The sequence below is a fragment of the Rhinichthys klamathensis genome, unplaced genomic scaffold, assembly GCF_029890125.1.
Source record: "Rhinichthys klamathensis goyatoka isolate OS25496 unplaced genomic scaffold, OSU_Roscu_1.1 h1tg000111l_1, whole genome shotgun sequence".
NCBI classification, from domain to species: Eukaryota; Metazoa; Chordata; class Actinopteri; order Cypriniformes; family Leuciscidae; genus Rhinichthys; species Rhinichthys klamathensis.
Window position 1 is genome coordinate 13052729 of NW_026606649.1, and position 131839 is coordinate 13184567.

A 131839-nucleotide genomic window follows, 5' to 3' on the forward strand; every position below is an offset into this window, starting at 1 on the left:
GTTTCTATGCAGTTTCAAGATGTTCTGAGTGACCATTAGGGTGTTGATAGATGGTTGCTAGGGCATTGCCAGGCAGTTGCTAAGATATTCTTTATTGTTGCCAGGGGACTGCTTTGTGGTTGCTAAGGTGTTAGAGATGATATAGGGCTTTCTCAGTAGCTAAGCCATTTCCATGCAGTTTCTAAGGTGTTCGTAATATAGAGCTGCGCGTTTCTGAATAAATTGATAATCACTTTTTTTTTGTTTCAAAAAGAGATCCAGATTCTCCCACGAGTCTGAACAGACAAATAAACAAAATAACAACATGTAATTTACTAGAGGTTCTGACAAAATGTTAATTTCTGCTGTCTATTTAAAAATATTTAATTAATCTGAATTATTTCTTTTGAAAATCAGAAAGTCTTCACCTGTTTTTGTATGAATCTCTTCAATGAATGATTCAATGACAAATACATTTTTTAACAGTCACTTGTCACCACCTGGTGGTGTAGTGAAGTAATTGACGCCTGGGTGAAGTAATTGACGCCTGGGTTGTGGAGCGCCGGCTGCCGTCCGAGAGGGAGCGGAGGAGTTGCCGCTGTTCTCCTGAGGCCGGAGCCTGCTGCCGTCTGCCATGATGGGGAGGTGCAGAGGACGAGCGACTTGCTGGCGGCTGCCCGAAGCCGGAGGAGCCGTCCCCGTCCACCAGGGGGCTGAGGAGTTAGAGTGCTGTCCACCGAGGTGTATCCAGCGCACCGCCAGGCAACATGGAGGAGTTTACTCAGCTAGTGGAGGACCGGATGGCAGTGCTTTTATGGGAACCGGACTATAACCGGACCAAATTTGCCCAGTGGCCTCTGTCCATCATGGCCTCCTAATCATCCCCATATATATATACACAGATTGGCTTCATCACTCTGTCTCCTCTCCACCAGTAAGCTGGTGTGTGGTGAGCGTTCTGGCACACTATGGCTGCCGTCGCATCATCCAAGTGGATGCTGCACATTGGTGGTGGTTGAGGAGATTCCCCCTTCCATGTGAAGCGCTTTGAGTGCCTAGAAAAGCGCTATATAAATGTAATGAATTATTATTATTATTATTATTCATTTTTTCCTCTTTTTCCTCTCTTTTTTCCCTCTTCCCCCTCTCATCCTTCCGTCTCCTTTTCTCTCGCCTCATCTGTCCTTAGCCCCAGGTGCTGCTGCCGCTGTGACTGGCCCCGGAGGGCATGAGGGGGGCGGAGTAGAGTGCAGTCTCGAGGGTATCCCCAGCCTGCGAGGGGGGATGGGGGTGTGTGGCAAGCAGGGCGGGGCCGAGAGCCGTGGGAACGGAGCGAGGCTGTTGGCATGAGCGTCATCTGTGCACCACAACAGTCTCAAATCTCACGGAAGAGCTCCGGAATGATAAAAGGAGGAGTAACAACAGTGCAAGACCAGAGAGGACCAGGCCTGGACTTTATGCTGTTGCGTTTTATTATGCAGTTGTCCGTGAGGTGCTGCCTCTTTACTTTAATTTTATTTTGATATTAAAGTTTATGTTGAACGTTTGCCGGTTCCCGCCTCCTTCTTCCCTAAACCTTAAACTTTGCTACACTTCCATAGACATCAGTGTTTATAACCGAACTATAAACTTTTCTCCAGTACTTCTGTGATAATAGAACAGAAATAACGATTCTGTGTGTTTCATACCTATACATGATAACTGCTCTCTGGTTCAATGGAAGCGCCGCGCCAACGCAGATCTGAATGTTCGCTGTGTTGTCAAAGTTTAATAAACACAGGTGAATCAATGTCATTTAGGAATATGATCGTGTGTGTGTTTGAATCGAGATCGCGGTCTTTTGACGATTAATCGTGCAGCTCTATCGGAGACTTTTAGAGTGTTGATAGATTGTTGCCAGGGTGTTGATATGTGGTGGATAAGGTGTTCAGGATGGTTCATTGGTTCTTCTTAGGTGATTGCTAGGGAATCGGAGTTGCTAAGGTGTCATGAATGGTTGCTAGGTAGGTTCAAGGTATTTTGGGCTGGTGGCTATAGGGTGGTCTGATTGGTTGCTAGGCAGTTGCTAAGCTTTTTTGTTGTTGCCATGGTACTGCTACAGTATGTGGTTGACATGTTTGAAATGGTTCCAAGGGCCTTCTTGGTTTATATGCCATATTGCCATTCCTATGCAGTTAACCATTAGGGTGTTGTTAGATGGTTGCTAAGGCATTGCCATGCAGTTGCTAAGGTGTTCTTGGTTTTTGTCAGGGCACTGCTATGTGGTTGCTAATGTGTTCGAGGGGGTGCTACCTCGCTGGTTACTATGCCATTTCTATATGATTGCTAAGGTGTTCTGAGTGACCATTAGGTTGCTGATAGATGGTGGCTATGGTTTTACTAAGGTAATCAGGATGGATTCTAACTGGCTGCTAAGGACTTGAAGCCACACAAATAAACTACTATTATTATTTCATGGAAAACCATGTTGTCCTTCAGAATGGATGCAGGGACAAAGTGTCACTCAGACTTTTTTCCATTTCATCTAATTTCATTTCATATTTTTGTCTCTTCACCTGGTAACCTTTCACAGCTCATTATAACTTTCCCACATCTGTCCCGCTGTATATGACTACGGCTTACTGTTTCACTCTCAGACCCATCATATCATTCGGTTACCACTGACAGTAGCACAGCTCTAAATGCAAGCTTATGTAAATTCGTAGGCCTGATTATCCCTTCCAATAAGACTGAGTTTTTATTTGAACAGATTGTCCAGCCTGCTGCTTTTGCTGAAAGCAAAGCACATTCTCCTAACTGTATTCCATTACATTTTGGCATGATGTCATCATATGTGAGGGATTACAGCCTTGCAGACTGAGTATGAATATGAAATGTCATTCAACAATCATCAAAAATCTGTCTTTGCACTTTACACAAAGGTGTGAGTGCCCTGATTAGGGAGCTGTCAGTGGACAATTACATTTAAATGAGATATCTTTGTGTGACCAAGGCAAAGTTTTATGAGGCACTGGCGCCAATAGAAATTGGGTCTCTCTGACCCTCGAGAGACCCTCAATTTCCCTATTTATTGCTACACAGTTGTCTATGGCTGTTTATTGTATAATCCAGTTTCAAATCTGTTTTAATTTGTCGCCTAAATCTTTTGATTACCTTGTAATTTGCTGCAAAAACGTCCTATCTCTCAATTCCATTGACGTCATTTTGCTCTTACATAAACATACGGCTTGGGACTGCAAGACATTTTATCCACTGCTTTTACGGTGCATTTGCCTCAAAATCAGCCCTTGGGGTCTCACCAGCACAGCTCAGTGAAGTTGTTGTTCTCTAGTTTTTCTTTCTCATTCCCGCTCTCTCTGTCCTTCTGTCTCTGGACATATCCACTCTAACTCTGGGGGTTCAGGTTAAGTTGAGTTAAATTAAGTGGTTGCGTAAGCTGAATGTGAGAGACATTTCAGTCAGTTTGCCCTGGGCTTTTTTTTGGTTGTATGATGGAGACATTGGAACATCAGGGACAGCTGAGCTGTTGTGAAATGTAATCAATATCAGTAAAACGTCTTGATACATTGTATAGTTGATATTAAAATCAAATATTATTTGTGTAAAAGCATGTGATTTTTAAGATAATTTTTTGGTTGTTGATGTATTTAAAAAGTGTTAAAATAAGTGTGACTGTATACAATTAAATAGTTGTAATTAGCATTGTGGAGTTTTGCTCTTAGATGAGAGTTTTGCTCTAAAAATGTTGTTGTTGTTATTATTATTATTAGAATAAAATAATTTATAATAATTTCACTTTTATAATTGAATCCTGGTGAAAGAGGGTGAAGATTCAGTCCAGCCAAATTCATCAAATCAGAGGATTTAATAATTTTTTGTAATATAATCTGAGATGATTATTATAATATTAAAGATTAGCAGACAGGTGTGGGGAATTTCACACTTTGGCACACATTGATTTTTCCACTCATATTTCATATTTTTCCACTCATCAACTGGTGCATGGAGTGTCTTTTTGTTGTATGCAAATGCTTCATTTTGCTAGTCAAATCCTGTTTCCATTTAAGATTGAATTGTGTCCTGTATTTCTTTTTACAAGCAGAGAAATTCAGGAGAGAATTTGACCTATTTTGTACATTAACTGAACAAATCACTTTGAGTATTCAAGTGAGATGATAGAAGTACTTGTGATGTATAATATTCTTGACATAACACAAAAAGGTCTAATCTGGGAGCTCATGAGGTCACTTTATAGTTTGGTGGATGTTATCTAACTAACATGACACTATTTTCTGCTTGAACAATGTTGCATTATATGCCTTTAGGAAGAAAAGAGAGAAGGGTTGGATAAATGCAACTGTCCATTTTAAAACAGTATTTTAGCAATGGAAGTTTTCTGACTGATCATATCAATAAGCCCAGAATATAAATAACTCTTTGACCAAAATGATTTTAACCTCATGCCTAAAGCTGTCTTTATTTATCAGAATGAAATGCTTACTGACTGTTCAGCTATTCTGAACAGGGTTGTTGACGTGAACCTTTGGTGATTTTCGTCATGGCAAATTGGAAAATGTGTATTGAATTGATTTCCGTTAGACTCCCCACTGGACATGATGTCCACATACAGCAGGAATCAATGGGGAATTGTGTGCAAATGTGCCGCCCAACCACACAGACATGCACACACCCTCATTCACCATGAATAGAGCTTTTATTTATAGGCCTCCAGATTGGGGTGATGCCGTGGCTACGGAGATGGCATCACAGCGCTCCAGCAGCCCCGTCACACGGGACAATTCTTATAGGGCTGGTGTGGCTATGAAGCATCTGATCTCATTGCCATGGAGAAGAAGCACATGACCTTGAGTCATGGAAAATCACAGCTGAATCACCCAGAATCTCACTTAAAATAAAAGAGAGGATCGAGATAACAAAGCTTAAACCGAATAACAGAGAGAACCCAGATGGTAAAAAGCACAGCTGGGTTTATGAGGGTGCCCAGGGCTGAATATTAGAAATGTTGCCAATGCAGACAATGTTCCTGGAGCACCACCCGCCTTTATTTTATTACAGTGAAAAGTGATTATTCAATAACAACAACAACATTAGCTGGATATATGTTTTCGTTTTGTTTCCTTTACCCCTTGCAAACATTGTGTGGCATTGTGTGCAAAGAATTTCCATTTTATTTCAAATTTTTTCATACACTTCCATTTAAAGACCCCCTGTAGTCAATAATTGTATCCCTTTGATCACCAAACTCATCTATCCCTTTGAACTCATCTTTGATCACCAAAATGACATTTAAAATCTTTTTTTTATTTTTATTTTTTTTATTAATGCTTTAAAATAGCTTGAATGTATAACTTCATTTAATATACAAAGATGCATGAATATGAAAATGAGCCCCGCCTCCACTCACTCACACCAGCTCAGAGATCCACTTGGTCAACTTTACTGTAGTAAACGCTGCACAATGGCAAGTGGAAATACTGGTTCAATTCAGCTATGTTTGAACCAGAAACTGATTCACAAGAAGTGGAAGAGTGAATTATACAGGCTCGTATACAAGTATCAGAATGGTAATGCGTTTTGTGTATCGCTCTCTACAACGTCGGACACATAACGGTAATTAATATGATCAGCCTTTTGCTTGACTATGTTATCAAACAGCTAATAATGTGTTGGTAATTTTACACAAACCATGTTCCCGTTCATCATCTCAGAGTCAGATAACTGCCTTCTAAAAATCAACATCCAAACGCTTTGAACAACTCAGAACACCAGTGGAGAAAGGCATATAGTTCATCGTAATATACAGTACATGATATACATAATTCACCCGTTATATTGCTAAATGTACCCGATTTTTCTTATCAACAGAAAAAAACCATCAGGATAACCTGGCTTCTCTTGAGACCCCCTGCTTCAGAGCATAGTTATTGATATGCTAAAGCCCGCCCGCACATTGAAGTAACAAGGTAGTTTGTGATGTAGAGAACACCTGCGATTTCAAACCGCATTTTAGAGACTCTTTGGTTTACTGGACTTTTATAAAGCAAAACTTTTATTGAACAGCCTATACAATTTGAGGTATAATTAATGTATTATGGGTTTGTGTAGATCCCTATATGCACAAGTAAATGTTTTAGTGATGTTTGGCCTAACAAGCACCAGTAATGATTTTGTAGTAATACCATTGGTATTAGAAAAAGAGATCTCACAAGTTTTCACAGCAACGCACCAACTTCACACACCAACCCTGAAAAGAGGCCACAGTAAATCTCTTCAATCGGGAGCTTAAATGAGTGGTTTCTCCTCTGGACTCAATCTTTGAGCTTACATGTTATATCACCGACGTCTCTTGTTCAGCAAATTGAAGGATTTTTTTTTTTTTTTTTTTTTTTTTGCTGTGCCATTTATCCTAGAAAAATTTCCTCTAAGAGGAAAGAGTCAGATTAGTGTAATACATTTTTCTACCTTTTAATTCATGTTCTTATGTGATGCATAAGTGGTTTTGGAATTCAATTTGCAACTAAGATGATCTCATCATTAAGCTGTCAATGTTCAGATTAGTTTTTTTTTATAGAATAATGACAACAGTATTTTCATCATTTTATAAGATTATTAAACATTATAATTATTTTTCATTAATATTTTATATTTTATTTCTTTAGATCATAATTTGTGTTAGAGATCTGAAAACTTAACTATTAAACTTCTATGCAGTTCCATTGTCATAATATAGTCAGCCTGAGAGGCAGAGATGAGAGAATCTAAACAGGCATTTATTAAACGTTTAGCAGAAAGACAAAGAAGGTAAATAACGGCACAGTCAGAATGTTCAATGGTGACGATAATGATCATTTTTTGGTTACTAGGTATAATAGCTGAGTCCGGTTGCAGATGGAGAGGAGTGTGGGGAAGAGCACACACCACTGAAGGAGCACAGTTGGTAACAGGTGAGTATTTAATCCAAACAGAGATTGTTGGAGGATACTGGAGATATGGCTCTAGGATACTTGGAGATAGCTTGAGTTCATCAGAATTACAGGCCAAACCACCAAGGAGTCTGTATCCATTAGCGAAAGGAGTATCCAAACAAGGAGTGACTGAAAGCTGTGTGCTCTTATACAGGTCTGATTGAGGTGCTGATGAGAGACAGGTGCAGGTAAATAGCATTCGAGTGAGGGGGAGCACTTCGTGTTGGTGACTGAGGAGCCTGGTGTATATGTGACAGACATAGGGTTTTGGTAAACTGGTCAGGTATTTTGACTTGGGCAAGAAAGTAATCATTAAGCAACCATCAGAACTCCCTAGCAGCCTTACATCAACCTTACACTTCTCCGCTAGTAAGCAATGCCCTGACAACCAGTTAGAACACCCTAGGCATTGTACAGCAAGTTTATTTAAAGGTAATTTAAAGTGATTTTCATTAGCATATTAAAGAGAACAAAAAGTATGTAAAATACCATGTAAATTTCCAAAATAATTTAAGAACATAAAAATTAATAAGCAAAAAATGCAAACCAATGTGTGTGTGTGTGTGTGTGTGTGTGTGTCTGTCTGTCTGTTGTAGACAATCAAGCACCGTTCACATTGTTAATAAAAAAAATGCTTGCAAGTATTTTCCATGTATTTCATGATTTTATGGAAGCTATCTCACTGTACTCACTTTTGTTTGTGTGTGTGAGAGAGAGTTTGTGTCTGATTTATGTATGTTAAACAGTCGGTCTCATAAGTCCTTCATTAGAGCTTAGCTGTGTGCATGGCGAGGCAAGCTAGAACAGTCTGTCCCAACTCTGTCCAGTTCACTTTCATGCCAGATTATCCCTACACACTATTAGCATATACAGTTTCACGTTACAGTGATGTACAAATCTGTCAAGTACCCTGGTATCACTCTCACGCTACAAATTATTGAGTGAGTGCAGATGCACTTTTCAGACATCCCAACCTGCAAAAAGTCATTTCAGGGAGGTATCTCGAAGCTAATTACAATTATTTGTTATATATTGTAATATTGCTAATTACAAACACTTCTTAAAAGGATAGTGTCTTCCAAAATGAAAGTTATAGTCTTCTTTTATCACTTACCCTCTTGTCGTTCTAAACCTATTTAATATTTTCCTTTTTCTGTGAGACACAAAAAGAGAATTTATTAATTATATTAATTTGTTCTTTTCCATACTGCTATACAGTAATCAAGGGCTGTCAAGCTTCAAAATGGACAAAAGCACCAGAAAAGTATCCTTACAAATTGCACACCATATTCTTGTCTTTGTTTGACAAGTCTTTATTCATTGAAAATATTGCTGTAATTCTTATATCCCTTGTGAAAAAGAATTGTGCTAGATTGAATGTGCATTTACACTTAATTTAATGTGTTGACTAAAGCACATGTACTTGATTATAATTTTAGCTCTGTGTGTTATTCAATATCTTTTTTTGTTTCATGTTTATTATTTTAAATTGAAATTATAAACTTACATAAAAATAGATCAAAAAGCACAGTAAATGAAATTTCATGTTAATGAAATTAACATGCAATTAAGTGACTGCAAACATTAAATTTAGTCTGCACTTGGAAATATTATTTTAATGTAAATTATTATCGTAATAAGTACTCATTTTAAAAGTATGTTACTTCTTTTTCACAAGTGCACTTGTGCTTGCAAACTTTGCTCATGAAGACCTTTTAGTGTGTCATATATTGTACTGTGTACTAAATAAAACTATATTTTAAGTCTCTAAAAACCCTTCCTTTATAATGCAGTTAATGTTGGAACTGTTGACACTTCCAAATTCTAGGGTTGCCAACTTTCTGAAATGGAAATAAGGAACGGGGGGGGGGGGGGGGGGGGGGGGGGATGTGGTGGTGACATGCCCCCTGAAATTCATACATTTTATATCATATTATAATGCAACTTAGGCCTATATATTTATAGCAAAGTAGGCTTATTCAATATACAAGACTTAACCACACAGATATATAAAGGCTATCATGATCATTTTGCCAAAAATGAACCATGTATTTGTTTAGATTATAATACGTTTTATTTTTAACTTAAACAAATACAACATATAACATTCGAAACTCATCGGCTTAGACTGCATTTGAAGAAAAATAAACACAACAGTTTTCTGTAGCCTTGTGCGAACTTATTCAATAGAATTAGACTTCTAGAATGTTCTTTCCGGTGCAAACATTTTTTTACAAATATTTTAGTAGTTTTTCTTATCATAGCCTACAAATGTCTTCGGAAACACATTTTACTCGATTTACTGAAGCCTGTAAAATGCATTTGCAGCTGCACAGCGTGCACATTGAGCGTCTGGCTCGCTCAGGCTGCGCTGCGGCAACTATACAATCCAATGGCGCGGGCGCCTCTGAACGAAGACCCGCTGCTATAATGGCAAATTCGGGGACTTGGCGCCACCTTGACGGGCTCTGACGTGTAATGACGTAGAGTTGGCTCATTGGTCACACGTCAGAGCCCGTCAAGGTGGCGCCAAGTCCCCGAATTTGCCATTATAGCAGCGGGTCTTCGTTCATTCATCATAGTCTGTCTAACATCTATATTAGAAGCTATGCGTCTGTCATGGATTTGCACTGAAGTGATTCTCAAAAATACGGAACAAAGTGCGTTCCGTATCAGTTCAATACGGAACAAGCCTTTTATGTGTCAAATACGGAACGATTCCGTATTATACGGAACGGTTGGCAACCCTACCAAATTCCCTGAAATGGATTTGTAAGGGTAGAGATGCTAATCAGGGTTTCACTAGTGTGGCAGTCTGAGAAACATCAAACGATGACGTATCTTCACATTTTTACAGTGTATTTACATGATTCACTTTCATTGTATAGAAAACAGCAGGCTCAACATTCTGCTAAACTTTTCCTTTTGTTTACACTAGAAGAAATTGAGTGCAAGATAATAGTATTTTCATCTTTTTTTTGGTAATGTATAATTTGTAGATATATTTTTAGTAAAGTGCTTAGAGGAAATATGATCAGGGCAACTACACAGTTCCTGGGTGAGCCTTACTTGAGACTAAACCTGCAACTACTGTAACCCATTTGTTTACGTATCAGACCCTGAGTCAAGACCAGAATGAGGTGGATTTGAAGTTTACGCAATCCCTATAACTACAGAAAGACCGGCATTATAACTCTCCATACCCACACACCCCTCTTTTTAGAAGCACAAACAAGTTTTCAGACGAGCAGTTAACTCTGTCTCCAGCCAGTGGGAACATTACAGGCATGTGTGAAATGTCTCCTCTGTGTAAGCAAGCAGGGTGGATTTGCAGACTTCTTTTCTGACCCCTTTGCTTGGACATGATCTTTTCCCCGTCAGGCTCGCCCAGCATGTGCAGGTGTGTTTATGCTCCCCTTGAGACTGTGAGATTAATGTGTTGTGCTAAAGTGCTGTTGGCATTATGTGCTATGTGTCGTTGCTAATCTAAACACTATATGGTTGCTGAGCATTACATCACCCTCAGTTTTGTGAGTATCTGTTGAAACTGTCCTGAATGGTTACTAGATCAAAAGAAATGTTTGTATAAGTTGGTGAATAACCCATAATAATACAAATCTGTACTTTCCAAAGCTAATATCACAAATTTGCGGGGATAAAAAAGTATTTTGGCATTTTTGAAGTTTAGAAGATAAACGAAAGAGGACCAGACAGGAGGCAGGGGGAATGGTATAGCTCAGTTTTTTAATAAGGCTGGTTGTGGTGTTCTGAAGAGGCAGACACCACTGTTCCACCTCCACAACACAGACCCCATCCTCCTCTCTATCTCTCCCTCCACTCATCCACCTCATCATCTGTTCATCACAGCTCTCTCTGAATCATGTCACATCACTCCTCCACACCCTATGGCCTCAACTCTCTTTCAGAGCTGCTAGAACATTCACTGGTGTGTGATGGACGATTCTCTTCAAGATTGATCAACACTGTACACAATGTTTGTCAAGGAACTTAAAAATGTGATTTATTTCATATCATGTATGTCAACTGATTTTATTTAAAACATTTTAAGGGTCAAAATAGCTAGAAAATCTTAAAGGAATAGACCCCAACCACCCCCCATATAAAAACCTTACAGTATGTCTTTTAAATCACTTAACTCACTCTTTCAGTACGTTGTTCCAACCTCATATGACTATCTTTCTTCAGAGGAACACAAAATGAGATTTGCAGAATGTTCTGGCTGCTCTTGTCCATACAATTAAAGTCAATGTGGACTGGGGTTGTCAAACTCCCCGGGAAAGGTGTGTCCTCCCCCCGTACAAGTTCCAACTGAGGAGGGAGGACGGGGGCTCAGGAGGGGGACGTGGAACAGGAGATAGAGAAAAACAGTCTGGGGCAAACAAGAAAATCCATTGGGGAGTGAAGGGAGGGAGGAGCCATGCAGGAGAAGCGAGATGGATACCCAAAGTCCAGCTAGAAAGAGGCCCCAGGGCAGAGTCGAGGGAGGGAGGAGCCATGGTGGAGACTTGGCTGACGACACCCTTGGGACGACTGATGGAGGTGGAGCCACTGGAGATGGAGCCCAGGTGAAGCACTCCACTCAGCTAGCACTGATGAGACCGAGGTGAAGCTGCGGCGATCAGCGTCCGAGAGGTGGAGCTGGTGGGACTGAGGACAAAGAGAAGGCTGAAGCCAGACAAAGCTGAAGGCATAGACAGGACGACGTCTGACCAAAGTGGAGCCGGAGGAACAAGGGAGCCCAGTGGAGCCGTCAGGACAATGGTTTCTGGTGGAGCTGAGGAAGGGAGGAGCCATTGCGGAGCTGATAGGTCCATAGGCCACAGTGGAGTGATGGGTTCGTAGGCTGGAAGTATAGCCAGGGGAACCTTCTTACAGGGCGGAGCTGGAGAAATGAAAGCGTAGCGTAAGTTCCGCCAGGAAGACTCAATTGTTACGTCATGTATTACCTTCTCATGTATCCAATCGCGTTCTAATACGTGAAGTATAAAAGATCCTTACTTACACTCGTCTGAGTTCGCAGATGCTGACGCTTTCACTTTCCACCATCCTCCCCACCTCCACCAAGACGGTCTTCGTTCCATCCTTTCCACCACCACCAGGTCGGTCCCTTCCAAAACCCCAAGGGGGGGTCGGCTGCGCCCCTGCCTTCATCTTCAGGCAGGATATGCAGAATCCGTACCCTCGGATCGGGAGTTATGGACGGGGCCTACGCCAAAGAACTTTATTGCATATATGGCTTGCTGGGCTGTTAATAAAATGCATTATTGTACAGTATCTTATCTCCCGAGTCTTTCTGGTAGAACTGAAGCTCCGAGGCAGTTCCTCACAAAAAGGTGTTGGAGATACAGAGGGGCTGAAGGGAACTGGCTGATTTGGGAATGGGAGGTCGAAGAGGGAGGCTGGGAGGGGTCACAGGGAGGACAGGCGACATGGGGCTGGGAAGAACCAGCAGAGATACAGGAGACTCAGGGCTAGGTGGAACCAGTGGGGAAACAGGAGATTCAGAGTTGGGCGGGACCAGCGGGGGTGGGAGAAACAGGGAAATGTATTCCTCAAACACCTCCAGTTCTCTTCCAGAGTCCATACTGTACATATCTACAGTATATATATATATATATATATATATATGTCTTAGAATTCATTATTGTTAATGTCTTAAAATCCAAGAATAATTTATAAACAAATGATAAATAATGCAGTTTAAAATTGCTAGCTCAGTGTTGAATAACTATATGGACAAAAGTATTGGGACACCTCACCATTAAACCAACAGGGGCTATTGACATTGCATTCTAAATACAGACATTCATTTGTAGTCGGTTCCCCCTTTGCAGCTATAACCGCTTCCACTCTTCTGGGAAGGCTTTCCACAAGATTTCTGAGTGTTTCTGTGGGAATTTCTCTCTTTTTATCCAGTAGAGCATTTGTGAGGTTAGGCACTGGTGTTGGATGAGAAGGCCTGGCTCACAATCTCCCTTCCAGTTCATCCCAAAGATCTTCGATGAAGTTGAGGTCAGGGCTCTGTGTAGGCCAGTAAAGTGCTTCTACACTAAACTCATCCAACCATGTCTTTATGGACCTTGTTTTGTGCACTTGGGCACAGTCATGCTGTAATAGAAAGAGGCCTTCCACAAACTGTTGGAAGCATAGCATTCCCCAAAATGTCTTAGAATGCTGAAACATTACGATTTTGCTTCACTGGAAGTAAGGGGCATAGCCCAACCACTGAAAAACAGCCCTATACCATTATCCCTCCTCCACCAAACTTTACAGTTGGCACAATGCAGTCAGGCAGGTAACATTCCCCTGGCATCTGCCAAACTCACACTTGTCCATCAGACTGCGAAACTGAGAAGTGTGATTCATTACTCCACCGAACCTTTCCACTACTCCATAGTCCAGTACTTTACACTACTCCAGGGTTTCTCAAAGTCTACATTCAAAGGTCCAAATCTGAATTTTCATCAATGTCAAAGGTCCGGAACTATTGGTTATTACAAAACTTATTTTTAATAAACATGCATAAAAAAATCAACAATCATTTTATTTAAAAAATAAGGTGTTTTTGAAAAAATTCAAAAAAAATTCTTAACAAAACACAACAAGAGGTAGGCCCAAAGTAACATGGTGCAAAATACAGAACAGTCTAATGTGAGAAATGGCACTGTCTGTCTCCCATCAGCTGCCGAAAACGTGGCACAAAAGGTGTGGTTGCCAGACGGAGACACTGACCTAAATGTTCATTAGTTAAGCTGCTGCGGTATGAGTTCTTTACAGCATTCATTGCTGAGAATGCAGACTCACACCGATAGGTCGACCCAAACATGGTAAGAACACAGATGGCTACTTTCTGCAGATTGGGGAAATTTTCAGCTGTGACCATTTTAGTCCAAAAGGTAAGAGTGTCACAGTCCACTTCCTGCAAAGCCACATTTTCCTGTAAGTCAATGAGTTCAGTCTGCAGAGATGCCATGCTTGCCCATGGGAAGATGCTCTTGGTTTCTTTTGAAAACTCCTCAACATTCTTGACCAGGAATGGAGATGGAATGCAGAGCAGCACTTGTCTGCCTATATTGAACCCCTCAAAGCGCATCCTGAAATTTTCAGCTAGCTTCTCCAAAAAGGAAAGATGGTGACGATGGTGATTGCCATTAGTCTGCTGGAGAAGAGTTGGAAAGTGGATATGTGGCCCTGTGATGTCACTCTTAAAGATCTCCAGCCGCCTTTCAAAGGAGCGTACTGCTGCCATCAGATCACACACTGTGTTGCCTTGGCCCTGGAGCTTCAGATTCAGTTCATTTAGATGAGATGTTATGTCCACTAAAAAGGCCACAAGCTCCATGCTGTCATCATCCCTCAGAAAATCCAAGTAATGCCTGGCTTTGACATTCTTCTGCTGGGACAAAAACATCTCCAAATCTTTTCTGATGGCCCAAAACCTTTCCAAGACTCTTCCCTTACTCAGCCACCTAACATTGTTATGGAGGAGTAAGTCGTCATAAGCAGCATTACCTGATAAGAGAAAGAAAAAAGATAAAAATAAATAAATACATGATCTTTGTAAATTCTGTAAATTTAAATGGTTTAAGTCTGTTGTAAGTAGATTTTGATGACAACCTTTAATACTTCCAAATGCATATAATTACATTTTCTCCTACATTTTATTCACAATTAAAAATTATTATATAAATAAAAAAACATTTGTGAAATAAGGGTTGACTTAACATTAGTCAGTGGGGAGATATTCAGCATTTCCTGCATTAATTATGCCTTAGTTTCCCATTGATTAAAATTGTTAAAGATTTAAATGCTTTGGCTCTGCAGCAGTGTGTGTGTGTGTGTGTGTGTGTGTGTGTGTGTGTGTGTGTGTGTGTGTGTGTGTGTGTGTGTGTGTGTGTGTGTGTGTGTGTGTGTGTGTGTGTGTGTGTGTGTGTGTGTGTGTGTGTGTGTGTGTGTGTGTGTGTGTGTGCATGTGTATGTGTATGTGTATGTGTGTGTGTGTGTGATCATCACTTAATAATCCCCTATTGACCCACACACACAAAAACACAGTAGAAAAAGTCAAATTAATTCTTACCTCAGTCAGGAATGCCCGCAGAAGACGGTGCTGAAGGGCAGAGGATGCTCTCAGGTAGTTCACAAGCTTCATAATAGTTTCCATGACGTCTGAATATTCTTTTCCAAGGCTAGCACACAGCACGGACTGGTGTATAATACAGTGGTATGTCAGCAGGTCGGAGTGCTCCTCTTTCAGACGTTGAACAGCTCCCTTCTCCTTCCCTATCATGGCTGGAGCACCATCAGTAGTGATGGACACAATATTCTTGACATCAATTCCCCGTTCATTAAGCATCTGCATGATAGCTTCATAGATGTCCTCTCCTCTAGTGTGACAGAGTGGAGTAAGGCCCAGTAAGTCTTCACAGAATGTCCCCTTTGCCTTGCTGAAGTATCTGACAAACACACATAGCTGGGCTTGGTCTGTGCCATCTGTTGACTCATCCACCGCAAGTGAAACGCAGGGTGCATCTTTGATATCATCAGTTAACTGCTTAACTAAGTCATGGGCAAGTACCTCTGTCCTCCTGGTTGAAGTGTCATTGGACAGTGGGATTTTCTTTAATTTCTCTGACATCTCCTGTCTCTCCTTTCCCTCAAACAAAGCATCTGCTATCTCCACTAAACACTCCTTAACTATCTCTGCATCAGAGAACGGCTTCTTGTTTTTGCCTAGTACCCAGGCCACTCGGAAAGATGCTTCTGTAGCTCTCTCTTGCTGTGTCACAGCTCTCACAAGCAACTTATTTGTTGATTCATATGAAGACTTTAGCTGTCGTAGTTTTGCTGTCCGTACCTCTGTATTTTGTGGATATTGCTGTTCAAAATGTCTGTGTTTTGTTTCATAATGTCGTTTGACATTTCCACTCTTCACAACTCCAACTGTCTCATTACAAATTAAACAGAATGGCTTCGTGCTGGATTGGGGCAAAATGAACGCATACCTCTCGGTCCAATCATCTTTAAAAACTCTATTTTCTCCGTCAACTTTTCTTTTCTTGGACGATGCCATCCTCAAATCCATTCAAACGCTTACTGCGGTGAACTTGAAGTGTCGCGTCGCGCCCGATTACGTCAAAAATCATACGCTCACTGGATGTCATGGCAACTAAATCACGGACGAAAACGTTAAATATCTCGCCTTCGCTTTAATTTCGGACCATCTCAAAAAAGACATAACAAAACGAAACAAATGATTTTAACATGCGTTTATCAAAGTAGGAAATCCACACTTTTAATCCATTACACACAATTAGTGCTCTTGATACGAAATGGAGGCCGGTCCAGATTGAATTCCCTCCGGGTCCGGATCCGGACCGGAGTCCGGACTTTGAGAAGTACTGCACTACTCCATCCGATGCTTAGCATTGTACTTGGTGATGTGAGGCTTGCATGCAGCTGCTCGACCATAGAAACCATTCCATGAAGATCCCACCACACAGTTTTTGTGTTGATATTAATCCCAATGGAAGTTTGAAACTCTACAGCTTTGGAATCAACAAAGCATTGGCAACTTTTATGTGCCATGCGCCTCAACACTCTGTGATGCTGCTCTGTGACTTTACGTGGTCTTCCACATCGTGGCACATCGAGTTGCTGCTGTTCTTCCAACAAAACCACTTCCAGTTGACCGTGGAATATCTAGGAGGGATGAATTTTTTTACGAACAGATTTAAAAAGTGCACTTTTAATTATTTATTTTTTTGACAAGATTATTAATTTGTTTAAAATTGGTAAAAATGATAACAGCAGGTTAAATTCAGATTTTGACGCAGGTGTTGTTGACATGTGTTGTTGTTGTTGTTTTTTTTGCTCTGCGATTTCTTGGACGGCCATCGTTTTTCTTTTTTTGTCTGTTTTCTATCTAACCTCATTTATCTTCCCTGCCCTCACATTCTGGAATGTCCATGTTCATTTGCAGAGCTGATTTTTCACAGCATGTTCTGACCCTGGCTGTTCATGTGAGGACAGGATTAACGGAGATAGTTTTTCTTATCTGTTTTCATTGATTAGGAGTTGCTGAATTAGGCCACGCTCACACAGTTCTGTGAATTTTTAAATTTACACATTGATAGAGATGTAGGTCATGTAAAGAAAACATCAAATCAGTTTGACCCTTTTGACTGTCTTAAATGTGTTCCTGGTCTTATTATGCACAATTCATTGGAGCATGTTATTTCATCTTCATAATTTTTCATCAAAATGTAATGACTTCCCTGGTGAAACAGAAGTACACTTTAGCTTAAAAAAGAAAACCTATTACAGAAATTATATCTTAATATAGAGAACACGCTTAAAGGGTTTGTTCACCCAAAAATGAAAATTCTGTCATTAATTACTCACCCTCATGTCTTTCAAAACCCAAAAGACTTTCGTTCATCTTTGGAACATAAATGAAGATCTTTTTGATGAAATCTGAGAGATTTCTATACTCTCCGTTGTCAGCTACTCAACTGACACTTTGACACTAGCCTGGATGCCAGCCCGAACCCCGCCCACAACATGTTTTGTTCGGGAAGTTCGGTCTGGACTCGCTCCATTGAGGAGTAATTATGACCGGTTCAGAAAACGTCGGGCCAATCAAATTGCCAGGGCGGGCTTTATACGATGATTGACAGATGATCTGCAGTTACGTAATCATCACGTCATTAAAGAGCGCTTGGGTTGAATTCGTTTACAGCAAAGATAACTGCCGCTGGAGAATTGAGATTTCACGAGTTCACACTTACAAGTAAGTCAGATAGAATAAATGCCTATATTATATTACTTGTAAGTGCGAACTCGTGAAATATGACGTGCTGTCTGAGGAGAGGGCTCCGTGATCGGCATTCGGCCCGAACCCAGAGTAACGTTACTCCCCCGTATTCTAAATAACAGAAAGTGGCGGGGTGGTGGACGAGAGATGCTGAAAAACTGTCAAGGAGTGTTAGGTGAGTTGACTGAGTGATTATGCTTCCTCTCAGGCGGATAGGGTAACGTTAGACATGGTATTGTTTGATGACAAGTTGATTAGAATGATTATTTGAACGTGCTCCTCCCGAACTTTGTTTATGAAACATCATGTGTAGTGTAGATTATGCCATCGCGTCTGTTATAGAAGATATCGACAGCGCATTGCTTTTAAAAGAGGAACAGAGAACCGCGATAAAGGCATTTGTCGGTCAGAAATATGAATGAAGAACATGCGTCATTTACTCCGTTGCTCTGATTGGTTGTAGGTCTATCCAATTGAATGGAGAGGTATTTTCCTTCCTGGTTCGGTTGAAACACGCCCCATAATCACAGCCCAATGGATCAATTTCAGACTCTTCTAGAATATGAGTATGACGAAGTCAGGCTACTTTGACACTTTAAAAAGTTCATAAAGAGATGTAAAACTAATCCATATGAATTGAGCAGTTTAGTCCACATTTTCTGAAGAGACTTTATTTAAATAGGCTAGTCATCAAAAATATGGTAACACTTTAGTATGGGGAACACATATTTACTATTAACTATGACTTTTGCCTCAATAAACTCCTAATTTACTGCTTGCTTATTAATCGTTTTTGTAGCATTTCAGTTTACGTATTGGATTAAGGCAGGGGTGGGGAACGTCCGGCCCCCGGGCCGTAACCGGCCAGCAAAACAGTTTGATGCGGCCCGCGAGTCAAATCCTCCCAATAAAAAAAAAAAAAGAACTTCAGAACCAAAAATCTCAGCAATTACTTTTCCTGTGACAGAAAACACAAAATAGGCAAAGTGGCAAGCAGGGCGAGGCCAGTAGCGCGAGTGTTAATGAGTCACCTGCGCACCGGTTTCAAGTTTCTCACGGATGAGCTTCGGGGGCGCGCGCGCCGCACCGGTTTAAAGTTTCTCACTGTTCAGCTTCGGGGCGCGTAAAAGGATCGGAACGAAGACAGCGGAGGACCAGGCATGGACTTTACATTATGTGTGTGTGGTCGTCGTCCACGAGGAGCTACTGCTTTTACTTTCGTTTTGTCATTTGCGTATTAATGTATTAAAGTGGTTTAAACGTTTAATATAATAGATAATATACAATATTATAAAATAACATTATAAAATAACATAAGAGAGTCGACGTTTCCGCGTGGTCGCTTCCGACTGTGTCCGGGTCACAGTCAGAATGAACGCAACAGACACGTAACGTTAGCGGTTGTCATCGCTGAAATGCATCATGGCGACTGTCAAAAAAAGAAAGGTAGATTCGCCGACAGCAAGTTGAATGAGTGGCCGATTAAAAGAGGAATGAGTCTGTGCTGATTTAGATGGAAAGAGTTGAGCCCAAGGTGTGGAAAGAGTATTATATTATGTGACTGTTTTTGTGCTTTTATCCACCTCTAAATAGCTATAAATTAAGCTTATGTCGTTTTAGTTTCATATTGTTAATTATTAGTTTCATAGGTTGTTAAACCTAAGACGAACTCTTTCATATTGCGCTGCATTACTGTCAGTGTTGTTGACGGTTATTACTGACGGTACGGTTATTACTGACTATTAGCCTACTGACGGTAAGGTTGCGCTGTTGACGCTCGCGCAGCCTCTCGAGGAGAAATCTACACAAATGAGCGCACACACACACTCAGTTAACTATAAAAAATCTAAATGTGGAGCTTTTATATTTTTAACATATGTTAAGCAACCTCAATTATTTTTCCTGAACAGCATCACGATTGAAAATGTGACATTAATTTCCATCAACAGTTCAATAAACAGTTACAATTAAGTCGTTTACATTTTAGATGCAATATTGCCTGTTTTTGTTCTGTTTCAGCAGCGAAAATAGTTCCAAACAAAAATCACAGCAGAACCACAGCGCATCTCACAGGAACACTCAACCTGTTTTCATTACTGAATGATTCAGCATTTTGAACGAATCGATTGAGTCAAAGATTCAATGACCCATTCATAAACATCTGTCTCAATCTTGAATGAATCAGCCGTTTGAACAAATCGTTTGAATCATGAATGAATCAATGACTCACTCATTAAGACGGTTGCCTGCCGCCACCTACTGGCGGTTTGTGTTATGTTTAAAAGTAGATCATTCTTTCCAACGTTTCTTATTTTTAAATTTAAATCAATTTCATAACATTATTTTATGGAATTGTAATTTTTCAGTGTAAATGATTTAATTTGATCAGCCCTATAGTGTCTTATTATTCGAAATAATTTAATTTATTGATCAAATTTAGGAATTTAAAATGAAAGATGAAGCATATATTTAATAATATTGGGGGAGGGGATGCCCTTTAAAGGTGCAAATATTACAATATGCCGATTTAAATATCAAAGCTAATTGAACACTGATGAGAATATTGTTTCAGAATAAATAAAAAATAAAATAAAAATAAAAATCCGGACGAGAAACTTTTTTACTCGGACAAGTGAATGACAGATTTACTTGTCCGAAGGACTAGCGTATGAAAGGCTTAATGTCGAGCCCTGCCTATAGCAATGTCATCAGGATACACATACACCGGTAGGCAGTGGCCCACCTTACCGGGTGACCATGTCGTGGTCCACCAGAATTTATAGTTTACCCACCTCTTTTTTTACCACTACACCTCTGAATAAAACGTAGGAGTCCCAGTCACGCCGACCCTCTCTTCTTCCTTCCAAACACTGAACCTCATTACAATGGCCCTTATAGAATGTTAAAAAATTGTAAATGGCCCTTGATAGGAAAAAGGTTCCCCACCCCTGGATTAAGGGATGTAGAATATGGTCATAAATTAAAGTGTTATCAAAAATATCTTCATATGTGTAAATGACAGAATTCTCATTTTTGGGTGAATTAACCTTTTAAGTACAGACTGCCTGAGCAAGTCCTTTTATGAGGGTCTTGAATGCATGTAGGCCTAATGTTTTCCAATGACCAATTGCCTGTTACTTGCAATTAATTAAAAGACAATTACATGTTAAGTGCAATTAAATGAAAATGTATTATAATTAAATTTATATCAAATGCAACTGACTGAATTTTAAAGTGCTGTTTTAAAGTACATTTAAGTACATCTTTAATGTAATTACTTCTCATAATTACTTCTATTGTCTTTGAAATATAGTAATGTGTACTGCTGAATGTACTGACCAACATTTATGGTAAACTAAAATATAGTTTAATGTCATTTATATTGAAACTTGTATGTCTTCCATTTAAATATACATTTGTAATGTTAACTTAACTTAAATGTAATGTAATATAAAATAACACACCACAGTTAGAATTATATTATCAACTATTTACTATTAAGTACTTTGCATATGCTTTAGATTGTGAATCAACAATGCAATAAGTGTACTTCTTTTTAGCACAAGGAAAGATTATTAAAATATAATGACTTCAAATAAAAAGCAACCAGCTAGACGATAACCAATCAAGATTTAAAAGTGGCCACTCAACAGAGACTGCCTTGCTGAAGCTCTGCGGACTGTGAAAGCTGATTCCAAATCATCAGTTCTCATCAGGTGCAGAGGTTTCCAAAGCACATCAACTGGTCACTGGGATTCCTCAGGGATCAGTTCTTGGACCTCTCCTCTTCTCCATATACATCGTCTGTCCTTACATTTCCATTCTGATGCCACACAACTCTACTTTTCATTTCAACCAGATGATCTAAATGTAACAGATCTCAGACTGCCCGGCAGATATCTCAGCATGGATGAAAGAACATCACCTACAGCTCAATCTAACAATATCAGAGCTTCTCGTCTTTCCTGCCACTCTGTCTGTACAGCACAATTTCACCATCCAGCCAGGTTCATCAACAATAATCCCATCAAGTTCGGTCTAAATCTTGGGGTAATCTTTGATGACCAGCTGACCTTCAAAGACCACATCATTTGCAAGGACAGCAAGATTACGCAGGTTTGCACAACATCAGGAAGAACAGGCCCTTCCTAACTGAGCATGCTGTAAAAAATGGTTCCACATTTTGTTTTTTTCAATGTAATTTTGTAAGTTGATACAACTTGCGGTTTCTGAATTTGTTAATTCAACCATTGCAGTGTTTTTCCAAAAACTAGTGAAATGCTTAATACTGTCCTAATACTGTCTTAATAGCAATGTCAATAAACATATATCCAGAAATTTTGTGATAAACTATTAATCTAGTCCTGATCTTGTCTGTTTATTAAATGTTGGTTGACTTATTTTTTTCTTTTCTTCATAGAATTACTTCAGGCAGCGAGCAGTGTGGGGCATTTGCCCTTGACCAATAAAGTGGAGCTGCAAGCTCTGCTTTTTCAAGACAACCAATCAACGCATTGTCATAAGGCACTACAAGCTAAAGCACTGCCATCACGCAAGTAACTGTCCGCTTCCCTGCATCTATAAACACTGTGTGTGTTCATTTAGAACTGAGTTTGCTCTAAGAAAACATTTGGTCAGGGACCATAAACAATCTGTCCGGCTCTGTGCAGCAGCTTTTACGTTGAACTGTGATCTTTGTGCTTTCTCAGAGGCCTGTGGCATTACAGGCAGACTGGAGATATTAAAAAAAGGAGCCCCCAGTATCTGAAATGAAAAAGAAGTGGCCGGCTCTTTTTTTTTGTGAGAGAGAGGTAAAGTCCCACACTGCTGAAAATGGTGTTTAGATGAAAATGTAGATATACTTTGTGTTGTTTAACATGCATGTTGCTGTTATGTTTGTGTCATTTAATATAATTAGTTTAGATCAGTGCAGAATTCAACAGGCTAATGTCGCTGGACCTGAGCAAGTCCTTTTATGAGGGTCTTGAATGACATCTATCAAAACTGCTGTGTCTGTACCGTTCAACGCGCTGTGCTGACATTGCTGAAATGAGGACCATAATGGACAGCCAAAATGTAAGTACATATATTTACTGTACTTTTATCGTAAATATACGTAAGGCATTTCCTTTCTTGCCATTTATGTTGTCCTGCATATTTTTTATTAGTGCTGCAAAATATTGAACAAAAAAGTAATATGCCATTTGTTAATGCAGAAGTATTTAAAATCAATTAAAATTGCTTAGTCACCTTCTAGTCAATACTTTTATTATGTTATATATGAAGTTTTATCTTTGATAATCAAAATGACATTTTGAAAAAAAAAAAATATTGAAAAAAAAATATTGTAGCTTGATTGTAACATTTTATACCCTTGCTTCATTTAGTGTACAGATCTATGAATATGCAAAATGCCTCCATTTATTCAGTTTATAGTATTTGACCTAATTCTCTCAGTTTAAAGGGGTAGTTCATCCAAAAAAGTTATGTCTTTAATTACTCACCCTCATGTCGTTCCAAGCCTGTAAGACCTTTATTCTTCTTCGGAACACTAAATAAGACTTGGTGTACTCATGTTGTGTTTAAGTCTTTGAGCTTCAGTGTTGTATGTGTGTAAGCACATTTTTAAGTTTGTCATTTTTTTAATAGAGCACACAGATTCCGAAGAAGATATGATCAGAGGCATGACTCTTGGAATCATCACAGTGGTGGAAGATGTGACAGAACCCATTCCATGTGATGTGGCCTTTGTAATCGAGGAAGCAGTTGTTCTGCGAGGATTTGGTGGCATACAAATGACATTGCTTAATTCTCTCAACATAAACTACCCCCCCAAAAAAAACACTTTTGAGGTGATTCAGAGGCTGTTGATGAACATTGGAGCTGATACCTGCAGTGCAAGAGTGCACTCCCTTAAAAATACATTGTTGAATTAAAGAAGTTGTTGAGGTAATGTGTTATGTCTTTCTACCAAGAGCCTGTGTTTTCATGTGTATTTTAAAGTTTTCTTTTTCAAGTTTTTACAAGTTCATGCATCGATGGCCTGACATCCATTTTCATTAACTTTGTTTAATTTTCCTTGGCTAAAACATATGTGTTTTAAAGTTCTTTCACAGTATTATTAATGTGAAAAATCTTAAAGTGTTAGTTTACCCAAAATTACAATTATTTTGTTAGATACTCAACCTCATGTTGCTCCAAACCTAAAAGACCTTTGTTTCTCTTTGAAACACAAATGAAGATCTCTTTAATTAAATCTGTGAGCGTTCTGTCCCTCCTTTGACAGCCTACTCAACTAGCACTTTCAGAAAAGACATCCTTAAAGTAATCCAAGTGACTCCAGTGGTTCTGGCTCGACTTCATGTGCAATCAAACCTCTATAAATGATCCAGAACGCAGCAGCACGACAAGAGAGCCCATGTCACACCACTGTTTATCTCTCTGCACTGGCTACCAGTTCCGGCTTGCATCAAGTTTAAGACATTGATAGTCGCATATAGAACAGCCACGGGCTCTGCACCATCCTACCTCCACCCGCTCTTACGAGTCTACATCCCCTCCAGAAGCCAGAGGTCGTCAAGTGAGCGATGACTCGACTACACGTGGACGTTCAATACAATTAAACACACTAGTATTTCAGAGGGATAGCTCTGCTTCTGATTGCCTGATGGCACAAAAAGAAAGCTAACATTCTCAAACCCTTCACTACTATTCTGAGCTGTGACATCAAAGACAGCAGTCTGAAAGGTCCATCTCACTCTTCACAAGAGACCTCCAATTAAATATTTTTTAAATGAAAATAAATAAAAATATATATACTTTTAAAAAAAAGACCCCTTTGGAGACAACTTTGCATGATCTAGTCTATTAGAGGTAGATCTAATGAAAATCAGCTCTACATTTTTTTTCTTGTAAAATATTCTGTTTTACGTATAAATTAAGTCACATTCCAAAAGTAAAATGGTTGGCGAATGACGCTTCATGACAATTTAAAGCATGCTGTCAATGCGTCACATTCTCTCCTCACAGGTATTGTGTCTGTGCAGAAAAATGCCCCAAGCAGATAATGTTGCTTTAATGCTTTTTAAAGGCGGGGAAAAATGAGTTTCACACACAATAGCATTTTCATGCACTGTATGAAGATAAAAATACTGCAAGGATGTTTAAAATACCACTTATTTAACTGCTCACATTCCAGTCAGCAAATTACAGTGACGATCATTCAAACTCTCTTTAAAAAAAACCCGTTGACGTTCAACTGACGTAACAGACAACTTTCACTCTCTCTGCCCAGCTGTCATTAATACCAGGGCTTTAGATGATAAAAGGGGACATTTGTAAAGGGAGTGTTTGTTTTCATGCTTCAGGCTACAGCATCCAAGGCTCTGTTTTACCTAAATACAATGTTGTTAGCACAGATACATTCCCTTAAGTGCATATAAAGATCAAGACATTGTTTTGGAGTAGTCTTGCTAAATGCAATGCCCCTTTTTCCCAGGCCTACAACAATAAGGCTGCCTGTGGTGCAAAGCACGATAAAACCCTCTTCGATGTTGTTGAAACTCAATCTACTCTCCAAGCTAAGTCGAATCAGAAACAAGCTCAGACATTGCAACCACAGAGTGACCCCTCCTGTTTCTAACAGTCTCACATGGCAAAAGGAAAAAGAGGTTTGACCATGTTCACAAGCATGTTGAACAAAGTATTTGTGTAGCAGCATGCTGTTCAGACACAGCTGATATGGCCACCCAGGCCTCTGTCGGAAAATCTCAGGCCCTTTGAAGAATGCGTGCTACAGTCAGCATGAATCTCTCTCTTTCTCTCTTTCTCTCTCTCTCTCTCTCTCTCTCTCTCTCTCTCTCTCTCTCTCTCTCTCTCTCTCTCTCTCTCTCTCTCTCTCTCTCTCTCTCTCTCTCTCTCTCTCTCTCTCTCTCTCTCTCTCTCTCTCTCTCTCTCTGTCTTTGATGAGCCAATATATATTTAGACATGTATCATTCACAATTAGACTAGTAACATGACAAAGGTCAATAGGGACATTCTCGATTTCAATGTTTGTTTGTTTTTTGCCGTTCCAAACCTGTATGTATTTCTTTCTTCTGTGGAACACACACATACACACACACACACACACACGCACACACAAAAGACATTTTGAAGAACACTGGAACAACCAAACAGTTTCAGTTCCAGTTGACTTTCATTGATTTTTTTTGCTTATGCAATGGAAGTCAATGGGACCCAAAACATTCATCAAAATATCTTTTCTTTTTGTGCTCTACTGAAGAAAGTAAGTCCCAGATTTGTAGTTTGGGTGAACTATCCCTTTTAATATCAGTTTACCCCATTCTGATATAACACTCATGCTCATGCAGCTGTTTTAAACATCAAGACTGTCACACAATATGCAGCATCTTATAATTACGTCTCCAATACGTACATACTCTCTCTCAAATATATCTCTGTTTCACCACTGGAACAGTCACTAGAAAGTTGTCCAATGATGGATGGATGAAATCCTACCCTATATCCACGGGCCCCCCTTCCAGAATCATGCAAACACTATCACCTTTCACATGCACAATTTTAGAATCTGCACTGAAACACTCAACTCAATCAGGTGACACTTCAATTTACTGTCAAAAATGGAAAGGAAAATTACAAGCATCAACAAACCTCTATATTCATCTGTAATTTAAAAAAGAAATGTGATTCTTTGTTTACACATTTAGGATAGGCCTATATTCAAACACCAACAACTTTATTTCATGTACAGATGCAACTTTTAGAAAATCCTGTTATGCGTTTTACGAACACTACCTTTCCTGCACTCACGGTCATGTGAGATTCTTCTTAGCGCATTCCTTGTGCTATTACAGACTGTGAAGTGTCACATGAGCTCTCTTATCCTAATACTCACAGGAAGGGCCTTACATAATCATGCAGAATAGTACAAAACTCGTGAGTGTACTTCAGATTGGAGTTTTTTGAGACCCTAGACACAGTCATGTGCCACAGGCATGTTTGAATCTGTATACAAACCCTGTTATAAGAGAACAAAGCTCATTAGTTAACTATGGTAATCTCTTCTGCAGCCCTGTAAGTTAATGCACATATAGACTCATACTTCTGGGAAACTCTTACATTGTTTTTTTACTCTAGCAGTAGTGATCTAAGCCAAACACATTCGGTAATGGGGGTCCCATTGCACGTGATGGGGATTCATCTGCTGAGGATATATTGCATGCTTCTTAAATGTATTTATTTAAATGGTTAATTTAGTGTAAAAAAGAAAGCAGAAAACCGTGACTGCTTTTATTTAGTCTTTTTATAAATATTTTCCATTTTTTGTATCCATTGGAGGTCAAAAGTCTAAGAAAATAGCCTACTTATTTTTTTTGTATTTTGTTTTTATTTAATGCAACAATTTCATTAAAAATAGTGTACGTTTGAATAGCTGAAATGAAAAATCTGCATTAGTATTTAATTGAACCCCTCTATTAAAATGTACAATTGTCAATTGTATTGACCCTAATTGGATTAGTAAAAAAAAATCACACTGTAGAAAACAGGTCAAAAAACCTGAAAAACTTTACCATTAATACGTCTCATTCATCACAACAAATTGAACATTTATTATTTTTTAAATGTCATTTAACACTTAATTTGTTGTTCAAAAATGCGAATATTGTATATAGACAGTAAATATTTATTTAATTTTTTTAAAGTTTAAATGTTAATATATAATATTAATATAATATTAAATAAAGGAACATAAAATAAGGGTTAATATTAAGTTAAAGAATATCTTTATTTTTTGCATTAAATATTAATGCTGATTGTTTTGCATGATCCTTTATTCATTAATTAAATATTTATAAATAAATAATGCATTTGATATCCCTCTTTTCACTTGAGTTGCATGAACAAAACCTGCTGATCACGTTGACGCATGAATAGAGAATGAAGCAACTTCTGCTTCAATGGAAGGAAGAGCATCAGACCATCTGTACAAAGGAGTTCACATGCTTTGATTAGTTACCTAAAAACAGTGAAGCATACATTCTGCATCAAGAAGACCAACCAATGAACTGCATGCGATGGATTACAGTTTTCAATCTCTAAATGGTTTGTTTTTTGGCCTGTTTTGGGAGTGTTCGTTGAACATGCAATAACGTTTACCAACATGTAGTGTACAGGTTTATATTACAGAGGGCTGCGCTTTGGCATTTGCTGTGTCAGTCAGTGGTGTCTGTGTGATATTTCAACCAGGCTACAGTGTGTGTGTATATGGAGGGCTGGCAGTTGGCCGTGACTGCATTCCTCTACAGCAGCAGGAGATTTTCCACCGAACTTCGGAGCGCTCTCACACTCACACTCACATACACGCACACATTTTGCTCAGATGCTTCTGAACACATACACAGCATAGAAATACAGTCTGGTTTAAAGAATAATTAACACCAACAGTGGCTCCAAAATGTATTTTGGACCCTAAGCCACACTTGAAACTCTTCACATCTTGCTAGCAATCAATAATAGAAGTTAAAAAAGTTCATATATCAGTCCGAATGCAATGATACGATGTCCTACCCGCTTGTCAACATATGTATACCTCCGCGCACCCTGCTCGCGCTGACATCACACAACATCAGCGTGTTCTATGTGGCTATCCACTGTTGTACAGATAGTCACCGAGCGCCACATACAAACAGGTTGTCGAAGCGGTTGTCCAATCACAACACACTGATCAAACAGTCCAATCAATGCACATTGCACTTTTCAGAAGGAGGGGCTTATAGAGACAGGAACTAAACAGGGGTGCGTTTCCCGAAAGCATCGTTAGCCAACTATGGTCGCAAGTTGGTCGCAAATCCCATTGAACTCTATTGGTAACGACGGAACTTGCGATCATAGTTGGCTAACGATGCTTTCGGGAAACGCACCCCAGAGCGTTACTGACAGACTGGCTGCGTCCGAAATCGCATACTCTCTTGAGTACTTATTTTGAATTAGTAACTACTCTGCGACTGTTAAAAAGTATGTTCTAGTATGAATGTGTGCAGTATGAATGTAATCTGGACCTACTACATTCGCCATGTTGTCATTATCATGTGATCTACCAGCGTCAGTTGCGTCATTCACAAATCCTCTCCCGTGGCCTCATGGGATAGTAAAGTCCATCATATGCACACTTCAGAATCTCAAGTTCTAGGTTATCCGGGTACTTTTTGCCTACTCTTTTATGAGTACTGTGAATTCAGACATACTTCTTTCTCACATACTGTTTTTCGCCCACTTAGTATGCGAATTCGGATGCAGCCACTGAGAAGAGAGGTGCTGCAACAATGGGAAATAATATGAAAAATAATCTAGTAAACCTAGTAGACCCCAAAAACAAAATCGAGACTTTGTAAAAGGGCAGAATATGGCCTCTTTAAAAAAGTAATTGCATTATATCACACATAAAAAAGCTTATTAGGATTTAAATAACATTTTTAAATTACATAAAATAATTCATTAAGAAGATCATTTTAAAAAGTGTAGCTTAAGTGTCCAAATGTATTTTGGCTTGTTACATTTATTCACACAAATTTCCACTACACTCATATACTGTATAGGCTCTACATATCCTTTTAGATCAGGACAGTCAAACAGATGGGTGCGGAATTACAGATTCTCCGTAAATGGGATTTACACAAGCTTATTCCCTCTTCATTGAGAACCCATCAGATTCGTCGTTACCTAAAACCTTCATTCAGAAAAACAGAAATTACAATACAAAAAACCCAAAGCAAAACAAATCATTTACATCTACAGTACCTTTAGTGTTATGCGGGCATTATCACATTGTGAATGCACTTTCACACATGTCTTGAAGCTCCTTCAAAAGAATGAATGAAGTGACAGAAGGGTATGAATGAACGACAGACAGGAGATAGATGTTTTCCCTGAATGAACAGACTGCTTCAGGTATAGGGAGATTCGAGGGATATATAAGAGTGTGTCCCATAAGACAGATCGACCACCTAACACATGCAACCGACATCTGGACGCCACAGGATGACACGTAAAGAAGTTTAAATCTCTGACACAAATCAGGAAACGTTATCAGTATTATACATAAATCAGTTTTTATCCTGGTGAAAACTTTGCATGAATGAAGGATGTGTTACTAATTGCACTTTACATAATGTTAGGATGGATGTAAAATATGGTTGCCTAGCAACTAGAGGTTCATTTTGCAATATTCAAAACTTAAAGCCCTGCCACCCCATTTGAGCTACACTTAAATTTCTCATGAGAGTGCCTCTCTTCATAGAGAACACATTTTCTGCACGTGTTCTGTATTTTTCTTTACTTGACAATTTTGGTCAAACCATGAATATGCCGTATACTGTAGTTTGCAAGTATTTTTCCAATTCATTTCATTCTTTTTTATGATAGTTTCCTAAATTTACTACGAAAGGCAAAAAACTCTGCTAAAATAGATGTCTCACTGGGGGAGCAATTTGCGGACGTGCAGAGAACCAGCCTTTTTATCCATTTTCATTCTCTTCCATATTTAATACTAATAATAGCTTTGTCACCCGTGGAGGGGTCTTTGGACAGCTGGTGTTGTGAATGCTCCTCGCTGCTTGTTTTTACTGGCATGTGTTGTTTCCCAAGTTCATTCTTGACACAACAGGTCAGTCTTTTCCCTTGGTGGTTCAAAGCTGTTTCTGTGTGAACCTGTCAGTTGGAGATCCTTTGTTCAGTCCTGTTGAAACCTGAAATCAGTGCTGTCGTGAGGTGGAAGAACGAGGTTCACAGATGTTCACAGTCTGCTACATTCTACATTCATCCATTGATCATCTTAGGTTTATTCGGTGAGATCAGATAGTTTTACAGAGCAAGACTCTATATAAAGACTAAAGTTTAATCCATTTTGTAGCTTAATCTAGCTAAGAACTGCCCATAGAGGAAGAAAGTGGAACACTCTCAGCCTTAAATGCAATCCAATGGGCCTCCCAAAGTCTGTTCACCATTCGTCTGATGCAAATTGTGCATGAAACAGGAAATCACTTTCGCAAACTGAAAATTGATGGCTAAAATCACACTACATGACAGTAGTGATGGGTCGGTCATTCGTTCATTTTGAATATCGAATACCGAGTTGTCGCAGAGAGTGATTCGTTCATTTTGTGTTGACCGCACATGCGCAACATCCTATAAGATCTCTGCACAGGAAACAGAAATGATTAGTTCACCTCTAGAGTCTTCGGGTTCGGGTCTGAGTCATTCGTTCATCCCGTGACATCCCCATAAAGGCTGTCTGTAGAGAGAAAGAGAGAGTCTTTCGTTCTGTTGTCACGTGACGTGACAGCGTATTGGACACAGAAATTAGTTAATAATTTCCAAACTCAAAGTCAGTTTTTTTTTTTATGCTGCGTTTCTGGTCTCAAATTGTAGCTTTTTTATTTCTTACAATTTATATATTTTTAAATTTCTGTCATAATGGTTCTTTTCCATAACATTGAATGTGGTAATAAAGAGTTAATAATGCTTTAAACTTTAACTGTATGATGGGGGAAATCACTTTCATAAAGCAAAGATACAATAACAACATACAGTTACGTTACAAAAGACCGAACGACTCGAACCCGAAGACTCGAGAGATGAACTAATCGATTCTGTATCCGGTACCGACTGGATAGCTTCAGCCTATGGGGCTGTCACGTTATGAACGAACGACTCAGATTGGGAGATCAACTCAGAGATCAACATTTGATGTGTTCGGGGAATTTGGCTATTAACATGTAACATTTTAGATGATCCAAACTTCCCATTACTACATGACAGTTACACAACTTTCAGTAGTTACAAAGGTTTTTATCCAACCCAGGTGCTTTGGAAAAGCATGCCTGCATGTGGTGAAATTTCTGCAAAATGATAATATGCTGCATCTTGCACATTTTTGCGACACTTTTAAAGTGAAACATCCAGTGAGTGGTGCTAAAAGTGTGTTCAGTTTTATTCGAAAACAGATGAATGCGAATCTGGCAATGTTTATTACATTGTTTTTTGTACGTATCGCAGCAGTTCTGAAATGGAATGACCGATGGGCTTAACTGATTGTGTTAGCAAAAGCAAACGTGAGATAAAAACACATTTGCCAAAGAAACCATGCCATTTTAGCTGGTTTCTTCACGGGACTCGTACTTAAGCACTCCACATCACAATTGCAATATTGTAGGTGAGCTACAGAGCAAGTTTACTATAAGAAAAGCTATACATATGGAGCTGGTTATGTGATTCAAATATCCAAATGTATTATTTTTCCAAATATGCGCAAGTAAAAGTGTTTTGAGGTCTTATAATATTGTGCAGGGAACCAAACAAAAATAAGTCTTATTAATTGATAACCTGTCCCTGTAATCATAATTTGTGTGAAAATGAATAGTTGTTGGCGTTTTACTGTAAATTTCAGCTGGAAACTGCAGTAAATTGGGCATATAGGTATGTTTTTGGGAGTTTTTCAAAAATGTAGGTAGAGGCACATTTTCCCAGTAAGCCATGTTTTTTTTTATCAGTCCACCTGAAAACAGAGTTGTGTTTGAAAGGTTCTAGGTTGATATTATGCAAACTTGGAGGAATAATTATTCACTTAATGTGACATGCTGTTTACCAATTATTTGCCTTTGTGATGAATCTCTGCATCCGAAATTCTGACAGTATCATAAATCGGGGTCGCAGTCCTGCAGCGTGACTAATCCTATGACAGCTAACTAATTAAGAAACTACAAGAGCACAGAAATTGTTGGTGTGTGTGTGTATTGTTTGTGTAAGAGAGAGAGAGACTTTCAGTTGATACTATACAGTATATTAAATGCAATATAAATTCTTATAAAGCATTCCTTTTTTCAAGTCACAACTCACTACAGACACTCTGATGCTCTTTTCATCCAGGCAAAGATTGCCAAAAATGCCTTTTCATCCCTGGCTGATGAAGTGATCTTCTAAACCATGAGTTCCTTTCAAAAAATATTTTCCGGTAAGTCCTAATTTAAGTCCTGATTATGTGTCCCCCCCTTCTGACAAGCTTTGCTTTGTTCAAAAATGTCCATCTGTACAGCAGGTTGGTTAGTAAACTATAATCCATCAGTTCCAGACAACGACCCCTGCCTGCTGTACCTGCTGTAGATGTGTCTGTGAATGACGGGCTTGGGCGACTGGAACTAGCAGGCAAATGGAAAGTCCCCTATTCTGGTTACCATGGTTACCGGTGGCTCACCTTCTGTCTGATGTGGAAGGTTCCAGCAAATGGAATTAGCGGCTGTGACTCGATCCCCACTTAACCTGAATCTCCTTTGTGCTCTTGCACGGAAGGTTGAAAGTCAATTGTGTCTCTGGACTCATTCCTGACAACTTAGAAGCCATTCACACAGCATGTATTCTTTCATTCAAAAACAGTGAGTCTTGAAATGCATTTTTAAAAGTTAAAGGAACACTCCGACTTTTTGGGACTTTAGCCTATTCACCTTATCCCCCAGAGTTAGATAAGTCCATACATACCTTTTTCATCTCCGTGCGTGCTATAAGTCTGTTTGACGCACCCACCGCTAGCCTAGCTTAGCACAAAGACTGGATGTAAATGGTTGCAGCTAGCATACTAATCCAAATAAGTGACAAAATAACGCAAACATTTTCCTATTTACATGTTGTGATTTGTATAGTCACAGAGTGTACAAAAAACAAAGTCACATGAGACACAGACATATTTTAACCGTATAAATACTGGGAACTATATTCTCTGAAGGCGAAGCACTGCTACTTGGGCGGAGTGATAACCGCAGCACCTGAGACACGCTCTCTGCTCCTCACCACGGCGCGTCTCAGGTGCTGCGGTTATCACTCCGCCCAAGTAGCAGTGCTTCGCCTTCAGAGAATATAGTTCCCAGTATTTATACGGTTAAAATATGTCTGTGTCTCATGTGACTTTGTTTTTTGTACACTCTGTGACTATACAAATCACAACATGTAAATAGGAAAATGTTTGCGTTATTTTGTCACTTATTTGGATTAGTATGCTAGCTGCAACCATTTACATCCAGTCTTTGTGCTAAGCTAGGCTAGCGGTGGGTGCGTCAAACAGACTTACAGCACGCACGGAGATGAAAAAGGTATGTATGGACTTATCTAACTCTGGGGGATAAGGTGAATAGGCTAAAGTCCCAAAAAGTCGGAGTGTTCCTTTAAGCTATTTTTAACATAATCTGACAATTGTCCCTCATGCCGTGAGATGTAAAAAAAACAGCAAAATGTGTCGAAATGGTCAAAGATATCCTCATGTTTCCAGAGAATAAAGGGTTTGTTCACCCCAAAATTAAAATTTTGTCATCATTTACTCACCCTTATGTCGGTCCAAACCTTCTTTCTTCTGTGGAACATAAAATATATTTTGAAGAAAGTTGGTAACCAAACAGTTTTAATTACAATTTACTTCCACTGTATAGACAAAAAGACATTTCTCAAAATATATTTTATGCTCCATTGAAGAAAGTATGTTACCCAACAGCATTCTTTTTGAAAGCAAATAATCTTAAGAGGATAATTGATTAAAATAGCTTGAAAGAATTTGGAAGGGCTGTGACTATTATGTAATATCAGACCAAAGAGTTGGAAGGATTGAGTTAGTGGAAACTGAATGCTTACAATACTTTGTTGGCACTGTGATCTTTGATTTATAAAGGATATAAAGATGACCAAATGTATTACAATGAAATGACTCTTTTCTTGATAATTGCTATTTACATGATGCTGGTGTAAGGAATAAATGGCACTGAACGTCCACCAGGTTGCAGAGAAAAGAATGCTAGAATATTCTTAAATAACGCAAACGCAGGTGTGATGTGGGCAAATTTAGAGACAAAGTATAGTATGATCCTAACACAGATGATATATAAAGAGACAACAAATAACTCAGAAGCTAGGAACATAAGGAACAAAACTAAGCACACCAACAATACGTCCAAAAATGGACAAGACTTGACAAAGAATACAAAATATTCCCCCACACAGGGCTATAGACTAAAACAAAACAAAACAGGTGAAAACAATGAGGAGATAACAATTTGAGAACATGATCCAGGAAACATGAACAGAGTACAAACTAAAAGTCCAAAACACGACACAAGCACAAAGACATCACAGCAGTGGGAAGAGCGCCAAGATAATGAAATCAAATTACAACCCCATTTCCAGAGAAGTTGGGACATTTTGTAAAATGCAATAAAATCAAGAATCTGTGATTTGTTAATTCTCTTTAACCTTTATATAATTGACAAAAGTACAAAGAAAAGATTTCCAATGTTTTCACTCACCAACTTAAAGGGTTAGTTCACCCAAAAATGAAAATGATGTCATTAATGACTCACCCTCATGTTGTTCCAAGCCCATAAGACCTCCGTTCATCTTCGAAACACAGTTTAAGATATTTTAGATTTAGTCCGAGAGTTTTCTGTCCCTCCATTGAAAATGTATACACGGTATACTGTGCTTGTCCAGAAAGGAAATAAAGACATCATCAAAGTAGTCCATGTGACACCAGTGGGTTAGTTAGAATGTTTTGAAGCATCGAAAATACACTTTGGTCCAAAAATAACAAAAACTACGACTTTATTCAGCATTGTATTCTCTTCCGGTTCTGTTGTCAAGCCGCGTTCACGAGTCCGCAGTGACGCTGATGATGTAAGACGCTGATGACGTGTATCTGGTGCATCCGTGTATTCGGGTTCAAATAAATATGGCTGGGCAAATAAATGCAAGTCTTCGTCTGTGTCGAAATCCTTACTGTGCGTTCACACCGGACGCGAATAGCGCGTCAAATTCGCGTCTACCGCGTCTAGTTTGACGCTTGACCACTTTGTGTTAATTCGCGTGTCAATGGCGAAATTGACGCGCGTAAAAACAAAAGTTTGAAGCGAAATTTACGCGCGTCAGAGGCGAAATCCGGAGGCGAAAGTTTCGAAACCCGTTGGCGGCCATCTTTTTAGATGTTTATCGAGCATTAGCATTAGCATTATTCGAGAGAGTCACGGCTCGTATATGCTCTGGAGAGCAGAAGCAGCTCCGTAGGGGACATCGTCGCTGTACTCGGGTCTACCAGACCCTCCGGAGGGTTTCATGAGTTTCACAATTTGCTCCAGGAGCTAGGTTTGGTGGACCTAATGGTGAGGACGCTGATGAGGACAGCGTAGGCCGTATAAGCCCTCGGCCTCGAGTGGTCTAGCTATGCCTGTCGAGCCCGCGCTCTACAGCCCGGCGCGAGGTTCACCCTCGCCCGCATCCACCTAATCTGTCATTTATTTTTGTTTTGATAATAAATGAAGCCAGCCTCCAAAAGTGATTAATCTGTCCTGTGATTTTTCTCTCTCTCTCTCACACATCACTGTCCAGACACGAACTTATATGTTGGTTGTCTTTACATTATAATAATATTTCATATAATCTAGATATGGAATAAATAGCATTCAATGCAAAATGAATATGTCTCATATATTGAAATCAAGTTTTATGTGATAAAATATTTGCTTTGTTGTGCATTAGAACCACAGTCATATATTACAAAATAATTTATTGAAGCATCCAGATACTTCACCACGTGACAGCAGCAAGCAGCTAGGCTCCTGATTGGTTAACGCGGCGCGAATTGACGCAGAAGTTCAGATTTTTCAACTCGGGCGGCAGACGCGAATTCGCGTCAAACGCGTGAATGCACAAATAGCACTAACTAAATCATTCGCGCGTAACGCGCTTAACGCGCCAGACGCTCAATTCGCGCCATTCGCGCGAACTTGACGCGCGAATGAGGCGTATTCGCGTCTACCGCGCCGCGCTCTACGCCTCATTCGCGCCGCAGGAATTTTTTACGCGCGTAACGCGTCTTTGCATTGACTTAACATTGAAATCACTCGCGCCTGACGCGCTATTCGCGTCCGGTGTGAACGCACCATTAGACATGTTTGCGAAGATTGTTTTGTTTACAGCGTGCGTCTCCCTCAGACTGTAAACGAAGCTCGGGGGCACCAGATAACACGTCAGCAGCGTCTTACGTCAGCAGTGTCACTGAACGCGGCTCGACAACAGAACCGGAAGAGAATACAATGCTGAATAAAGTCGTAGTTTTGTTATTTTTGGACCAAAATTTTCGATGCTTCAAAACATTCTAACTAACCCACTGATGTCACATGGACTACTTTGATGATGTCTTTATTTCCTTTCTGGACAAGGACAGTATACCGTACATACATTTTAAATGGAGGGACAGAAAGCTCTCGGACTAAATCTACAATATCTTAAACTGTGAAGATGAACGGAGGTCTTACGGGCTTGGAACGACATGAGGGTGAGTCATTAATGACATAATTTTCATTTTTGGGTGAACTAACCCTTTAATTTTATTTTGTAAATATATCCAAATTTTGATGGCTGCAACACACTCCAAAAAAGGTGAGACAGAGGCATGTTTAATTACACTTTTTAATCATTTGGGAATTGATACTAATTGTTGCAGTTTTACAAGTGGAATTGTTGCCCAATCTCGCCTGATACAAGACAGCTGCTCAACAGTCTGTGGTCATCGTTGCCTGATTCTGATGACAGATCTGGACTGCAGGCAGGTCAGTCAAGCATGTTCACTTCACAGTGTAGAGTGTCTTACCACTCTCTTTTAGCATGTTCAGAATGAGGCCTGGCAATGTCTTGCCTCCCAAGAAAGATGTCATTTTGATGCCACTATATTATTATGTCTCTGTACAATCCCAATATAAACCTCCAGATCAATGGTACCTTCACACACATGCAAGTCACCCATGCTGTTTGCACTGATGCACCCCCATACCATGACAGATGTTTGCTTTTGCACCTGTCTCTGATTTCGTATTTGGGACTGAGAACTTAATATCAATTTTTCCAAAAAAAAGCTAAAAATGTGGACTCATCTGACAACGGCACACATTTCCACTGACTTTTGGACCATCTGAGATGATCTCGGGCCCATAGAAGTCGGCAGTATCTGCATTGCACAGATGTATAGCTTGCTCCTTGCATAACAGAGATTCAATCAATCTTTTCACAATATTATGTATGGTAGATGGTGAAAGACCTAAATTATTTGCAATCTTGCATTGGGAAATGTTTTTGAATTGTTTGACAATTCTCTCATGAAATTTGGTACTAGGTGGTGAGCCATTACCCATCTTTGGTGGTTGCTCCTTTTATACACAAGCACGATACCCTTATCATTTCACCTGCTTATTGTGGACTGTTTCAAAACTGTTTAACTTGGATATTCTATAATCTTTTCACTTTTATTTTGCCTATGTTCCAACTTTTTTGAAGTGTGTTGTAGCCCATCAAAATCAAAATTTGTTATTTTTTAGTTGGCCAAGGTTAAAGAGAATTAACAAATCACAGATTCTTGATTTTATTGCATTTTACAAAATGTCCCAACTTTTCTGGAAATGGGGTTGTAGATTAGTCTGTATGGTAACTCTGATCTCTAACATGCCCCTCAATGAAATTCAATGTTATGTTGGAATGAAATGTAAGTTTAAATAGTCTTTGCTTCCCTATTATGACAAATATCCGGGTGAAACGGCTTCTTGAAAAAGAAAACCTGTAGAGCAGGATTAGATTTTGTCCAATCGAGAACTGATTAGATTGTTGGATCATTGTGGTTTGCTATTGCTTTGATCTCATGTGATTGACAGGTTGTCCTGCCCTCACACCTGTAAACACGTCACCATCTCAAGATAAGAGATGACACTGCACATTTATTTTGATTAAAGATTACAGGGGCACAAAAGTTAATGATGTGCATGGATACATTTATAATAAATAAGGCAATATTCCATTAAAATAAGAATTGTCATTTTGGAATTCATGGTGACTTTAAAATACTATGTATGCATCTGAATCAGAAAACAAGCAACAGGTCATGTGTAGCTATACTCTTAAAAAGTCAAAGACTGAAATTTCTCCAGTCAGCTCTTTGAAATGAGGTTTGTGGGAAACTCATAGCAGGGTGCCAGCAAAACTTGTAGGAAAAAGTCCCTCTGCTGCAATCACAATTACGAAAAGCTCACGTGATGAACTCCTGGTATTTATCTGCGCACAGGCTCCCTGACAGAAAGCAGTTGTAGCATGTAACTTATTCCACTGTGCATTAATTGTGATGCAGATGCGAGGAGACAGACTGGCAGGGGACTTCACAGAGGCCTGATACAGGTTGTACAGAACAGATATCGCCAGACAGCCAACAGAAGAGAAGTCTGCATGCTTAAAATGACCATTCAACTGGAAATAAAAGCTGCATTACGGCAGGGCTCCAAATAGACAGAAAACACTGAAATAGAATAAATTGTATGCGGAAAATGTATGTATAGTAGTATGTATGAAAAGTATTTACAAAAGTACCACCATAATGGTAAAGTGTTCTGGGTGGTTGTGGGTCTTACAACACCTTAACTGTCACAGGATCTGCCACATCACTAGCAGATCAACACACAAAAAGTTGTCATTTACATCAACCCGCATAAATATGCCGACGAGCGCCATCATAACTATGCCAAACTGGGAGCTCACATGACGTTAAGCATATTCTGGCGCATAATGTGATGTTTAAGAACCTAAAACCCCGTTTCTCCCAGTTGACAGGGCAACACATAACCGGCGTTATCAGAAATCTCCACTTTGGCCGGAGTTTTTAGAAATAATCGTTTTCTGTGTTAAAAACTGGGTTTTTGTGTAAATGAGAGGCCAAACCACAGGGAAATATCTGCGTCTTCCCTTCGTGTAAACGGGGCAGGGAGCACGAATCACTCAGCTCCACTCTGTTGTTCACAATCACCTGATTACTGATTCTCTGCACCTGCATATAATCACCAGCACTCTCTTTATAAGCAGTCACTATCCACACTTCAGTTGTCTGGTGTTGTCCTTGCCATCCAACACTCACCCACTTCCTACCGGTTTGACTCACCTGAGATTGTCTCCAGTCTCCGCATTTCATGAGATCGGGTTGATGGTTCTGTTCCATATCCTCTTCTATCATCCTCTGCATCTGCAAAACAAAGACCTCTATTACCGGCAAGCTAAAGCCCCTTTCACACAGAGATTCTGGAAAATACACGGATAAAGTGACCCGGGATTTGACCCGGCTTCGTTTGATTTTGGTTCATTCACACTGCCAGTGATTTTCAGGAATCAGAGAGTGCTGCGTTCACACACAACCCGTAAAAATCCCGTAAAGACACGTGACATTGATGTGACGTAATGTCTCAGCAGCGTCTTAAGTTTGCTTATGAGCTGCGATCTCTCTCTTGAAACGTACTCGGTTACTTAGGTAACCTCGGTTCTCTCTAGAGAGGGAACGAGTACTGCGTAATAGCTTACGCTAGGGGAAAACCTCTTTTCCACAAGATATTGAAGCCAAAAATTATCCTTAATTTTTTATTAATGTAAAACGCTTTGCAGCAGCAAGCAGACACAGGCGAAACAGCTCGCGCGCCTATTGGCAGCGTTTTCGTGGGACGCGAATAGGTCCACCTGTGCTCTGCCGAACGTTTTCCACAGCAGCTGGACCGTCTGCGGGTGCAGCGACCATTCCCCTGCTGGAACATTGTTCCTGGACAGTCTGTCTGGTCCCACATTCAGGTGACCAGGCACGTGCGCTGCTCTCAGTGAGAGCAGGTTGTGCTGAGCCCAGACCAGGAGGCGTTCCGTCAGCCTGTGAAGGTTTCGTGACCTGACGCCGCCCTGCCGATTTATGTATGCCACCACTGACATGTTGTCCGACCGGACCAAGACGTGGTGGCCTGTTACCTGGGGACAAAAACGCCGTAGCGCTTTGTCGACTGCTATCATCTCCAAGCAGTTTATGTGAAGGAGCTTTTCCCGTTCTGACCACAGGCCAGCTAGCGGTCTGCCCTCGAGCAGCGCTCCCCACCCCGAGGTGGAGGCGTCCGTAGACACCACCTTCACACTCGAAGCGGTCCCCAGACTCACACCTGACTGATACCAGTCGGTTATTTTCCAAGGTTCCAGAGCTGAAACACACTGTAGGTTGACCCTGAGGCGAAACAGACCCGCTGTCCATGCCCTGGGTGGAACCCGCGCTTTCAGCCACATCTGCAGTGGGCGCATGCGAAGCAAGCCCCACTGGAGTACAGAGGCCGCTGAGGCCATCAGCCCCAGCATTTTCTGAAACCTTTTGAGCGGAACTATCGAGCGTGCCGTCATGGATAGCGAGTCTAACACTGTTCCCAGAAAGGACATTTTCTGACTGGGAGACAGTGAGCTCTTCGCCCAATTGACTGTGAGGCCCAGCTCCTCGAGGTGCTCGAGTAATGCGGCCCTGTGTTCTATGAGCTCCGATCGTGATCGAGCTAGAATCAGCCAATCGTCCAAGTAGTTCAGGACTCGCATGCCCTGAAGTCTCAGGGGTGCGAGCGCCGCGTCCATGCACTTCGTGAATGTACGAGGTGCTAGGGACAGGCCGAACGGCAGGACTGTGTATTGATATGCCTGGCCCTCGAAAGCGAATCTCAAGAATCGCCTGTGATGGGACGCTATTTGTATTTGGAAATAGGCGTCTTTCAGATCTATTGACATAAACCAGTCCCCGTGGCGCACTTGCGCGAGGATTTTCCTGGTCGTAAGCATTCTGAACTGGCGCTTCACAAGCGCTCTGTTCAGCTGTCGCAGATCTAAAATGGGTCTGAGACCTCCATCTTTTTTTGGTACCAGAAAATATCTGCTGTGTAGGCCCCCTTTGCTCTGAGCTTGAGATAAAGGTTCTATAGCACCTTTGCTCAGTAGTTTCGCTATCTCGGCTCGAAGTAGATGAGATACTTCGTTTTCCACCGTCGTCTCGACGCGCACCGTATAACGGCGGGGACGTCGAGCGAACTGTAGCGAATAGCCTCTTTTTATAGTGTTCAGCACCCATTCTGATACCCCAGGAAGCTGTGCCCACACTTTCGCGTGAATAGCTAGGGGTAGAATGAGATCTGGGCTCTGGCCGAGACATAGTGACGGCAAGAGAGCTCCGGCGTGCTGTAACGCAGACACTGTGTTTACAGTGTGTGAGGCGGGGGGCGCGCCGATCGCGGCGGGCAGCCTGGCCGCCCTCAAAACCCTTATAGCAGTTTGCTGAGGGAGAGAGAGCGGGGCGAGCCCCGTGGGGCTTAACATGTCTGTGAGTGAATGTGGGCGCAGGACAGCGGGCACATTTACTGCACTGAAAAACACCGTCGGCCTGAGCTGACTGAATGCGTGTTGGTTTCGTTTTCACAGAACCCGTGGGACATGTGGTGTGTAGTGTTTGTGGGCACTGAGACGTAGGCACATTCACTACATTTAGTGCACAATCGACATGAGGCGATTTTGTTTGTGCGAGCCCTGCATTTTTGCGGGCTGTGTTTGTGTGTAGAAATGAGCCCTGGGTTGTGGGCATTTTCAATACACTCATAACACCATCGGCTGTGGCCGGAATACCAGAAAATACACCGTTTATGTGATTTATCTGGGTCGCCGTGGGAACAGCATTTGTGTGCAGGCAAGCGGGCATGGTACTGGCTTGCTTACTGCAAAATACACTGGAACAGTCACATTTTCTGGAACTGAACGAGCGAAAATTTCAGTGGAAGTCTGGCCACGGCGAGACTGAAACACTGTCGATTTCCTAGGAGGCTAGGAAGACTTGTGTTGGTTTCGTTTTACAGAAACCGTGGTAGTGTTTGTGGGCACTGGGTTGTGGGCACATTGACTACATTTAATGCACAATTGACATGCGCCGATTTCATTTGTGCGAGCCCTGTACCGTGGCGGGCTGTGTTTGTGTGTAGAAATGAACACTGGGCTGTGAGCATTGTATTACACTTATAACACCATCGGCTGTGGCCGGAAAACCAGAAATACAATGATTACATGATTTTTCTGGGTCGCCGTGGAAACGGCCTTTATGTGCAGGCAAGCGGGCCGTGGTACCAGCTTGTTTACTGCAAAATACACTGGAACAGTCGCATTTTCTGGAACTGAACGAGCGAAAAGTTTCGGTGGAAGTCTGGCCGCGGCGAGACTAAATTTTTATCTGCTGCGAGAGCCGGGATCGAACACGGGTCTCTCGCGTGAAAGCTTCGGGTTCCGCCACTGGGCCACAGGGAGAACTACACTAGCGCAAGCAGATAAGAGAGCGTCATCACAGTTTTGTATGTGTCGGCGTTTGTATGCAGGTGTGCGTGTTATACAACAGGCTCATTGCTGCAATAATGACATTTTCAGCCACTCAAACTAGGAGCTGAGAAATGTTTGAGAAATGGAGATTAGTCCGGCCTCGGCGGGGACTAAAACACACTCTTTTCTCATTTGCCGGTGACGCACGCCCATGGGGGGGCGGGGTAGATTTCTTATAACGTAAAGAAAGCTAGCCGCGGTTTTAGGGCTCGCGGTCTTGATGCTGGCCCGTTTCCTTGACGACTCGCGGACAGAAGGCGGAGGTCCACAGAGCTCGCCTGTTGCGCGGCGGTTGCGCGGGCGCCTCCCAATCGAGGCCGATGCTTTCCACGGCCTGAGAGAGCAGATGCATCAGCTCAGTCTCAATGCCGGTTCTCTTACCAGTGGTCTGGCGGGAAACGCTAGCGGAGGGGAGGTCCACGGAGCTCGCCCAATCCTCGCTATCGGACGCCAGAAGAGAACACGCCTCGGTGGGTTCGTCGAACTCGTGGACGGACGCGGCGGCAGGCGGCGGCCGTTGTCCGTCAGTGAGCGACTCGAGCGAAGCCGGCGAAGCTGGCGGGCGAACCGGCGAGCTTTGGCGGGCTGGAGAAAGCTCGGAGAATGATGCCAGGCGAGTCCTCAGAGTCACCATAGGCAAAAACTCGCAATGAGGGCATCCGCCATCAGCGAGCGCGAGGGCCGCGTGATCCTCACCCAGGCAGGAAACACAGATGACGTGACGGTCTCCGTCGCTGAGCGGGGCGCGGCACGAGCCACAGGATGGCATCTTTAAAAAGACGCAGCTCTTTTGTGAAGAGAAGTGTGAGTCGCGTCAAGTAAGCGAGCAAACACTCTCAGCAGAGTAAAGATACACAGAGTATAAAAGGATATAGAACGCCGGAAAGCGCAGAAGGTACGGCAGTTGAAGGCGGCGAGGCCAGCGACTCCAGAGCTCGTCCCGCTGAAAGGCTTGCTTCGACGGCGCGGCTTCTCACTCCGGATCCAGCGATGCGTGTGCGTCGCTGAAGAGATGAAAATCAGCTTGTACCAGCCTAACGAGCATATTTATAGGGTGAGACCACGCCCTTTCTGGCGGGACGTGACGATATGGGCGCGAATTGCCCCCATTGGTCATTACGTCACGCAGCGTCTCTCTCGATAGGCTGCTGCATTTGCTGCAAGAGCAGCCAATAGGCGCGCAAGCTGTTTCGCCTATGTCTGCTTGCTGCTGCAAAGCGTTTTACATTAATAAAAAATTAACGATAATTTTTGGCTTCAATATCTCGTGGAAAAGAGTTTTTCCCCTAGCGTAAGCTATTACGCAGTACGAGAGATACTCTCGTAAGAGAACCAAGCTTGTGCATTTTTCTCTGATTCGATCATAAACTAGCGCATTACGTACCGTTTCACTAGCTGGCGATCCAGGCTTCAGCGTCATCATTACGACACAGCATTGATTACGGCTTTTGTTCACACAGCGCGCATTCCGGGACTGAACACGGCAATGTTACTAGGTCCCCAACCCGGCATCAATCCTGGGTCATGTTTGCGTTCACACAGAAGGCGTTCTGGCAATTTCCCGGGATCAACGCGCTGTGTGAAAGGGGCTTTAGTTTCACCAAACTATCAGAGTGCTTGATACTCACCCATTCATCTCTCCTGCGGCTTCTTGGATACCTGCAAATAAAAGATACTTGTTGGCTGTTTGCTACTTACCTGTCTTGTCTCCATCTGTTTCGTGACACTTACAACCACATAGAAAACACCTGGTTATACTGTAGAATCATGGCAGCAGTTTTCACAACCAAACACCCCTCACACTTTCTTCATAAAATGAAAGATGATTGAAATAGTATTAATTTGCAAAATGCACACTGATAACTGAATGGAGATGACACAAAACACATCTTATTTAAGTGTAGCCCTGTTTTCTATCTAATCTCTCTTTTGATAAAGGGCTTTAAACTAGCGAACATATCACTTTAAAAGCACATCCTCCTATGTTCTTCCAGAAAGAGATTTTGGATTATACAATGAATCATAAGAAGCCTGAGGAGAATATGAAGAGCAAGAGTAATTAACTGCTGAGGACTCCTGTTCTGAGCTAATGTTCATCAATGATAACATGATGACAGCAAGTCATACTTCATTAGCACTAGTAACATTCTGTCCTGAGGAAAAATACTTCAATTACAGAATGTTCGGCAGTCAGTTGGGATTGCAACAACCCTTTTCTTTAACGCACCAATGGACAGAACATTCTGATTTGATCTGTAGTCTACACTGAAGAAACCCAGTCACTTCCATGTGAAAAAGAAGTGTGCTTAATATTGAATGTGCACTTGTAGTGTACATCAACTCTTAAAAGTACAATATAATGAATGAAATAAAAAGCCACTTAATTATACTTAAAGCTGCAGTCCGTAGCTTTTTTTGGGTTAAAAATTATCCAAAATACATATTTGAGAAAATACATAACCAGCCAGTGTTTAAAACTCTCTGCTTGCCTTAGCTCGATTCAAAGCGGTAAGCTTGTAATAATGTTTTTAATTCCAGTGGTACTGGTGGATTTCCGCAGGAGATTCGAGCATGTCTTTGCGTCATTACGTCACATCTGTATACATAAAGAAGGAGTCTCGGCAAGTAGGCTATATTGTGTGTGAGGATGTTGGAGGTGGTGGAGATTTATAGCCTTTTCTCACAGCACTTGATATAATTAAACTTATCAATTTGATGGCGGATCCAGAAAGGTTCAAACGACAATCACCAGTGACAACAGATTCACCCGCTGTAAAATGTAAAAGACTTCTTTCGGACTTCGGAGTGGCTACAGAAAAAAAGAGACTGCAACCGGACCCATGCGAAAACAAGGATACATATCGGAAGGACATTATGTAGTCACACAATGCTGACGTTGTTAACATTAACAATTTGAGAACAAGTATAATTTGCACGGTTTTGCGGGATATGATAAGCCATTGTTAGATTTAATCAGCGCGATTTACTGCAATGTCAGAACCAGAACAAAAGTGGATGTTACTTACTTGTTCAGATGACATTTTCCGGTGAAAATTCTTATGTTGGTCATACTTCCAAAAAGAATAATCTGTGATTCTGAATGCCAGTATCCACACCGGCGCGGTGACTGACAGCCTCACACTCTCCTCAAACATTGTGTTCATCCGCGCTGTGCCGTGTCGAGGCACAACTCGCGTAAAGTTGATAATTCCGCGAATAACTGCAATTGCAGATTTCGAACAGAGATGGCAACAAAGAGGAAAAGCGGACTGCAGCTTTAAAGAAAGTACACTCATGTCTATTGTGTTTCTTAACACACTTAAGTACACTTCAAAAAGTGCACTTTGTAATAATGTCAAATTAGAAGTTTACATTAAACTGCGTTTTTAAATCATTGTTTTTATAATCTTTTTTCAAAGTTATTTTGATATGTTGACTAACATGCTAAAGCACTTGATTACTGTAACTGCAGTGTGTTATTTGATATTACATTTAAAGTTGATATACAATATTATGTACTAAAACATTACTTTCAGTTTGTACTTAAGTATACATATCTTTTAAAGTATACACTGTACAAAATATATGATTAATAAGTTATGACAGCATATGTTTTTACATTGTTTTAGCTCATCAAAATAAGTTTAGTAATTTTCAACTTTTTTATGTTGTACAAGATTCAATTAATTTTTAATGTCGGTTTAATGTAATTTAAGTTGAAATTACTCAAACATCCAAGTTTATTGTACTTAAAAATATTTCAGTGTCGGCTAGTATTTCCATAAATACTCTTTTTAAATGTATACTTTTTTTTCACAAGGTCTTTTATGATGACACAGTCATGCGTAAAATTAAACTTCCTCACCCGTAGGAACCATGAGTATAATCTCTACAATGTGTTATTTTGCTGTTAAAAACTTTTAGAATTCAAGTTAAATGCAGGGCAAGAGACAAATATGTCTAATTGAGCTAAGGTTGATTCCTTTCAAAAAGTGTTAATCTGACCAACCTTATGCAGAGACATTGACTCGGCCAATGAGTTTGGGGTGGCCCAATCTGTTTTTACAGACCAATGAAAGATGGCGAAATGTTTAGAAAATTACATACTTTAAAATGTATTTAAATAAGCTCTGTTGATAAAAATCCGCCTCATAACATGCAGAAATAATACTGTACTAAGGCTATAATGTTCTTGAATGATCAAAGAATGACCTAGCACTCACTTAACCTCTATGTCATGTCTGAGAACCCCAGACAGTCAGTTCACATGCAGCGCACACATGCTGTGTCACGGTACACTGTGTCATGTGATAATTCCATTATATGGGGATCAGGGCACCACAAATAACCTGGATTTATCCAGTCAGCTGACCAACATACAGGGAGGTGGCTGGAGGGAAGACAATGAGCCTGAGAATTGAGCGATGACGCTAAGGAGCGGAATATTCTGGCTTGAAAAAGATGGAAGGGAGGAAGGATTAGGCCACTGATACCGTCACACTTCAGCAGAAAATCCAGCAGCCGTGGCGGTACATAAGACCTGAGTCATCAGGACACTAGCAGGAGGACTGGAGTGGACATTACTCCGTGATTAACAAGCCAGGGAGATGACACTGCAAATACAACTCCTCCATGACGTCATTTATTCCATCCAGTGATCACCTTTATTATAAAATATTAACACAGGCAAACCAAACACTGTTCATGCATTAACTGCAGGGCAAATCCTCACAGCCTAAAGGAAATGTTGTTCAGAAGTTGTGCTTTCACAGTTCAGGAGACTCAATTAAGTTCTCAGATATATTTCATTGAAGTACAACTTTCTGAAGTACAAATTCCTTAGATGAAATAAAAAAAAAACACAGTCATTGACCTATAGAGTAAGAAAGTAGAGCTTTAAAAAGAGCTCATACCATGGACTTAGAGGAATTCAATGAGAAATGTAGAGTGATTTGCAGACTTTTCTATCTTGGTAAATCTGAGTATAGTCTGAGACATTAATGAGATCTGTAGAGGATATGTGGAGTTACTTGTCTCTTTTTTTTCCAGGGGTAAAATCTGTGAAGCTTAAGAGCTTAATTGAAGTGCAAATAATTGCATTCAATGTGTATTTGTAGTGTAGCCTTAAAATCTTAAAAATTAGGGTAACACTTTATTTTAAGGTGCTTGTAATAAGCAGTAATTAACAGTTAATAAGACACTTATAAGACCTTATAAGATGCATATAAGATGCATATAAGCATTAACTACTTCATATAAGGGTTAATTAAAGGTCCAGGCCCTGAAGAGATCAGGGAACCTACTCCCTCTTGGGAAGGTACATTTTTAAGTGACTGGGAGTTTGTGTTACCATTTATGTTTGTTCGGCTGTTCTAAAAGTGCAATGTATTGATACTTGAGAAATTTATTATTTAATTTAATTTATTTATTATCATTAGTTAATGCTTATATGCATCTTATATGCATCTTATAAGGTCTTATAAGTGTCTTATTAACTGTTAATTACTGCTTATTACAAGCACCTTAAAATAAAGTGTTACCAAAATGGGATACAAACCAGAGTACTTTTTATTTAATTGCGGTTAACATGCAATCAAGTGTCCGTTACATAACATTCAGCTCACACTAAAGAATATTCTTTTTTAGTATACTATTTATGTACTTTTTAAAAGCATGCAATAAGGTCAGCTGACAGGAATTTTGTGAACCCTGATTATACATTAATAAGACCTTAAACCGTTTCAAAATCTTCCCAATGTTCTCCTGTTACACAGGCAGCTGTGTACACGACTATCACTTGATCATCCCTCCCTATGCTGCAGTCTGCGCTCTCTCGGGGAATTCAGTGGAAAATGTACATTGAGGTCAATGTGTCCCAGGTGTTATATTGAAGCACTGCAGGAACTAGCTTATTCAAACAAAGTTGTGTACTAGTTGGGCCACAAATGTTCAACTACCCTAGATGTATCAATATGTATTTAATACTATTTCCCTGAATGTTCTGTACTGTTTCTGTCTTGTTTTATTTCACTGTGTGATACAGTGCATACAAATATTGTGTACACAATGCACTGTAATTCAGTGAAAGTTCTCCTTCCCCTAAATCAGTGTGTATATGTTCCCTCTTGCCCTTCATGCTGCTTAACACTGTTCCTCCCCCATCTTCAGCAACACTCACACAAAGGCATCATTCACTGCTCTGCTTACGTAACTCCACGCGAAAGCAACTGCATTTATTCTCAGAGGTAAACACAACATTCTCTGAGGTTATGAATCTTAGTGTAAACAGTCTCAGTCTGAACCAGAGTACCAGTTGTGCATCATATAACCTGCAGAAGTAAACCATTTGGTTCAAAGAAACTGACGTCTGACCTCAGGGCAAGTGCTGCTGTCAGCGTCCTACCTTTGTGCGTCATTGTGCTGCATCACGGCATTGTTAAACACTGCACTTTACCCAGAATTCTTTAGAGATTACTCTTAATGGCTGGCAGAGGGAGACATCTGTCATCTGGCCAGACAGGTCTTATCTAAGAACTATTTGAGTCCTTCGTCTTTTGTTCTTTTTTTCTTTTTTTTTGGTCTACAATTGGCTCAGTACAGAAATTTGCGCATCAGGGTCTAAGCAGAGGTATACGTACGTTTCCTTGCCAGAGAGTCGGAGTGCTGCAGGTATTTACAAAAAAACTAAGCATTTCTTGCTGCTCACCATTTTCAATTAAAGGATTTGGATACTGGTGCTCTTTCATGTTAATGACATTAAGCCGGAGATCTGAAACCATTCAGCTGCACACAATTTCAAGATCATTTGTGATTTATTAATTTCACATCTGGAAGAGTGGTGTGCGCACGTTTTTTTTGTGTGCATACGTGCACACAGGTACGCACATTTGAGAAATGATCATAAGAAGGTCCCAGGTCTGTTTTAATAAGGTCAAGTGAGGTCAAGGATAGCAGGGGGACAAACAAGGCTAAATGCAAGTAAAAAAGGGAAATGACCATGTAACTTTTTTTTTATTATTATTATAGTATTTCAAATCTAGAGTGCTGGCTGACTTTACTGACCTGTGCAGATTTTTTTTGTTGATTTTTTTATTGCGTAATATTCATTTTAAAAATACTTTACAATAAACATTAATGTCTTTCGAAGTGTCCTTTATTTATAGTAAGTAAACTATTAGTTTACGAAACATTGACTAACAAAATGATTTTAGTTTTATCTTAAGTGAAAATGTTACTTAGCCTATTAGTTTGTTTATGGTGAAAGTAAGTTGTAAAAAGCCAAATAAATTATTATATGGACAGACATCAAATAACATGATGGCTTGTTGTTTAGACATAATCTTTTTACTTTATATTAATGTTGACCTTGTCTATTTTTGATTAATAAAATGTATGGTCTGAACTATAAATATAATTTGAGAAAAAAAATACGGATGTGTATATGTATATCTATTTATTGATTTAAAATCAAGAGTAGTGTCCAATCAACGCTAGCTAAACTAAGCAGATGCCAACATGATTTTCATTCTGTATGTTATGTTTTTATGTACAGTTTGCATATCGTTGGGCCTATACAAAAATAAATCAGTTTTGACATTAAAGACATGTTTGTTTGGGTTGCCAATTGATGCCCAATGTAAAATCTGGATCCCGAAGCAAAACCAGTTAAAAACTAATGTATTAAACACATTTTTATAGAGAAGGACAAATGTCATATATCATAGACCATCACAACAACTTTGGACCACAATGTTGTGACAAAAACAACTAACACAGACCAAATTTGCCCACACATTAATTCAGAACGAGATTTTGCTTTTATTTTCTTAAATAATGCCAAGCAGACCTGGCATTCGCTAAAAGAAAAGCGATTAAATAAGGACTGAAAAGTGAAAGTCTGTTAGCAACACAGAGGGGTTATTGGTCCATCTGCACAAGAGCCTCATTTCATGACACAACACTGATGTCTGTTTCTTGGCTCAGTGAGTCATCCCATTTTAGCTGTGTTGGCACAGTGCTGTGCTCTCGCTGTGTGGCTCTCTGTGTTAAGGCCACATATGTCAAACTGAAACTCTTCCTCATGTTTCAGATTCAGAATCACTGGACCATTGTGCAGCTGTCATTAACACAAGCAAATGAAGCGTACATTTGCATGCATTTGTAGAATGACTGGACAAACAGTGACAGTCAGTGTGTGCACATACAGAAGGCACAGATTTCTCCTGGCCACCTGCTCTAGTATTGGCAAAGCAGGAATATTGGTTTCATGTCTTTATTTTACATTAACAATTAAGTTTTTTTTTTTTAATCTCTAGTTCTCCAGTCAAATCAGCATAATTTAGAACTAAACACACTTGCGATTACTCAACTGTACAGCATATGAAAATTAAAGCATAATGAACTAAATCAAACTTACAGTGCAAAGTCATTTTAACAATGGTCCAGGACAATGAAATGTGAAATTATCTCAGAGTAACAGGTTTATAGCAGAATTTAAATACATTACTAATATTTTATCCTCCAGTGCTCCAGTTGATGGCAGTAATGCACCAAAAACCTGGGCCGCCATTGAATTGTCTCCAAAAATAATGCCACAGTGCATAAAATCTTAAAATCAACATGAAACGGAAGTTTCCGGCTTCTCGAACAAGAATAAATGAAGAGTAGGACTTGATTTTGTCCATCAGGAATTGATTGGATCATTGTGGTTTGGTATTGCTGTGATCTCATATGAGTGACAGGTTGTCCCGCCCTGAGCGCCCTCGCGCCAGTAAACACATCATCAGAGAAGAGATTTCATCGCAAGAGGGAGAGGGAAAGTTATTTTGATTAAACATAGTAGGGAACTTGAATTGAAACAATAAGTAATAGTAATAATAATGATAATAATGTGCATGGATAAATCATTTATGATAAATACGGCAATATTTAGTAAAAACCTTAAGCCTATAGTCTTTATTTTCTTTATGAAATTTTTTTTTTATAAATAATAATAATGATAATATATATACACCATTTTTTATAGAGAGATTTGGGGTGACGTGTGACTTGGACATCTTAGCCAACTTCGTGAGACTGTAGGTATTGATATCTCCTCTTGCCTTTGGGCTCTTGAGCATGACACTAAACCCCAAGTAGGCTATCTCCCACAGGGTCTACAGCATTTTTATTCCAGTTAGTGTATAATAATAAGCTTTTGTATAAAAAAAAATGGTAAGTGCTAAATTACAAATAACTACCACGCAGTTTCTGAAATTCTGGTCTTATTTAACAAGTACAGGTGGTTTACTGTGCTGTGAGACGTCAGCATGATTAACAGTATTATGCTGACCTCTAGTGTAAGAGCTGGAAACGGCAGGATTTTCCATCATACTATTTTCCTTTTTTTATGTTTGTAATGTTGTCTCCAGGAGGTACTGTTCTTTTTACAAAACATTTAATCGTTTTAAATCGACATCGCTGGACACTGCATCAAATGAGATATTTTTTTGAATATTTAGCCTACAGTAGTCTATTGAAGAAATCTTAGCCTAAACTACTCTGCATTTCTTCAAAAGAAATTACGTAGGCTATAATACTATAAGATATTAATGCTAGGCTACTCAACTGTAACCTCGTGAAATCATCCAAAAGCTGACCACGGAATAAACTAAAGCAGACAATATGATTAATTGAATTGTCATTGCAGACTCAGCTGAACAGAGGGCAGCTGATAATATTTAATATGATCTGATATTATATGGACTGCATGGGGCCAGATCATCATTTTATAAAAAATCCCTATGTGTAAGCAAAAACCGGCAATTTACTATAATTGTTAGGTTTGTTAATTATAAGTAACTAAAAGTCAAATTAATATGAGCCAGTTTAATAAATTATTTATGAAACCTTATAAAATCTTCTTTAAATCTCTGATAAAAATAACATTTATTTATGATAAAATATTTAAAAAGAATCGCTAGTTCTCCAGTCAAATCAGCATAATTAACGAAAGACTTGCGAGAAGATCAACTTTTGCTCAACTGTACAGCATATGGAAATGAAAGCATAATGAACTTCAGAAAAAAATAAAAAGTCAAACTTACAGTGCAAAAAGTTGTTTTAACAATGGTCGAGCTAACAGGTTTATATAACAGAATTTAAATACATTACTAATATTTTATCCTTTCTTCTGTGCTCCAGTTGGTGGCAGTAACGTACCAAAAACCTGCCAATGAGCCGCCATTAAACCTCAGAAGAAGTAGAGGCGACCAACTGACATGATTTCCGAATCTTCTTTCTTTAACTCGAGGACCATCGTGCGAGCAGTAGCTTTTTTGTCGTCTCTTATAAGGTGAGGTTTGGGTATCAGAACAGCATATATATATATATATATATATATATATATATATAACAATAGATTATTTACTGTTCATCTCAATATATATTTTTTAATCTGTAAAATAATGCAGTAGGCGTACGTAATTGTAAAGACTGGTTTTATGCATGCATGTAATAAGTTAACTATTCTTGTCTGCTAGTAACTAACATTATAGATTGTAGTAGCATTTTTTTTTCTCAGGGTGATTTAAAATTTTGCATCGTTTTCACAGTTAAAACACGTGTTCACAAGGGTCCACGTGTGGATACGCGTTCAGATTTGTTTATTAGTTAAATCTATTTCAACATTTGTGTAAAATTCTCTGCATTTAGGTATACATTTTTTTAAACCGATTTTAGCAATTTAGGTTGGTAATTAATGTCAAGCATAAAGCGCTTAGATGTATATGTGGTGCGTTGTAGTGCAGGCTGATCAGCGAGGTTGAGTCTGAAGTGACTCTTTCCTTTCCTGTATGTCTGCTAGATGGACATGGGGTGGTTTGAGGCCGTGTTGTTTACCCCCTATAGCATGGTTATAGAAACCCCAGACAAACTTTTACAACATGTGCTCGAGGGTCTCAATATCTGCATGTCAAGTTTGCTTGTGAACTGTACTGAAATGGTCTTTCTTTTGCAGCATAAAGCCATTTCCCTGAAGTCTTCATAGAACGTTCATTTTGCCACCATATGTATTGGCCATGAGTTTGGTGCCATCTAAGAGATGTTTCTATCACAGCTGCTGCAAGAAGGAAGTAAGTCTGGTCAGCACACAATTCATACATAGTTAAATGCAACCGTTTTAGTTGAACTCAGTATGTTCTCTGTAAAAGAGAAGAGTCATTGCAGGCTCTCCAGCGAGGTTGAGTCATTGTGACTCTTGCCTTTCCTGTGATGTCTGCTAGAGAAATTTGAGGTGGTTTGAGGCCTGCTGTGTTGCCCTTCCCAGCATGGTTATATAATCTTCAAACATTTAAATTAGTTGTCTATAATCTTATGGTGAGAAATAATCTTGCTTCAATCATGTAAATATTCGTATTTATTTTACAGGGAGAAGCCGCTACTTTGCTGAGGTGTTGATCACGAAATGTTCATTTTGAGTAAGGCAAGATCTAATGAAAGTAGTGAATATTGCATACTGGATTGCCACTTAGCATTTTTAATTTGTTGGTTCAAATATTGAGGAATGTTATATTCAAGGATTTGATATATGAAAACTGTTTTGGATTAAATATTCAGCTAAATAAAGAGGATTTTCTTTTAAAGAAAGCAACCATTGTTTCTGTGTTTTTGTGTTTGGTAGAATGAAAAGAATAGTCAGATCTTGTTTGGCATGTATAACTGTTCGACTATATTATTCCAGCTTATTACGTGGCTATTTGCCACAAGTAAATAATTGGAAATTAAATTAATTGGTGTTGTGATTAACTTGCTTGTGATTAACTTGCTTGTAATCAACTCAAAGCTTCTGCAAATTAAAGCAGTTCTTAGCAAATTACTTGATGTGTTTGGGGAATTTGGCTATTAACATGTAAAGCTGTTGATGTGAACTGGTGTTATTGAATATATAAAAGTAAAATTAATAAAATAATAATAAAAATAACAGTAATGCTATTTTTTTTGTTTTTTTTTACGGTAGGCCTTTACTTAAAACTATGACAGTTAGTGGTATAAAATACAGAAGCTTGCTGACTATATTTTGCCAGTAAGTTACTGTTACATAATTTTTTTTGCAGTGTTGGGTAGAGACTTAAAGAGCATATTGCAGGTAAAAAAAAAAAATGTTAATATATAACCTTGTATGAAAATACCAGATGAAAACAGCGGGGCATTAAAAGTCCTTAAATGGATTTTGTGAAAATTAAGGTCTTAAATGGCATTAAATTTGATTCCTACAGGCATCAAAAATGTTGATAGTTTTGAAGAGAATTTTATATCAATTTATTTGAATATAGCCATCATAATAAATTTTTATTTGCTGTCGCAAATATGTACGTTAGTGTGATAAACACGCGGAACCAGTTTGGTAATTGCTTCCGGCCGGAGCAAAATTGCCGTGACACGGGCATTGTGTACAGCGGTGGACAGGCCTGAACCATGGTCTGTGAACCTTGGAAAAATGGGAGTGCAAATTCCAGCCAAAGTGGCTGAAAAAATAAACTTAAGACATGGTTGCAGCCCGTTAGTGGTAAAATGAAGGATTTCGTGACGTTTGTAAAAAAGCATTTAAGTTGGGGACAATGGGAATCAGCGCCGTAAAATCCCATATGCAGTGTAACGGCCACAAATCGGCGTTAAGAATCTATGTAAATAGTACACTGTGTTTAATTTGTCGTTTAATGAGATCTAATGTTAGTAGCAAGGATTTTCACGTGAATAAATACATAGGTCTGACCGTTACATCCATGTCCAGTGGCAGAACTTTTGCCAAGCATGTCAGATTCTGGGTTCTAATCCGCACTAAGTTTTGTTTTTTTCTCATCAAAACCGATTGTTTATCAGTGGTTGTATATCAAGCAGGGACACGTTTGTGTGCGTGTTTTGTGATTTCACCATAACTAATAGTCTCTCCGCAACGGATTGAAGCGCGCGTCCGTGTGAAGACTGTGCGCGAGCCACAACAGAACACTATATCTGCGCCACTGATAGCAGCGGCAAACAACACATTTCAGATCGCCTCTTATTTAAAGCAGCACTAAGTAGGAATTCCGTTTTTGTCAAACCGCGACCCCTAGAGTCGCTGTGGAGTACTTGTACTGTCGTGAATAGCACTCACGCAGAGATGGCTCGCACTCACGGCCGGATCCCCTCCCCCTGTACACCGGTACTTGTTCAGTAGGATGGACGCTGTAACGAGTGGAAATAAGGTATGGCTCCTTTAAGAGCTGCGCGCGCTCAACACCACATGTATACGGCGCAGGGTTATTTCTGTTTGATGCTCATTTTATCAGATCTATTTTTTGCCGTAAAGCAATTCGTTACCTCGCGAGACCTGATATCACACGATACTTCCTAACACTGAGGTCGGCGGCTCGCCGGCCCAAAGTTGCAAGGGTGGTTTTGCGGCTCACAGGCACCAGGAGGGTGCGAGATGACCACCATTCAACACGAAATCAGTAATATAAACATTACAATGACTCCAAAGCTGTTCAGTTAAGGTAAAAAAGTTACTTAGTTCACCTTTAACGCACGAACGAAATGAATGCTCTGCTAGAGTTAACGAGATGTTTTATTCATTTGTATTGGTACATACGGCACGCGTAATGGACACAATCAACACGTCCCACCTGCAAATTACGCCTATGTGTCACAGAAAAAAAAAATATATATATAAATATATCCGTGGTTAGTCATGTATGGCATTAAAAAAAATGCCATTAAAAAGGCATTAAATTCAATTTGAAGATACCTGCGGAAACCCTGCAAAAGTTAATGCAGGATTTAAAATGTTTTTAAAACGACATAAGGGCACCAATTTAGTAGATAAAGTGAGCGTTTTTTTGACTGCTCGTAAAACAACGCTTTTTTTTTTTTCAACATCGTGTCATTTTACGTCACGAAAGGGAGCCTCAGCTCAGTGCAGAGTAGGTTGGTATTCAGTAAGAGCGGTCGTGAGTCAGTGTGTTTTCGGTAGTTTTTGTATTTTAATTTATCGTCATGGTAAATTGTGTTTGTGGAGGTTGCAAAAACTCCAGCCTGGCGTGTCCAGACGTCTCTTCAGAGAAAGTGATACCTGAAGGCGCACCTGTTTCACGTCTATTTACAGCCTCTCACAGGCACGCATTCCAATGGCGTCCTCGTCAGAGGTTATTTAAAGTCAAGTTCCTTGGTGTGTTTGCCACACATACTTCACAACCGGTCAAACAAAGATGTTGTCCCATAGCGCTATGAGCGCAGCATCTCGTTCCCACTTTTTCAGGGAACAGGGTTAGTCAAGTAACCCGAGACAGTTTCCATCCAGTGTTATCCCAAAATTCGCGTAAAAATAGATGGATGGCAACATTGCTAGTGACTGAACCCAAATGCGACCGGATACAGTACACACACACAGCAATTGTTTTTGTGCCCTAAAAAAAATGTTTTTTGTCACTTTAAATCTTTCACTTTATTTTAAACTGATTAGCCTATGCGTTCTTCAATAGAGTCCTTGCACAAATTAGATAGTATGGATCTTTTTCAGCAAATTACCACGGATTGTTACATCTAGCGTTACAACACACCCCAGTAGTGGGGTAGGTTGTTACAATGGAACTCTGTATTTGACATTAACTCTTATCGGTGATTGTGAAGTACACACGTCCAATTGAGTTTTATTTGAAGGAAACAACAGTGGCTACTGTGTATGAAAGTTTGAGAGATCCAGCACAAACAACCACTGAGTTACTGATGCTCAAACAAAAAGTTTTACTTCCATACCTAGTCTCCCCCATTACTGTCTTTGAGGTATTAGTCCACAACTTCACACCAGGACCCAGTTGTTCTGAATCAGAATTTTCTATATCTGGAAATCCCATGTTTTGATATCCAGGATATGGTAATCCATCTTACTTTTGTGCTAGTGCCTTTAGAGTTTCCATAGCCCCTCAAGTGACCCACAACAAAAACAAGCAAATATAAATGCAATAAGGGATGCAATTGTTACAAACTACTTTTGTCTGGTTCATCTCTGACGATTGTGCCAATGTAGTTTATATGCAGTGATTAAAAAAAACGCATAAAATTAGATATTATTTTTGTTTGATAATGACAGCTGTTTGGGGAATTATTTTAATGGTGGCAAAATCTCTCCCTCACACTTTTTTTAATTTTTTTTTTTTTTTTTTTACTTGTACTGAAAGGCTTAATAGGTAGCCTATGACTACTTCTAATGTATTACTTTAAGGTTAAACTAACCAAGAGCAAAATAAATGTGTGTATTCACACGATCCCACAGGACACACTCTAGATTTACTTATCAGTAAGGGTGTTAACATTTCATCGATTGTTATTAAGGATGTAGCACTGTCTGATCATTTCTGTATTTTCTTTGATAAATCGATCTCTTCTGCCATTGAAGCTAGATCTGTGTCTGTCAAGAAGAGATGCTTAAATGAGAACACTACTGTACTATTTATGAAGGCTATATCCTTAACACCAAGCATTTCTGCTGTTGATTTTCTCCTTGATTCTTTTAACTCAAAAGTTAAGTGTAATTGATGATATTGCTCCGGTAAAAGTCAGGAAGAAAAGAGTGGCAGACAAAAAGCACCTTGGAGAAACTCAGCAGGAGTGCAAAATATGAGAAGACAATGCAGAAAAGCAGAGTGCATGTGGCGGAAGACAAAACTTGTAGTCTATTATAATGCACTAATCGGTTATTGGGGAAGTTAACAGATAATATTGAATGGGCACAAATGCAATTTAAGCCCTCTAAATCAAGGAGCATCTCGATAGTTAAAGGAAAGGTAGTAGATAAAACATTCTTCATTAATGGTGAGGCAATACCAACAGTTTCTGAGAAGCCAGTGAAGAGTCTTGGGAGATGGTACGATGGGGATCTAAAGGACACAGTTCAAGTGGGAGAAGTTAGACGACAAACAGTGGAAGGGTTGAAGAGCATAAACAGCTGTGCTCTACCAGGCAAACTAAAACTCTGGTGCTTTCAGTCATAGACATAATAAATACATAGACGCCCTATTGGCCGCTGGAGCGTACGTCAACGGCGCCGCCATGTTGGGGATGGCAACTTTCCCATACCTCTCATACCGGGAATTAAGAAAAATGCCTGTTTTGTGCGCTGTTTGGGGCTGTACACATCGCCACACAATTGAAAACAGCTTTCGAGGAATTACCTTTCACAAGCAAGACTGAACGTTTGTTTTTGGTTGTATTTGGTCATTATTTAATTAGTAGGCTAATAGTAACGTTCAGAGGTTACATTTAAAAATACTACTGTTATTGTGTCACGAAATGTAGTTTTAATAGTTTTGCAGTCGACAATGTAGTTGTTTAAAGCTCAAATCTGTGGTTGGTTTATAAAGATAGCGCCTATTTAAAAATTTGATCTGACGTTTTCGGAGTTGTAAGATGCTATCACCGGGGCTCAGCGCTCGTCTACCCCCCCTGGAACAGCCGTACCTCGGCCTTCTGAAGTTTTGCCGCTGACTCGGATGTCTGTAGTCTAGTGGTTAAACATGAGATATAATTCGTCTTGTGTAGGCTATATCTAACGGGCGATCTTTGGTCTCATTAATCTATAAATGGTTCCCTAGTAAATCGTTTTGGCTGAGGGCAAAGTGAAGTTACATAACTTTATATTTAGGCTATTTTAACGTTGTATCCTGCTGTATGTTTGACTGAAGCTACTTCTGTTATAATGGCTATTATTGATCAATAAAACTGAAATTTGAAGAAATTGATGCCAAAATTTTGGAAGAAACCGTACAGCACCTTAAAACATCAACCTGCGCCCTTGACACACTTTCCACATCTTTTTTCAAAAGTGTGTTAAACTGTTTAGAAGCAGATTTCCTAGAAGTGGTAAACTCCCCACTTCTCTCTGGAAGTTTAACAAACTCCCTGAAAACTGCAGTTGTTAAGCCTCTCCCGAAAAAGAGCAATCTGGATAAGATCATATTAAGCAATAGACCGATCTCAAAACTTCCTTTCATAGGCAAGATCATTGAAAAAGTTGTCTTCAATCAGCTGAACAAATTCTTAAGCTCGAATGGATACTTTGACATTCAATCTGGTTTCCGACCGCATCACAGCACAGAGACAGCTCTCATAAAGATAATAAACGATATTTGCTTAAATACTGATACAGGCAAATTATCAATGCTGGTACTACTCGACCTCAGTGCTGCATTTGACACTGTCGATCACAACATACTTCTTGACAGGCTGGAAAACTGGGTGGGGCTTTCTGGGATAGTCCTAAAATGGTTCAGGTCATACTTAGAAGGGAGAGGTTGTTATGTGAGTATAGGAGACCATAAGTCTGACTGGACATCCATGACATGCGGAGTCCCGCAAGGCTCAATTCTTGCGCCACTCCTATTGAACCTGTATATGCTCCCAATGAGCCAAATAATGAAAAAGAACCAGATCGCTTATAGCTATGCAGACGACACACAGCTCTACTTAGCCCTATCGCCTAATGACTACAGCCCCATTGACTCCCTGTGCCAATGCATTGATGAAGTAAACAGTTGGATGTGCCAAAACTTTCTCAAGTTAAACAAAGACGAGTCATTGCGTTTGGAAACAAAGATGAAGTTCTCAAGGTGAACCCATACCTTCATTCTAGGGGTCAAACAACTAAAAATCAAGTCAGGAATCTCGGTTTCACTAGTCATGTCAAAGCAATAACTAAATCAGCATATACTATCATCTGAAAAATATTGCAATAATTAGATGCTTTGTTTCCAGACAAGACTTAGAGAAACTTGTTCATGCTTTCATCACTAGCAGGGTGGACTATTGTAATGACTCCAGTCAGGGCCGTCGCTAGTGGGGTGAAAGGTGGTGACAATTATAGGGGCCCCCGCTGCCCAGGGGGCCCCACAAAATCCAGCAGTTATACTATTTAGGCCCCTGTAGTATGAATAATTCTAATATTTATATTAGTTGTATGCCTGAGATTTAAATGAAAACCACAAAAACGTGCAATTTGGGTAAATATTTTTTCCAAATATCTGCTTCTCTTACCTCCATAAAAATGGTTTAGTCCGACCTAAAGTATTTATTAATTATTCAGTCAGAGTCAGTGACAAACATCAGATGGACCCAATAAAATTGTAAGTCCCACCCCAGCTCGTGAACCGAACCAATCAGAGTTGAGGCGGCAGCCTGAAGTTAACGATGAACTTGGTGGAAGAGCAGGAGACTGACTGACTGAAAAATATGAAGAAGACTGAAGAAAACATAAATCAGGGAACCAGAAATGCCAGGAAAAGACGGAGAGGGAGGCAAGGAGAGTGGTTGTATCCCAGTCGATCAAGACGTTCTTAAAGACCGGTTATATATTGTTATTTCGCTGGGAATTAGAAAACTTCCGTCTACAGTCTGCCGTGTACAGTCATTTTTTATTATCGGTGCGCGCCGCAATCGACCGAATGATTACGTGGTCTAAATTCCTGTCTTTTTACACTATTGTTACTAGAGTTTTAAAAAAAATACACGAGTCACGACGCATTGCATTATGCATCTGACCTGCCGGCTGATGATATTTAAAACATCGAGAAAACACGAATACTGCACTTGGATGAATAAATGTATTCGCTTTATTTAATAATATTACCAGTTCCATATCATCTTTATTAAAAAATAAGACAATGAATGGTTTTATTTTTTGAATTAGACTGCATTCTTGTCAATTTCTAAATGTTTACTTTTTGATTTATGAATTATAACAGACTGATGGGGAAAAAAATTATTACTTTTTAAAAATTGGTTTTATTATTATTTAACAATTTCTTGCTTTTTTGTTAGTTTTTATTAGTTGTAATTTTTATATAAACATTTAACTTTTAAAATAAAGGTTTTACAACAACATCACCATCTTCTGTTATGTGGGCCTCCATGTTCATCTATTGTACAGTATATGATATTGGTGGAGGGTGGTGGGGGCCCACATCAATATTTTTTCAGGGGGCCCCGAATCCTCTAGCTACGGCCCTGACTCCAGTGACTCCTCACTGGCCTTCCCAAAAAGACCATAAGACAGTTGCAGCTCATACAGAACGCTGCTGCCAGGATTCTGAGCAGAACCAGAAAATATGAACACATCACACCAGTCCTCAGGTATTTACACTGGCTCCCAGTTACGTTTAGGATTGATTTTAAAGTATTATTACTGGTATATAAATCATTCAATGGCCTGGGACCTCAACACATTGCAGATATGCTCACTGAATATAAACCCAACAGTTCACTCAGATCATTAGGATCACATCAGCTAGAAATACTAAGGGTTCACTCTAAGCATGGTGAGTCTGCTTTTAGCTACTATGCCAGCCACAGCTGGAACCAGCTTCCAGAGGAGATCAGATGTGCTCCTATACAGTATACAGTCGTCACATTCAAATCCAGACTTAAAACACATCTGTTTAGCTGTGCATTTAATGAATAAGCACTGTGCCACTGTTCGTCCGACTGTTTGTACTGTATTTTCATTTCTTTTTTTATTCTAAACTATTTTAATTATTCGTATTTATTTTATTTTATTTTTTATTCTATGTAAAGCACTTAGAATTACGTGTATGAAATGTGCTATATAAATAAACGTGCCTTGCCTATATTAAATTATAAAAATGTGTTTTTTGACCAGTTTTAAAATTTAATTACATTTTTCATACTGCTGTAATCAGGATAATCCTGATTTTTTGGATCAAAGTTATCCCAATCTTACTAAAAAGCACACAACACAACACAAACTGACAATTTGATCCAGATGAAACCCAAGATAGGATTTAGTGATCTAATCCGATTTCAGAAAACCATTTTTGTTATTTTAAACAATCCATTTTCAAGATTTGATCCAATCTAATATCTGAAAAACAATCATTACTTTTGAAACAACTGGGCCCAGTGTACTATGGTGGCTTCTTTTACACAGCACCCTCTAGTGGTGGTTAGGTAAAACCAAATATCTAACACAAATATAACAGTGACCTCTGTTATTCATTAAAAACATTAAACTCTAGATTTATGAGATCAATGAGTGAGCTGGGTCTTTACATCTAGTTTTTTTTTTATTATGTCCTTCAGGGCTGACATCAAGACCTATTTAACAGATACAGTAAGAGTGTCAAAAAGAGAAAAATGTGAATGCAGGTATAGCCTAAATTTAGGTCTAAATCTACATTTTTAGAGAGAGAACTTATAGGCCTACGATATGTTTGTGACGTAGGCCTACACTTGTGATGTTGCTCATTTGTAAGAAGCTTTTTTTCTGATTGTTTATGCTGGTGGATTGTATTTGAGTAATTTATAAATAGTTTAGTTTGTAGTTTTTTTTTAATGATTTCCCTTTATATATTATGTGGGCCTATATCCTTGAATTGTAAAGCAGAATAAAATGTTCAACCTTTTTCTTTGTCATTCAATTCCAGGCACGATTGATCCAGCTTTATAGATTTGGCCTATAAATAATTATCAGAGATCACTGAGTTAATCTTTTTGAAAAAAACTCTTTTTTTTTACCTTTTTTTTTTGCGCGCGCGCGAGCACGCCCCATTCTTTCCGTGGAGACTAGCACTGAGCAGTTTCACTTTCACTTCAGAACGAGGACGGCCGACTTTCTTTGCTATCTCACAGGCGAACGTACTATTGCCAATAATCAGCCACAGGTACGGGTTTGTATATTTCGAAGTTTAAAATAGCCTACATCACCAACCGCTGTACATTTATTGTTAAATTACATTGTATTTCCTGTTTCTAATGTCATGTTGGAACGCCAGTTATAAAATACGTTTTCTACGTTTGGTGCTACACTTAGAATGCAACAAAGGTATCCAACAACTTTCTGTTTCAGTTATCTTGGGAGTTGTATTTTGTGACTTACGTATAATCTGAGAAGCAACCAGCGCTTGATAGATTCAGTTGCCAGTAGTAACAAAATTCTGCAATGCAAACAAACTCGCTCTCTTTTAGCAAGCCGTACACTAAGTGAGTGAAGAGAACGAATGCCGTTATGGGGTGAATGTTTTACATTTTTCACGCAATTTACTCCTGTTTTATTATTGTTATTAATCATTATTATTATTAGGCTACCATTACTATTTTTTTTATTATTAATTTACTTCTAAATTACTTTACAAATGTATTAATTATTTTTTTTACCCTATATGATAATGAGGAGTTGTGGCTTTCAAGTTCAGGCATAGCATTCAAGCCCTTATTTAACATTTTAAGCAGAAGGTGTAGCTGATTCAGCCAAACATTTTATCTTGTGAGATATCAATGTAAGCTGCAGTAACAAGTTTGTTCCAAAAAACTATCTACATTTTACACATATTGGCACTAGAAAGATACATATTGCTGCTTTTTGTGTTGTAATAACTTTTGTAATAAAATTTGTAATGTTCTCCCGCAATTTATTTAATTTTTTTTTTTTTTTTAAATAGCCATGAATGAAATGGTTATTGAAGTGAATGGGCTCCCGGACAACTACCCTGAAAATATGATGATTGATAAATTAACCATGCACTTTCTGAGGCGCAGTAACAAAGGAGGAGATGTTTTAACAGTGGTTTATCCCACCTCCAACAAAGGCCAGGCTTATGTAGTCTTTGAATCAGCTGAAGGTATTGCTTTGATATTTTGTTCTCTAAGTTTATCTAAGTTTAACATCATATTCCATGGCTAACATTTCTTTCTTTTTTTTCATTCAATGTCTTAGTACCAGGAGTCTTGCAACACACTCATGTTTTGATTGTGGGGAGTCAGTTTTATCCACTGGACATTAAAAAGGTGCATCGTCCTCAGGTAAGACACTTCATTGATTGGTGAACCTCACTGAATCATACAGAATTATTAATATAACTTACACTTTTATTTAGTATACAGCATTTCCATTCTCCCAACATCTTGTTTCATTTGAATATTTATGCACAAACGAATTAAATAACAACACAATAGTGCGATGTAGCAAATATATCTCCTTAACATGCTTTTGTTCATATTTTCTCAGCTGGATATGCCAGCCGAAGCATTCCTCGATATGAACATGTTCTCCAGTCACAGCAAAATCCAAGAACTTCTTCATAGCCATGGCTTTCAGATGTCAAGGACCAGTCCAGGACAGCTGCATTTGCAGGGTTCCTTTCTCCAGCTAAAACTTATTTATCCCAAACTCGTGCAGTTTCTGGCTCTAGAAACCCTCCCTCAAAGAGGAACACCTTCACATTACACTAATGGCTCCTCCTCTGACTCTGTTTCCAGAGCTGAAAAAAGTGACTCCAGTGACTCCAGGCGCAGTCACAATTATGGCAACTCAGTGCATTCTGAGGGCAGAAGCACATCTTCAGGAATAACCTCAAGATCCCCAGAGTACCAATACAGGCAGAATGCCTCTCTAATGGATAGAAGCTCCAGCACAGAAAGTCCCTTTAGCAGTCCCTCCAGGATCTATGAGGATTCCCGCACAAGCGTTCAGCAGCGGAATCCTTCGTCTCCCAGGCAGACTGAGATTTCCATCCATGTGGAACTAGATGTGTTGAAATACACAATGCTCTTTAAGGAAGATTTGATAAGTAAAATTAAATCAGATCACCACACTCATATTAATCATAAAGAAGAATCAGGGGTTGGTATGGTTAAACTCTCGGGAGGAAACTTTAGGGAAGCAGCTAAAGAATTGTCTGCATTGATGGAGGAAATCACTAAATCTCTACGCACACAAGAAATAGACCTGAATGTATGTGACGAAAGTCAGAAGAGAGACATTATTCAGAATGCTTACACATTCCAAAAGATTTATGACGTTTTAATTAGACAGGAAGATAACGTTATAAAAGTAGTGGGATCATCAAAAGACAGTTATGACGCAAAGCAAAAGCTTCTTGGACTGGATGTTGACATTGCACCGCCTAAAGGCATGGAGAGGAACAAATTGCGACGCAGCAGCTCTTTGCCAAGACAAAAAACGAAGGCCAGAATGGAGAACCTAGACGTAGGTCAGATTGCTGCTGTGTGCTCTACTGCTGTCAGTAGCTCATCTGCCTCACATTCCCAAAAGGACTTTCAATTGCAGCGAGAAGTTCAACAGGAAAGAGGTCGCCAGCCCTCTAAATCCACTGCACAACGCAGGTCACAAAGCAGCTCTCGATTACAACACAAAAATCAAAACCAAGAACCTTCAACTTATGTTCAGCAGGATTTGACACCCTCTAGTGGAGCTCAGACATCTAAACAAGGGCCAACTCCTACATTTAAAGCTCCTCTAATGCCTGATAAAAGAAAAAACTTTTTCAAAATCAAAAGAAAATAAAACTACTGAATCCATTAAATCAGTAACTCTGCATATAAAGCCCTCATTGAAAAACACACTTTAAAAACACACTTTTTAGAATTAAATTGGTCAGACACTTTTAAGAAAGTGATGGGGCTGCTCTGTACTGATGGTTCTATTTCTAATCACATGTATTCACAAAAATATTCTGGGTTCACTACAAAATCGACAGCAATTGTGTCATAATGTTGATTACCATGAAAATGAATTTCAACTTCTTTTCTTAAAAAAAAAAAAATCTTACAATGGAAGTGAATGCTTACCAATGTTTTATGTGTATATAATAATAATTAATAATAGAATAAATGAGTTCAATGCATTTATGCATGTTTTTTTTCAGTGCATTAAAAAAAATATTAGCTTTACATACTATCTGCTTTTAAACCTTCCAAAAATGGGGCCCATTCACCTTCATTGTAAGAGCCCCACAGTAATATATATATATATATATATATATATATATATACACACACAATTAAGACAACTTTTTGATGTGATGAATCAGTTTTTTTTGTGTGGTAAACATCATTATGCCACAAATGCATTCACCTATCATTTCCCTCTGATTTTAGGGATAAGTTATGCGTAGGGTTAGGTTTAGGGATAGGGATAGATACAATTTTAGGACAGGAATGTTGTTCCAGGATGAACAAAATGTTGACCCATGAACGCGTCTAACTCTGCAAAATCAGGACGTGCGTATTGAACCCCTGAAATATTACTCTAAATTGTACTCTCTTAAAATCACATTGATTCCTTTGTAATTATTGTCTTACATGTGATAAGGAGAATGTCATGAGCATACATGTAACTTTCAGTATTTCCTGTCCTAAATTATATTACTGTGTATGTATATATTTATACATGTCTAATATATTTGCGGTATTTCCATTCTAAGTGTCATTACCATGGAGACTCAATGAGGAAGTGTCTTTTTCTGCATTGTACAGGAAGTGAGGCAGGCCTTGTGGTTGGCGGGGCTGAGCACCTCCCTGCCAGGAAGAACTTTTTTTTTTAACTCAGGCTATTGTGTCAAAAATGTAAGAAATACAGGTACACTAATGTGCAGAGTTCCTTTGTTTTTCCTTAAAGCACTGGTTTTGATTTGACTAGTTTTATATAGTATTAATTGAGAATATGTTTTTTCGAGTATTTCTCTCAGATGGAGTTTTCTGTCATACAAAAATTCCCCTTGTGTTTTTTCTTTACCTGTGGTCTGCTATTTAAGAAATTCCACAGCAGTCATTATGATTCATTAGTTGTCAATATTCATTTTAGGCCTTTAAATGATTATTTTAGGCATTACTGTAATGTGGACAAATATGGATAAATTATCTGTAAACTTTGTAATATTTATACATTAAGTATTGTGACTACTGACTCATCTCAGCTCCTTATCTGATTGCCACTGTTCTCAAACTTTTGTAATTGCATAAACATACCTTACAATAAACTGAATTGCTCAGCATCACATAAAATATGATCTTTTTAAAAGGTCTATAATTGTTTAATGTATAAAAGTGGGATTAACAGACATACATTTTGGCTTCAGAGCAATAAACAAAGTTTTGTCATGGGTCTTAACTTTCAGCTCTCAAATGTCCTACCTTTAAAATTAAATACATTTACTGTAGATTCTTCAGTGCTATGGTCACCAATTATACACTACCATATTAAATGAACAGAATTTTTTGTATTACATGGCTTTAATAGCATGAAATTTGTAATACTGTAAACATGTTCATTTGGATTGTTTCGCAGCTGATTGGTATCACAACCTCTCCCGGCACCCCTTTATTTCACCATAAATGGCATGCTGTGTATCCTTTCCTGTCTGTCTGTATCTTGTTTGGTCCTGGTGTTTATAGTTGTGAGTGGGTAGAACAGATGCAAGAATAGAACAGATCCTAGATTAGCATGTGTGAGCCGCATAAACTCAGACTATGTGAAAGATTTAGTTCTTGACAGTAGTCTATGATGCACACTCCCCCAGAGGAAGAGGGTGGGCTTTCGGAAATACCATTCATCCTCTTATAAGATAGAGATCTATAATGTCTTACAGCTTATTTGATTGAATACACAATATTAAACTAAACAACATTGTAACTTTTAAAAGGCCAAACAGTGTGTTTTGTTTTGTCTTTTTTGCACTCTGCAATGACTCTAAAACACATAGTGAAGGTAATTAAAAAGGAGTTAAGCTCAGTTAAGGTTTTACTGTGGCTACTGTCAGGGCCTCATGAAGATGTGAAAAAGACTTATGTTGCATGTTTAAAGATAATTCATTCCCCCACGTGAACATAAATAAACACATGTCTTGAACAGGATGACATGCTTACGCCTGCAGACCACAGTTGTCACTGACTTTACTTACCACAGCCTCAGATCATGCAAAGACCAAAACGTAGGCCACACCCACTGCACATTTGTCTCCTCTACCGGCTTCGAGAGGTCGACAGTCAATGCTCGGTTTCTGTGCCTTTCTCATCCCCTTCCACTTTCCTCTCCATCCATTTGTCCTTTCGATAGACTCCTGCAGGGATGGCGGAGCTGGAGGGCTTGGAGTTCGGAAAGTCAGACTTTGTGCTTTTAGACGAGGTCACTATGGAGCAGTTTATGGAGAATTTGAAGTTAAGGTAAGAGTGAACAGTTTTTACACTAAGTTGTGGTGTGTAAAGAGACTCAATGGACATTACAGCCTATATTACAAAGAACCTGATAAGACAACAGTAAACAAGGCCTTCAAAAATTGGTGTTGACATTGAGTGTTTTAAGCGTCAACTCATTTTGGGAGTCATTTTTGTTTGTAAAACTTGCCCATTACAGTAAGTATGTTTCAATGTGAGTGAGTAATTTAAGTCTTTTTGTACGGTTTTAGTGTCTTTGGTTTTGACCACTCCCTTCTTGGTAGTTTTAGAAGAAAAAAGTGGAGAGGAAAGATTGTGTCATATTACTTTTGACGTTCCCGCTCATAGCTGAGATATCAAGTCGCTAACATCAACAGCTTAAGATAAATAACAAGAAAAAAAATACATCTTATCATGTCTTACAACAGCTGATCATGACCAGCCATTTGAATCTTAGCAGTTCTGATGATGAAATCAAAAGTTTCTAGTTCTCCTTTCCTTTAACATGCAGCATTTGCTCCATCTGTAATCTGTGATGTCATTGGTTAAGCTGGGTAGAATCAGATGACCTTTTCACAAGACTCTTTATGAGTGTGATGTTGCACACTTGTTTTGTCTGTCACAGATTCGTATGCCTCTGAAACACTAGGAAAAAAAAACCTTGTCCATTCCTTGTCCTTTTGTGTGTTTCATCAGCTTTATGGCCATGGCTCATGTGACTACCACAAAAACTCACACAACAAAAAAATACTAACACGTTCATAATGTGCAGAGGAAAGGCATCCTACCAATTGAGTCATTAGATATTACACTACTTTGTCTGAACTATTTGATTTTTGTGTTGAAATGCTTGTTTTGTATATAGAATTTATAAGCTATAATGACCATTTTAACTACGGACAGATATCCATGTATTTTAGCTGTACGCCATGAAAGACAAGTGTTTTAGGTGATATGCTTACTTAACCAAGATTACACTGTATTATTTTTTTTTTAATTCAGAAAGTGAGTCATCTTGAGCCCCATTGTACTTCCTGTTCTCACTTCCCAGCCCTGTATCACTTCCTGCTGAATATGGGCGTGCATTACATTGAGAAACATACATCAAGTTATGACACTTGTTTCCCCTTGTATAAAATTTTAATTCATCACCAGGAGAATTGTATTATTGTATTTGATATCAAGGTGAAGAAGGTTATAAAATGAGATGTGGTTTATGATGTTTTAATATGTTAATCCTGACACAGAAACTGTCACAATTATCGATTAATTGTCTAATGGAGCTTATTCGATGTAATCACGGTTATGACACGGTTAAGAAATGCCATCAAATGTCATAATCTGGGAGGAAGTAAAGAATATTAAATTATATTATATTTATTATATTATATTATTAATTTTCACAGCATTAAAGTTTATCATATGGGCATATTTTATTTTTATATTATGTTATTCCAAGTTTTAAAAAAAATTAGACTTACACTGTAAGGGACATGAACAAAACAGACATTCATCAATGTATGTTTTTCTTAAACCTCTTGATATTATTTATGATTAATTGAATCCCACCTCACTGTACAGTAATACTCAATGCATTCATCGTTTGTTCTTTAAGTTGTCTGTTCGGACACCAGGAACTAAACCAAACCAGCAGATATGACGCTAACAATGAGTCTTGTTAAATCTATTTCTGACTGTTCTATTTGACACCTGCATATTTTTCACAGTATTGTTTGTTGTTTTCAGGTTTGAGAAGGGCCGTATCTACACTTTCATTGGAGAAGTAGTGGTGTCAGTCAATCCGTACAAACAGTTAGATATCTATGGGAAGGAGGTCATTGAGGACTACAGGGGCAGAGAGCTGTATGAGAACCCACCTCACCTGTTTGCTGTCGCAGATGCCGCTTATAAAGCCATGAAGAGACGAGCCAAAGACACATGTATCGTCATTTCAGGTACAGCAGCTACTAAACACACTCACTGCTGAATAAAACAACAGACACTGGTGTTATGAACATTCCTCAAAGACACAGGCCAGAGGTCATTCATCCTTTTCAAAACCCAAGCCCAACTAAATGCACAGTGAAAATATCTAATATTTAACCCTGTAAAATATAACATATAAAAAAATAACCCTGCTGAAAAATCATAAGGTATGTTTTGCATGCTGGGACCAGTATGGGATGCTGGTTGCTGGTCACCAACATGGGAAGCTAAAGTGCTGGTGGACCAGCTACACCAGTTCATTATGGTTCACCAGCTAGACCAAGACTATACCAGCTCTAACCAGCATAGCAGTCTTGTCAATGTCATTGTAATAATATACTGGCAATACTGTGTTTAAAATGAACATCACTTAATAATACCTTTCGTTTCTTGAACTGTTGTATAAAATCAATGTCACATTTGCAATCATGTGGATATTCGTATAATGTGATCAACATTAAACACAGGAACTCACACAGTATGTTTTTGTATCGAAGAGAGTTTGAATCTTAAACCTATCTCTATCCACAGTCTGTGTCTATATTTGTTCTTCATGCTAGTAAGTGCTAAATCCCCACTTTTACAAGGGTACATTGTCGAGAACGGTAGTATAGCGTGATTTGCCAGGGCAGCATATTCTGCACGCAACCTATCATACCGTATGCACGCTGCAAGTGTGAATGCAGTCAGATTTGACTGCAAAAGATGAGGTAATTTGACCGGATGTCATGTATTTATGGCATTTTACCTGCTAGAAATACACGGTCGGTTTTAATGTTATTTTAAGGTGGGGTACAATTAAATGAACGGCAAAACTCAGCATTTTGAACCCAGTTTTAGAACCACTGCTTTAGTATATTGTTTTTAATTAGTAGACCACTTAGTAGCTACACTATCATTTAAGTCAGACACCTAGATGGGCCTATATAAAATCTTATATTTAGACTAATATACTATTGTATTGTTGCTTTTATTTCGTTCATACTACTTTCCATGCTGCTTAGCACACCTATAGCACTGTTATGACCAGAAGTTATACTGTGTGATGAACCATGTATATGTATGTATTGTACAGTCAGAAAGTTTGTCTCGAGTGCCTCTGATGGGGAAGAATAAATCTGATAAAGACTTTACTGTATGGATTAGACCGTTTCATTCAAATCTCCTTGTGTTTCAGGTGAGAGTGGAGCAGGCAAGACTGAGGCAAGCAAGTACATTATGCAGTACATTGCAGCTATCACCAACCCTAACCAGAGGGCAGAGGTCGAGAGGTCAGTTTCCTGGAGACATTGACAGAGCTGGATTTTCAGGGCTAATGCTCTGGGGCGCGTTTCCCGTGCCAACAATGATTGCAAGTTATGTCGTTACCAACACAATTCAACGGAACTTGTGACCATAGTTGGCAAACAATGCTTTTGGGAAACACACCCCAGAATAGGTTTAGCATTTAATTACATATAAAATAATTGTATTGCTTTAATTACCTATTCAGATTTGTATGACAGATTATTTGAAGAGATAATAGGCTTTCAATTGTTCATGTTTACGGGCTATTTTTTGGAAATAAAAATATTTCTTATTATTGTACTATTATGTGCACTAACAAACAATCAGACTTTTTTATACATAAATGATTTTTGCATTTTACTGTATTTGCATCCCACCACAGTGTGAAGAATGTGCTCCTGAAATCAAACTGTGTGTTAGAGGCCTTTGGAAATGCAAAGACCAACCGCAATGACAACTCCAGCCGCTTTGGGAAATACATGGACATCAACTTCAACTTTAACGGAGACCCCACAGGAGGACACATCAACAACTACCTGCTGGAGAAGGTAAGAACACATCAGTATTGTATCAGAACAAAATAAAGCTCATCATGAAAATTACATCTGAATATGGAACTTGACATTGACACTTAAAATAATAAAAGATAAATTGTTAGTTTTGTAAAATTCAGCTAGGCCTTGCAAATATTAGTGATTTTACTATGTGCAGGGCTGTGTTATAATGAGCAGATTCTTGTTTACCTTTGCCTGGTTTATTCATCCTGTTAAAGTGCATCCCATGTGCCAACAATATTCAATATTTAAAGGTATGAAACAGAAGTTTCGATAGTCTTTTCTTCCCCATTGTGATGCATATCTGAGTGAAACCATGAAACGTTGTTACCGATATTTAAACCGATCCGAAAAACCATGCACGTATCGCGATACTCTCATGGCGCGCCCAGCCCCCTACTACCCAGCCTAGCCCAAGCCCACTGACTGCCCTGGCCCCATAGGTCCGTTCACCCAGGGCTGCCAACTCTCACGCATTCAGCGTGAGACTCACGCAATTGAGCCAATTCTCACGCTCTCACGCCACACCCCCGATTTCTCACGCTGAAGTGTCAACCCGGTCGGTCAAATGCCTGAAAGATAAGTTTATCTATAGATCTACTAGTTGAGTCATTCGTGATCGACCAGTTTTACCGCAAATTAGTTAAAATGGAGAAGTCTCACGCCAAGCTGAACTCAAAAGTTGGCAGCTCTGGTTCACCTCACTTTACCTTGTGACACAAAAATATTTTTTCTTCATTGACATTTGAGTAAATAGTGATTAGGGGTGTAACGGTACACGTATTTGTCCCGCGAATTTTCGTGACTGTTCAAGACGAATACAGCCACCAATAATCGCATAAACTCCGTTTTGTTACTTTCGATAAGAAACAAAGTGTCATTTTTCAAATCATGTCCATTTTGTCACGAAATTCAAACAATAAATGCCGTTTTGACGCTCTTTAATGTGGCGTGACAGATCACTAATCTAGGCCTATCAACCAGTTTATAAGGAGCAGCGCGTGCGGAGCGCGAGTGAACTCGATCATATCTTCCCAATAAACATGAATCAACGAGTGAACTCGATCATATCTTCCCAATAAACATGAATCAACATGAAGGTACGTCGAAAGGTATAGTACAACTTACTGAAACGTATATCTCGTGTAATCACTCAATCAGTGTTTCAACGGCGGAGTAAAACAGCTTGTAAACAATATCACGTACTAGCATTTAACATTTAACTCAGGCAAGTCATTCAATGTCCACATGTTGATCAGCAAGAGACTATTTATTTGATATTGCTTGCTGTGATCTCATGTGAGAGGTTAGGCTTGTTTGAGATGCGCCTTGCCTCGCCTGAAATGTAGTCGAGAGTAGGCGGCTGCAGTGAGAGGAGGAGTGAAAAAAGCGCAGGCAAGCCGGACAGATCGCTCTTCTCCGACTTCTCGCAGTGGATCAGACACCTGTGAGATCAAAGGCGGATATCGCGGGATTCACGGGATTCACGCTCGTGCACAGTGTTGCTAATAAACTGGATGTAATTGAAGTTTTGTTGCTTGAATATGAAAATAAATATAATGAACAAGACACCCAAAGTACTTATTTAATTCCATTTTAAATAGGCCTACGAGTTATCAATCATTTTTCTTTAATACAGATATGTGTTTTTATTTAAAAAAAAAAAAAAAATACATCACATAGATCGCACTGTCAGAGAGTTTGGGAATATCCACACATAATTTATACACATAAAACATGATATCAGAGTTATAAAATCAAACATTTTAAAAGAGAACAATACATCACGGTTGTTTAAACCAATGAGCATTAAGCTGTGTCGTCAGCAAGTCGTTTCCCATCGTGCTTTTGATCAGCGCAGTCGGTGGAGAGCAACTGCGCGCGACTGCAGAATCCGACACGTGCGCCTTGCGGTCGCGAGAGTTTTTTGACATACGTCGGCATGACATCAGAGCAAGGCGGACCGCACTCGGACACATTTCTAACCGGCATGCATCTCGCGCTGATCACCGGTGATCGGTTCTGCGCAGATTTTGCTCATCTCAAACAAGCCTGTTGTCTCGCCGCCGCCCTCGTTCCTGTAAACACGTCATCAGAGAAGAAGAGGTGTCACTGCAAGAGGGAGAAGTTATTTTGATTAAAGTTATTTTGATTATGACAGCACATGCATTTTTTAAAAGTAGGCCTAATGATGTGCACAAACACTAAATAATTTATAATAAAGCAATGGCTATTTGCACTTAGTTTAAATGGCAGCAAAAAGTATATTCTTTGCACTAAGTAAATGCCATTACATTCTTTTGCTATTTATATTATTTATAGATACTATTTGAGATACTATTTGCATCTCTGTGTATTGTAGTATATTATAAAACAGTATGCAACATATTCAGAGTAACATTCAACATGATGTGTCAAAATAAAACTGCTTAGTTTTTGTGCTATTTATATTAAAAGTAGTGTACTCTTTTTGGTCTTTGGAGGGTTGTAACCAATACAATGCTGCATTTACAAAAAAAAAAGATGATTTCAAAATGAAAATGCTATAAGTGTTTGCTATCATTATGTGTTCAACTGATGTCACTCTGGAAGAAAGCGTTGTATTTTTAGAGATTATGTGGGTCATCAATACTGTGTAATGCAGAAAAGGCAATTAACACAAATACTGTGCTCTATTTACAGTCAAGAGTTGTTCAACAGCAGGAGGGAGAAAGAAACTTTCACTCATTTTATCAGGTGAGGTCTTCTGCCAGGATATGGTAAATGAGATTATAATTTTACTGTGTTTAAATCTTCATCAGACTTGTAGATCAACGTAATGTCTTTGTCATAAATGTTTATGGAGTATTAAGATATGTGTTAACGTGATGTGTGGCACCTGTGCAAACCAAATTTCCAAAGGCATGAATAAAACTGAACTGAACGGAGCAATTTGATGTGTTCATGCAGGTGTTACGGGGAGGGTCTGATGATTTGCTGAAGTCCTTGTATCTGCAGAGAGATCCCGCAGGATATATCTACACCAGTCAAGGATCCTCTGTCACACTTGTACGTACTTATCCCACGAGTATACTAATTTATAAACGCGTAACACATAGCATTCTGCTCTTTTATAGAGGTTTTAGTAGTTTTTCTGTTTACCCATGAATTACTATTGTGAAATATGCCAAACACTGTTTTTACTTTTGTATTTGTATTATTCACTTTGTTTTAATGTATGTAAGTCTCTCTTTTTCTGTCTCTTTGTTTTTCCAAATCATCTTCACAGGCATCCAATAATGACTCCTTATGTCACAAAGCTGTGATGGCAGCTCTAAAAGTGATTGGCTTCACTGCCGAAGAGATCAGCTCCATCTACAAGATCCTCAGTACCATCCTACACCTGGTCAGTCCCACACTGCATGTTTTCTACTGTTTTTATGATTGTAGTTTACAATTTGCAGTAGTAAGTCAATGTTTAAACTAGTGGTTCTCAATGTTTTTGACTCAACAATATTGTCAAAAACAATATTTGAAGGCAGAATATAGTAAAATAATAAAATAAAATAATTATAAATAGTTAATTTTCATAATTCCAATAACTGCATGCTGAGTGTTCTTCATGATTTCTACTTATTTATAGCCAATGAATTTACATGACTTTTCTAGTTTGTGATTACAGGGTTTTGTATTAACATTACTGTAAAAAAAAAAAAAAAAAAAAAAACTTGATGCCTTACATTTTTAAGTACAATCAACTTGGCTGTGTAAGTCATTTAAACTTAAATTACATTAAACTGAATTTAAAAAATGAGTTTAATCTCGTATAACTTAAATAATAAAGTTTAAAATGGCTTAACCTATTTTGATGAGTTAAAAAATGTAAAAACGTATGTTGTCGACTTATTGATCATGTCATTTTTTAGTGTTTTTACAAAAAAAATGCCATTTTTACTACTTCTACTTCTAATAGATAGATAGATAGACGGATAGATTGATTGATTGATTGATTTTAAGTCTTGGAAGTGGCCCTGGACCCCTAGTTGAGAACCACTGGTTTAAAGGCCTTGCAATGTTATTGTTTCAGGGTAACCTTCAGTTTACTAGTGATGGTGAACATGTCGTACTTGTCGGAGAAGAAACAGTGAAGCACATTTCTGAGTTGACATCCACAGAGCCTGAGAATGCCATAAAAGCATTTCTGTACCGCACAGTGGCTACTGGGGGTGGTGAGGTCATCGAAAAGGGGCACAACGAGCAGGAAGCTAACTATGGAAGAGATGCTTTTGCCAAGGTATTGTCCCCTTTCCTGCAAAAAGGTTTCCTTGTTTGTGGCTCATCCATCATCTAATTATTTGGAATAAAAATTAAACTTTTCCTTTGAAATATACCAGTTTAATGTGGTATGTATTGAAGCAGAAACAGCTCATTACAAAACTTCATCTGACATCAAAGGGATGCATATATTCACACATGAACTCCCACATTACATCAACAATATTACATGTTCAATGTCAGGGTGGAAAATGTAACACTTTCAACTTTCCACTTGAAGTGGTCCTTGGGGGAAATAAAATGAAAAAATGTTGGTATGATGACCTCTTTAATATGTCTGCTGTATTATATGTACATATAATATGTTGTCATTCTGGCATGGTTTTCATTTTTAGGCTTTATATGAGAGATTATTTGCGTGGATAGTGGGTCGTATCAATGCTGTTATTGAGGTGAAGGACTACAATCCTGCCCTGCATGGCAAAAACACTGTTATAGGTGTGCTGGACATCTATGGCTTTGAGATCTTTGACAACAACAGGTCAGTATCATGTATGCATTGTGTAGTTATTAACCCTATAAAGCCTACTGTATCATATTTGATAAACAAATTTCTATTTGTCAGCATCCGCAACATTTTCCTGAAAAATCTGATGTCTGATTGATTGCTTATACTTTTTAAGCAAGTAAAAGGCATTTTAGTATAATCTAATTACCTTCAGATTGTGTCTTTTAGCTGTAAAATCTTAACTGATTTTTTTAAATCAAACATAATAATAACTTTTATTTTGTTAGTAATATATTTCGAGATGAAAAATTACTGGAATAAAGCAAATTAGGTTTACTTTATTATCCATACATAATTTTTTAGACAAATAATGTTAAAATGTGGGAATCAAATATGATACATCAGGCTTTTGAGGAATGTTTATTTGTACATCTCTCAATTATCATTATATTGCATTGCATTATATATTTTGCCCCTCAATCAAAGTTACAGAGCTTTGATCATAAAACTAAGCATTTAAATATCATCTTACTATAACATATTATTGAGAGATAATATCAATTATATTTATATGCGTTATAAGTAAGTAATCTGCCATGCTGTTATAAAGGTCTCATTGATTTACATTACAAGCCATCAGAATTTCCTCTTTCATTTTGGCCATATCAATATCAACAACTTCACCAAATTGCATATTTTTGCTCAGTTTAGGCCTTTAAATATTTATGTTTTTTTCCTTCTCAAGAATGAGCTCCATATGCTCACTATATCATACTATATGAGCCATAACAGCCTCAACAAAAATCACATATGCAAAACATTTTTTATAAATTGTCTAATGGTTGACCTAATATGTCTAAAAAAAATGACTTGTGTATATATATATATATATTAGGGCTGTCAAATGATTAATCACGATTAATCACATCCAAAATAAAAGTTTTTTTTACATAATATATGTGGGTGCACTGTGTATAATTATTTTGTATATATATAAATACACACACATGCATGTATATTTAAGAAAAAAATATTATTTATATATAAAATATTTATATTTAAATATAATATAAATTATATATAAATCTATATACAGTATATACATGAAAATATTTCTTAAATATATACAAGCATGTGTGTGTATTTATATATAAAAAATAATTATACACAGTGCACCCACATATATTATGTAAAAAAAAACTTTTATTTTGGATGTGATTAATCACGATTAATCATTTGACAGCCCTAATATATATATATATATATATATATATACACACACACACACACACACACACACACACACACACAGTAGTCAACATTTGAAGTGGATCAAAACCTTTCATCAAAGTTATGCATGAATTTTGAACAATACAATACCCGTATCTTTTTTGATCCATTGCAAATGTTGACTACTGTATATATATAGATACTATATGTCAGGCTTTGCAGGGTTAATATTCCTTTGCAGTAAAATTATTCAAATGTTACCCTTTTTTGAGTGGTTTTAGTGGTTACATTTTTTTCTTATCATCGCAGCTTTGAGCAGTTTTGCATTAACTACTGCAACGAGAAGCTACAGCAGCTCTTCATTGAGCTTATTCTACGACAGGAGCAGGACGAGTATCAGAGAGAGGGTATCACTTGGCAACACGTGAGCATAATGCACAACAATAAAACATATTGAACCTAAAATATAATCCATGCACATTTTCTCTAAATTTTACTTTTCCTTCTCTCAGATTGAATACTTTAACAATCAGATCATAGTGGACTTAGTGGAGCAGCCTCATAAGGGAATCATCTCGGTCCTGGATGAAGCCTGTCTCACTGCAGGGAAAGTCACAGATACCGTTTGCCTGGAAAGCATGAACAAAAAGCTGGGCCAGCATCCTCACTACACGGCCCGGAAAGTAAGCACTCAGAAAAGTCATCCATTCCTTCTTGCCTCACCAATCCTCAATCACATCATATAAGCATACAGTTTTAGGCCTGTCATGAATTATGGAACAAAACTGCAAACTCATTTAACCAGACTTGTAGTTGTCTGACTTGAAGTGCACTGCTGCAGTTTGGCAGCAGGGTCAGAAGGGGGCAGTACTGTTTCACAATACATGTACATAGAAACAAAAACACATGGGAGTTTGATACCTGTGGATGCCATAAAACTCAGACAAGTCTTTTCTCTCAGCTCTGTCCTGCAGACAAGACCATGGAGTTCAATCGAGATTTCCGTATCCGACACTACGCGGGAGACGTTACGTGAGTGTTTTAAAGTCCTTCATATGACAAGTGCAGTTGATGTGAACATGGTGATGGGGAGCTTGAAATACTACTAGTACCTCACTTCAACAGCTGTGACAATCGCTTTCTCAAGCAACTTTGCAGTGAAGAAAATTTCAGCACTCATTCTGAAACTTGTCTATTGTGAAGAACACATAACAGCTACAGTAAATAAGTTGTCACATAAGAAGAGATCAACCTTATTGTACCGCAATGATCTGCCATTCAGTCCTTAAAGACAAAATGAGAATTCACAACACATTTTAATTTCATAATGTGACAACAAACAATATTAAAATAGTTTTTAAAAAAAGGGCAGGGCTTCATTTTATCCATTTGGGTAATCTCAACTGTCCACAAGGCAAACATCAATAAAAAAAGAAATATAATTACCATAATAAGTTGAAATTTCAAGCTATTAAATCCTTTCTACTAGCCCCTGCTATGTAACCAGTGAAATCTGAAACTTATAATTGAAAAAGTATTGGTCCTCATTTATAAAACATAAAGCATTTATAAAGCATACAATCAGGTTTGATTCTAAATTACATTTAAATTACATTTATACTCCATTAAGTGAGGGACAAATTTGGATTATTAAGGCAGAAACTGGAAATGTACACCATTTGAAGATATGTACAAACTTTTTAGTGCTAATTAGATTAATCCAATGTTGTTTATACAAATGTAAAGATAAATAGGCAATCACAATATGCATTAATATAATTAAATGCACAAATGAGCAACATTTTAACTGCTTTGTGATAATTACAGTACTGAAACTAATTCATTTTCTAAAAATAATAATATATGCCTACACACACAGACACGTTGTACAGAAACTGGGCCATGCCTACTGCACATTTTTCCAAGAGCACGCTTGGATTTCCTTGCCCAATGATGAGTGTCATACTTCCTCTGAACAATAAAAGTATTTTTGTGAGCTTTCTGTTGGTGGAGTTGATGTTCCTATATTTCGTATGTTCACATTTAGGATACTTACATGTATTTATAAATGAGGCCCCAGTTTCCTATCTGGTCCCCCAACAGAGATACCCAAACAATAGCATTTTTTTAAAATATAAATTCTCCCTAAAAAGTGGAACTTTGAGCAATCTTGATCAAACATTTGGACTTAAATGTCTATATGTTCATATTCCTTAGAAATGTGCTGTATATCAGCTATAACAGCTGTAGATCAGTTTTTGGTCCAAAGAACTAGGACCATCCTGAGCTGAGATAAATTATGGTTTCCGTAAACATTTGTATAACCTAGATTTGTTGTTAGTCATGACAGCTTCTGCTTTCTGTGATAAAATAAAATAAAATTTAAAATTGAAACTTGGTGGTTTTGCAATACCAATGCATAACATTGGTTATCATTCAAACAAAAACAAAAAATGAAGTTGGGTATTATGAACAAGTCCAGGATGTGACCAGTTCAGTACAACCTCTGAGTTGTCATCTTGTGATTATGTTATTTCAACATGACGTGGCCTGGGGCATAAGACCTTCAACATAACAGAATAGAGAACTAGGACTTTTTTTTTTTTTTTTATTAAAAGTGAACAGGGTAAGTTTCGATTTATGTTGACTTAAGGTGTGTGTCTTAAGGTGAAGTTTCTTTAAAGGATGGAGGATTTTTTTTTTTTATAAATATACGATTTGCTGCTTGTGCAGATGTCTGCAGTTTGCTGTACCTCAGCAAAGGCTGTGTCCTCATTTAGAAAATAGCAAGACCTTTTCTCATTGAGGAAAGGGGAGCAGATAGAAGCTACTGGAGGGCTTAGCTCTGAAAATAGATGGCACATTTTTCACTTTGGTTTCTTTTTCGTTCCTTAATGAGCATGTGCTCAAGTGTAACTGCGGAAGTAACTGATTAAAGCTGAATTGTCTTGAAGTGAATTCTCATAGTGCATCTCTGCAATTTACTTTTATGTTTAAACTGTTCTCAGATCTGTTTCTCGTGAGCCGTGAAAGCCGGTAGGAGAAGCCAAGGAGCGAATTGTAAATTCAGCGTTTCCTTGGCGACTAGTCTAAGACATGGGATGAACTGTGTCGGCAGCCACGTTGTCACATGCTTGATAATTGGGTCAAGAGTGCACAGGACTCAGTCCTTAGTACTGAATGGCACTATTATGGCAACCCTGCAGTTAAACCTCCGAGCACGCTCACATTTCTGTGACAATCGCTTTGGATCTGTCTGAGAATGCATTGGCAACACGGATCTCCTAGATGGATGCCTGTCTCTCTCTCTCATGCAGACACGCACACTAGGAAGTTCCCTTAGGATGAAGGCTGTCAGAACTGGGATGTCAACCCCTCAGTCACACTTACAAAATAAAATCTGTGAGATCCCTTAGGCTCAGCTGTGTCAGTAATGGAGGGAGGTCTCGCTAAATATACACCCTGACCAACCCCTTATCAGACTCCCTCAAACCATGACCTATTTCCCTCAGCTTCTGTCTCTCTCTTCCCCTTGCTGTCTTTTTCCCCCTTTTTTTCTACTTCCGCTATATCTCTCCTTTTATGTAGTCTCCTTTTTGGCTATGTCCGGAATGTTTCTGCTGTACAGTGCCCCCCAAAAATATTTAAACTTTTGGAAACTTAAAGGAATTTTTCACCATAAAATAAAGATTTTGTCATTATTTACTCACCCTGTATGTAGTTCCAAACCTGTAACACAAAAGAAAATATTTTGAAGAATATTTCAGCTGTTAGGACCACATTGGCATTAAAATATACTGTACAAAGACTTTTTCAAAATAACAATCTAAGTGGCATCATGTTTATCTCTATTATTGCTTATTTAAGAATTTCTTAAGCATAATTGAATTAAAAATGCTAACATAATAACTGGCCGCCACTCACATGCAATGTGATGATGTCATGTGATAACAATGTAGCATATAGTATTACTTTTTGAGACTTTTGTTGTAGCATAAGGCAATACTATTTTATATATTATTTGAAAGTAGCAATGAAACGAAAGTAGTGACAGATATTCCGTATTGTGACACAGATTATTGAAAAATAACTAAATTAATAACTAAAAACTAAATTATTTTTAAATGACTAAAAGTCCTGCATATGTCATCAGATCAGAGAGAACAGTTTCACCAGAAGGTCCAGGTATGACTTTAATTAAACATTACAAGGTAAAAAAAAAAAAAAAAAAAATACATACATGGATGATTTGGTCTTAAGAAGATCTATTACATGCGTTTAAAAAAATACTTTTTTCCTTTTCATTTCATACCAAAAACACTCATATATTAGTGTTGTATTATTTTTCAGCACGTTGTGAGCTAGTATTCCATGTGCTTACTTCCTCTTTCTCTCCTATCATTTGTTCCACAAACTCATCTCACATTTATCATATGACTATTTCACACTTTATAATAAGCAGCATCAGACCTCACCATACAGGCGCTAAAAAGAAGCAGATGTATTTTAAGCCAGTGTTATTAGCTGCTATTTAAAATAACTTCCTCTATAACACCGTGACTTTGAGAATGCTCAGTCTTTGACTTGGTTTGTATGTTATACGCACAGATTGCTCCCTCAGAAACCCTCAGGCTTGCTGTTTTACCCTCACTCTCGCCCTGTTTTCTGGAATTTGCCCGGGCTACTGCAGAAGGGCCTTAGGGCAGCATCTGTCCTCCCAGAGCTGCTTTTACCCCAGTGATATTGCTATTCCACAGCACAGCCATGTGGCCATGTGTGTTTGGAAAGGTGTAAGAAAATAATAGTGCTTGCATGTAGTATGTGGTGTTGTTTCTTAACTGAATTAACACGTGTCTGTGTACGTGGGTCTGACTGTTGGTGTTGCACATCTGCGCTTGCTAATCCGGTCCACAGAGCTGTGTGGACTGCTTTTGTACCTGGCCAGCACATGCAATGCTTTCTCTCAAGCATTTCACACCTTACGTAACCAACAAATCACACTAAATAGCTCATTCTTTTGTTTGTTGTTTCTGTTTTCTTTGCACATGCACACAAGTTTCTTGGATCACTGTGTATACTTTTATTCAGCGAGGATGCATTAAATTGATAAAAAGTTACAGTAAAGACATTTATAATTTTACACAAGATTTCTGTTTCAAATAATTGGTGTTTGTTTGAACAATCTATTCATCAAAGAATCTTTAAAAAGAAAAATTACGGTTTCCACAAAAATATTAAGCTGTTTTCAACATGGATAATTATAAGACATTTTTCTTCAGCAGCAAATCAGCATATTAGAATAATTTCTGAAGGATCATGTGACACTGAAAACTGGAGTAATGCCTGCTGAAAATAAGCTTTGCCATCACAGGAATAAATGTAAATATTAAGTGATATTATATTAACAGTAATATTATTTCAAAATATTACTGTTTTACTTTATTTTTGATCAAATAAATGCATCATTAATGATCATAAGAGACTTCTTTCAAAAACATTAGAACATCTTACAGACCCCAAACTTTTGAAGGGTAGCGTAGCAAGGAATGCAAATAAGGTTATCATTCAGCATCACACTGTATACCTGTACCATTGTATCAGCATCTGATGCCATCATTGTACCATGGTACTTCCACAGTACTATTTTGAAAGGGTAATTGATCATATACAGTAGCTGGTTAGCACTAATGCCAGGCAGTTAGCATGTGCCCAGTGGTTAGCGCATTGCCATTCGTCCTTTATAATACACAATTGCCCCATATATAAACTGAATTGCTTTCTGTATTAAATCCAGGTTGCAGCTTGTCATGCATTTTAGTTGAGATTGAGAACGCTTCAGTATTTTTGCATTTGGCATGAAAGTGTAATCGCACCATGTCCTGCTCAACCTTCCCCTCTACATCATTTCCTGTCCTGTGTCTACTCTCCTGTCTATAATGGCAAAAAGCCAAACCAGAATGTATCTTTTAATTATCTTTTAAGCCTTCAGAAACATTTTGTTGATGTCATGCTGTCAAAATAATGGTCCAAGTGTAGGTTTATCTGCGTGCTGTGTGAGTCATCTGTACCTGTCTGAATTTAGTCATGTATGAAGGGCTGTTCATTGAGTGCTTCAACCACTGAGTCAGTCAATTAATGTAATTTACCTTTCTAGGTCAAGCCTTGTACTGATTTCTCTTCCACGTTCCTCTCAGGTACTCAGTTGAGGGTTTTCTTGAGAAGAACAAGGACCTGCTTTTCCAAGATTTCAAGCGACTGATGTACAACAGGTTTGTGGACTTTAAACTTTCTTTCAATTAAATAATCAATGTACCCAAAAAAAAGAACATTCTACCCTTATTTACTCACCTTTCATGTAATTTAAAATCCATTTGACTTACTTTTTTTATGTTGTGTGTGGAACAAATAACCAGAACAATTGTTCATATTATATAGTGTGCAGTACACAAGTCTTCTGAAGCCATATGATGTTTTTGTGACAAACAGACACATTTTTTAAGTTTAAGTTTAAGAGTGAAAATCGCTTGTAACCAATCAGTCATTTGAAATGAGAGTAAATGAGTCCTTAATGATGATAAAATGTTCATTTTATGGTGAACTATCTCTTTTAAATAATGCATAAAGACTGTATGTGTTCAAGGATTTGTTAAAGTAGGGCACTTGTTTTAATTTTCTTCTTTATATCCCTGTTCTGTTCTGTTTTGTTCTAATTTCTTTTTTACTAGCATGTTCTTGCTTCTTTTCTCCACTTTATCACAGTATTTATCAGCCTCTTTTCTAAACCTTTTCTTGTAGTTCTGACCCCGTCCTCAAAGAAATGTGGCCTGATGGGAAAATGAGTATTACAGAGGTGACCAAACGGCCTCTAACTGCAGCTACACTCTTCAAAAACTCTATTATTGCTCTAGTGGACAAACTGGCCTGTAAGGTAAGAAATGACTATACTGTAAATGTCATACAGTGACCCCAAAGGAAAAAAAAACATTTGAACACTTAAGCCACACTTAAATATGTATAAATGTCATTGCATTAAATCAAATGTCAAACCAGGTGGCATCTGCGCACAAATGGAGAAAACTGGAGCTTTTCTCCAAACTATTTTCACTTTCTGAGCCATTATTACACTGACTTTTAAGCAACTAATCTCAGAGTATTTTAATAGATGTATGAAGTTCAGAAAGGTGTGTTTCTTTTAAATAAATCCCTCTTGGTTTGATAATTATTATATAATGCAAAAGCATTCATGTTTTTTTTTTTATAATTAAAAAAAAACTTTTTGGGGTCACTGTATTTTGATTCCACTTAACCCTTTTCATTCAACTTTTTTTTATCATAATCCATGGCAATTATTTTTTCATGCACATTCTTATTTTAGGATTTCAGCTGATACCATTGTCGTTGTAGTTTTAAAATCTAATCACAAATCGGTGTAGATAGGGGCCCATTGTGGTACATTATGTCTGCAAGAGCATATGTTTATGTAGAAATAAGCATGAATTGAATCTAGGCTTAATCTACACAACTACCATTTAATACTCTTTGCTGTGAAAAGATAAAATAGGGGTCTCTCAGAATAGCTCAGGTAATCTCTTATGTAGAAGTGTTGAAAAATGCAATCTCTCTAATGGAGACTGTCTGTATTTGATAAAAACAGTTAACAGCAGAGGAACACCTGCTAAATCCTGCTTTAATTTGGATGGCTCTCCTCTCCTCGGCTCTCCTCTAATCTCATCTCTTCTCTGCCACGCTGCACGTGTGTGTGTATACACGTGTGCTTGCGTGGTAAAGTGGGACTGCACTCGGGGCAGCTTCTGTTTTTTTAGGTCACATTAAAGGACTGGCTGCCCTCCCTCTGGTCCGGTGGGGACACCTGTACCTCATCTGACCCTTTCACCCCATCCATCCTGTCTTCACATGCTCTCTACACTGTAAAAAAAAAAAGACACCTGATGTGAACCTTAAGATTACTTTTGTGCTCAATGCAGTCATGATGTAGTCATCGTGAAAGACATTTCAGGTTACCTACTCTAATAATCTCTCGGATGGATGGATGGATGGATAGATAGATCTAGGCTGTTATGTGAAAGCTCATTGGGTAGAGAAAGGGAACGATGTTGCTCTCAACTCACATGGAAAACTCACAGTTCTAAGAATTGACGTAATCACTGTAACACTGTCTTGATGAAGTGAGCTTTATGCTTCCAGGAAAGGTCAGCCAGAAAAGGTCCCCTTTGATTCATTCTTCTCTCTTCACACAGCAAATTGGGGTGCTTTACATAATGATACTTTCTATTATTGCTGCAGATGGCTTTCTGTCATAAATAGAACAACTATCAACTTCAAACCATTATCATAAGCTTTCAGATTGCCTTCATTAAATGTTTTTTGGCCACTAAGCTAACTTATTAGTCAGCGGCAGTTCGATAGCGCACCTTTGAGACTTTTGGTAAATGCTTTAATTTAGCAATTTCTGCAATAGATATTAAATGAAATTGGTCTTACAGGAGCCCTACTATGTGCGCTGTGTAAAGCCAAATGAGGTGAAGTCCCCCTTGTTGTTTGATGACGGACGCTGCCAGCACCAAGTGGCGTACCTGGGACTGCTGGAGAATGTCCGTGTGCGCCGAGCTGGATTTGCCTACAGACAGCCTTATGCACGCTTTCTGCAGAGGTGAGAAGTCACATGTACTACTTTTCTATGAACTAAAATTCACTAGTGCTGAAAACCTCAAGGTCCCCTATTGTCCAAGACAATATTCAAAGGCTCCCATTTAGGATGAGACATTTCTGATATTTCTGCTGTTATGACAAAGCTGTTTGTTTTCAAACTTCTATTTTACTGATTGGTAATACAATTAAATACAATTATTTATATAATAATTAAAAATAATAAAATTAATTCTGTTTCAAGAACAGAATTTTCAGTTTGTGTGGGATTTTTAAAAGTATTTTTTTATACCAGGGTAATTATAGTTTTAAAAAAAATTGTTTTTGCTTGAAATAAAATACTTATGGTGCCCCGCACATAACATGCAGACAAAAATACATATATCTCGTAGCCATGAATTAAGAATTCCTCACTATGAATTAAGAATCATGTTTTTTTTTTTTAGGGCCACAAATTGAAAAAAAATGTCTCCCTCATTTTGATTTAAAAGGGAATTAATTTGTATAACCTGGCCATGATTTAGTAAGTAGAGTGAACAAATTATTATATCATTTGCGCGATTTACTTTTAAAGAGGGAACGCATTAGTAAAGCATGCTCGTGTGAACGAATTGTTAATCCATGGCCACGATATACATGTGCAGGGCTCTAAATACTAAACATTAAAATTGAAATAAAATAAAAAACAAACAATTTTTTACTTCTCTCTTTAATTTGGTTAAACTTGATGTACTAAAATAATAAAAATAAAACTGAAATAAAAATGTATTTAAAAAAATTTTTGATTTCCCCGCAGCATGTCATGTGTGGGGCTCCGTACATACTAAACGTTTACTGGGTTTCAAATCAACATTTCTCATTTTAATTAAGTTTAGCTTGATGTACTAAAATAATAAAGCTAAAACTGAAATAAAAATGTAGAAAAACTTTATAACATTTTTTAAAAGTGACGAAACATTATTGTGATGTGTTAGACTAGAATATCACTAATTTCGAACTGCTAAAACATTTTAGAGCTTGACATAACTAGAAAAATGTATATTCATCTTAGGAATTCCACAAATCCTTATTATTTTATTAACTTCCATTACTTTTCGAGGTCTGAGGCCCCTAGTGGGTCCTGGGAACCTGGTTGAGAACCACTGGTTTAGATGCCTTTTAGATGTATTTCTAAATGCTAATTTAGTGCTGGTCTAATTGGTGAACTAAATTAAATGAGAAGTTCTATAAAGATTCACTAAACACTGGTGCCACATAGCATGTGTAATTTCAGCAGAAACCGCATCTTATTCACTAGGCACCTGCAGTCCATTATGCTTAAAGTGCAAATAAATGAAATCAGCAATTCTTTCTTAGTAAATTATGACTGCCATCTTTATACTCAGGTACAAGATGACCTGTGAATACACGTGGCCCAATCACCTGATGAGCACTGATCAGGAGGCTGTGGAGGCCATCGTGAACCAACACGGCTTTGAGGATGATGTAGCGTATGGCCACACCAAGCTATTCGTGAGAACGCCTCGCACGCTCTTCACGCTGGAGCAAGAGAGAGCCGCGCTCATCCCCATTTTAGTGCTGTTCTTACAGAAGGTGACAGACACTCTTTTCACTTTTCTCTTTCTATCTGTCAATTTCCTAGGGCACTTTAGGTCTCTGTCTATCAGCGTTGTTTATTGTTGTTCCTGAGACTTTACCTCTTCTGCTTCCTGTCTTTCTCTTCCTTCTCCTCTTTCATTTCTTTGTTTTCTTGTCTCACTTAATCATTTTTGACTTGCTCACTTTTTCATGTGCGTGTTCAGAGGTGACAAGAAAGCACAGTGGGATCATAACACCTAGACGGTAGATCCCTCTGCAACTCCACTTCAGTCAGTCTTTGTAACCTGTTTTGAACTTGCAGAACATAAATCTATATTTGCATTCTGGTCTACATGTTTTATTATTTATCCATTCTCATTTTCAAAGCAGATGTAAATAAAACATATATCGGTATATATGTAAAGCAATGTTTATCTTAACATTTTTTAGACAGTATTTATATGTGTGTGATGTTTCTATTGTTTTAAATCTGCTTTGAATTATTAGACTGGGCTCATACATGGATGTAAATATAGGTCTGCTCATTATTGTCTGAAAACAGTAATTGTGATAATGTTTGTGATTGGTGGATTATTCTAGTTGCATTCAATTATTTATCTGCAGTGCGAGTTGCCCTGATTTAACTTTTGTCCCACTTAATGCTGCCTAACTTAAACTAGAGTGAAAACTCAGCAGGGAAACCCAGTACTGCACAGCAGATGAGACGACCCAGCAGCTGTCATGTTTCTGTCCACCTGACCCTCTGTCACTCACTCGCTCGCTCACTAAATCATTCCATCATTCACTCGTTGTACTCACTCATTCATTCAAGTGCCTATGTAGTGTGAGGAAATGATCTGAATGAAGGAATGAATTAATCTTTTTTCTCTCTCACTCTTCTAGTAAACTTCACTCTATCTATTATAGTTGTTCATTTCTGTTATATTTGTCCCACCCAATGTGCATTCTTTTTCCTGCTTAATTTTCCCCCCTGAATGCTACAACAAATATTCTATCCAAAATGTGCATATTTTATATTTATATATACACAAGTATGTAAATTATATTATAAGCAATTCCCCCAACACCATCTGCCACCTTGCATGAACATTTTCTCTGAGCTGTATTCTGGGATTGCCTTTTTCATGTCTGCAAATCCCCCCCAAAAATTGAAGAAATTTTTACTTTCATTCTGCAAGAATGCATTAAAGAGGACCTATTGTGCCCCTTTTTACAAGATGTAATATAAGTCTCAGGTGTCCTTAGAATGTGTCTGTGAAGTTTCAGCTCCACAGATTTATTTTACCATGTTGTAAATGCCCATTTTTGAGTGGAAGGAAAAACATGCTGTTTTCGTGCATGTTTCTTTAAATGCAGATGAGCTGCTGCTCCCCACCACGCTTTCCCAGAAGAGGGCGAAGCCTTTATAGCTCGTGCCTCGGATACTCTGCCAAAAACTAAAACATCTGTTTGGTTTTGATTGTCATCTTTATCGCGGTCACGCTCACGCGAAATTGCAGTTCTTCGTCATCATGACATTTTTTTTATCTACATGCGTTTTAAAGCCATATCAGTCTAAACTTCTGATATATGGTTTTCTGCGCGCACACATTCGAAGTATGCACACAGAAAGACGGCTGTCAGACGGCGCCTCCCGGGAGTATTAAACTTAATTCTCTTTTACGTCTTATTGTGCTTAAACTGTCAAATACACACAAGGTTATGTCAAAAACATGCACATTTCTCATAAACACAGTCGGTTATGTCTGTGAACATAAAAAGCAAGTAAAGAAATCGCATATGAACATTAGATCTGTGTATTAAAGTGAAAGCAGCATAACCCACTGCTATATATGCTGTCAATCAACAAAAGAAAAACTTTAATAAGAATACTTTTCTTGCTTACCTGTTAAATGCTCTGGCGAGAAGATACTCATGGTGGGGTCTATGCTAATAGGGCAGAGTCCGTCAGCAGTCGTGGGTGGGGTCTAAACATTTGTGATGTCACAAAAGCTACATCTGCAAACGACTTGTTCTGAGACACTTCTTATGATTTATGGGGATTAAAAGAAGATGAGTGGGTGGATTTTTACCATTATAGGGTTGTGTACACACTGCCAACACATTTATGTTCGAACACCATGTAAAAGTGAATTTTGCATAATAGGTGCCCTTTGTATTGATCAAAAAAGTACACAAAAGTATTTATTTATAATATTAATCTTTTATATCATTACTTGAAAGATCGTGCCCTAGATGCCTTTAGGTTTTGGTTTTAGAACAGAGCATGTTTCACCTGTGTTATAATCACATCCCAGTTTACAGTGTTTGGTGTCTTCGAAGGGTTTCCCTCACATTCAACCTGTATTTGTGTCTTTCTGCAGGTATGGAGAGGTGCATTAGCACGTATGCGCTGTAGGAAAATTAGGGCGATCTATACCATAATGGCATATTATAAATGCTATAAGGTGAAGGCTCACTTCTGGGAAGTGGAGAGACGTTTCGCCAATGTTCGAAACATGGCCGACTATGGGAAGAGTGTAGAGTGGCCGGCACCACCTGCGGCCCTGGTGCAGTTCCACAGAATCACACAACACCTCTACCACCGGTATTACCTTGGCTTCCATCTTCATGTCTTTTTCTTTATTGTTTGGCCTTCCTCTCATGCTTTCACTGCCTCTCTCTTAGATGGTGGGCAAGGCAGCTGATCAAAAACATTCCCCCATCTGACATGGCGGAGGTGAGGGCTAAAGTAGCTGCTCTGTCAGCCCTGAGCGGGGAGAGAGTGGACTGGGGATACAGCCGTGCCTGGGAGAGAGACTACTTGGCCAATGTGAGTTTTTCATTCGGTTACTCATTTAGAACCTTCACTTTTACATTTGATTTTTACATTGATTAAGCTTATTAAAGTTTTCAGTTTAATTAAGCCTTAAGCCCAGTGGTAAACCACTTGACTCCAGGAATCTTTTACAATCTTAAAGGAATAGTTCACCCACAAATGAAAATGTGAAGCTTTCTGTGAGAAACAGACTGATGTTGTTATTTGCAAAAATCGAATTCGTGTTCATGTATATTCAAATATGAAGAAAATCTGTTTGCTCCCGTTGACCGAAACGTGTAAATTCATGTAATTTGTCAATTTATTTTTGCTGAAATAGTTACTTTTTACGTTCACATAAACCTTTTTCTGTGAGAAAGCAAACAATTTTTTAGCTATTTTTAATGTTCATTATTGTTGTATTTTACTGAGCCTCACACATGGCATGCAAAAAAATCATAATGAATTAGTTTACCTCATTTTAATTTAGTTAAATCATGGCCAAGATTTGGCAACAAATTACGATGTGACCACAGTTTACATAAAACAAGAGAACTAATTGATAAGTCCAGGGAATACATTCTTCTTTTGTGGCCTTTTTTTAATCCTAGGATTCTTATTTAAAGCCTGCAGTGCATGAGCATCATGACATTAAGGCTGTAGAGGACATAAAACATTAAGCCCATCATCATTAAGCACCACTTCGCGGTTCAGTCATCATTTTGTTTAAACCAGTCTCTTTTTGTTGTGTGTAAACAAACAGTTGACACCATCCATATGACTGTTGGTGACACAAAAACAGCTGGTCAACAGATCTCATCTACTGCTTGCATCTACTCGCTTTACTTTAGTCAATCATGGCCAAGATTTGCAATCGTGTCTGAGGTTATTGTTGGTTATCACTGTCATTCTTCACAGTTTCTGATTCGATCGCACATTTAAATACGGTTGTCAATCCAGAAACTTTGTAGTGTACTTATCAGCAGATTGTGTTCAGATTGTGAATGGACAATAAACAGAAAGCAAGAGAAGAGCCCTCCCTTTATAAGCTCTAAAGATCACTGAATTATGCACTTTACATTAGTTAACATGAACTAACAATGAACAACACTTCTACGGCAGTTATTAATCCTAGTTAATGTTAATCTCAGCATTTATTAATACGTTTTTTTTTAAGATAATATTAACTTCAGTTAATTCACTGAACTAAAATGAACATGATCATTTTTATTAACTAACATTAAAAAAAGGTTAATGAGAATTGGACCCTAAATCCAATTCTCATTAATTTCATTTCAAACTAATCTCATTAATCCAATTTTAACGTTAGAATTTTTATTAACTAACATTAAAAAAAGGTTAATGAATGCTTTAGAAATATAGGTAACACTATTTTAGGGTCCAATTCTCACTATTAAATAGTCACTTATTAGCATATTACTTGGATATTGGCTGTTTATTAGTACTTTTAAAGCACATATTAATGCCTTATTCTACATAACCATATTCTACATCCCAATCCTACCCAATTCCTAAACTTAACAACTACCTTACTAACTGATGATAAGCAGTAATTAGGATATTATTGAGGGAAAGGTCATAATATAGTGAGAATAGGACCCTAATCTAAAGTGTGACCAAATATATTGTTAATTGTTAGTTCTTGTTAATTAATTAATTAACTAATGTTAACAGATGAGACCTTATTGTAAAGTGTTACCATTATTTATTTATTTTTTACCAAATCCATTTATTCATTTTCTGTGCTCAAGGACAAGCAAAAAAATTATCTTGAAATAAAGTCAACATCCCTGGGGGTTCAACTAATTCTGCCTCCAGTGGAGGGAAATGAAGAGAGTGAGTCCTTGAGCTTGTGTTAAATAAAAAAATTTAAGGAGTGTATGTCTCTTCTTTTTTTTAAGAATTCTGTAAAAAAAAATCCTCAGCAGCAAGAGATTCATTGTGATTTCTGTATTTCATAACACATTTTTAAAGCTCAAAAGATGCATGCTGAATGCTCGCTCCTGTCGTCACAGTGTATATCGGCTCTGACAGATGAGCTTTCAAAGACCTTTGAAGTTTTCAGATCATCTAAATGAGTCAAAAGCTTATTCATGAAGCTCAGTTGAGAATCTGTTGTTGCAGATAAGGTGTCATATCTGTTTGACGCATTAGTCGAGTGGGCTGGTGACGATGATGACTGTTTTTAAATCCATCATGGATTGATTTGAATTGTCATCAAGGACACCATGGAAGCATAAGTATGCATGTTGTTTGTGTTGCTTGTGTGACTAAGCTTCTCAGAATGTTGTCATAAATCCAACGTGTCTCTCCATTGCAGGCAAAGGACTCTCCTTTGACAAGCACCAACTTTGTGCGCATCACTAAAGAGCTGAAGAACAAAGACCAATACACCCAGGTCCTCTTTTCATGCTCTGTCAGGATGGTAGGCTTTTTAAAATTCTATTTCACTGTCATCAAATGACAAAAACTGTGCATTTGTATTGCCAAAGCATTTGCCGAGAATAGTGCGTAAAAGTAATAATGCGTGTTTAAATAACAACAGTGCAAAAAAAAGTAAAAAAGCTAACTAATATTAATTAATAACTAACATATATATATATATAAATATATGAAGAGTTCAGATGCAAAAGCCTCTAAGTGCCATTTGAAATTTTCTTCTAGAATGATCATTTTTATCAAGCTTGTATATTTAAGTTCAGTAATTTCACTTAAATGACAATTAATAGGTAATCTTCATTGCCATTTAAGTGAAATTACTGAACTTAAATATACAAGCTTGATAAAAATTATCATTCTAGAAGAAAATTTCAAATGGCACTTAGAGGCTTTTGCATCTGAACTCTTCATATATATATATATATATATATATATATATATATATATATATATATTATTAACTAATAAAAAAATAACAATAGTGTTAACAAAACTATATTAACAAATACAATAAAATAATTTGTGTGAACAGAGAAAACAGCTAAATTGAGAAATAATGTAAAATAACAATAGTGCTAAAGGAGTAAACAAGCCAAATTAAATACTAAAAATAACAATAGTGTGAATGAAGTAAACAAGCAATATTAGCAAATAATATAAAATACAAATAGTGTGAATGGAGTAAACAAACAATATTAAAATAATTATAATATTGTAATAATATAGTAAGCCTACATATAATAATGTCATAATAATTCTAATAATCAATACAATAAAATGACAACAGGCCAGTATTATCAAATCAAATCAAATCAAATAACAATAGTGCAAATGGGGTAAACAAGATATATTAGCAAATCAATTAAAATAACAGCAGTGTCATTGGAATACAAGCAATGTTTGCAAATAAAATAACAATGGTTACAAAGAAATAAAAAACAATATTAAAAAAGTAAAATGTAAGTGTGAATGGAGTAAATCAGTACTATCAACAAGAAAAACAATAATACAAATAAGTAACCGTAAAAAGTAACCGTTATTAAACAAGTTTACCGTATTATATAGGGTAAACATGGCACAAATATTTTCTCCATCTCTGTATTTCTCCAAGTCACCAAGTCTCATTCACTTTCTCATTATCTCACACCTGAGCTGCTTTGACCGTAGAACAACCTGGCACAGCAGAGTTCTCAATGTTTTAATGCCTTAAGCAGACTGTAAAATACACACTCTATTATAGCGCTGCATCTATGGATGTTGCTCCCATTGGTCCAGTTTATCTTTCCTTCCCAGCGAGACTCAACCACACCACCAACCCAATTTCACAGGCTATTTTAAAGGCAGGAACATGCAGTACAATAGTAGAGCAGTACATAAACCTATCAACAGTGCTAATGCAAAGGTTGAATTTCATTAAGCCCTGAATATTGTTGTAAGTTATTATTTTAGTCAAGCTCAGACAGGTATCTAGTTTACCCCATTTCTGCTTTTTCTCTCTCCTGATCTCTCTTTTCTTCAGCTCAACTGGTTCAACAACACAAAGGACAGAGCTCTACTCATCACTGACAAGCATATTTACAGACTGGAGCCCAAAAAACACTTTAAAGTGCAAAAACGAATATCTCTTGATTCAGTAAGTGTTTCACACACATGGTCACCTACATGTTATACTGCGTAAAGTATAACAGCAAAGACTTAAACGAAGCCCTCAAAAGAAAGCAGACACATCTTGGTATCTGTAATTGTCTGGTTTTTTTAAAAAAAAATTTATGCAACCGTGCAATGTGGGTCAATGCATCTGTCTGCTGCAGTCACGTTTTCTCTTTGGATTTTTGTTTACAACTACCAACTGGTCTCTTTTATTAGATGACAGCACTAATACTTCATATGACCGGATATGATGTCAGATGGCTTAACAGGGTCATTCGCAAACTTCTGGCTGCGTCTGAGTGAATTCAGGGACCAGAACAGTCTGTGTGTGAGGTGTCTGACCTACATTCTGTATACGTACTCAGATGCAATACAGTGAGAGAGGGATTTGGTCACACACTGCAGCACTGCAGTCTAAGCTCCCCTTAGCATAGACTCACAGACACTCACACACACACACATTAAACCTGTATTTTATCCATATCTGTATGTTTTACACGTCTCTAGCGGAAGCAGGGCCAGACGTCTCAGAGAGATAGAGAGAAGCGATTGGGCAATTCAGCAAGAGCTGCAGAACAAACTGCAGTATAATACTGAATCATGCCAATTATGCACACATATGCTGCGTCCCAATTCACATATATCCGTCCTAAATAGTATTCGAAAATATAATTGGTACATCGCAAATCGTAGTTTGTTGAAATGAGTGTTCCAAAGATACCCAGATGGTCTACTATTTCCGGTCAGAATCCGAAGTGCAGATCTATGCGCACTCTGACGGCTAATATTGCCCACAACCCATCGCGCGTTGGACAAGGATTCGATTAGAACTACAAACACGAGTGAAAAGTGTTAAAAAACTACAGACATGGAGGACGCGCGAGTCCGGCTGTTATGTTGAGAGGTTTAGATAAAGGGGTTTGAGTGATTAATTATCAGTATCTAACCTGACGAAAATATATTTATTGAATGTTATCCACATAATATTGCATCTGCAGCAGCATTGTGAACTTTTGTAAAGATACGTTTAGCCATTAACTTTTAAATGCATCATTACATTCAAATTGCAAACACACGAGGAGAGTCTAACGACCAACGACTGGCAGGTGAACGTGCTACAACATTTCTCTCCGAAACAGTATGAAATTAAATTAGATTGAATGGAGGATTTTAACTGTGACGAGATGATTGACAGGGCAGTTTACGGTGACAGGATGCACGCGACAGATCTGTCCGTTAAAGATTAAGAAGTAGTATGTCCCAAAGCTTGCCTACTCTTTTGCTACTCACTCAAAAGTATGCACTTTTTCTTCACAAAAAGAGTACATACTTTTAGGGCGTAGTATAAGTAGGCGAATTGGGACGCAGCCATACTCTTTTAACACACCATTTTCATGTCACAGCTGTTATTGTGATATTTACAGATTTGAATATCCAAAAGATACCAGAATAACACAAGAAAAAAATATATTGAATCAAAATAGCCATTTGTGTACTCAAAAACATGTGTGCACAAAGACATGAATCACATTTCACACCAAATTCAAAAAATCTATGAAATTATATATTGCATAAAGAAAATAAAGTTTATTTTAAGGAGCATTAAGATTGTTACGGGAGTAGACGGGAAATACACTGGTGTATTTTTATTTATAAAGTCCTTTTAGGTAGATATTACCCAAATATCTGCAAGAGTTGCTGCAACCACATGTTAGTTCATATTCAACCCGATCATCTAATCATATTCGTTTGATTATCCCTAGAAAAAAACTGTCTATGGTCGCTCTGCTTTTGGTTTCGCTGCTCCAAACGATTGGAATGTGCTACAAAAGTCATTGCAATTGGAGTCATTTATTTCAATCTCTGCATTTAAAAAACTATTAGGGAGTGTTTTTATCACAGCTTGTGAATGTTTTAAATGAATGTATATGTGTGTGTATATTGTAATATGTTAGTATGTCTTTTAGGAGATTTTAATCCTCCTGTCAAGCTGTAGTTGAAAATACGAACTTGTTCTTAAGTGACTTGCCTGGTTAAATAAAGGTTACATTTACATTTACATTTATTCATTTAGCTGACGCTTTTATCCAAAGCGACTTACAATTCCTATATATATGTCAGAGGTCGCACGCCTCTGGAGCAACTAGGGGTTAAAGGGTTAGTTCACCCAAAAATGAAAATTCTGTCAGTAATTACTCACCCTCATGTTGTTCCAACCCCGTAAGACCTTCGTTCATCTTCGGAACACGGATTAAGATATTTTTGATGAAATCTGAGAGCTGGATCACTCCTCCATACTAGTCCATAGGCTTCTTCAGGGATTGAACTTGCCGGCCTCGAAAAGTTATTAAAGACATCGTTAAAATAGTCCTAGTGACTACAGTGGCTCAATCTTAAGTTTATCAAGCGACGAGAATACTTTTTGTGCGCAAAAAACCCCCAAAATAACGACTTTATTTCAGCTATTCATTTGCTTCTCTGTGGGCCTCGAGTCAGTTCACTAGTGTAATAGCGTAAGCTTCTGTTGTTGTACGTCACACGCATCACGCACATGACCAGCGTCGGCCAATAGTGAGCCTACGTGTGACGTAGCTCTACGGAATCACACTATGTTAACTGACTGGAGGCCCAAAGAGAAGGAAATGAATAGGTGAAATAATGTCGTTATTTTTGTTTGTTTTTGCGCACAAAAAGTATTATCGTCGCTTGATAAACCTAAGATTGAGCCACTGTAGTCACTTGGACTATTTTAACGATGTCTTTAATAACTTTTCGAGGCCGGCAAGTTCAATCCCTGAAGAAGCCTATGGACTAGTATGGAGGAGTGATCCAGCTCTCAGATTTCATCAAAAATATCTTAATCCGTGTTCCGAAGATGAACGAAGGTCTTACGGGGTTGGAACAACATGAGGGTGAGTAATTACTGACAGAATTTTCATTTTTGGGTGAACTAACCCTTTAAGTGTCTTGCTCAGGGACACATTGGTGTCTCACAGTGGATTCGAACCCGGGTCTCTCACACCAAAGGCATGTGTCTTATCCCAAATTCTTTTTACTTTAATATGTGTCTGGACATTTCCCTTTTTTGTGTCTATTTCTCATTAGTCTCAATGGTGATTCTCAATAAACAATTTGATGTATTGATCAACCAACCACGTGCAATTTAGAATATTGACATAACTGTATTAGTATTTTTAAGCCAAATAATTTAAATACAATTTAAATAATGAGACTATGGAAGAGAGTGTGCTTAATTTTCATGAAAATAATGTCACGATCCAAAGGAAATCTTTGCGGTCTAAAAATAGGCTTCAGTTTTGTTAAACCAAATATGTTTCTTTCTTTTGATTTTGGACTGCAATATAATGGACATGTCCTGACAGGCTTTATGAGATTTACTCTATTATAATCTCACAGCCTTGCCAGCAGCCCTGCACTTAATGGGTCACCATCCAAGTGCATATTATGAACTTTTCCAACCCTCTCCGGTCAGGCCAGACCACACTGGAAGGGTTCAGGCAGTCCCAGACAAGGATATTGTTTTGTGACAGCCCAGTACATTGTGGTTTTAATCTCATTTCACCATAAACTGACGCACAAGGACTCTGCACGGCACAGGGGCTGATTGTGTCAGTTGATATTCAAGAGCAGCAGACACAGACAACCTTACGGCCTGTTCACACTTACAGTAATAACTAAAATGATAACTCTATAAGCATCTACACCAATGAACAATAACGCTCTGTTTATAATAACCCTGTCATCTGTCACTTTAAATGCTTGAGTTGACTTAAATTTGGGTGGATTCTGTTTGGCTGTCAATATTTTTAACGTTCATCAGCTGGAAAAAATCATTCTGAAGGTGATTCCAGCGATATCGTTTCTCTGTCATTATCGTTATAGTTGTGATATGGACTCCTCTACTCATAGAATAAGAATTAAACGATAGTCAAAGTTATCGTTAGATTTGTGTGAGTGTGTGTAAGTGTCTGTTTGACTTGAACACAGTGCAGTGTTTCCTGGCCCACCCTCATTTCTCAAAATATCAGGCAGCAAGGTCAGCTGCATATACCACAAGGCACAAAGTGATTTAACCTGTTTTGGTGTGTGTGTGTGTGTGTGTGTGTGTGTGTGTGTGTGTGTGTGTGTGTGTGTGTGTGTGTGTGTGTGTGTGTGTGTGTGTGTGTGTGTGTGTGTGTGTGTGTGTGTGTGTGTGTGTGTGTGTGGGTCTGTGTGCGCACATGTTTGTGTGTGGTAGTGTGTGTTCATCCGAGTGGCAGTAAAGAGGCTTAACGCTGCCTGATCACTCTCTTCCTTTCAGGCACAGCGGTGACGCACCTACTGCTGTTCATAACCGTTCACGTTCGTGCACACTTAGAAACACACACTAGCCTTTAATGAACCCAATGCACACACATACACGCAAAGACCCCTAAAAATCTTTTTGGGCTTTAGTTAATTTACAGCCTCACAAAAAAAAAAAAAAAATGTTCATAAAAATATATTATTGTTGCTATTATTTCAGTATATAGTACATAATATACACATTTATGCACAATAAACACATTTTCTGTATAGGCATGAAATCCCACATTGTATAGCCCACAATGCTATACACTCAAATTGGTGTTATTTCCAGTTTGACTAATATGTGCTATTATATGTGCAGTCTTTCTTGACTTTTTGATCAGACTGACAAATGTCAAGACATTTTTGCGTTCAATTGGATTAAAACAGTGATTTGATTTCCAAGCAAATAACTACAACACCTGCTGAATTAAATAAAGTAATTGTGGAATAATTATATATATATATATATATATATATATATATATATATATATATATATATATATATATAATATGAAAACATTTCTTTAAAAAAAATGAAAGCTTTTTCAAAATATTCATACATACTAGATTATTATATAAATAATACTAAAATGACATAAACATTAAATAAACATATTAGCTGCTGGTGGTATATTGTGAAGGACATCCTCTTTTGTGGGGAGCATTTGATTGGACGAAAATTCAGAAAAAACTGCACATTCATTGTTTTTTTTTTAAAGCATACATACACAAATACACACATATCAAAGAACATACATGCACATGGCCATTCATGATCTCGAACATGCAAACAGCATCCCCAGGACTGTTTCTATTCTCAGAGTCATGCGTACCAGCCAGGCACACACACGGTTTTCTGACGCACAACTTCAATTGGTCACACTTTTTGAGTAATTGAAACAATCAAGTCATTCATTCAGGATTATTTCCAGCACATTACTCATTCTCAAGGTTACTGAGTCAATCATGTGCTGAAGCACAGGAAGTGATTTTGTTTTGAATGAGCTTTTTACTGTGGGTTTGCAAAGGCAAAGGTTGACTGAATGCCAGTAGTTGGTGGACAAATGGATTTGTTGGACTCAGGAAAGATGGATTTGTTGGACACAAATGCTTTGACTTCATTGTGCACCAACGCATGCTATGCAACGTGTTAACATGGTTTCATGTGTTTGTATTGCTGTTTTACACTCTCTTCAAACCCACAGGTGGTTGGTGTAAGCGTAACAAGTGGGAGTGACCAGATGGTGGCGCTACATACTGCCTCTCAGGATGACTTTCTAGTGCATTTGCAGAGAGGTCAACTGAACCCAAATCAAGACCGCGTAGGGGAGTTGGTGGGCGCCCTTACAGACCACTTTAAAAGGTAAGAGTCCATGGCAGTAATCTCCACCTTGCACATTTTGCAAGTGATGTGCAAGTCTTTCTGCGAGCATCAGTATTACTATTGCTTATTCTTAGTGTTCAGGATTTAAACAGGGCCAAATCACATGCTGTTTTTGTCCAAATCTCTTAATTTATTTAAAACTATGTTAACAATGCAATTCACAGACACTTTCTCAAATATACAACTTCTATGATGAACATTTTTTTAATTTTGGAAATAAATGTTTGTTTGTTTTTGGAAGACATAAAGTCAAAAATGGTGGTGCTAAAGTTCTCAATTTTCATAAAGAAAAAGCACCATTAATATAATGACATTTTTGAAAAGAAACCTTATAAAGTAGTATCATTTGTTATTCATAAAAAAAAATATATATATATATATATATATTTGATTTTTTTTTTTTTTTACCTTGATTTGCATGTAATGTAATTTGTAATAATATAAAAATGTATTAAGGTATGCATACTCGTACACATATATTCAAGGTGTAAGGAATATATTTTATTTGATGGTTAAACCACATGACATTTTTAGACATTTGCATTCAACATTTGCTGAAAATTACGGTGGCCGAGAGAGCTCAATGCTCTGCAACTGAAGAAAACGCATGCAAATAGAAAAAACACCAGCAAATTAAGAAAACATCTTCATCAGTTTGACAACACATGTGCGGCAAATACTCACAATGCAACCAAATACAGAAACACGCTGCAAATTTCACGGAAATGTTTTAAGGGGACCCCAACAAGTGACAAACCTGGCTGGGACCGCTTATTGTTCAATGTCTACTTGTCGATGACCTGAATTTGCAGTGCGTTTCTGTATTTGGTTGCATTGTAAGTATTTGCAGCGCGTTTCTGTATTTGGTTGTGTTGTGACAATGGTGGAAAATAAAATATTGGATTCATTAAATAGCATATAAAACAAAGCTTTTCGTAAACTGATATAGTTCAAAAGTTTATTGTCTGTGTGTGTTGTTTTATGGAAAATACACATGCTGATTAGTGTAACAATGGTGGTCTGCAGCACGCACGACGATAGAGTCTTTATTTAGAATAATAAACACTCTGGAGATATCTAAGGAAACGTAGTAGAAAATGCAAATGAAATCAAAACTGAAACAACACCGAACAATGAACATAGAAAGCTAAGGTCTTAAATACACAGGGGAGTAATCAACGGAAAACAGAACATGTGCGTAAATTAATTCACTTCCAGGGAAACTAACGAGCGAACTGAAAATTAAACAACACACAACATTAGGGATGGGAATTGAAAACCGGTTCCACTCGAGAACCGGTTCTAAGTTTTACGATCCATCGATATTGTATGCCCTCGACGAGGTTAACGAGTCGTCTTATCGATGCTCCTGCTCTGAGTCAGCCATAGTATGTAGGCTACAGACCGTGAACTCACAACTGTCCCTTTTGTCCTTTATCAAGCACCATAGCACGGCGTCCAAAGCTAATTTTTGTACCGCCAAAGTCTTATTTGATCGGTGAGTAATGTAGATGAACTGCTGCGCTTGTGACAGGGCGCATGTTTAACTGAACGAGCAGAGAGAGAGAGAGCCCCGGTCGCGCGCGCGCGCGCACTCTCTCTCTCTTCGGAGCAAGTAGGCTTCACCGTCTTGCTCTCTCTCCCTCGCACATATTAATCAAAATAAACGACACGATGGTAAGGTCGGGAGACTAAAGTTTCATGTGGAGCATTCGGAGATTTGTTTTTCCTGAATTAGGCTACCGCTGGGTGTGAATTGTGCTAAAATACGTTGCCTTATCTTCTCTGAAAAGCGTTCCGCACATTCAGCTGACATAAACCACACTTTAAATACACGAAAAAAACTATCCAGTGATGAAATGTTTTCTGTGATGACACCTTGTGGGATGCCCCAACGCGCCGGCACACGTCCGATAATGACACGTTCAATTCGCGAACTAATGACTCATTTGAACCGATTCGTTTTACTGAATGGTTAAAACAACTGATCTTTCCAACACTGAACTCTCACGGTACGTTTAATCGGTGTACCGGTATAACTAATCGGTAACACTTTACAATAAGGTTCCATTTATTACATAAATTACATAAAAAGTACAGTTTGCTTACTCAAGTAAGTGTAAGCTTTAAAACAAATAAAACCACTTGGTTTTTTCCCCCCGAAAAAGCATGACTACTTTTTTCCACACAGTGCTATCAGGAATCGATAAGAGAATCGTTAAAGAATCGGATCGACAAGCAGAATCGTTAGTGGCATTGATATTGATAAAATCTTATCAATTCCCATCCCTACACAACATACATGTTACAATGAGGTATAATATCATCAAAAAGATTTTTTTTCTTTAAGAAATTGATCATTTATTAAGCAAGGATGCATTAAATGAATAAAAAAAAATCTATTTCAAATAAATGCTGTTCTTTTCAACTTTCTTTGCATCAAACAATTCCTGAAAATATTTTAATCATGACACTCCCAGAGTGAATTATTTAACCGGAATTTATTGGCGGACGAGATTTGCTACATTGCTGGTGCTGAACAAACGTAAACATGGTTTATGAAGACACTTCCTGTGTCCTCATGAACCAAATGGCTTTAAAAAAAAACATACTAAATGGTGTTTATTAAAATTCCAAAAATGCTGAGAGTTTTTTGTGATGTGTTAAGGAGTAGGCTAGGGTTAGTGTAGGGGAATGGAATGTACAGTATACAGACCATTATGCCTATGGAGAGTCCCCGTAAATCACATATTCAAGTGTGTGTGTATGTGTGTGGCAGGTGTGTAAGTCACTGGGTGTCTGCAATCACTGCTCCTGCACGTCTGCTTTAAACCCATTGTGCTGCCATCTGCGAGTCAATGCATGGGGTCATGCCCCCTTTACGACATCATCAAAAGGAGACGTCAGAGGGGCCTGTGGAAGTGTGGAGGAGGGCAAATAGTGTGTGAGCATGTGTGTGTGGGGGTGGGCGGGAGAACAGATGACCATGCACACACTTGCGTTTCACTCTATCCCCACTAGCAGAGATGCAGCACCCAGTACGACTTTCATTGCTTTGAAAAATATGTCGGATTTTTCCATTTTCATAAACGTCATAAGGATAAGGAGAATGTTAAGCACAAAAAAGAAGCCAAGATGGACTTATCTTCATTTAAAGCATATGTGAGGTTTCAGTTGAACAGATGTAAAAATAACCTTCGCCAGCCCTGAACAGAAAGTAACCATCATTTTGCCAAGTAGGAAACAACATTCCTCTAAACTAGCATAGTAACCCAATATATAATCTGATAAAAAGTAGGAATATTATATGAATAATTAGAGGTGAATTAGAGGTGAAGACACATTGACATTGTGTCTTCACAGTAAAAAAAATATTATGGTATATAGAAACACTAAAATAATGCATTAAACATTCACTAAACAACAGAAAATGTAACACAAAACACCCTAATGTACATTACAGATAATTACTGTTTTTAAAATACAGGTGAAACTCGAAAAATTAGAATATCGTGCAAAAGTTCATTTATTTCAGTAATTCAACTAATATATTGTATAGACTCATTACATGCAAAGTGAGATATTTCAAGCCTTTATTTGTTATAATTTTGATGATTATGGTGATTTGATGATTACCCCGAATTCAAAATTAGAATATTCTGAAAAGGTTTTCATAGCTGTAAGCCGTAATCATCAAAATTATAACATAAAGGCTTGAAATAGCTCACTTTGCATGTAATATATTAGTTTCACCTTTAAGTTGAATTACTGAAATAAATGAACTTTTGCATGATATTCTAATTTTTTGAGTTTCACCTGTAATATATATTCATGTGATGTCATGCAGGGACTTCTAGGAGTATCCTTTCACAGTAAATTATATGACAATTCATAGTTTTTACTTCCAAAACCAGAAAATTGCATTTAATACACATTACCATTTTTACATATTTTATTACATACTACTTGTTTTTCACTATACAGTTACAGTATTTTCACTATACAATTACAGTATAAGGTAAGATAACTTACACTTAACCAATTAATTGGTTTCTACTGTAGTGTTTTTCTGTAAAATTACAAACATTTTTAAAGTGACATTTTATAATGGCTTAATTATTTCAATGCATTTCAGACCAACATTTCAATCATGTAAAATATGGCAGTGGATTTCGGTACAATTCTGTTGTACATTTAAAACATTTGTGAAACTGACAAATAAACATAAAGGTTTTAATTATTATTAATGCATGCGCTATAAAACTTAATTTTCGAAACAATGAATCCGTTAGACATCTCACAGTTAACATCAACATATTTAAATATTAATGGAAATGAATATAGATGTAAGTGTTGGGGTGTTGGAGAAATCACAGATGATTTGTCACAAAAGTGACAATAAAAGCTTTGTGATTGACAGGATTAGATGAACTTGCTCTGCATTAGCTTTCATCTACAACTCAATTTTAAGAGAACATACAATTTTGCTATGACCTGTTGGAGTAATATAGGCAAATCGGTACATAAAATATGTATGAACTTTAGAAAATTTTCCAAAGTAATGTTTTTCAAAACTTTTAACTTGCTGGTGGTCTCAGGGTGATTTTTAGTGGATGTATGAAGTCAAGTTCACACAAGTGTCTTATCAGAGTAACCACAGGTGTAGAGAATCACATTAACTATGAACATCGTCCACTAAAGTTTGACAGCCACAAAGTCTCAATGACTTTTATATAATTTCTTTCATGTGTCATTGATAAAAAAATAATTTTTATGAAATGTTTTGCTCAAAAAGTGTGCTTGTTATGTTATTCAGGCACATAACAGCATTCTTCAATTTTTTTTATCTGATGAAACCTCTCACATGAATTGGGATATAGCCTAGTTCGTAAAAATTTAATGAATTTACATTCCACATTCTGCTTTGCATGCATGTTGAGAGCTCATTGTCTGCATCTCAATTCAAACAGTGATTCATTTCTGTTATGATGCCTCTTTAAACTCTGTGACCTTTCCTCTGGGTCATGCACCCTCACCTGACTAAGCTTAAAGCAGTCAACATTATGACTGACCATGTGTGTTTGTTTGTGGAAAGGCAGCGCCAGTGTGGATGTGTGTGTGTGTGTGTGTGTGTGTGTGTTGGGTAGTTTACCCCTTTTTGGCCATCTGCTGAGACAGCTGTGTGTGTGTGTGTGTGTTGGTGACGGCTTGGCCAAAGGCAGTGAGTGTTGGGTTAAATCTTAGGAGCTTTTTGTAGCTCTGGCGTGTGAGACTGTGGGAGCTTCTGGAGCCAAAGGGGTTAGCAGAGATTGTTTGTCTTCTTAACCACCCTCCAAAAATTACCAGTTGTGAATTTTCTTTCACCTAAATAGATCAACTTTAACAAAGCAAAATAGTAGGGTTACAGAAATGGAGACCAGAAATTGAAGTATTAGTATGATCTGATGATGATGGCTGCTTTCATCAGCGGTATAGTCTCAGGTATAGAGGAATGTTATTATAAACAGGGCTTGAGATTAACTTTTTTGCTCACCAACCACTGTGGCAAGTGGTTTTTCCAAAGTTACTTGCCACTCAGCATTTTCACTGGCCACAATTTTGACATAGATTCCATGGAGGAAAAACTGTCATATAGATATTTTTAATAATATGATCTCATAATGTGGCAGCCGGTATATTAAGCTGCTGTCCCTTTAAGACCTGACGCACGGACCCATTATACTGTTTTATAGTGACTGCGTTACACACCAATGCTAAAATCCACCTGGATTTGGCGGATTGGCGGGAGTTAATGTCAAGCCCCTGTTTTAAATATAAATATTTGTTGACTGATAGTTTTTCAATAGCGGGGTTCGATACTTCAATGTGCGATAGTCTTTTCTTCCCTATTGTGATTTACAGTACAGTATATCCGAGTGGTATATCCAAACGGCTTCTGGAACAAGAAAAAATGTAAGACTTGATTTTGTCCATCAGGAATTGATTGTATCATTAGATCATTGTGTTTGCTATTGCTGTAATTGGCAGGTTGTTCCGACCTATCGCCAGTAAACACGTCATCAGAGAAGGGAAAAGATGACGCTGCAAAGAGGGAGGGGAAGTTATTTTGATTAAAGATTACCAGGGCACATGATAAAAAAAAAAAGATGTGCTTGGATAAATCATTTATAATAAATACTGCAATATTTAATAAAAAAATAAGAATTTGTCCATTTTAATTTCATAGTGACTTCATAGAAAGCAGGGTGGCCAATTAGCTTTGAATTTAATATATCATTATTCTTATATCATACCGTAATACAATTTAAAGAAGACAAATAAATAAAATTAATGAAATTAATTTACAGTGCTTTACACATACATTTTTTGGTAAATAACAAAAGAGGTCACATCTTTACAGCCTGACAAATATGTAACTAATCACTACTTTGCAAAAGCTTTGCAAATTCACATGAATCATTTTAATTATGGTAATAATTGCCATGGTAATAACATTATAAATATTATAGAGTAGTGGTTCCCAACCCTGGCCCTGAAGGAACCCCAGCTCTGCACAGTTTAGATGTCTTCCTAATAAAACATACCCGATTCAATTCATCTGCTTGTTACTAAAGACTTCAAGACCTCAAATATGTGTGTTAGAGACATCAAAAATGTGCACCATTCCACTGATATATAGTGTACTGTAATAAGGTATAGCTATGAATATAAGCATTATAATGTTGGTCGTTTGTTGATCTGTTCACCAATTCTTCACTCTTCCTGTTGTAACAGTTAACAGAGTTGTGGGCAGTGCTAAAGGCTTAAAAGCTTATCCCAGGTTTAATCAATCCAGTCTAACTGCAAATTATGGGGAAAATTATGCTTTTCCATTGGTAGGTCATTGTGACTTTCATTAGATACATTTGAGAAGAACATTTTCTTAATTTACCAGAACTGTTTCATTATTTTATGCATCTACTGAATTGCAAGACTATGATTGATTGATGCAGTTAAACATCATATTTTCTCATTTCATCATGTGAACTTACTGTTGATTACAGTAGTTGATTAAAGGCACTTATGTTTGTTGAAGAAATAAGTGTTTGAAAACCTATTAAGTCATTATTTTTGCAGTTTCGGAAACAAATAACACACTTTACCTTAAATGACAATCTACCATTCAAAAGTTTTGAGTCTATAAGATTTTTTTTTTTAAATGTTTTTTAAATAAATATCTTATGCTCACCAAGGCTGCAAAATACAGTAAATACTGTAATATTGTTAAATATTACTGTTTTCTATTTGAATATATTTTAAAATGTCAAAGCTGAATTTTCAGCATCATTACTCCAGTCTTCAGTGTCACATGACCCTTCAGAAATAATTCTAATATGATTTGCTGCTCAAGAAACATTTCTTATTATCATTGCTGAAAACAGCTTAATATTTTGTTTGTCTTTTGTGTCTGTTATCTGTGATACAGTTTTAGGGTTCTTTGATGAATAAGTTCAAAAGAACAGCATTTATTTAAACCACAAATCTTTTGTAACATTGTAAATGTCTTTATTTTAAATCCTTGCTGAATAGAAGTATTTATAAATAAAAAAAGCACTTACTGACCCCAAACTTTTGAATGGTGGTGTAGATGAACTGTCCTCAAAACACCATTTGTTCTGTTGTGTGTGCTTGAGTGTGTGTTTGTGCCCCTCCGCAGGGTTAACTGAGATTGTTTGTGTTTGTGTCATCTGCAGACATTATGACCAGAATAATCAGCTCTATTGTTGCCATGCGTGACCTCATCCCTGTTGGGTGTGTGTGTGTCTGTGTGTTGCCCTCCCATAGGAAGGAAAAGCCTGTTGCGTAATCCTCCAATGGTGTGATGCTGTGTATCAATAAGGAACTATCTTCTCAGAGTTGATGAGCAGCTTATCTCGTCCTTCATTCCCAAGATGTGCTTTTAGTGTCACAGAGGCTTAATCAGGCTAGAAGTAATCTATGTGATGAACTATGATTATATAACCGTTACACAAGGTGTTGCTGCATTCATTAAGTCTTGATTTATTGAATAATTGCAGAATAAATTCCATCCTCAAGTTGAACTAATAGATTTTGAAATCCATCAATGTAGTACTATAATTCCACATAATAACAAAGCATTGCACTTAATGCTGATGAGAGAGTCAGTAGAGCAGCAATAGTTGGAGTGGATTTAAAAGGATAATTCATCTAAAAATGAAAATGGTCATTATTAACTCACCCTCATGTCGTTCTGAACCTGTATGTCTTCCATTTAAAATTGTAATGTTGCTTACAATGAATAATCCATACAATGAAGCAAAAAGTGATTAGGAGTTGTCATATGATACATTTTATATGAGGAACAGATTTAATTTAAGTAATTTATTATTCACTGAAAACTAGGGCTGCATGACTGGAAATTCTAATTATGATTTTATGATAAAAACTACTGTTGTCATTTAAAAAAAATGATTTTAAAAAATTGCTGTGCTTGTTTGTGTTACGTGGCAGGTTGGAACATAGAAGGAAGCAGGATCCAAATGCAGCAGTAGTACTTTTATTAAATAAACTAAAGACTAGACAGACTCAAAAACTCAGACATAGAAAATGACACAACCAACATCTAACAACATCATGAACCCACAAACACTGTAACAAGACACAGGGTTTAAATACAGAGACTAACAAGCTAAACAAGATGACAAGAGGGCGTGGTTAATCAGAAACACCTGGGGATACTAATAAACTAGAAAAACTACAAAGGACTGCAAAACATGACACAGAACAGGAAATAACTAAAGTTCACACAAGACAAGGGAAACACAGACAGGAATCATTACAGTTTGTAGGGCTGCACAATTTAGCTAAAATAAGTATTAATTCGAAATAAATAAAACTATAAAAATTCCTAAATAAAACCAAAATAAGAAATATTACTATTGTAATAAAATCACTATTGTTAAAACTGCAGTAAGCCCTTAAAGCTTGTATTTTGTTGATATGTGCTTCTTTCATTACAAGTTTGGGAAGATTGTTGACGCATGTTGCATTTCCAAATGCATGTTGAAGCGACCCAAACCTAGCCTAGAAACCTAGACGCACCCTAGCGGCAGCAAAAATTATTTTGCAGCAAAGTGTGGTCTAGCAACTCTCCGTTGGCTTTTCGAGCTGGAAAAAACAAACTCTGGTCAGGCCAATCACATCGTGTATAGAGTTGGTGGGCGGGCTTAACAATGACGGCAGAGATGTGATGGTTCCGCGTGATTTCCATAGGTGATTTCCCTGCTAACGTTACTTGAAAACAAAGAAGATGCTGCTGGCGAACAGCGGTCTTTCGAATCGGATTTGGCCGCGACTCTGGAGGACTTGGAGTTAAGAGAACGTAACATAAGTCATTCTTAAAAAAGGAAGATGTGTTCGGAGTTTTGACGATCGGATACGGCAAAAGTTTAATTTATCAACTAGCTCCGCTGGTGGAAAAACGCATGGGACTCACACAGCCACAGCCGTTCGTTGCTCTGGTTGGTTGTAGCGCTGTCCTATTGCGTGCCGAGGGATATTGAAAGACAACCGTTTATCCCGCCCCTCGGATTGAGGTATGCCAATTGTGAGTTCACAGACCTAACATCTTGATGTAGGTCTGGCTTGCCAGGCTAACCCAAACCAGCATTTACTGTGAACCAAGACGCTGTAAACACCAAAGGATAATGAGCTGTTCTTGTGTAAATGAACACAGTGCAGCGCTTCACTCTGAAACACGCAGCGCATATATTTGTTTAGTTAATTGCAGCTTTTGCATTTTAATAATGCGATAAAAGCCATATTGCGATTTCCGTTTTATTTTGATTAATCATGCAGCCCAACTGAAAACGTTTCTCTTTTTCATTCTTACTTACACTCTCAAAATATTTTCCACCAGGTTTGTGACACCAAATGAATGTCTGAATGAAAGTATGAATACTGCATGTAAAAGTGCATATGGAATTTGTGAGCAACAAGGGTAAATTTTCGTGAATAATGATTTCAATCAGTTCCTCGCATAAAGTCAAATAATGGCAGAATTTTTTTTTTTTTTTTGTGAATTTTACCTTTAATTTTTTATTATATTTTTGATAATGATGTTGTCATTTGTCACATGACTCACATCACATCAGCATGCGTTTTGGCCCAGCAGTTTAGCCTGTTTTTTCCATACTCTCAGTCAGAAAAACAGCCTGTTCCTCCACACCTCTGTGGGACGCAGATGCTGCTGTTACCCCGACGATAGTTGCCAAGCAGTTGAGGAAGTGCTAATTAGGATTGAAGGAGAGATCATGGGGAGTAGTGGAGATGGAAGAGTGTGTACATGTGTAATTGTGTATTTGGCTGAGTGTGTTTTAAGTGGGCTTTAATCTGTGGACTTGTAATGGTCCCTCCTGGTGTCTTATGACTGCTGTGTTTTGTTAGAGGGCCCAGCAGGCTTTTAGTTTGTGCACACAAAGAGCTGCATTACAGGAAAAAAAAAAAAACACCACCCTGTTTATATGAAACTTTGGTATTCTCTCCCTACAATAATTATGATTATTAAGTAGGTTATTGCACTCAATTTTGGCATAAATAAGTAGAGTTGTATGCAGTATATTTGTAACTATATTGTCATAATTACGTACTATTGTATATTGTATACACTGTACTGTAGATTTCAGGTTGTAATTGACTAGGATAGTTTAGCAATAAGTGAGTATTCTCTCATTACCTATTAGCAGACTACCAATTCAAACAATACGATTTCTTTTTACATAAATTAGTGCTTTTATTCAACGAAGGTGAATTAAATTAATCAAAAATGACAGTAAATACATTTACATTGTTGCAAAAATAATCTATTTCAAATAATTGTTCTTTTGTACTTTCTATTCATCGAAGAATCCTGATTTTTTTTATTATGGTTTCCAAAAAAATATTAAGCAGCTCAACTGTTTTCAACATTGATAAAAATAAGAAATGTTTCTTGCGCACCAAATCAGCATATAAGAATGATTTATGAAGGATCATGTGACACTGAAGACTGGAGTAACGGCAGCTGAAAGTTCATCTTTGACATCACAGGAATAAATTATATTTTATAATGTATTAAAATAGAAAACCATTATTTTACTGTATTTACTGTATTCTACAATATTACAGGTTTTACTGTATTTCTGATAAAATAAATGCAGCCTTGTGAGTATAGACTACTTTAAAAAACATAAAAGAAATCTTACAGACCTCTCTCTCTCTCTCTCTCTCTCTCTCTCTCTCTCTCTCTCTCTCTCTCTCTCTCTCTCTCTCTCTCTCTATCTATCTATCTCTATCTCTATCTCTATCAATCTCATATCTGCCCCTGTCTTTTTGTATCTATCTCTCTTCCACCTTTTGTCTCTCTGAGAGAGTTTGTCACTTCTGTCTCGTTGTTGACAGATGTGCATTCTCAACTCCTGCCCTGAGACCCTTTGCCTTTGGGAAAATGGCTGACAGTTTGAGAGAGGGTGAAAGAAGTGATATTGTGTTATGGATAAATGCCTGAGGTGAGAATGATTTTAGCAACAAAGATGCAGGATGAAACTAACTGAATAAAAGTGACGGAGGGAAAGGTGGAAGAGAGTTTCCACTGACTTCAGATGCCTTAGCGTTATTAATAAACCATAAAGTGATCGTAGTAGAAAACTTAAAATACAATAAAAAAGTGCAATGTAATGGTGAGTCTTCACCAACAAGCATTTTTGTATATTTATTTTATTATATTCACACTACTGTTCAAAAGTTTGGCTTTGGTAAGATTTTTCAATGTTTTTTACGAAGTCTCTATATGCTTACGAGGATGCATTTATTGGATCATAAAAAAAACCCAGTAGAATAGTAAAATATTATTGTGATTTAAAAGAATGTTTTTCTGTTTGAATATTTTAAATGTATTGTATTCCTGTGATGGCAAAGCTGGATTTTTGTGGAAACCTTGATACTTTTTTAGGGATTCTTTTGAAAAATAGAACTTTTTTTTTTTTTCGAAATGAATTTACTGTCACTTTTGATCAATTTAATGTGTCCTTGCTGAATAAAAGTTGGTAACACTTTAGTTTAGGGTCCAATTCTCACTAATAACTAGTTTCTTATCAGCATGCATATTACTAGGATATTGGCTGTTTATTAGTACTTATAAAGCACATATTAATTCCTTATTCTGCAAAATCATATTCTACATCCCTAAATCACAATTCCTAAACTTAAGAACTACCTTAATAACTATTAATAAGCAGTAATTAGGAGTTTATTGAGGCAAAGGTCATAGTTAATAGTTAGCTAATAGTGAGAATTGGACCCTAATCTAAAGTGTGACCATAATTTCATCATCATACACTCTTAAAAATAAAGGTTCTTTTTTTGGCATCTATGGTTCCACGAAGAACATTTAACATCCATGGAACCTTTTCATTGCACAAAAGGTTCTTAATAATGAAAAAAAGGTTCTTTAGATTATTAAAATCTTCTTTACTCTAAGACAATGGTTCTTTTAAGAACTGTTCACTGAAAGGTTCTTTCGGAACCAACGAGGGTTCTATGGCATTGCTGCAAAAAACTCCTTTTGGAACCTTTATTTTTAAGAGTACAAGGACAAAAACATATTTCTAATCAAAATAATGCAAAATTGAGCGTTGTATCTGAATGGGAACATTGTTACATTGCTACATTGCTTTTGCTGGTGATGTACTCAACAAGCCATTAGGAGGAGACTGCAAACAAACGCACGCAGTCAGAGCCCACGGGGGCCCAAACTCATGGTGTGACGGTAAACAAAAATTATGCGCGGTGACAGCCGAGCCCCGGGGACGCAGACTGCAGTGGTTGCATGTGTATTCTTGAGTTGGTTTCCACTCTTAGGGGCGGGTTTGCAGGAATAAAGGATCTGGAAGGGACTAGAATGTGTAATGAAGTGTGTTTTTCAGGCATGGCCCAAAACAAGAGTTGTCAATGATTCACTATAATGACATGGAGATGTACAGTCACATGTGACAGAAACGCTGAATAAAAGAAGTTCTTCTGGAGGAAGGAAGGAAGGAAGGCGGGGCACACAAGAACCATACGGAGTTGCTGCTGCGTCCCAGTTCTGTCGTATGGTTTCCATGGCAATAAATAATGCAGCTCCAACTGCATCATCTTCTCATTGGTTTGGACGCCATGTCCCTGGAAAAAACAGAGCAACTCAAAAAGCTTTTTTAGAGGAATTGCGAAAAGTTCTGCATCACTTATCCAACTGGTCTAAGGCAATAGTAACCGACTTGCTCAGGAGTAGTTCACCTAAACATTTCAATTCTGTCATCATTTACTACCACATTCCAATCCAATATGTTGTTTTTTTGTTTATAGAACATTAACATTTTAAAAGTCTTATGTGTTTGGAAAAAAGCTGAAAGTAAAAGCTGACAGAATTAAATTTTTTGGCTAAACTATACCTATAATGGCCAGATTTACATTCACTTCAGAATCTCGTTGGAAGTGGTAGGTCATTCAGGTACTTTTTTTCTTTTGACACGTACTGTTTTTCGCCTACTATAGGAGGGAAGTATGCAGTTTCGGATGCAGATGCTTTTTTTCTGTGTTAATGGCACAAAAAAGTAAATTGACTACCGCAAACCACATTAGTGGTCAACCATGACTACAACAGTAGCCTGCACTAATCGGTTATTGGGGAAGTTAACAGATAATATTGAATGGGCACGAATGAAATTTAAGCCCTCTAAATCAAGGAGCATCTCGATAGTTAAAGGAAAGGTAGTAGATAAAACATTCTTCATTAATGGTGAGGCAATACCAACAGTTTCTGAGAAGCCAGTGAAGAGTCTTGGGAGATGGTACGATGGGGATCTAAAGGACACAGTTCGGGTGGGAGAAGTTAGACGACAAGCAGTGGAAGGGTTGAAGAGCATAAACAGCTGTGCTCTACCTGGTAAACTAAAACTCTGGTGCTTTCAGTTTGGTCTACTGCCGAGGTTGCTGTGGCCACTGACCGTGTACGACGTTTCTTTGACAACAGTGGATAAGCTGGAAGCGTTGATAAGTTCATACATCAGGAAATGGTTGGGAGTTCCACGCTGCCTCAGCAGAGTAGGACTTTATAGTAAAGGAATATTGCAGCTGCCAGTCTCTGCTTTAACCGAGGAGTTCAAGTGTGCCAAGGTCAGACTGGAAATGACCTTAGTAGAGTCACGCGACAAATGTGTAAGGGAGGCAGCCCCTGTGTTAAAAACTGGTAGAAAGTGGTCAGCAAAGATATCTGTAGTAGAGGCAAAGGCTGCCCTTCAAATTAGGGATATCGTGGGACAGGTACAGCATGGAAGAGGGGGTTTTGGGCTCAGTTTAGCTCCTCCTAAATGGCACAAGGCAGGCCCAGCTCAAAGGAGGAAGCTGGTAGTCAACGAGGTGCGACAGCAGGAGGAGAGGATGAGGTGTATAAAGGCCATTTCCCAGGCCAAGCAGGGAGAGTGGATGAGATGGGAGAGTGTGGAACAACGTAAGATGGGCTGGCAAGACCTCTGGTCAATGGAAGAGAGTAGGATCAGTTTCCTTATTAGGTCAACATATGATGTTCTCCCATCACCGCAGAACCTAAACCTCTGGGTAGGAGAGGATCCCTCTTGTCCTTTGTGTTCATCACCTGCCACATTAAGGCACATTTTGACAGGATGTAAGGTGGCTCTTAGCCAGGGTCGGTTTACTTGGCGCCATGACCAAGTACTGCGATGTTTGGCTTTAGCATTAGAAGGCAAGCGTAACATGACCAATAAGTTGCCACCTGTTCTAGCAAAACATTACACACAGAAGACAATATTCCTCCGCCCAGGCGAGCAACCACCAAGAAAAGGTGTTAACACCAATTCTCGCCCAGGACAACTGGAAGCTGCTAGGGACTGGAAGATGCTGGCTGATCTTGACCAACGGCTTATTTTTCCACCTGAGATTGCCACCACTAACCTACGACCAGATATTGTTTTGTGGTCTGGATCAGCACGCATTGTTCAACTGATAGAGTTAACAGTGCCATGGGAGGATGCGGTAGATGAGGCATATGAGAGGAAGAAACTGCAGTATGCTCATCTGGCCACTGAAGCAGAACAGCGAGGATGGAGAGTCCAGGTTTATCCAGTGGAAGTGGGTTGTCAAGGTTTTGTGGCACACTCTACAACCCGGTTCCTCAGAGACATCGGATTCAGCGGCCAAGAGTTGCGTCGCACAGTAAAGAACTTATCTGAAGCAGCAGAAAGGAGCAGCAACTGGCTGTGGTTGAGACGGAAAGATTGTAGCTGGCTGTGTAAAGGCCGCCACGCTACGGTTTCGTAGAATTCTTGAAAACTTGAAGAGTCTGTTGGTTTGTTTCTATACGTTCCTGTGGATATTGCGTGAATGACAGGTGGTTGGGCAGATATTGTGTTTTGCGGTAGGTGGTATGCCATACGGAACCGTTGTCCACTGAAACTGCATATTAACGCACCAGTGGGGCTCGACAGCCTTAGTCAAACGGGTTGGCGCGTATGGTCGGGTTGCGGAGAGATTGTGAGATTGTAGTTAGGTCTCAGCAGCAGGAGGGATGTGGAGGTCAGTAAGCTGGGCTGAGTTGAGTGGGGGACGAAGGGGGGTGACTCTGGGACGCCAGAGTCACTGTCGAGCCCTCTTGAGGTGTCGTGGGCTAGTCGACGAAACACTGAGGACGGAAGGTGCCCACTTGAAGACCCTAGAGATGTCCCCTACTCGGTTCAATCCAGACGGTTGTCGTGCTGGTCCTGTAGTTGCAGCCGTCGCGTGCGCTGACGCGCCAAGTACACTGCTGCCGTTAACGCCGGACAGAAGGGGAGTCACACCACCTTATGGAAAGAAGCGTAAATGGATGGAGAAGCATAGTTTACTGTAAAGCTACGTCTTAGTTTTGCTTATCTTGGCGAAAGCCGAGTACAAATCAGCATGAAGTTTTAACATCTACTCTCGTGTAATGGAAATCGTAAATCAAGCTGCTTGATTTATTTAAATACGCTTCTCCCATAAATGTTGTGTTTGAAAGGTAAACTCCTACAAATGCATATGCGATAAGGTCAGTCGCAAAAATAACTGTCCACGCCTTTTCTTAGCTCATTTTTCACTGCACATCTTTAATGAATCCTGACAGTAGTTTTTTAGCACCAGAGGGTTTGCGCTGGCAAAAGCTGTACTAAATCTCTCTTTATACAGCTTTTCTATACAAACACAGCTTTTCTTCATGACAGAATGATGCCACAATTTTCATTTTTGGGGTGGGGTTAAATCTTATCATAGATTCATAGTGGTTAATGCCCTCCAGTGCCATGTTTCACTGACCTTCTTTCGGTGAGTTGGTGAATCAGCAGGTCAGTGGGTTGATGGGTGGGTGCGGAGCATGGCATTGAGCCCTGATGGGAACAGCTGAGTGGAAAGGGAACAAGAGAAGTGAGAAGTTGCGTGACCCACAACCGGCTTGTTTCATGGGGGACTGCTGTCCACCTGTTGAAGGGGTTTAATGAGGAAAGTTTGAGTTGTTCATGGTTTGCAGTGGGTAGGAAAGAGAAAATCTGACTGAAGGAAAGAGACCATCTGATTCTGCTCCATGCTATTAGGTGCCAACCTGGAATACACTGTATGTTTAAAAAAGACCAAAAACTATAATCCATTTTTAAAGGAAGCTTATCATGGAAAATATGATTATTTTTTTTATCTTTTGAAATAAATTGTACGTTCATTTTGCAAAAATGTAAGCTGCAAAATGAGTAATTCAAAAAATCAGCATGGTTATGGTACATTAGTTGGGATCGGTATAATTCTTTAAAAAGAAATTAATACTTTTATTCAGCAAGGGCACATTCATTTGTTCAAAAATGACTTGCATAAAAAAATGAGAAATTACTATTTCAAATAAATGCTGTCCTTTTGAACTTTTTATTCATCAAAGAATCCTGAAAAGAAAAAGCATCACGGTTTCTACAAAAATATTAAGCAGCGCAACTGTTTTCAACATTGGTAATAATAAGTCATGTTTATTGAGCAGCAAATCAGCATATTAAAATGATTTCTGAAGGATCATGTGACACTCAAGACTGAAGTAATGGCCGCTGTGCTGAAAATTCAGCTTTTGCACAATATTACAATTTAATTGTATGTTTGATCAAATGCAGCCTTGGTGAGCATTAGAGACTTCTTTTAAAGGGGTGATGAACTGAGAAATCAAATTTTCCTTGAGCTTTTGACATCTAAGAGGTCATCATATTATAAGAATATCCTGTAAGTTTCAGAACTGAAAACGTCCTTGTTAGTCCAAAAAAAGCTTTTATTGACACCAGGCTCAGCAAACGACTCGTTTTTCAAAGTGGGGAACTATGACGACAAAGAGGATAAAACACCACCCCCGCAGAAGAAGATCAACGCCTACTTCAACACGGCCGGTTTAGCCCCGCCCACCGATTCGCGCATTACACGAAACTCATTATAATATGCTAAACTGTTATCCACTCACAGCAGTGGGCGTTTACTTTCAAGTCTTCAATGCAAGACGCCCATAAAAACCGAGCGTTTTTGAGCTAGGCTCAAAACTAGGGTAGAAAATAGCCTATTACTTATTCATTTTGATGTTTTTGAATGTAAAAACCAAGCGAACGTCATAAGTTGACCTCAGACAACAATATAAAAAAAATTAAAAAGCCAGTTCATGACCCCTTTAAAACATTACAACATCTTACCGACCCCAAAATTCTGAATGGGAATGTATGATATCTTCTTGGGATGAGACTGTGTTAGATATCGCACCTTTCAGCTGTGACCAAATTCACAATATATCATTGTCTTTTGATTAGTAAAATAACTTTGCAGTAGTCACCAAATTGAACACCATTTCAAACTACACCATTACAGAAGGATATCAGAGGTCATTTACTTCTAGAAGTCTTAAAGGTACAATATCAAAAACAGCCTGTTTAATTCTGAGATCAGAGAGAGAGAGTTCAACATGGGTGCAAAAAAAGTTATAAGTGGACTTGGAAAGTAAGTGGAAAAAAATGAAATGCTACAAAAGTGTGTAATATGGCCCCTTGATAATTTTCTATATTAAATTGATGTGCATTTATGAACCATTTCATTTGTGTTTTATAGACATCTGAATAAAAGAGTCTTTGTGTGCCATAGTTGTCTTTTCACTCTGAGAATTGGTGACCATTTTTAAATACTCTGAGGAAGTGAGACGACTGTGCATTTAGGGAACAGGGACAGAATCAGACAGCGGAGGTGTCCCTTCTCGTCTTTTCTGTCCTACATAGAACATTATTTTTGACTCCATCAAATGGAACTTTTTGAGCCCCACTTTACTGCCTCGGAACCACTTATATAATAGGCTGATAAATCCTGGAGGTGTTTAAAACAATGTTTTAGGTGTAATTAGCTACAATTCATATACTTTAGCTTTTCTTTTATGTATTGCATAGATAATTATTTGTCTTTTTTGTCATAGAGCATAAGTTAGTTCTACATTTCATACATTGTACATTTTGTGAAGGATTATTTTTAGTACACCACCATTCTTTGTTTTGTTTTTTGGAAATAAATAAATACAAAGTTCTTCATAAAAGTCATAAAACTCATAAAACTCTAAAAGTCATAAAACTCTAGATGGCTTCAAATACTTGGTCAGCATTTGCTGTAGCAGTGCAGTGCACTTTCAGATACCTTCCACCTTCCCCAGCTCCACCTGTATAGATCTGCTTCGGGTAATTCATGTACACTGTATTGTACAGTAGCAGCATTTCTTACATGCTCACTACAGAGTGTTGTGTATGTATTGGCAGTAGCAAGTCCCATACAGCGTATCAGATCTATTCCGCCAAGACCAAACATATCAACGTTGGTATCCATTACCATGCCAAACACGTCAAGAGTTGTCATGACAGAAATACTTTTATTCAGCATGAACACATTAAACTGATCAAAAGTGATAGTAAAGACAATTATAGTCTTACAAAAAAAAAAAATTCAAATAAATGCTGTTATTTTAAACTGTAATAATATTTCACAATATTACTATTTTTATTGCATTTTTGACTAAATAAATGCAGCATTGTTGAACATAAGTCAAGAGACAAAAACATTTTTAAAAATCTTACCAACCCTAAACATTTGAATGGTAGTGTACGTTTAAAATGTAATTGTCATATGTAATATCTATTATCAGAGACCATTTTATTAAGGCATCTGGAGTGATGGGTTGGTTTATTGTTTAATGTGGCAAGGCTCAGTCACTGTCTCTGTAAGGCTGTGTAACATACTGAACCCATAATAAAGCTCCTACATTTGATTCTCATCATGAACCACTAAAAACCAAGCAGGAACACAACTGAGTGCAAAGCTTTGCCTACTTTTGATAGGCCACAGGGAGCTGTCATAAGCTATTTTGGGGATGTATTCAGCAGCATTGTCTAGAATCAAGAGTAATTATGTCATGTCATCTGTTTGTTCCAGAGTGAAGAACACTCCTGTGCCAGTGAAAGTGTGCTCCACAGCAATCCAGGTACATATGAGCGGCAAACCTAAGAGTATCACCGTAGAGGCCAAACCCGGCCAGACCATCGCAGACTTCAAGAAGAGTCGAACAGGATTCACCTTACTGCTGCCCCATCAGTAAAGCCAAGGCTTCACAGGACATGACATAAAACCGTGTTCACCCATTCATTCAGAGACGGGGCCATAACTTTCAGAGATTCCCCATCATATCAAACAGGATTGGATTGTTTAGTAGGCCTTTATAAGTGGAAGAGAATTTCTTGTTAAGCAATGCACTTTGTTGTTTTAATGGAGTGCTGCAGTGATATAAATCACCCTGGTTCCCTCTGAAAAAAAAAACTGTTTTTTTTTTTTTATTCGCTTTTGGATTATTGCAGAAATAAGCTCTGTGACCAACAAAGATTTATGATTCTTGCTCGTATTGTTCATCATGATAATCTTCTCAAATTAACACAAGCTTTATGCATTTTGAAGACTAAATGTAATCTGCAGAGGTAAAAAGCTAAATGTAGGGTATAAACGAACTACACAGTGGTTGCATGATTTCAACGTCAACACCATTAAGCTTCAGTTAACTCTTTTTGTCTTCGAGTTAAGAAAGTTTGTAAGAACAAGATTATGAACACAACGTGAGTAAATGAGTTCATCTCTTCGGCTGATGATGTTTAATGACAATCTCGAGTCCCATTCAGACACTTGTTAGACAAGTGTCTAAATGGGACTACAGAGATAGACAAGTGAAAGCTTTAAAAAATCACAAGGGAGATTAGTGTGATCTATTTTATGACTTAGAATAAAACATGAAAATATCTTGAGCTTGTGTTCACCAAGGTGTTCTTTTATTGGCCTAAAAGAAACGTCTAAACTAGTAAGTGTTAGTGTGTCATGTGGTTGAAAAGACAATACACAGCATAAATGATTCTGCCGTCCCTCCTCTATTTTTATTTGTGCACATGAATTAGCCATAAAGTGTTGTCATGTTTTTTTAATTGTAGTTGGATCGTGTAATAATGCTATTTTATTATTTATGTACATTTCAGAGGGAACGTTCTATTGATATGGCCTTTGCACTTTTCATAACATATGTAGAGTATATTTTTACGTTATTATGAATTTATTTTATTTTCTCAGGGACAGGGTGTACTGGGACAGGGTGTACTAACTGTGGAGATGTAACCAAGAGTATTTTCATGTGTGAAAATTCACGTATTTTCATTTGAGTTTCGTGGTACACAGACGTATTTAACCAAGGTTTACAACACCTCAGATCAAACCGTACAATTGTTACTGCGCTGTAGTAGTAAATGTATACACAGAGGAGTGTTTTAATGCTTATTCAACTATGTCATCTTTAAATTGCTTAAAAACAGCAAGTATGCTGTAATCAAATCATTTGAGAGCCTTACGATATTGTTATATTAAATGCTACATGCAATGATTGTGTGTTTTTTTTATTTGCATTGTTTTTTTATGCAGTGTGTTTTATGCAGTTTTTAAACCTTATGGGTTGGGGACTCTCGTTACACATTGTGTGTGTGTGTGTGTGTGTGTGTGTGTGTGTGTGTGTGTGTGTGTGTGTGTGTGTGTGTGTGTGTGTGTGTTTTTTCTCGGCACTGAAGATTCTTAATAGTGACATGTTGCCTTACAGTCACTCTGTTTTCTATTTCCTGCATTCCACTCTCCTGCTGCGAGCATCTTTCATCCGTTCTGACATCCTTGTGTTTTCATTTTTTCTCTTTGTGATTTTTCTTTTTTTGTGTGTGTGTATGCTACTTTGAATGCACCTGTCTGCTTTTGACACTGAACTCTGTTTCTTTCTCAATGTGTCATGAGAATCATTAGTTATTGAATGTCTAAAAATATATTTTTTCACACTCTCTACTCTGTCAGTTTACTTTTTGGGTATTTGACATGAAATGTCAAGCAACGGCATTCTGTTGCATCTAAAATTATTTCAAATGACAGTTTTATATAATTATCATAGGCTACATGTCTTCATTTTAATTTAGAAATTGGCTGGGATAGGATGTTTGTACTTTAAAAAAAACAATATTGAATTAAAATAATCTTTTTAAGTGAATTGCAAGACAGTTTAAATAAAATTGTGAGGAAGAAAAAAAGAAAGTAGTGAAAGCAATTACAGCACATAAATATATAAGATGCATTTAAACCGAATCGGTTACCTAATGTAACCTCGGTTCTCTCTAGATGAGGGAACGAGTATTGCGTAAGCTAGCTTACGCTACGGGAAAGATTCATCTTTTCTGAGAAATTGAAGCCAAAAAATTATCCTATAATTTTGTATCCATTGTCAACGCAGTTCAGCTGCAGCAGGCCATGAGCGGGCTAGCTAGCAGCTCATTGGTTCGCTCACAGAGAACTGCTTAAGCCTATGAGGAGACGCGAATGAACTCTCGGCCAATGAGAGTCTGACATGCTCTCATTACGTCAGAGGCCGCCGAAACGGGCGTGGTCAGAGAGTATATTACTGGCGTCCTAGGCTGTAAACTCTGGTTTTCATAGAATGAAGCGAGAACGCTAGTAGTACAAGCGCGGCCAGGAACGCAATACTCGTTCCCTCATCTAGAGAGAACCGAGGTTACGTTAGGTAACCGATTCGTTCTCTTACGAGAGGTTCTCTCATATTGCGTAAGCTAGCTTACGCTACGGGAACACCTGGTCAACGCCGTGCGTGTTAAGCATCCACTATGAGTCCCAGGGGAGACCCCATGGAACCCTTATGAGTGGGAATAAATATATGTACATGTGACAAAGGCCAGCAGAGCGGGCCGGAGATTGTGTAGTACATAAGCACATGATAGAGAGGGACAGAGCGAAACCGGTCTGTGTGAATAACTCCCTATAGTGCAGCTCAACCAGAAGAGCTGTAACATACTAGACTGCTAGTAGTTTAGCCTGCAAGGCGGGAACTTCCAGATTGTAAAATCTGACAAAGGTGGAGGGGGAAGCCCATCCCGCTGCCACACAAATGTCATGAATGGAAATTCCGCTGGACCATGCCCACGATGAGGCCATGCCTCTAGTGGAGTGAGCCCTGATGCCCAGAGGGCATGGCAGGTCTTTTGATGCGTATGCGGCTGCAATGGCATCAACTATCATAGAGTCTGTTTCGAGGCGGCCGACCCCTTGGTGCGCCCACCGAACGAAACAAAAAGCTGCTCGGATCGTCTGACCGGAGCAGTGCGAGTAATGTATAATCTCAGGGCCCTGACCGGACACAGGAGATTAGAGTCAGATTCGCTATCGGATGCAGGCAGAGCCGATAGGGAAATAATTTGTGCCCTGAACGGGGTACCAATCGCTTTTGGGACATAACCATGTCTAGGTTTGAGAACGACTAAGGAGTCATTGGGCCCAAACTCGAGACAGGAAGCGCTAATGGACAGCGCGTGAAGGTCTCCCACACGTTTTACTGACGCGAGCGCGAGCAGAAAAACTGTTTTGAGCGAAAGGTATTTGAGGTCCACGGTGTTTAGCGGTTCGAATGGGGGGGCTTTCATAGCTTCGAGAACTATGGAAAGGTCCCAAATCGGCACCGAAGGGGGGCGTGGGGGGTTCATCCTTCTAGCTCCCCTGAGGAAGCGGATGACCAAGCCATCTTTGCCCAGTGACTGGCTGCGCCGGGGTTCAACGAACGCTGCGACGGCTGCCACATACACCTTGAGAGTGGACGGGGACCTGCCCTTGTCCAACATCTCTTGGAGAAAAACTAGCAAGGAAGGAACCTCGCATGACCGTGGGTCCAAGTTTCTGTCGGTGCACCATTTAGAGAACACAGACCATTTAGACGCATAGAGCCTTCTAGTAGAAGCCGCTCTAGCCTGCATGATCGTGTTTAACACTCCCTCTGGCAAAGCAACGGGTAGTTGTTGATCACCCACGCATGTAGCGCCCAGCGCTCTGGGTGGGGATGCTAGATCGTGCCGCGAGCTTGGGAGAGGAGATCTGCTCTGACTGGAATGGGCCACGGGGCTGTCTGTGACAGCTGAGTGAGCTCCGGAAACCAAGTCTGACCCTCCCAACGCGGGGCTATGAGGAGCACCGAGTGGCGTGTTTCCCTGATTCTCTGAAGCACCTGTGGAAGCAGAGAAACCGGAGGGAATGCATAAAGCGGGCGGCTGGGCCAGGTCTGGGCTAGCGCGTCCTCGCTCTTTGAGAAAAATATTGGGCAGTGGGTGTTCTCTTCTGAGGCGAAGAGGTCCACCTCTGCTCTGCCGAATATTCGCCACAGCTTTTGGACTGTAAGAGTGTGCAGGGACCATTCCCCGGGGGGAATGGGGTTCCTGGACAGACTGTCTGGACCGTCGTTCAGATGGCCCGGCACGTGCGTTGCTCTGAGCGAGAGCAGGTGACACTGAGACCAAACTAAGAAGCGTTCTGTCAGCCGGAAGAGATTCCTGGATCTGACTCCGCCCTGACGGTTTAGATAGGAGACCACGGCTATATTGTCCGAACGGATCAGCATGTGGTGACCGTGAATGCGCGGAAGAAAGCGCGTGAGCGCGTTCTCGACCGCCAGCATCTCCAAACAGTTTATGTGGAGGAGGCTCTCCTGAGCTGACCAGGGGCCGAAGGCCGGTGAGCCCTCGCAGACCGCACCCCAACCCGTGTTGGATGCGTCTGTCGAGATGACTTTTCGGCGAGAAAGGGTCCCCATGGAAACGCCCCGCTGAAACCATTCTGCCACAGTCCATGGCTGCAGAGCTGTGATACAGGTCTGCGTTACTTTTATCAGCTGGCGGCCCGTGGTCCACGCACGGTGAGACACACGGCTCTTCAACCAGAGCTGAAGCGGGCGCATGCGCAGTAACCCCAGCTGGAGCACCGCGGAGGCTAAGGCCATGTAACCCAACGCCTTCTGAAAAAATTTCAGAGGTGTGAGTCTGTTCATCTGAAAAGATGCGGCGAGACGCTGAACACGCCGCGCACGCTGTGTTGACAGACGAGCCGTCATCGTGACCGAGTCTAGCTCTATACCCAAGAAGGAGATAGTCTGACTGGGTTGTAGTGCGCTCTTTGTCCAGTTGACAGAGAGGCCCAAAGCTTTCAGATGGTCGAGGAGAACTGTACGATGAGACAGTAGCTCTCTCTGTGATTGTGCCAAAATCAGCCAGTCGTCCAAATAGTTCAGTATTCGCAGCCCCTGACTCCGAAGGAGGGCGAGCGCCGCATCGATGCACTTCGTGAACGAACGGGGTGCTAGGGATAGGCCGAACGGAAGGACGGTGTATTGATAAACCTGGCCTTCGAAGGCGAAACGTAAGAATGGCCTGTGAAGGGGATTTATCTGAATCTGAAAGTAAGCATCTTTCAGATCTAGTGAAATGAACCAGTCCCCCTGGCGCACATGCGCGAGGAGTTTTCTGATAGTGAGCATTTTGAACGGTCTCTTCATGAGAACTTTGTTCAGAAATCTGAGGTCTAAGATTGGTCTGAGGCCGCCGTCATTCTTGGGAACCAGAAAATAACGGCCGTAAAACCCCGACTCGCTCATAGACAGAGGAACTCTCTCTATAGCCCTTTTGCACAATAGCTTTGCTATCTCTGAACGGAGCAGCGTCACTGCTTCTGGGTTCACAGTAGTTTCTAGCCGCGCTCGAAAACGTGGAGGGCAGCGGTGAAACTGTAAGCGATAGCCTAGCCTTATTGTGTTTAGCACCCACTGGGAAATTCCCGGAATAGCTTCCCACGCTTTGAAGCGTAACGCTAGAGGGTGAATGGCTACATGGTCCCCGTCGCTGCACATAGCGGGCTGCGTGCGCGCGCTCATAGTGTTTATAACAGCGGGACTTACACTCGGAGAGGAGTTTATGGGGCGTGTAACAGAGTGAGCAGAGGTGGGAGCCCGTGTGCGCGCTTATGCACTCTGAAACTCGAGCGGGGAGGAACCGCTTTATGAGAGTGGACTCTGAGTGAGACACGGAAACTGAAGTGCTTTTGCGTATGAGTGAACACAGTGTTGTGGGCACATTTTCTACACTGGAGGCTTTTATGCTCTTTATGAGATTTCTCTGGGTCGCCGTGAAAACGGCGTTTGTGCTCATGCAAGCGGGAAGGGAGACCGGCTTGGTAATGGCGGAGTACACTGCTGTAGTAGCCGCGTGAGCGGGGACTAACAGAGGGCGAAACTTTGACGGCGGTCCGGCCGCGGCGGGAGAGCGCCGTCTTTTTCTCAGCTGTGCTAGGCAGACTTCGAGTGATCGGGTTTCAGCGCGATCCTAGGCCGAGGCCCCCGAGGAGGCGGCGGTCTGTGGCGGCTGTCAGAGCGAGAATGAGGGCGCCTGCCCTGGCGTCGCTGAGAAGTCTGACTGTGCTGAGCTGGGCGCTGGGGTGGGGCTCGTGCAGGAGGCTGGTCACGTGAGCGGCCTGCAGAGGAGCTAGCGCGACGAGGCAGAAAGAGATTCATGGCCTGGGAGGCTTTCTGCACTTCGGAAAATCGGACATGGAGTGAAGTGCAGAGGCTTCTTGGCCGGCGGCTGAGTAAGCGCGGGCGTGAAAGCTTGAAGTCGCTCTGCAGGCTTTAGAGGGGAGTACAGGTGATGAGCGCCATCTCGTGGAGGGCGGGCACAGATGTGCGGCGACCAGGTCCTCTACAGGGGGAATGGAGAGATAACCCTTCTCTGCGGCTCCGTCCACAACGCGAAGCGGGGTGGAAGAGTCGGAACGAGTTCTAGCAGAGAGCGGGGCGTTCCAGGACTTCGTGAGTTCCGCGTGCAGTTCAGGCAGGAAGGCCGGCTTCCTCAGTCTCCCAGATGCTCGCTAGAGTTGCCTTTTCGACGATGGCGGCTTCTCTCAGGATCAGCAGATACGTGTAGCCTCGCTGAAGAGATGAAAATCAGAGTTTACAGCCTAGGACGCCAGTAATATACTCTCTGACCACGCCCGTTTCGGCGGGCTCTGACGTAATGAGCATATCAGACTCTCATTGGCCGAGAGTTAATTCGCGTCTCCTCATAGGCTTAAGCAGTTCTCTGTGAGCGAACCAATGAGCTGCTAGCTAGCCCGCTCATGGTCTGCTGCAGCTGAACTGCGTTGACAATGGATACAAAATTATAGGATAATTTTTTGGCTTCAATTTCTCAGAAAAGATGAATCTTTCCCGTAGCGTAAGCTAGCTTACGCAATACGAGAGAACCTCTCGTAAGAGAACTATGAACCATGGACATTTTATCTACAGTCAAAAAAAAAATCCTGTTGGAAACAAAAGCCTGATGTAGAAGAACAGTTTGGCAACATGGCAAAACATTTTAGGATAACTAGTGCTTTAAAGAATCCAATGATAAATACGCTGATGTAAAGTTCTTGAAAGTATGTGGTTATCTCTCTCCAAAGATCCACCGAAGAACCCTTAAGAGTGTAAGTACCCAAAACATGTCAATCAGAACTATCAAAGTCTGAAAATAAAGCGAAGGGTCTTAGAAGCTTTTTTTTTAGGTCAGTAAGCTCTGCACCAAAGCCATTCTGTGACCAAGTTTGTTTTCCTCAATCTCATTAGTCATGTTTCTAGAGCAGATCGAGTCACAGGCAAAAATAACTATTCCCCCGGCAACAACACCCGCCTTCAACCCCACCAAATGGCAGCAAACTGAGTTTCTCTGATAGCTAATATGAATCAGGTTAATTTGTGACTGGGTCAACGGATTCATCTGGCACGTGGGGGCTTGTTTTTGAAGTTTGTCATCCTGACCTAGTGCATGCTTTTCATTCACAAATGTGAATGTAAACAACAGAATTCATGGAAAAACCCATCCTTTGTAGATAGAGCTTATTTCCTCCATATAAGCCTGTCCCTCTATAAACATATAAATATATTTTTAAGGTGAAATGTGTATTTTTTTTAAGTTAAAAAGGCCATATTATGCCCTACAATGACTTGATTTTGTTTTTGGGGGTCTACTAGAATCATGCTTGAATGTTCAAAAAACACTTTTTTTTTTACATATTTTACATTATTGCAGCACCTCTCTTCTCAGTCTGTCAGTAACATTCTTTTGATTTCCTGTCTCAATGAAGCCCCTCTTTCTGAAAAGCGCAATGCGCTCTGATTGGTCGGCTGGATCAGTGTGTTGTGATTGGTCAACCACTTTGAGCTTGTTTCGGAAATGTCACGCCCCTTACCTTAACCCTAAGTTTCAACACTCCTATTAAGCAACTCAACCAGGCCATGTCCTTTTTCATACTCAAATAACATTACACACTAAAGAAAGTTGAAAAAGTACAAAAACACAATAGATCTTCTTTAATATACCTTTTCTGTCAATGTACATTCTTAATATTTATGGATATTCTTCAAAAATGATGACAGAATTTTCACAGCAAGTCTCTCAGGTAGGATTTCTACTCATCTTTCTATTTCATTCTTTTGCCACTCTGCCGATTGGATCAAGGCTCATCCAATCATTGTGCAGCTGTGGAGATGAACTCTGATCATTCACTCTTGATCAAAACTTCCAACAATTGTCCATTTTCCTCAGTGACCCCTCCTCCAATCTTCCATTTCTGTGACAGCTCGTCCAATCATATGGCTCGCTGAGTGACAGGGCTCTGTTCTAATCGATAAAAGAGTCCTTGTTGTTCTGGTGGACTGACATGGAGATTTACACCCAGCCATGACAAGAAGTCTTGTTATACATGATCCTTGTCCTCTTTTCAAACATTTTCTTTGAAGAATGTAAAAAAAAACTTGTTTTTTAACATTATTTAAAAAAAAGAATAAATATAATAAAACAAACAAGCTGGCACAAGCCACTCCTAATCTTTGGGGTAAATTTGACTGTGTTGTGCTGTTTGCTCTCATGGTCACATGTAGCAGATTACTGTGGTTGCATGCATGTTCACTTTCACAGAACAAGCCATTAGGACAAACGTCGGAGTTGCACAGCGACAACACTTCACTGTACTTTCAAACCATGAAGAGAGCACTTGAGAACATTACTTTTAACCTGACCTCAGCTAATATGTGTAATCTACTGGTTCCAACAGAGACAGAGAACGGAAAGTACTACTGTTCAAAAGTTTGCAGTCAGTAAAGGTTTTTTTAAGAAGTTAATAAAGTATACTGTTACATTTTTCTTTTTCAAATAAATGCTGTTCTTTTGAACTTTCAAAGAAAACTGGAAAAATATCTCCACAAAAATATTAAGCATGACAACTGTTGTCAACATTGATAATAATAAGAAATGTGCAGCACATCACATTTTAGAAGAATTTATTTCTGAAGGATCATGTGACACTGAAGACTCGAGTAATGATTCTGAATAGGCAGCTTTGCAATTACGGGCATAAATTACATTTTATAATATATTACAACAGAAAAGTTATTTTAAAACCTTAATAATATATTTCAAAATATTATTGTTTTGCTGTATTTTAGATCAAATAAATGTGGCTTTGGTGAGCATAGGTGACTACGTTCAAAAACAATACAACCCCAAACTTTTGAACAGTAGTGTACATTTCACTTTTTGCACTTTTGTCACACAGTTTTCTCTAACGCGCCTCTTAAGGCCAGGAGAGTGAGGTTTACACGCACAGCTCTTGACTTGCTTCCGTTACAATCACCCCCCTAAACCTCACTCCCATCCGGGTCACGGCACCAAATGTAAACCTCACTCCGAGCGGGATTCGAACTGACGTCTCCTGCATGGAAGGCAGGCGTGCTCACAAGGACCTAAAAACTGCCGTTCCTAGAGTCAGTCGCTAGTGCGCCTCTAGCTCTTACTAGCTTGCTTTCGTTATATCAATTTATTCTTAGATATTTGTGACTAAACATGAGGTAGACCAATACAATCTCATGGCAATACGTAACTATTTTACATTTTGGTTGAATGGATGGCTAATTCATATGAATTTGTAGGATCTCACCCGTATGATTTTGTACAATCTGCTTACGCCCTTAAGTTTAGGGGAGGACCTTCATGCTTATTTTTTTTCTAAACATTTTACATTTTCGAACGTTTAACATTGTTTAAATTCATACGAAATCGCCACCTCATAAAATAGTTACATTTTCCAGTGAGATTGGGTTGGATAGACAGAGGAACTAAGTGTCCAGTTAAATGTTATTTGTTCACTTTTAGAACATCACTGCTCATTTCACCTGAAATCCCTTCGGATATGACCCGGTGCTGAATAATATACATTTTGTCAGCACAGCAATTCACATTCCATGTGCTCCGAGTGTGAGAAATGGAAAAAGGGCATCCTGAGTTGTCTGTTTGTGGAAGGACTTACATCTGCTGAGCAAAGTGAAAACTTTCAGAGAAACATATGTATTTTATCACTACAGTTTAGTTTTGATTATGAGCTGTACACACACATCCATAATATGATGCATTTCTGAGTAAAACAGGATGTTTGGCAAGAAAACAACTGCTTAGGCTACCTGAAAAGGGAAGTTGTTTCAAAGGCAGAACAAGTTATTCCATTTTGATGGCAAAGTTTTGTTTTGCTTCTTTGAATTAATGGAAAAATCTG

The 131839-nt window shown here is 38.7% G+C and overlaps 3 protein-coding genes, 1 long non-coding RNA gene and 2 other non-coding genes across 6 annotated transcripts; 5 read left to right on the forward strand and 1 right to left on the reverse strand.

The window, feature by feature from the left end:
* Positions 1-13632: 13632 nt before the first annotated feature.
* Positions 13633-16056, reverse strand: LOC130087783 (SCAN domain-containing protein 3-like). The gene is made up of 2 exons (XM_056254260.1): positions 15204-16056; positions 13633-14498 (listed from the first exon to the last, which is right to left on the reverse strand). The coding sequence occupies exons 1-2, from the start codon at positions 16054-16056 to the stop codon at positions 13633-13635; spliced, it is 1719 nt and encodes a 572-aa protein (XP_056110235.1).
* Positions 16057-53855: 37799 nt separating this feature from the next.
* LOC130088038 (small nucleolar RNA SNORA9) lies at positions 53856-53987 on the forward strand. Its single transcript, XR_008807433.1, has one exon. It is a non-coding gene; the product is annotated as a small nucleolar RNA SNORA9 (small nucleolar RNA).
* A 131-nt stretch (positions 53988-54118) lies between these two features.
* LOC130087982 (uncharacterized) lies at positions 54119-54703 on the forward strand. The gene is made up of 2 exons (XR_008807416.1): positions 54119-54185; positions 54481-54703. It is a non-coding gene; the product is annotated as an uncharacterized LOC130087982 (long non-coding RNA).
* LOC130088039 (small nucleolar RNA SNORA9) lies at positions 54274-54405 on the forward strand. The gene has a single exon (XR_008807434.1). It is a non-coding gene; the product is annotated as a small nucleolar RNA SNORA9 (small nucleolar RNA).
* A 9802-nt stretch (positions 54704-64505) lies between the features above and the next one.
* On the forward strand, positions 64506-66403 carry si:dkey-154b15.1 (uncharacterized). Its single transcript, XM_056254261.1, has 3 exons — positions 64506-64718; positions 64814-64899; positions 65105-66403. The coding sequence occupies exons 1-3, from the start codon at positions 64541-64543 to the stop codon at positions 66401-66403; spliced, it is 1563 nt and encodes a 520-aa protein (XP_056110236.1). The 5' UTR covers positions 64506-64540.
* Positions 66404-68787: 2384 nt separating this feature from the next.
* On the forward strand, positions 68788-121671 carry myo1g (myosin IG). Its single transcript, XM_056254527.1, has 22 exons — positions 68788-69060; positions 70798-71006; positions 72215-72308; positions 72707-72872; positions 75561-75614; positions 75828-75926; positions 76147-76263; positions 76945-77151; positions 77528-77673; positions 79180-79294; positions 79383-79553; positions 79832-79902; positions 85065-85139; positions 85666-85798; positions 87375-87541; positions 88923-89130; positions 91500-91723; positions 91804-91948; positions 94275-94379; positions 95913-96026; positions 101601-101758; positions 121301-121671. The coding sequence occupies exons 1-22, from the start codon at positions 68966-68968 to the stop codon at positions 121461-121463; spliced, it is 3036 nt and encodes a 1011-aa protein (XP_056110502.1). The 5' UTR covers positions 68788-68965; the 3' UTR covers positions 121464-121671.
* The last annotated feature ends 10168 nt before the right edge of the window (positions 121672-131839 follow it).

Bases quoted from the DNA above. Each gene is read 5' to 3' on its own strand.
- myo1g (XM_056254527.1), top strand. From the start codon at position 68,966: ATGGCGGAGCTGGAGGGCTTGGAGTTCGGAAAGTCAGACTTTGTGCTT. The intron at 91,724-91,803 runs GTATTACCTTGG...CCTCTCTCTTAG, and splicing joins ACACAACACCTCTACCACCG to ATGGTGGGCAAGGCAGCTGA. The intron at 91,949-94,274 runs GTGAGTTTTTCA...TCTCCATTGCAG, and splicing joins AGAGAGACTACTTGGCCAAT to GCAAAGGACTCTCCTTTGAC.
- si:dkey-154b15.1 (XM_056254261.1), top strand. From the start codon at position 64,541: ATGAATGAAATGGTTATTGAAGTGAATGGGCTCCCGGACAACTACCCT. The intron at 64,719-64,813 runs GTATTGCTTTGA...TCAATGTCTTAG, and splicing joins AGTCTTTGAATCAGCTGAAG to TACCAGGAGTCTTGCAACAC. The intron at 64,900-65,104 runs GTAAGACACTTC...ATATTTTCTCAG, and splicing joins AAAAGGTGCATCGTCCTCAG to CTGGATATGCCAGCCGAAGC.
- LOC130087783 (XM_056254260.1), bottom strand. From the start codon at position 16,056: ATGGCATCGTCCAAGAAAAGAAAAGTTGACGGAGAAAATAGAGTTTTT. The intron at 14,499-15,203 runs GTATTATACACC...TTCTCTTATCAG, and splicing joins CGACCTGCTGACATACCACT to GTAATGCTGCTTATGACGAC.